The 118,816-nt window shown below is 35.4% G+C and overlaps 3 protein-coding genes across 4 annotated transcripts in view; 1 reads left to right on the top strand and 2 right to left on the bottom strand.

The window, feature by feature from the left end:
• Nucleotides 1-1,263: 1,263 nt before the first annotated feature.
• Nucleotides 1,264-33,788, top strand: gas2b (growth arrest-specific 2b). The gene is made up of 8 exons (XM_056461624.1): nucleotides 1,264-1,287; nucleotides 10,912-11,074; nucleotides 13,944-14,053; nucleotides 14,745-14,886; nucleotides 18,362-18,425; nucleotides 18,505-18,904; nucleotides 20,876-20,983; nucleotides 29,613-33,788. The coding sequence occupies exons 2-8, from the start codon at nucleotides 10,930-10,932 to the stop codon at nucleotides 29,823-29,825; spliced, it is 1,182 nt and encodes a 393-aa protein (XP_056317599.1). The 5' UTR covers nucleotides 1,264-1,287; nucleotides 10,912-10,929; the 3' UTR covers nucleotides 29,826-33,788.
• A 2,378-nt stretch (nucleotides 33,789-36,166) lies between these two features.
• Nucleotides 36,167-64,369, bottom strand: tmem276b (transmembrane protein 276b). The gene is made up of 4 exons (XM_056462851.1): nucleotides 63,711-64,369; nucleotides 45,796-45,909; nucleotides 40,657-40,794; nucleotides 36,167-37,927 (listed from the first exon to the last, which is right to left on the bottom strand). The coding sequence occupies exons 1-4, from the start codon at nucleotides 64,087-64,089 to the stop codon at nucleotides 37,677-37,679; spliced, it is 882 nt and encodes a 293-aa protein (XP_056318826.1). The 5' UTR covers nucleotides 64,090-64,369; the 3' UTR covers nucleotides 36,167-37,676.
• Nucleotides 64,370-72,084: 7,715 nt separating this feature from the next.
• Nucleotides 72,085-118,816, bottom strand: part of slc39a13 (solute carrier family 39 member 13) — a 50,885-nt gene continuing 4,153 nt past the window's right edge. Inside the window, exons 1-10 of one of the 2 annotated variants that reach the window (XM_056461621.1) lie at nucleotides 92,920-93,060; nucleotides 90,753-91,106; nucleotides 86,730-86,837; nucleotides 86,130-86,263; nucleotides 80,068-80,190; nucleotides 79,307-79,396; nucleotides 75,704-75,754; nucleotides 75,374-75,506; nucleotides 74,006-74,105; nucleotides 72,085-73,649 (exon numbers count right to left, since the gene is read on the bottom strand). In XM_056461621.1, coding sequence (XP_056317596.1) covers nucleotides 73,574-73,649; nucleotides 74,006-74,105; nucleotides 75,374-75,506; nucleotides 75,704-75,754; nucleotides 79,307-79,396; nucleotides 80,068-80,190; nucleotides 86,130-86,263; nucleotides 86,730-86,837; nucleotides 90,753-91,101 — 1,164 coding nt within the window. In that variant the 5' untranslated portion in view covers nucleotides 91,102-91,106; nucleotides 92,920-93,060 and the 3' untranslated portion in view covers nucleotides 72,085-73,573. Of the gene's footprint in view, nucleotides 73,650-74,005; nucleotides 74,106-75,373; nucleotides 75,507-75,703; nucleotides 75,755-79,306; nucleotides 79,397-80,067; nucleotides 80,191-86,129; nucleotides 86,264-86,729; nucleotides 86,838-90,752; nucleotides 91,107-92,919; nucleotides 93,061-118,816 lie in introns of those variants that run through there. The other variant, XM_056461623.1, reaches the window with a different exon arrangement.

Below are 118,816 nucleotides of genomic sequence, written 5' to 3'. Positions count from 1 at the left end.
GGCTCGAACCAGCAACCTTCTTGCTGTGAGGCGATTATGCTGTGCCACTGTGCCACCATGACACCATCTCCCCGGTTTTATATATGATAAATGAAATTCAAATATTCCAAGCTGATAATTAATTTGGAGTTTATCGGCCTTTGAAAGTAAACAAAAACATGCAATAAACAGCAAAAATCCGTCCAAGGCACTCCAAAAATGTGGAAAAAATATTAAAAAGCATTGACATGGCTAATCAATAAAGCTTTTGAATGTAGCCATTTCTATAAAGGGTTTTAAATATCTTTCCACATTTTTCGAGTGCCTTGGGCCGATTTTTGCAGTTTATTTCATGTTTTATTTACTTTCAAAGGCCAATGAATTCCAAATGATCCCTTACCCAAAGAGCACCTACACATTATTTAAGCTACCCCTTAGAACTTGTTTGTTTGATTTTGGATTTTTATACAAAGCACATGCGCTATCAGCTTTTACATCTAAAATTAAAGATATCTAAGCGTTCCCGAAATTCATTTATGCGAAGGTGAAGTGAACAAACTTCAGGTGAAGCTAACTCCTCCACTAAAGTAACATTTTATCGATGAGTGATAGTACCGCCATCTGCTGGTCGAAGAAGAGGATTAGTGGGTAGGGATAAACAGGCAGGTAGTTGAACGAATTATTGAAATGTTTTACAGTATAATCTAGACCAAAGACTGTAGGTTGCACGTTTCGTAAACTTAGGTGCAGATATGCATATTCTAGGTAACTAAACTAACAACAGGGGAATTTTATCTTCTCGTCTGACAGAAATATCATAGCTCGTATGCAAATTCACTGAAAATACACGTATTTGCTGTAATTCTGAAATCACGAAAATGATATATTATGTTTGAAACCAAATGTCTTTTTGATTAGAAATACACCAAATGAAGATGGCTGACCATCATGTTTAAAGCGAGTTTTTTCCAAGGAGAGACTATGTAAACAAACCTGAACTTTTTTGCTAGCTACTGTAACTTTGCTGTTTTTTGTGGCGAAACACAACCTGTTTGTGAGTGTAGTTTTATCCGAATTTTAAAACAGTTTCTGCCCCAGAGAGTATTGTGTTTTGCTTGTGTTTGTATTGAGATAAATGACTACACACTGATGATAGCAGGCGTGCTACTCAGTAACACGTCACAGATACTCGGTGAGTTTGCACTGGCAGTGTGTAAATGCAACTTGACACCGAGAGTGTGTTTGGAGGGGAGAGTGAAAGTTTTGACAGTGACATTGTTGGCTGATCTGCTGAGAATACCGAGAGAGGTAAGCACTTTATTACTCTTTCATGATGTCTTAAGATGTAGCACTTGATCAAATTCATTTGAATACCATAGACTTAACTCATTCATTCAGTTGTTCTGGAAAAGAAAATTAATCGTTTCCAATATTTTAATGCTAGTCGAAAAGTTTTTTTTTGGTTACATAATGTAAGAAGCTATGGACAGATGCAGATTTTTTATTTATTGCATTGTTTTGTTAAGTGTCCATGACTCTATTGAGGAAGAGTGTACAATTTTGTCCACTATTGTCATAAGTTAAAGACTTCCATTCATAAAAATCAACTCAGCATTTATAAAAAGTTCATTCATGTATTTATGTTGTATATATATATATATATATATATATATATATATATATATATATATATTTATATATATATATATATATATATATATATATATATATATATATATATATATATATATATGCATTTGAGGAAGTTTCATTATCACAATACTCTATGTAATCTAGGCTTAAATTAGATATAGGGATGATCACCCAAAAATGAAATGTCTAATAATGGTCACCTTCATGTCAATCCAAACATGATTGACTTTTTTTTTCTTAAATGTATCACAACAGAAGTTTTGTAGAAATATTTGTGCTGCTTTTTACAATACTATTAAAGTAAAGGTTGACTATAAAAAGACAGACAATATAAGTAAAAAAGTAGTTTTATAGTTGTTTTATTTATATATTATATTATATATTCCGTTATATCATATTATTATATGAGTGTAAGCATGATAAATGCATTTTTTTTTGTGTTCCTTAATTTGTGAACGTCCAAACTTACACATTGATTCAGTCTTCTTGACCTATAAAGTGATGATGTAAGTTGAGTATGAAAAATCAGAGCATAATCATAACATAAACTATTTTTAAAAATCAGCAGCAACGTATTCCATTTACAATGTATTTACTTTTTAAAAGATCCTGTATGATGTTAGGACTTAAGGTATAATATTAACCTAATATAAAACAGTATATATGTAAATGCAAAAAAATATATACAGTATAAACACTTCTTTACAAAGTTATATGCAACTTTCAAAATATTTGACCACCTCACATAAATTGTAAACAGTTTGCTAGATACAGAAGGTGCTTATGTTTTACATTGACTAATATTACATCACATTACCAATAGCCCTGTGTAATTGCTAGTTTCACTTACACTGTTTGTAATTTAGTTGAGATTTACTCAATGTAAGCAATGTCACACTTTTGCTAATGGTGACTTCTTAAGTTTCATTGAAATATAGAGCTTTGTAGTAGAGAAACATCATGTGCTATTCTCTGTTCTATTGTGCAGGTGCAGTTCAGTGTTACAAATGCCATTAAAATAAACACAGAGTCTGTGTTGTTTTTACACATGGATTTACTCCAAGTAAATTAGCTGCCTTGGGTGTTCTCCCATCATGCTTTGTAGCCGAGATCTTTTCTTTACACCCAAATTCTTTGATAGAGCAAGCACTCTACATTTTGCCTGTCAACGCAGTATTAGGTATGATAAATGTCAAGCCCTTTCTCTGCAGTAACTCACGGATGTAATTTAACAGCGGTAAGAGAAGCCAGACTACCAGGCCAGCAGAAATGTGATTTATTGTGCTGGACGTTCCCTGAACCTGACATTTAGATTGGTATGGCATTACAAAAAATTGTTTGTATGTGTTTTGACTTGTATAACTCATTAAGTTATTAACCAGAACAGGAGGGAAGGACAGAATTACAGGCTGTAAAATTCAACCTATTTCTTTTTGCACGGAAAATGCCACTGGATCCATGCAGTTGATTCGCTGTATCTTGTGTGTTGCCTTGTGTCAGCATGTATCAATGAATGTTCGCACCTTTCTGTGACTGGTGAACTGGAGCGTAAGTCTGTGTGCGTATGTGTTTTACCGCAACGTGCATCTTGGTGTGTGTGTGTGTGTGTGTGAAACAAGTGTCTTTTTGTCTGTGGGTTTGGATGAAGAAGAGCTCTTCCTCTCCTCCTGTCTGAGGATGGTCAGCTTGCAGTGTAGGTGTGAATGTGGCACCTGTGTGCTGTAATCCTGTTGTGTGGGCTTCCCATGCTCCATCGGTCATAACTGACACACACGAGGGCCTAGAGTTCAAGTCATGTTCACTTTATGCTGTTCTTTAACTGTCAGTTTGGGCCTATGACTTTTTCACATTTCTATTGTACTTAATGTCAGGCACACTCTGTTGTGCTTGATGTTTCACTGATGTTGCGATGATAGATCTTGATTTAGTTTAACTGTCATGTCTGTTCTTACTTTAGTTTTTGGCAGGTTTACAAAAAAACTCATTTAAACTTGGTGTTAAGATGCATCAATTAAACAAGTATAGACAACACTCAGTCGAGCTGTAAACACCCACATGAAAAAATAGTATAGTAATTTATAGTAAATGTTATATAGTTTTTTAGCCATACTATTGTGAAGTACTTGAATTAATCTGTCGTGATAATTCTGTAGTTGCTATGGTAATGCAATAACATTAGTATTATAAACTATCCAATACTGTGTTTTCTATGACTACAGGGTATACACTACCTGACAAATGTCTTGTCGTCGATCCCAGTTGTAAGAGCCACAAATAATAACTCGACTTCTAGTTGATCATTTGGAAAAGTGGCAGAAGGTAGATTTTTCTGATGGATCACCTGTTGAACTGCATCCCAATCATCACAAATATTGCAGAAGACCAATTGGAACCCACATGGACCCAAGATTCTCACAGAAATCAGTCAAGTTTGGTGAAGGAAAAATCATGGTTTGGGGTTACATTCAGTATGTGGGTGTGCAAGAGATCTGCAGAGTGGATGGCAACATCAACAGCCTGAGGTATCAAGACATTTGTGCTGCTCATTACATTACAAACCACAGGAGAGGGCAAATTCTTCAGCAGGATAGCGCTCCTTCTCATACTTCAGCCTCCACATCAAAGTTCTTGAAACCAAAGAAGGTCAAGGTGCTCTAGGATTGGCCAGCCCAGTCACCAGACATGAGCATTATTAAGCTTGTCTGGGATAAGATAGAGGAGGCATTGAAGATGAATCTAAAGAATCTTGATGAACTCTGGGAGTCCTGCAGGAATGCTTTCTTTGCCATTCCAGATGACTTTATTAATAAGTTATTTGAGTCATTGCAGAGATGAATGGATGCAGTCCTCCAAGCTCATGGGAGTCATACACAATATTAATTCTTTTTCCACTGCACCATGACTTTATATTCAATACTGTACTTTATTTCTGTTAAGTGACAAGCATAGTCAGACCTCACTGTCCTGATTAAATAATTAAAGATTAAAAAGGCATGGTCATATTTTGTTTTGGTGAAATAAGTGTAATATAGAGGCCTTTGCCTTTCATATAAGCCACTTCTGATACCTAATGATCAACTAGAAGTCAAGTTATTATTTGTTGTTCCTAAAACTTGAAAAGTAGTGTATATACTACAACACACCACAGTTTATTTTAATAAAAACTAAAGTATACTACAGAATTGATCATTGAGTTGTAAATACTATAATATAAAGTACAGTTCAAAAACATTGTAGTATTTACTGTAAAGTACTATAATATTTTTCGTGTGTGGACCGGATCTAAAACATTTTGAACTTGTACACTTTTCACAACATTCAATCAGATTGTATTCAAACAGCTACTGACCTAGCATATGATCAGTATAGGACATGTTATGTTAAAGCACAAGCAAACAATGTATTTATACTTTGTTGCATTTTACCAAAACGCACAGATTAGGATCAAAATTGTAATAGTTATTTACATTTTTCACTCATAAAAATCATTATTTGTGTTTGTTCATTCAATATTTATCATGAATCACATTAAACCATCTTGTGAAGTCATGTAGACAAGTTAGTGAAGACATAAAGTTTGACATGGCTGGTGTTTGTTATCAAATTACAGTATATAATTATTATTATGTATATATTTTTTTGTGTTTTCATAATCATAAACTGGGTTGTAGAGTGAATATTTGCTGCACTGCACTTTTTAATTGCCACTTATCTCCGTTCATTCTTGAATATTTTTATTGACCTGAAAGCAACTTGTGAATGAATCATTCTTTTGCCCGGATTCTTTTGACCCAGTTTCATATTTAGTGGCTGCATCTGAATATGTCTAAGGGATCTGGATATCTTTCATTTTCTGTAAAGATTCTGGAGTGTGCATTTGATAGATGCTTTATAAGGCCATTTGAGAGCATTTGTGAAGGGCATTGAACTTACCCAGCGGGCACTGACAGGACACATGAGAATGATAACAAGGCAAATATATTATGTCCAGATTTAATTTATGCAACACATATGCAAACAAGGTATGTTTGTAAAGTATGTGGTTTTAGATGCAACCAGTAGTTAATTTGTGGATTTAATTTCTGCAACTCATAAACAAACAAACCACTGACTCATAGTGAACTACTAAATACATTACATTGAGCTTTAACCTATTTAAGCTCTGTTATATTAGTTTTGTATTTTCTTTAATTAAACTTGTATTTTAAAAGCAGTGTCATTAAATGTAAATCTGCATATACCGAGGCATAGATGAGAGAATAAGAGCTTAGAACATGGAATTGATATACCTTGAGCCTTAAACACATTTGTCACCTTGTTCTCATGTAAACTTCGTAAGTGTAAAATTCTGTTTAACGACTGACCAATTGGAACAAAACACTGACTTTGACGATCCACAATGGATCATTAATATGTACGCCCCAGGCATAATTTGATTTGGCCACAAGTTTCCTAGTAGGATTACAATAACAGTATTCAGTGTTCCCTCGTCATAACTCGGTTCACCTTTTGCTGTCTTGCAGTTTTGCTGATTTTTTTGTGTAATTTGACAGAGCATTGTGTTCAGCGCCCTGATTCTCTCATTGTGTTCTGCATCCTGAGTGGCTGTAGGCCATTGTCACTCAATCTTCTCAGTGTCGTGTCTCCTGCACAGTATGTGTTCAGCTTGCCAAATTGGCATAAATCATCATTAGCTAGCAGTGTGACTCTGAAGTGCTGTACTGTATGTTTGCAAGTTTACTCGTCAACAAACCCCACAATGCTGACGAAATGTTCTGCACCGTCAAAGACACTCAAAAGACAGAGGAAGATGCTAACCATCCACAAAAAGTTGGACATCTGAACATGCTAAAGGAAGGTAGAACTTACATGAGTATTTAAACAAAGGAGCAAAGTGTATAAAGAGTGTAGTGAGGAGTTTTACAGCCTTAAAACATCTATAATAATTGGAAAACATAAGCGGACTGCTTCACGGATTTCACCTATTGCGGGCTATTTTTAGAACGTAGCTCCTGTGATTAACAAGGGACCACTGTATGAGCTTGTTTTATATGTACTGTGTAAGTTTTATTTTTATTTTGAAAATGAGGCCTGTAGTATAGAGCTCACATATAAGTAATCGTGGTGTACCTCATCTCATCACAGCACATTGTCGCAATGCAACAATCAGGAAAGACGAATTATACATTTATTCAGAGCCCCCGAAGAGGCAAAAGGTCTTTTTGTTTAACATGTATATTGGGAAATTTTTGATGAATGTTTATAATGAGGCAACAAACACATGTAGACTGCTGAAAATAAGTGTGTAATGCCAACACAATCTCACGGCAATTCGGAACTTTTTGATTTAGTGGCTAATTCGTACGAATTCGTACGATCTAATTCGTACAATTTAGTACGATTTGCTCATCCGCCAATGACGGTTGGGTTAAGGGGTGGGGTTAGGTGCCACGCCTCCTTTTTAAAATCGTACAATTTCGTACGACTGAACTCGTACGAATTCGTACGAATTAGCCACTAAACTGTCAAAACGTAAAATACTTACGTTTTCTCGTGAGATCAGGCTGGTAATGCACATTTATGCATCGTGTCATATTACTCAGGTCTTACAAGGGCTTAATAATAAATTATACCTATATAGAAATATACATTTATAGATGCATGTGTGTATATATATGACAATTTAGAACTAAGTTAAAATCCCAGTTTTCTGGATTTACTGGACTTACTAGGTTTGGATTTGTGAAAAAACAACATATACAGTGCTCAGCGTATTGACTACACCCCATTTTGAATATGAATACTTTTATCAATTTCTCAGTGAATATAGGCAATGTATTTTGGTGGATTTTAACAACACAGATTTATTAAACAGATATTTTTATAAAAATAATATTCTAGTCACCAAACACATTTAAAAATTGAAAGATAATACAATTCAATTTAAGCTAAATATTGCACATTTATTTTTTTCCATTTTTTGCTTCTCTTGATTTTTCTTTTTTTTTATTAAAATATGTATTTAATATTTTTCTATAACATATAAATTTGGGTGTACTAGTGTTTGGACCATTATCATAAGTTATTTTGTTAGATAAGCTCCAGATTTGGCTTCAGTACTGACTAATCTAATGTATATGCATAAATATAATATTGTATAGCTTGAAAATATTAATTTAAAAGAGAGATGTGTGAGGGGTGTACTTATATATGCTGAGCACTGTACATGCATACTAATATTTGGTACTTTCATTCTAGTACAGGTTTCAAAGGTGCTTTACTAGAGTGATGTCATACAGGATTGATGTACACTGACTATACATCAGCCTTTATTAAAGCATCTCCCAGTCCCACTCATCTTTGTATCCCCTTTTCACTCACAAATATTGCACCATCTGCTGTTGCATCAATAAAAACCTTGATACAAAGCTTCTTTTCCCCCCTTTGATCTCGAGCTCTTCTGGCATATAGACTATCTCTGAAAGCTTCCTTTGCGATTTCTCATGCTCACATGGAACCGCTCTTAACATACCGTCTCGTCACCCCACACTGTATGCCACACGTGGAGCACAACACTTGATTGTGTCTGAACTTCCTCAGCAACATCAGGCTTGCTTGAGAGCTTCTGTTCATCCAAGCTTTAATAAAATAAATGGGGGTCGAGGCGGACTTGCATTTGCTTCTATTTCTCTCCACTCATGTTTCAATTGCACACATCTGCCCTGCAGGTGTCTGTTCTCCTTCCTCTGCCTTACAAGAGCATGGTGGTTATGGGAAGCAGGAGCATGTTTCTACCTGTGAAAGGCCCCTCTGATGAATGGTTGCCTGACTAAGGGGGAAATTACAGGACAGAGCATTTTTAGTTGCCAGGGATGGGAGTAAGACTTGTGCATTAAATCCTCCCCTGAGCGAGAGTGTAGCTGAGCTGGTATTTATCAGTTTATCTGTTGCCTCTGATTCTCTTCTGCCTAACATGAGAAGTCAGTTTTTACTGCACTTTAATTGAGCACACTGCCGCTTCAACATCTTTGAAAACCGTAATTTGCACAGATTTTCTTTTCATTCGAACTTTATACTGTACAGAAGAATGTATTAATGATCAGTTGTGAAATACCTGGCTGCAGTCAGAATTGTATTAACACTCATCGTCGTCGCTGTTTTCTTGTGCGAGTTTGCCTTTTAGCGTTGTATGTTATTATTTTCATTGCTGTTGGAATGTGGTAGATGTGCATCATTAGTTGCAGTGTAAATCCAGCAGTGGTTGAGGTGAAATGGTTCGCATACAGAAGCTCTGTGAGAACAGATGTGCTGCTATAATTCTTATGTGCAGCACATTTAATAGTCCATTCAGGACCATTCGGCCTGGCTGTTGCAGCAGAGGGTATGCTGTCTTTTTTAGTGTTGCTTGGAATTGGTCCAACTGCAGTTGGTGACATCTAATTTGTTTTAAAACACATTATAATGCTTAAAGGATTTTTCAAAAAGGGAATAACATGTACTTCAATACATCAGTGATGCATTACGTTCACTCAAAAGTGACAGTAGAGACATTTTTAAAATGGATCGTGTGATAGTAATGATAAAGTGTGGCTTCCTTATTGAACACTGTGCATCTCTATTTAAAAAATGTTCATTTGAACGTGATATGCAGCAGAAAAAAATCTGAAAATAAAAGTGATTTCCACAAAAATATTAAAACAGCAAATTAGCATATTTGACTAAGTTATGAAGGATAACATGCATTTCATAAGGTTGAGTGATTTTGAGGGTTTACTATCACAAAATAAATTACATTGTTTCTATGTATGTTTGTATGTAGGGCAGCACAGTGACTCAGTGGTTAGCACTGTTACCTCACAGCAAGAAGGTCGCTGATTTGAGCCCCTGGCTGGGTCAGTTGGCATTTCTGTGTGGAGTTTGCCTGTTCTCCCCATGTTCAAGTGGGTTTTCTCCAGGTGCTCTAATCTCCGTAGTGTGTGTGTGTGAATGCAAGAGTGAATGGTTGATTCCCAGCGCTTGGTTGTGAATGAAATGGTATCCGCTGTGTAAAACATTTGCTGGAGAAGTTGGTGGTTCATTCCGCTGTGGCAAAGAAAAATAAATAAATGAATTAATGACTGAATATATATATATATATATATATATATATATATATATATATATATATATATATATATATATATATATATATATATATATATATATATATATATATATATATATATATTTTTTTTTTTTTTTATTTATTTATTTTTTATATATATATATATACATATACTACATATACAGTTGAATTCAAAATTATTAGCCCCCCTTTGAGTTTTTGTTTCTTTTTTTAAACAATTCCCAAATGAAGTTAAACAGAGCAAGGACATTTTCATTTGAACGTGATATGCAGCAGAAAAAAATCTGAAAATAAAAATGATTTTGTGTGATAATATTTTTTCTTCCGAAGAAAGTCTTATTTGTTTTATTTCGGCTAGAATAAAAGCAGATTTTAAGATTTTTAAAACCATTTTAAGGTCAAAATTATTAGCCCCTTTAAGTTTTATATTTTTGATAGTCTACAGAACAAACCATTGTTATACAATAACTTGCCTAATTACCCTAACCTGCCTAGTCAATCTAATTAACCTAATTAAGCCTTTAAATATCACTTAAAGCTGTATTGAAGTGTCTTGAAAGATATCCAGTAACATATTATTTACTGTCATGATGACAAAGGAAAAATAAATCCGTTATTAGAAATGAGTTATTAAAACTATGTTTAGAAATGTGTTGAAAAAATCTCTCTGTTAAACAGAAATTGGGGAAAAAATAAACTGGGGGGGATAATAGTTCAACTGTGTGTGTGTTATATATATATATACATACATACATACATACATACTGTACATACACACACTTACTTACTCCCAGGGCCATTTATATCAAAGTTGATTTAGCTGCACCATATTCGTGTTTTGTTACATCTAGTTTTATATATATATATATATATATATATATATATATATATATATATATATATGTATATGTATATATAAACTACTTATTTAAATTGTAACATGGAATTTTACTGTATAATCAAATACTTGCAGTTTTGTTTATCGTAAGATACTGAAAAAAAAAAAACAATGCCAAAATTTTTAATAGTAGCAAGGCCAAATAAAAGAGAATATAGTATAATAAGATATCTGCCTATATGTTTTGGAAGTTTTATAGATGTGTAATTATTTTAGAACATCCTTTACTTAACCTGTTTCCTTCTCTATCCATCAGTCCACTACTTGAGTCAGTATGAATGGTCCCTTCAGTCCTAAGCGGGAACCAGGGCCTGACCTGTCCTGTCTGCACCAGTACAACGAGTGGCTGGCATGTAGGCATGAGTCCAGTCTGCTCCCCATGAAAGATGACCTGGCCATCTGGCTAAACAGAATCCTTGGTAAGAAAATTAAAACTAGTAAATTCATATTTGCATTAGCATTAGTGGTTACTGATTTATAACCTGAGGATCTAGTTCTGTCATCATTTACTTGCCTTCTTGTCATTTCAAAACAAGGATATATTTTGAAGAGTGATGATTACCAAAACTTTTATTTCCAAAATATTCACTAGCTACAGCTATGAAGAACTACTTTGATATGGTCAAACCATTTTGTTGAAGTGTAGTGAACCAGAAGTGGCAGATTGTGTCCGGACTGGGACCTGTACAACTCAATCCTTAGGGCAACGTTCAGTATTTTACGGCAACCATAAATTGCCTTTGGCAGTTTAACACATGGAAACTTCCAACTAGGGCTCAAGTATGTCAAGATAAGTTGTGATTTTGAAATTATAGCCATCTCTGGTCACCAGTAGGCCCACATCTTTTTTAAAAGGATTTAAGGATAAGACAGTGCCTTGTTCTTTCCAAATGCCTTATTTCTGCTTGTGCTAACTGTTGCTCTGTCGGTGTGGATGGGTTTTGGTCTACTTTCAAAAGAACTTGGACTGACAGAAATTGACCTCTAATCTTTGGATGCATAAATTGTATGTGGGTCAATGTTTTTTTATTTGTTGTAATGTCTTGTGTGTTGATAATTGGTTGTTTAAGGATTACTCATGTTGTCCTTGACCAAAAGTGCTCGTGTCTGTACGAAATTACTCATTTTTTTCCCATCCCTATTACTTGGCATAAATACAGGTTAAGGATAAAATCTTGAAATCCTGATAAATCCTGCATAAAGGCAACAGATATGAAATATTCTGTGTCTGCCCAAATGCTTACAGACTGTCGTTTCAAATAAAATTCCAAAAATTCCTCTGCATCTTGGATCAATGGGACATACCCTGATGGGACCCAATGGAGGACCTGCTTTTCTCAAACAGGTTGACTGTTTTATACGTGTCCCTACGTGTCCTGACCTTTGTTATCAGAACTACTTAAATCTAAGGGCTGAAGAGATTTGATGAAAACAACATCTAAAGAGGTAAAAAAAACAGCCAAAAGCCATAAGGTTGATGTTACCTAAATATGTAGCAGAGACACAACAACCTGAGAAACGAGATTAGAAAAGAGACATCAGAGTTGTTGTTGTTTCCACAGAAGAAGCTGATGAGGGATTTCTCTGCTTAACACACACACTTCTCTTCCTGTTCCTGTTGATCTCAGAGCGTTATGGCTCTCTGTGGTTGGCGGTCAGCAGGAGACCTCTTTGTTTCTCCCGATCTGAGCTAATGACCTTGCCCAGTCATTCTGCACACCAGGATTTCTGTTTTTGTTGTGGTTTCCCTCCTGTATTCCCCCTCTCCAGGCCCCCCGATCCCCCTTCACCTCCATGGTTAAGCTCCGGTGCCACTGCTGTGCCTGAATCTGTATGTACTTAACACCCAGGCCTAAGGAATGTGTCTGCACTGCCGTGAGAATCTCAGAGCGAGTGTACTTAGAGGATTTTTTTGGGCATCTTCAAGTTGCCCAAGGTACTGAAAGAGCGATAAATTAAAGACTGAGGGGAGGACTGTGAGGAAGATAAAACAACAACACACAAAAAATGTGTTTATTTTAACCCAGCTGGGTTATATTTTAGAATAAAATGTATAATCCAGCGGTTGGGTTTCTTCCTATTCTTATTATTTATCCATATTTATTATTTATTAAATTTGGAATTAAATAATTATCATTATTCAATAATATTTTTCTATATTGTTCGGAGTTCATGTAAATTAAAAACAGTGCATAGCTTGATTATATATATATTTTTTAAAATCCAAAGCACATTTAGATTTTTTCTTTTATTTAATGTTTAAGTATACATGTAGTTGATTAGCAGCCTTTTAAAGTATAATCCAGTCAATAGCATGCTTAAACACAAGCTTGACACAATCACATATAAAAAAAAATATTCATTCTCATTTATTGTTGCATTTTCCCTCCAAAAGTTAAGAGCAGCAAAAAATGTCTATGGACTATGTATATATAAAGAATAGACATTTTTAGGCACCTCGTTCAACTGTTTGTCAGTTTAGATGTTATTTTTTGCTGTCTTCAGTAGTTTCTTGTAATTTTCAGTTTTCTGACTGTGAATGGCCTGCTTCAGTGTTGACACCTTGTAGACAAACTAACAAATTCAAATACAGTTCAATTTACTTAATTACTTGACAGATATTTGCAACTCATCTTGCCAATTTTTGCAATACTAAAGTCCTATGTAATGGAATGGGAGAATCCTCAAATCTTAAAAACTGCTTGCTGAACTCAATTTAAAATTTTGACATATTTTAAATCAGTAACAAAATCTGAAGTGACCTGTCTTTTTTTCTTATTTTTGTTGCTTATGTCCTAATTTAATTTAAAACATGGCAGGAACATGCACAAATATTGGCATGATTTACAGCTGTTTCAGTGGTAAACATAGAACAACGACAGCACCTAGAGCAAAGTATAATGCCTAAGATATAAAGACTTAAGGATGACACTGGGAGGACACAAAATGTGATGGGATGTGATGCCTTTTCTCCTGTCAAAATGAATGCAAGCTCACAGTAGACTTTGCCAAATGACATAGGTTGCCATAACGAACAAGTGAATCTGTAGAGTCCTTTGCCCAAGATATAAAGACTGATGATTGGCTATTTCGACTGGAATGAAGGGCTTCCTTAGGTGTCTGTGTTTGACTGTGCAAGTACGCTAATGTAAAGGAAAAAAAAAACATTACTTTGGGCTTAAGCATCGATATGTAATTTACAGCTACCAGATCATCTACGAATAATTCAGTGCCTTTATAAACTTCTTTCATTTCTCATTTGACATTCTCTAAATGCTTTCTGTACAGGTCTGGATATAACAGTGGACACATTCATGGACAGACTAGACAATGGTGTCGTCCTCTGTCAGCTTGCAGAGGCTCTGCAGGAGAAGATGATTCTGGCCAGCAATGGCAAGGTGCCCAGTGCTGTAAACAGTAATATTACAGATTTAATCCTTTCAAATCCTCTTAAAATAGTTCTTAACCCTTTCAGGGCACTTATTGAAATACTCGTAGGAAAAACTATTGAATGTTACAGGGGAATATTACAAGACGTTTGGACTTTTATGACTTTAAAAAAGTAAATTATATGTAAATCAAATTGCCGTATAGGATTCCTATATATACTGTAAAATCAAAATGTTTTGCTATTAGGAAACTAGTGTTACAACTTACTACTAAGACACAATTTATGTTTCCAGTATTAAAGTAATAGTTTAAGTAATAATAATGATGGATTTTTGATAAATAAATGGTCGGCAAAAGAAACTTTCAAAAACATTAAACCTTTTTAATGGTAAACTGTATTACTTACTATTTATATAGCATCAAACTGCACTTTTCTATCATCAACTGCATGTTTAACTCTTATCCTCTTAACTCTTTTAACTCTTTATTCTCTGACCGTGACCTTCACCTGTGTGTCTGCATGCTGGTATAATGGGGGTGCATTAGTATCAGCTTTCTCAGCTGATTATTTTATGTTCTTAAAAACAATCAGTTAACAGATTGGCAACCATGATTTGTAGTATTTTTTATGCTGAAAATTATTCAAATGAGCTCATAAGCTAACCAGAGATTTCAGCTGGTTTCTTTTGTGTCCCACAGCCTATTATTCGACGTGTGATTCGTTGGCGACCTGATGCAGCCTCTGGATCCTTCTTTGCTCGGGACAATACAGCTAACTTTCTGTACTGGTGCCGTAAAATTGGATTGGAGCAGTCACATCTGTTTGAGTCTGAAGATCTTGGTGAGAAGTCAAAGCACCGCAGTTTTATTATATATTTGTTTATATTCACAATTTACGGTAATGCTTTATTTATATTTTTCTGTTTGACTTACTGTATAAATCTCTGTGATCTTTATCTTAATGGTTATTAGTATTATTTATTTTATAGATTTTTTTATATTCCCTTTTCTGTTTTGTGAGGCATGTACACTCATAGGCAACTTTATTAGGTACACCTTACTAGTACTGGGTTGGAGCCTCTTTTGCCGTCAAAACTGCCCTAAACCTTCGTGGCATAGATTTAACAAGGTACTAGAAATGTTTCTCAGAGATTATAGTCTATGTTGACATGATAGCATCACACAGTTGCTGCAGATTTGTCAAATACACATCCATGATGCGAATGAACCACATCCCAAAGGTGCTTTATTGGATTAAGATCTGGTGTCTGTGGAGGCCATTTGAGTACAGTGGATTCATCGGCATGTTCAAGAAACCAGTCTGAGTTGATTAGCGCTTTATAATATGTTGCGTTATCCTGCTGGAAGTAGCCATCAGAAGATGGGTACACTGTGGTCATAAAGGAATGGACATGATCAGCAACAATACTCAGGTAGGCTATGACATTGACACGATTCTCAATTGGTACTAATGGGCCTAAAGTTTGCCAAGAAAATATCCCCCACACCATTACACCACCACCACCAGCCTGAACTGTTGATACAAGGCAGGATGGATCCATGCCATCATGTTGTTGACACCAAATTCTGACTCTAACATCCAAATGTTGCAGCAGAAATTGAGACTCATCAGACCAGGCAAGTTTTTCCAATCTTCTATTGTCCAATTTTGGTGAGCCTGTGTGAACTATAGTCTCAGTTACCTGTTCTTATCTGACAGGCGTGGCACCTGGTGTGGTCTTCTACTGCTGTAGCCCATCCACGTCAAGGTTTGACGTGTTGTGCGTTTAGAGATGCTCTTCTGCATACCTCGGTTGTAACGAGTGGTTATATGAGTTACTGTTGCCTTTCAATCATCTGGAATCAGTCTGGCCATTCTCCTCTGACCTCTGGCATCAACAAGGCATTTGTGCCCACAGAACTGCCGCTCACTGGATATTTTCTCTTTTTCAGACAATTAAACCCTAGAGATGGTTGTGCATGAAAATCCCAGTAGATCAGCAGTTTCTGAAATACTCAGACCAGCCCGTGTGGCACCAACATCCATGCCTCGTTCAAAGTCACTTAAGTCACCTTTCTTCTCCATTCTGATGGTCAGTTTGAACTGCAGCAGATCATCCTGACCATGTCTACATGCCTAAATGCATTGAGTTGCTGCTATGTAAATGGCTAATTAGAAATTTGTGTTAACGAACAGTTGGACAGGTGTACCTAATAAAGTGGCCGGTGATTATACAACGCCTTTGTTCTTACTTTTAACAGAAAACACTAAATAAAAAAACACCACTATTTTATCAATAGCACTTTTTTTGTTTGCTATTGTTTATTAAAGAGTCACTTGTATTGTTTCTGATTGAATCAAATGTTTTGGATGAATCATTTGAATGAATGACTCATCATAAACTGGACTTGCCATCTATTCAAGTTTTAATATTAATATCCATGCATATATATTATACTGACTTATGATTTTTGCCAGTATTGCAATGTTGTAATAATAGTGTAAAATAAGGTAAAGATCTACAGGTGCACAAATGCCTTTTAAGCATATCAGATCAGTATTTTCAATGTTCACTTTAATCAGATGAAGTGAATGTCCAGTTTGAATGAGCCTCATCCAGTGTGTGCATTCAGTGTTTCTGTGGGGCAGTGCCCTAAAGAACTGCTGAATAGACAGGCAGAATCAATATCTGTGTCACTCCACTGTTCACTGCGTCACACCCTTGGCCCCCGCTGTCCATCACTGCAGGATAAATAATGGAGAGAAAAAGAAGGAAATAGAATTAAAAGGACGGCAGGTCAGGTGAAAATGGGGTGTGGAAAAATAGGTTCAACAATAGCGAATACAGTATAATAGACAAAATGAAAAGGAGTGCACATAGAAAGGTTTGGAGAGGATAGATAAAATAATGCTGTGTTCAAGAGTAAGCTAGTGTTCAATACCTGCTATAAAATCAGCAAATCCCTTTTCCTAATCTTTTAGTTCTTTGGTTTTACAGGTTTAGAGTTCAGGTGGTTAAAATATCACAGTCTTAAAACCTGAGGGATGTTTCCAGTGACAGAAGCACAGTGTTATCCTAATGCAGTGTCTTTGCTTTTCAGAGTTGTTGAGTTGTCTTTTGTTTATACCTGTCTTTTTAAATGGATTTCATGACTTGTTTGATATAAATGAATGTGCTTTTTTATTTTAATTTGATTACTATTTTTTTTTATAAAAACGTTCTACGTTTATTTTTGTAAAGATAACGTTCTATGTTTTTTTAAACCTCAAACCAACTGATGGCCACTTATTTAATTTAACATTAATCACAGCTTTCAAATTTGGACTGTTTTGGGTAATGTTGTTGTTGTTGTTGTTGTTTGTTTGTTTTTTAGGATTCACACATTCAGATCATGTCTAAATGTAACATACATGACTTCTGTTTTTGTTCTTGATGACTCAAGATTCTGCATGATTTTGCCACAGAATTATCATTTTTTTGCACTTTTTCGTGGCACAATGACCCATGTCAATGTGATTATTTTGTGTTAAAGTTTAATTTTGTGTCTGCATTGCAAAGTCTAAAAAATGATAATGAGGTTAAGCAAACATCTGGCAGATGAAAATGCTCTGCTTTGTTTAGTATAGCCATTGTCACATTAAGATGTAATACTTTTACTGCATTTTTGTTTGTTTGTTTGTTTGTTTTCCAACAACAAAAGTAAAAAAACTTTAAAACATTATATATTTTAAGCAAAATAACACATTAACTGTAAACGGTAGTACATAAATGGCAGACAAAGATATTTAAGGTTTATTATTTTTGTACACAATTTACAGATAATCTTTTATTTAAAACATAAACCTTGCTTTAAATATAACCTTATTATTTGTTGTTGTTGGTATCATTATTATTATTGCTACTCATTACTCATTACCACTACTGCTACTAATAATAATCATTATTTATCATAATTATTAATAACATTGTTATTACTATTGTTATTATTGTATGAATAGAATAAGGTAACTTTTTACAAAGAAATATGTTTTAAAATGTATTGTTTTCTGGAACCAAACCTAGGCTTTATGCAACTGTTCCTTATTTTCTTACAGGGTTATAATATTGTAAGATGAGATACTGTGGTGTTATTATGTAATGTAATTTTTCTGAATACATATCAGATGTCTTTTCACTTTAGGAATCTTTCAAGTGTTCATCAAAGTTTGCTTTCAGGGTGCAGTCATTTTTTTTGCTGACATCATAACCCTCTGAGTGATATTTTGTGTGTCTATGAATATGAATGTGTGCATAAAAATGTACATGTTTCTGCAGTTCTTCAAAAGCATCCAAGAGATGTGTGCTTGTGTCTCATGCAGCTTGGGCGAATCGCTTCAAGGTGAGCTGCTCTGATCCTCTTGAGTTTCTACTATCATATATCATCTTTCAATCATGGCTGAATGCATGTTCTCCCTCAGGTATGGCATTGAGCCGCCTGCGCTGGTCAAACTCGAGAGAGAGATTGAGAAAGAAGAAGATGAGTCTTCATCTCCATCCATGTTGTTTGCTTCACCTCTGCCGTCTCCCTCCACACCTCCTGTGTTTTTCCCTATGGATCCTCCAGAGCCTCCTTCAGTCTCGAGGCCCTCATCTGTCTCTCCTCCAGCATCGTTCCCATCTCCTCCGCTGGTCCCGACTCCTCCACCAGAGACAGCATCCATCTTTTCTGACCTAAACACGCATCCAGAACCTCAGCCAACCATCCCAGCTAACCCATCACCGATCCGGACACCTGTAAAATCAACGCTGCCCTCCCCGACAAATGGCTTTGCCAAGACTAATGGGAGAAAGAGCAGCGGTAACCTGCTGGATGATATTGTGAGTGCTTTTAGGTCACATATTGAATATGGTTTTCCAGTGCTTGGGAATTTTTTTTACTGTAATCATTTACTTTCCATCAGTGTTGAGTAATTAGTTTCAAAGTAATTACTTTTACAAAATTGCCTTTCAGCTAAAACATTAAGAAAGGAGTACTTTTAGTTTTTATGTCATTTTATTGCAGTTACAAGTAATACTGTACGTAAATTCAACAGTTCCATATAAATCAATTCAGAGAAGCAGAGTAATATACAGTCATTTAAGCCATGACATATAGAGTCATTTTATTTTTCAACTAAAGAATATTTAGCATTTATCAGGAAAATTGCATATACTTAAGAAAACTAAAATAGTAAAATTAGTTAATGACAATAAATGGTATAAATTCAGAGATGCAGAGTAATTGTAAATGTAAATATATATTTTTAAATATACATTTTTGATATTTTTCAACTAAAGATTTTATTTGTTTGGGGGAAGAAGAAACAATGCCGTTTATATGGTATGTATTAAATATGGTGTCAAAATGTTTTGTGTTTTTGATACATATATATGTTAAAAAGTGTTAATTAAAAAAAAAAACTAAAACTAAAAAGTCCAGGAAAAGGACTCGTATATAAAAACAATTAATGGTTTAATTCTGTTGTATAGACCTTGAGATTTTATGGGCATTTGTTGCTTTTAGTCAAGTAATTAAATTAATTATTGAGTAACTATTTTACTTTTCAGCCAAAGTAATTACAAAAGTAATTTAAATACATTTGCAATGATGTAATTAGTAATTAAAAACTTTGAAGAAACTTTCCCAACACTGCTCACCATCAAGTGGTTACAAGTGGCCTTCATGAGTTTTTTTTTTTTGTTTGTTTAACAAAAGTGTTCAAGTTTTTACAATTTATGAAGAGAAAGGGAATTGCAGTGTACTCAGACCAGACTCATGCCCTCCATTCTTGCTTTGAGGCTCTTTCTTCAGGGTGCAGACTGTGTACACTATTGTACGCCAAAACAAGCACAAATAAATGATCCATTTATTTCATTGGCGGTGATTGTTTAAAATTAATTTGTTAATTGAGGTATGTTTTTGCAGGTCAGTGTCTGCAAATAGGCATACATATACATACACTACTTGTCAAAAGTTTGGGGTCAGTTTTTTTTAAGAAAATTATTCTGTTCATCAAGGAGGCATTTATTAAATGTAAAAAAAAAATGTTAAATTGTTAAATATTTATCAACATTTGAAACAACTGCTTTCTTATTGTTTGTAGTTTCAAATAAAATTATTACTCCAGTCATTATTGCTTTTATTACTATTACCATTTATACTACAAACTACTAATACTACTACTACTACTACTACTACTACTACTACTACTAATAATAATAATAATAACAATAATAATAATAATAATAATGGTGATTAATATTAGTGTGATTTCTGAAGGATTGTGTGACTCTACAAACTGGAGTAATGAAGCTGAAAATTCTTCTTTAAAATCAATGGAATAAATTAATAAATTAAATGATAAACTACTTTTGAACAGTTATTTTAAAGTGCAATAACATTTCACAATTGTACTATTTGTACTGTATTTTTGATTAAATAAATGCAGCCTTGGTAAGCAGGAGAAGCTTATTTTAAAACATTTAAAAATCGCACTGACCCCAAACTCTTGACCGGTAGTGTACATTGTGCTTCATTTGACCTTCTTATTGAATTATTTCTTCATTTTTGAGCGAGTGGGTGGGGGGTAATATGTGTTTTAGAGACATGCACTGTGAGAGTATGTATATTGTCATTGTATGTCAGTGTGAATTTCTACCCAGAGCTTCTGTACAGACAAGTAAAGTAAAGAAGATACTTTAAAGAATGTTGATAACTAGTAGCCATTGATGTCCATAGTAGTAAAAGCTTTGGAAGAATTGGACTGAGTATAAATCAGTATCAAAAGCACGTTTTCTTTGTTGTTCCAGGTGAGACAGATATCAGAAGATCCACCATGCAAATGTCCAGTCAAATTCTGCATTGAGAAGCAGCCAAAAGGTCATTATCGTGTCGGAGACAAAGTCCTCTATGTCAGGGTATGTAGTGCATTTTCTGTTTTAGTAGAAAATAAGACCAAATGTTATGTGATATGTAATTTTACTAGCTTGCAAAGTGTCTGATTTCCATTGACTCCTGTAGGGTGAATTTAAATGATATGTAAACCCATGTTTCATTGTTTGTTATAAGCGTCGACATGTCAACAAGCCCTGCTCTGCTTTTTCGGTTTCTTTAGAAGCACAAATATTAGTTTTGAACCTGAAAGAACACAGTACTCAGTCAAGGCAAAGCCTCATGGGAGCTGGTGTTGCCTGGCAACACGAAGAAAAGGTTCACACCTTTGAATAGGGAAAAAGGAGGTTCAGACTAACAAATGTCTAGGATCAGACTGTCCACATAAATCAGAACAGATAATGCTCAAGAAACAACAGGATCATCAATTGCTCAATCATACTCAATATATACTTTGGAATTTAGATTTTATTAAACTTAAAGTGTCTAAAAGCTCACACATGAGTCTTTAAAAACTAAAAAGACAAATGCCTAAATCTCCTTCAGGGAATAGTTGAATTCCTAACAGAATTGTCACTTTATCTCATCTGGGAACTCATTACATGCTTATTAAACATATTGGAATACACTTTTCTTCTGTTACACACACTATTCACTGTCAGATTAATAGCAATTAATGTTAATAAGAAATTCCCTTTTGTCAATTTGAGGTTTATCTTGTACTTTCTGCTTGAAAACACAAACAGAATATTCAAATCTACTCGTCTAAGTGAAAACTTGTCTATAAATCAATACATGGTTCACTTGGAACAACGAGAGAAACTGTTTGTAACTAGAATACACTTGCTTAGATTAGACCTCTGTGATCGCGAAAGTTCACATTAAATCAGAATTCATATACTTTACACATCGGCCATTAGCAGTGTGATTGATATTCAGGGGCTTATATCCTTGCTTTTTGTTTTTTCCGCCCTCCCTTTTATGATTTTTCATTCAGACATATCCTTCGGGCACCAGTATGTGAGACTGAGAAAGAAAAGCAGCTGCTTTTTATGTCAGAGATCCAATTAGGGAGAGAGAGGCTTACTGTAGCACTCAGAGAGAAAGAGAGGGAAGCTTTTAATATCATTTCTCACCCTTCTTTTCAGTGGAAGGGAGTTTTATGTGTGTGTGTGTGTGTGTGTGTGTGTGTGTTTTACTTCTGTTGTGTCATCCTCAGCTAAAATGAAAGCAAAGGAAGATCCATTAGATCATCACAATAGCTGAGCTGTGTAGTGGATAGAGTGAAGAATCTGTAAATCATTAAGAAATGCGTTTCGTGCCATGTCTGTCAATAACAGGGATATTAATGGGGTCATGAATACTTCTCTCTTTAGATCTGACTTGAAAGCGTAATGCCATTTTTAACACTGACTGTTGAAAGCTACTTATCTTTATCTGACAAAACTTTCCTTTCACTGACCCCACATTGGCTAACACAAGCTTCATAACACTTTTTACATGTGCTGTGCAGATTTGTGTATTTTGGCTATATACAGTATGTCCCATGCTTTAGGTTAATCTTGCACCTTGATCTGTTTGGTCATGAAGGACATATTCACCACTCTTTGTTGTTACACAAGTGGCAGATTAGTGAAATGCTCCAGATATGAATCTCATCCAGGTGTATTGAAATGGGAGGCGCACAGGAAAACAAACCCACAAAGCACTTCAGGGGTCCGTTCTTCGTACGTGGATTACTCAATTGGCTTTAGTTGTTGCAATTTGACACGATCCAGAATCGTTTCGTTTTTCAGAACTCATCCGACAGTTGTTGTCATAGCAACAGTTCTGGTAGCTCAAACCTGCTAGGTAGCAGGCTTATTTCATGTAAGCAGGATTAGATCCGGTCTTTTCAAGCAAAGGTAATACTGAAAGTATATACCAAATGCTGATATTTTCTTACAGTAGTAACCCATAGATTATATACACTTGGTAAAATAGTAAAATAGTATAAAAAAAAAAGTTAATATATACACATTTATAATTTATACCAGTTTATATTATTTAATACTAAATAATTTGTAATATTTATGTTTATATACATGTATTTAAATATATATATATATATATATATATATATATATATATATATATATATATATATATATATATATATATATATATATATATATATATATATATATATAAAACTTAGTATATAAAAGTACAAAAATGGGGTGGTTCTCCCCAAGGGGATCAAAGAGAACATTTATTAATATGGATTTTTTAGATACAATTTAAAGGTACCGATCCAGCTTTAGTACAGTTTCTGAAAGATAATAGACATGCACAATATTCAAGTGTTTTTTGTTTGTTTGTTTTTTTATAAAGGAATAATAATTTATGCAGTTATGCATGTTTTGATGGCTAATATGCTGGTGATTTGATGCTTTGCAAAAGTTGCAGACACCTTTTCCAATATCAAAATGCTTTTTTTGATGCAAAATTAATTTAAATTCTTACGCCGATTAATAAACTGCAATAGGCCTAGGCTATAGTAAAAAAAATCTGATCTAAAATGTAAAGCTAAATAAATAGCTAAATACTGCTGACACGTGAAGTGTGAAGCCTGTGGCTCACAACAAATGTGGAAAGTTATTGCGGATCATATTTAACAAACTGTTTACTACGAATTTCGTATCATTTTGCTCACATGGATAATTGAATATTAATCAGATGATGTCATTACGCTGCTGTGCCGGCAGCCAATCGTTGCATTGCTGATCATGATTTCGAGGACCGATAGATCTGTCCTTCATCCAGACATTTTAATCTGATTTGCGAACTTGTTTGAAGAACCAAATTAGCCAGAGATCAGTTATCAAGATTAAAAGATCCAGGATCTGCCAAAAACTCTTAGATCATTAATGCGAGGTACGAAGAACAGACCCCTGATGTGTTTTTAATAGATTTTTCTGTGTGTAATATTACCTGCCACCTCACTCAGACATGCTGAATATGACTAAAATTAGGGAGCGCACACACTAATGAGACAAAATATGACCACATGCCTTATATGCTGATGGTCCTCCCATCCGTGTGTAACCTGCAAGTCCTACACCACCTACGTCTGTTGTAACTTTTGAGATCAGGGGAGTGAGATTTTATCTGCACAGCACTTCACTAGCTGGCCTCTGTTACACTCACCCCCTTAAGCTCACTCCCATTCGGGTCACGGCACCAATGTAACCCGCTGTTACGATGTGTGATTGATCTGTGGATTGTTTGCATGGGAGCCTGTTACTCTAACAGGGAGGCCAAAGAACACAGCGTCTGTCGCAAGAGAACCTTCTTGAGATCTGGGTTCATGAGCTGGCCTCATTACACATGTGCTGCTAAAAAAAACCCACCAGTCTGCCAAAGCATGACCTCTACAAGACCCTTGAAGTTGTCCTGTGGTTTATTTGGTTCATATATTTTATATCATAAAGTTTTTTTAACAGCATATCCTTAAGGTCTAGCGATGTGGATTGAACTTGTTGGTCAGGCATGTCCCACTGACTCTAAATTGGGCTAGCCTTTGTTGTCCTCATGCGTTGATGAGCCTTGGGTGCCTGACACTCTGATTTGTGTTTTTTCCAACCAACCACATTCAGTAAACCAGAAGCAATTAAGTTTTGCTGTTTTAATGAAACTCTGCATTAGTTGCTTGGTCAGTGTGACTCAGACCTTTATTTTTGCCAAATGACCCTTTCCGCTAGACCGTTATGATGCATTTAATGGTCATCATAATCTTAAATCATTGAAAATGTTTAATATTTTGATTAAAAAAACATTTATATGCATTTATTTATGTCTTATATTATCTTTGCATTAAATTATGAAAAATGAATTACCGCTTATGCAAGGCATTTCTAATGCAGCATCAATGGGGATGAGAGTAAATTTGACGTTATTCTCACCTCTGGCTGCCGTCGTCAGTCTCACACAATTTTTTTTCTTTTTCTGCACTGTAAAACCCAAAAAGTTAAGGTAACTCCAATCCTTTGAGGAAACCTATTGCAACAAACCATTTAAATTCAAAAACTAATCCTGATGTGTACTGTGAATTTAATCCATTTGAGTAAATTAAGCAATTTGAGCACAGTAAAATCCAATAAATAAAGAGATCTCAAACCAACTGAGTACTGTAAAACCCAATAAGTTAAAGCAACTCAAACCGTTTGAGGAAACCCATTGCTACAAACCATTCGAGTTAAAAAACGAATCTATAGGAGTACTATACCTTACTCCATTTCACTTGAATTAGTAAGGTATTTAATTAACTCATTACCTTCAACACTGAGTTCAACACTCTTTTCAAATGAATGTCCAGTCAATTTTGAGTTAACTACATTAATTTCATTTGATAAAGTTGACTGTTGGCTTTTACAGTGTGAAAGTCTTCATAACACCATCAAGTTTTTCTTTTATTACTTCAGGAAATAGGATTGTAAAAAATGATTTGTTGTACTCTCCCATTCACTGCACTCTTAAGTTTACCCAGCTATGACGACTTCCACTACTGAGAAACCCGGACATGTGAAAAGATCTATATCTTGTACATCCATCTGAAAAACCTAATACATGATACCTAAAATATGTGTTATTACCTGGTTTGTTTTAGCCCATATGTGGGTAAATGGACAAACCCCACCATTGGGATAAAAATGTAATTAAAATATTCACCCAGTGATTGGGTTTGTCCATATTTAACACAAGTTTGGGTTGATACAACCCTGCATTTTAGAGTGTCGTTAATAGGAGATGATGACTGTAATGTTTTTGCTCATAAGTGCAACATCTCAGTTTCAGAACACATCTCTTATGGAATTTAACCATGGGTTTAATATAGTAAATCTATTTTAAAGTAGATTTCTATGTTAAACCATGGTAGTAAAACAAAGTTTAATTTATGTTTGCCATGGTTTAACTACTACATTTTTTTTTGTTTTATTTTATTGTGCATTAGTAATTTACAAATAGTTCGTTGACAAAAACCTTGTAGAAAAGAGTGGATTTTGAAAGTCTAAATTTGTGTATAAAGAATTTACCATTCATTTACCAAAAATACAACATATTATTTTAGCAGAATAATTAGAAAAACAGTCTTTCCAAAATAATTGCACACACTGACAATCAACAAATAAGTGACAAACGGATTCCTCACTGTTTTCACAAAATGAACATTCTTTCTTAATATCTGAACATTTGGAGAGTAACAAGTTGGTTGTGTATATTTCATGTAAAATCTTGAAATGAATTTCTCTTGCTTTATTTAAAATAAAAAATATGTATGTTAGCAGCCATGCTTTTCTGCAATTAACCTCCCAAAATAAAGAATTGCAAAACAATTTATTGTATTCCAATAACTCTATTTTTATCATTAAATACTTGCCTGATGTCTTTGTTAGTACATTTTTATTGAATACATTTTTACCTTTTATAAGGAAATTACATTCTTTATTTTCTATCTTATAATGGGTCAAATGACTGCACATTAAATTAACGAGTCAGGAGAGGATAGCTTTGATCACTGTTGAAAATTCTTCAAATATAACTGGAAAATTTAATTTAGATAAAAAGGATTCATATGAATAGATCCTTGAAGATGAATAAAATAAATCACTTGCATATACCAACCCATGTTTCAACCATTTCTCCAAACATAAACTCTTTCCTTTAACTGCAATCAATTCGTTTTTCCAAATTTTCATTCTGTGAGGAGAAAAAAATATAACTACTACATGTAGAACAGGCAGACTACTAGCACATCTGAACGACTCTGTTCTACCTCTGTGCTCAATCATGTCCTGTTGAAATAAGTATATATTAAAACCTGCTAGAATCTGCCATCTGGTGGGCAGGGCTTGAACATAACAGCCATTCTCTTTTCTTCATTAATTTTTCAGAGGAGTAAAAAGGCCGACTAATCAATTTTGCTGTCATCATGTGCTATAGGCTACTATAAGAAACGAGAAGAGGCTAAAGTAGAGAGTCAGATTTCAATTTGATAACACTGCAGAACAGACGTAGAGCATTTAGATCATTTAATAACTCACTTGATTATTTTATCACAAGATTACTGCGTAACGCTTTCATTCTGCACTGCCGTCGACTGTTTTTATTTACGCACAGCTCAAAGGTTTTCTTAAACAGCACCCCCCCCCCTCCATCCTTCCCTCCCTCCCTCCCTCACTCGCGCCTCTCTGGTGTATTTGCTCATTCCCCCTCGCCCTCAGTCCTCTGTCAGCCCTGACATTTTAATCTGCTTGGAAACAGCTGAGACTGATCAAGCCGCCTGGTAATTACAATTACACTGCTTGGCAAACGTGCCAAACGCGTATGTATGTATCCCTCTATTAGGATGCATCGAGCTGATCGGGTTTGTAGGGAGGGAGGGATGGAGGCGCGCAACATATAAATCCGGTTGTCTTACCAGCAGCTTAACAGCTTTGTAATGGGAGGGTCAAGACTGATAAGATGGAGGGAGGGGGAAATAGATGAGTGTCTGTGTCTCGAGAGACAGAGACACATTTCTCAGGAGACCTGACCCGTCCTGTGCTCTCCCCAGTTTCAATGCGTTTCTATTGCGCGCTCCTTGTTTTTGATCTGGTGCGCGCAGTAGTAGGTGTGTGTGTGTGCGTGTGTGTGTGAGTGTGTGTGTGCGTGTGTGTGTCCTTTGCTGGTGCTCAGCTGGTGCCGTGAGGTGGCGTTTCATTAGGCTTAATGAGATTTTAACAGAACAGTCTCTCTCACTCTGCCATCTTTCTTACTGGGATCATTTCCCTTTCATCGGATCTGTTGCATATTAGATTTAGACACTGAATATTTGATGAGAAGGGGGTGTTGTAGGAGATCATTTTTAAAAATCTTACAAAGGATTAAAAATCTGTATACTTTTTTAATATCGAGTTCTCACTCCATTTTTTATAAAGCAGCCGCATGTATACCCTATATCTTGAACTGAAGGAATATGTATCTTCCCTGCTGAAAAAAAACAGCATATGCTGGGAAGGTATGTTTTGATGCTTGTATGCTGGTTTTAATGCTGGTTTTGCTGGTCTCTGTGCTGGTCTTGCTGGTCTTAATGCTGGTAAGAACCAGCACTGAGACCAGCAAGTCCATCATTAAAAACCAGCAAAACCAGCATCGAGACCAGCATACAAGCATCAAAACATACCTTTCCAGCATATGCTTTTTTTTTCAGCAGGGTTATCTGATCAGTATCTTTTCATTAAGGAGTGAATGTAAATATTTAAAAGTTCAGCGTTGAATCGAAACCTTGCTGTTTTATTTCATTCTAAACAACGGCCGAAACAATAATATTATAATAGGATAATAATGATAATAATGGTTGTACTATAGCCTAAACTTTTACCTTCAGATTAAAAAGGTCAGTGTTTCATTCTGCAATGGTTTGTATGTTTAATTAACAGTTCTAAGAGTGTCCTAAAATATTTTATAAAACATATCCCACATTATTTTGTGCACAAAAATTACAAAAAGCATTTTTGACATCAACTGTAAATCTGCTTATAGAGGAATTATTACTATATACACACTTCACAAATCTCCTATTTAAAATTATATTTTCTAAAGGAAGCTTTACAATGTTATATTTGTGCATATGCATTAGATTAGTCAGTACTAAAGCCAAAACTAGAGCTTATCTAACTAAATAATTTATCATAATGGTCCAAAATTATTCATTCATTCATTTTCTTTTCAGCTTAGTCCCTTTATTAATCCGGGGTCGCCACAGTGGAATGAACCACCAACTTATCCAGCACATGTTTTACACAGCGGATGCCCTTCCAGCTGCAACCCATCTCTGGGAAAGGTCCAAAATTAGTATGCCCAAATTTAAATGTTAGAAAAAATATTAAATAAAAAAATGTAAAAAGAGCAAATTCAAGAGAAACAAAAAATGTATACAATTTAGTTGAAATTTTGTATTTTGTAATTTTCTCCCAATATTTTGCATGAATTTAATTGTATTATCTTTATATTTTTTAAGATTTTTGGTGACTAAAATATTATTTTAATCAATATATCTTTTTAATAAATCTGTTTTGTTAAAATCCACCAAAATGGGGAGTACTCAATTATGCTGAGAAATGTATAGATGTGTGTGTGTGTGTGTGTGTGTGTGTGTGTGTGTGTGTGTGTGTCATGCATGTTTAAGAAAATCAGAAACTATTTTGGTGTTTGTTTTGTGAAATTTATAAGAGTTAGCAATTATTTTAGAATAAGAAACCAGTTTGGAGCTTTATATGGTATAATGTAATTTGGGAAGTGGTTTTGCATGAAAAAAGGTCAAAAGTTCAATATCACTTGTATGCACCTGTAAATGATATCAAGACAGAAAAGCTGACAATAAACAAAATAACCATAAATATTTTCATCATTATAGTTTTCACTGTAGAAATGCTATTAAGCAACGCATAAATGGAAATATGTGGAAATTACAGTGTGGGGGAAAATATTACTTAATCAAAAGAGATGTTGTATATAGGTTATTCTATAACCATTAGTAGAAAAATTGTAGACAGAAAAGTACTTGCGGCAGAAGAAACACTCTCATTTAAGAGTAATGTTGACTTTTGTTTTGTCTTTCTCTCTCATACACAGATGCTGAATGATAAACATGCTATGGTACGTGTTGGTGGTGGATGGGAACCATTTGGCACATACCTGTTAAAGCATGACCCATGCAGGATGACCATGATAGCCCGACCTGGACCCAAAACCTCCAAGCCTAATGGCAGGTCCCCGGTCAAGAGGGAGCTGTCCCGGGACAGTTACCTGGTCGTAGGTAGTACAAACTCTCGCTCTAAGAAGTGATGGGCCTCAACAACCTCTGCCTCAAACTACAGCAGGCTGATTTTTGTATTTTTTAGGAGGGAAGCAGCCCAGGTGGCTTGATCTTGTTTTATTGTTGACATTAATTTTTTTTTGGGCAGCAGTCCTCAAAGTTTTCACCCAAAAATAGCATTTACTGATAGAGTCACAGTCTGCTTATCAACAGTCTCAGAAATAAAGGTACACCAGGGTACACTACAAAACATAAACATTAGTTGTTTTTAGATCATTTGTATGATTTAGGAAATCTTTTGCACCTTAAGGTATCAATATGGTGTCTTTTTTAATAAAAAAGGTCCCAGTGACAGCTTTCACAGCTTAAAAAAGGCAAAGACATTGAAAAGAAAAAAAATCTATGCAAGCTGAGGGAAAATCTGATATATTATACTATATAATTCACAGAGATTCGTTTTCAATGAGTGTAAAAATCAAAGCATTCCAGTTCCTATATTCATTAATTTTGAATAAGCATTTAGAAAACAAAATAGCCAAGTCAATTAAAATAGTAAACTAGCGTTCATATTCGACTAAGGCATGCTAAAGTTCCAAATAAATTGATCGATACAGTTCAAGATTCTTTTAATATATTTTTAATGTTTACCTTTTCCGTCAGAACATGCTTTATTTTTGTATGATACATAATTTTGGTACTTTGTTGGGTCAATTTTTTGAATCTGGCCTGACACAAAAGAATATTGATCTGTATTTTTTTATGTAGGGCATATATATATATATCTTGCTATCTTCTTTTTGCTTTTTTTGATAAACATCCTCCTGTCTTTTCCTTTCTTATGTTACATTTAAAAAAAAAGGTAAGATCTGTAATGTTGTATCATTAATAGAGGAGCCACACTAATATCGTTTTGTTTTATTGTAAACTGTAATTGTGATTATGGCTGTATTATTATTATTATTATTATTATTATTATTATTATTATTATTATTATTAATATTATTATTTTTATTATTATTATTATTATTACAATTCAGCTGAAGTGTTTAAAATTGAAGTGTGCCTAAAGATCCTCTAGATGGCGCCCTATATCAAGTCAAGAGCTTATTTCAGCACTATAGCTAACATTTTTTTTTTATTTAGAAATATCATATCTAGAGGACTGTGAACATACAAATATGCAGAACAGAATGTATTTCATACATGAGCCACCTGTCCTATATGCTTCCCTTCGTGTATTCAGAAATACTGTTATTTTTACTAATATGTTTTGTCACACTGAGCATGCACTCAGATGAAGCCCAAAGGGATTATCAAATTAAAATCATTTTAAAGAAAAAAGTACATCATGATTAAATGCTACTTACATTTTATTTCATAAAATAAAAGTCATTTAAAAAAATGGCACAATCTAAATACACTGAAATTAATAATAAATATGATGGCATGCGAGACACTGACACCTGTATTGTCCAGCTGTAATTATGAAATGAACCCGTAAAAACAGTTCATACCCCAAAATAAATGTAAAAAGTGGTGCTACATCGGCTGCCAAAGAAAATGGCAACTTTTGTACAAATGTCTCTCTCCAAACGTGACAAAACACTTGATGCTTTTATGTTCTTGTGCTCTTTTTTTCCACCTTAATCCTCTCGAAAACATCTTCAGATCTGAACATGAATCTCAGTGTGGTGTTAAGAAGGTTTTCAATTAAAACCCGATCCACAGTTCATCAGAAATGTCACAACCAATACAACACTTTCCTACCTACCTAAAGGGATTTATTCTTTTGGCTTTGTTCGAATGCTTTCATACCATTAAAACACTGTAAGATTTACCATAAAAAATGACTGGACTCGCCAGTTTCCCTCAGTACGTAATTTACAAACACAACCCTATTTTTCCCAAAATATACACTTAGAATACTTACACAGTATTTGTTGTCCTTTAGGCAAGACACTGCAGGCAAAAACTGTAATATATATATTTTTTATAAACCTGTCAAAAGATTTTGAGCTGTTTATTTCAGTAGTATATGGATGCAGCCTTGATGAAGCAAGTTGACACTGCATATCTCAGTGATGCAATATTAGACACTATGCACTTAATGGAGCTAGTGACGTCACTGTATGGGGCAGGGTTAGGCGTGGGGTTAGGTAAGCACATTAAACCGCATTGGATGCAGCTCAGATTGCACTGCACCAGGTCTGAATCCAGACACCTTTTGTTTTTCCGGCTTTTTTAGTCGTTGCGCGGGACAAATGTACGTAACTGATTTTTCAGTTCCGTTACATCTAAAATATATTTGTGTTTCTTTTATCACTTTTTATCTTCCTATTTTATTTGTGCCTGTAGATATTTAATACAATGCATATTTTTTAGTGCTGTTTTCTCAATTCTGATTTTCTCTCCTGCATACACACACTAAACATTAGTTTTGTTCGTATCTATGTTCTGAAAGATTTTACAGAGACATATGTTTATACATAATCACCCGCTTCGAATGTTATCACTCTATTGAATGGGCATTATCAGTGGTTTTCAGCTGATCAATTTTGGGCCAGTAGGGGCCTTCTGCGCCTACACTCTCTGAAATAAAGGTATGTAAGCTGTCACTGGGGTGATACCTTAAAAAGAGACGCATTTGTACTTGAAGGGTTCATATTGGTGCCACAAATATATATTAGTAGCTAATATTTTTAAGAGGAACACTTTTGTACTTTTTAGGTACTAATATGTACCCTTGAGGTATCAAAATAGACCTTTTAGATACAAATTTGTACCTTAAAAAGGGACCGCCCCAGTGACAGATCGCGTACCTTTATTTTTGAGAGTGTACTGGTAGGCTCTGAAGGCTGTTATCATCCATCCACATGGTTAATCAGCAATACTAGTAGAGAAAACTCTTACTTTTACATTACTGTGATGGTTGGGTTAGGGTTGGGGTAGGGGTAGACATTAATAAAATACAATTAATGGGAAATTTGTGGGAAATGGGAAATCCGGCTGCATCCTTGTCTGATCTATAGCTAATTAACCATGTGGATGGATGATAACAGCCCTCTGAGCCTACCAGCATGCGCAGAAGGCCCCTACTGGCCCATATCAGTTGATACTGCTAATAGCACCCATTCAATAGAGTGATAACATTCAAATCATAATTGGCCTGAATTTATACATATTATATACATATTTTCTTATTCTGCAAAAACTGAAGAAACAAATCTGTTAAACAGCTGTTAGAGCAGCATTTTGTGAATTATGGAGTGATTAAAAAAAATTCAAAATCTTTGTCAGAAAATGAACCAAGAAATTGAAACCTTCATTCAATGTTGAAATATTTGTGCTAGTAATGTATGCAAATTAGTGCATATTTAATTAAACAATGCCTAATTTGCATATTTAAAGATAAATATGTTTTTCCTTTTCACCTGCAGTGTCTTGCATTAACTATTGCGTTTCCCACCTCCACCATGAATATCAACATCAGTATATTGTGCTCAAGGATTGATCTGGATTTTGTGATTTCTATGAGACTATGAATGTACATTTGGCAAAGACATGTGAGGCATTGTTAAATTATTTATGGTAACTGTGCTTTTCACAGCATCCTCAATAAATAATATCCATGGTGAGAGAAGGAATCAGTATGAAATATTCAGATATCTTAGAGACCCACTCACTTTCAAAAAAGGCATTACTAGATTATTACTAGATTAAAGCCTTCAGGCCTGTTGATTTTTTTTCTCTTTTTCTAAATATTGTTTGGTTGAAATCAGTCATACAAACATTACATGATGTAAACATTATAGCTTGTTGCGTGTCTTGTATTTGTAATATATTAAACGCCCTGCTGCTGAAATCCTTTGTCTTGATTTAAATTCTGTACATTATTCTTTTTCTGTATAATGGACAACATTGGCTCATTCTGAAATCGTAGCTCTATATGCATTTCTGGAGATTGCAATATATGTACCCAGAGGAACGTACAGTATGACGGCATTTTGTCCTTAAAACAAATATTACACTATGGTAGCCTATGACGCCGCTCCTTTTCACGTTTACCAGCTGACCGTTTACCTCCGTATGGACTGCTTTCCAGCTGATACCAGTTTGTCCAGTAACTCGCCATGTACGTCAGCGGACTCAATGTGCGGGTCAATCGGTGGTTGTAAAAACACTATTGGTAGGGTTTAGAGAAGGAGAAGGTTAATTCAGTTGATCAGTCAGTCAGTCGACAGCTGCCTCCGGTGGATTTACGTTAGAACAGCAGGCTCGAATGGCACTCATGAGAGAAATTTGAGGTTTGAAAAAGCGTACACAGTGGCTTTTGGTGGATTTACATGAGAACAGCAAGTGCAAATGACACTTGCGAGAGAAATTTGAGATCTTAACAAGCGTACACAGTGACTTTTGGTGGATTTGTGAAAACAAAAACTGCAAATAAATAGCTCATGGAGCATATTTGGTGCTCTCAAGAAATGCATATAGCGGTGCGTGTTCAGAATGAGCCTCGGTTGATAATGGAAGCCTAGTTTAACCACTGGATTAATCAAAAATAATCATGACTTTTTCTCCCCTAATTCTCAATTTTATTCTTTCACTTTGAAGAACAAATTGTCTTTTTTTCTCATTTAAAGTCTAGAGTCTAGATATTCAACACGATCTCATGGCAATTCGTAACTATTTGATTTAGTGGCTAATTCGTATTAATTCCTACAATCTCATTCCTAAAATTTAGTACAATTTCCATTTCCTCAATGACGGTTGGGTTTAGGGGTTAGGGTTTGGTGCCACACCTCTGTTTTTTTTAATCGTATGTTTTCGTAAGACTGAACTTTTACGAATAAGCCACTAAACTGACAAAACGTAAAATAGTTACCTTCCCTTGTAAGATCAGGCTGAGATATCATCCAAGTCTGACCAGGGGATTTTAAGAATTGTGAGACGTGGACTTGAAAAGTCACATTCTAAATTTACTTAAATGTAATTTATTTCGTGCAATTAGTTCAGGCCTATGTTTCGAACATTAATATTTCACTTTATTTATTTATTTTTGCCAATTGTAAAGTTATATACTGTAATTCTCACGTGTTCATAAGATATAAAGGCGCCATTATGAGAACAAATCCTTCCAAGATAAAAACTCTCAATTGTGGAATTTTTTTTTCAAATTTATATTGTAGATTTTCTCGTAACTGTAACTCTTTTATAATTTGTGTCTTGTAATCCTGGCTTCTGTGCTGTAACTTCAAGTGACAAAAACACAAGTGAGATAAAAAGTCACAATTATTATTTTTTCTTTTCATCCCAAAACAGAAAAAAGCTTCCACATTATGTAGACCTCATGTGACTTTTGGTGACTACATGTAACACTGAATTCTCTTAAAAGTCTTCAACCTCCAACTATACCTTGACAACTCAACATTCATTAGTGGCTGGAAGGTGCTGAGCTCTTGTGTAACTCTCGTTCCTATCACGTTGTGCTCACAACAGCAATAAGGCTTCATGAGAAAATGACACATTTTCATAAACAAATTAGGTTGGTAATTCACATGCCGTTTAGTTACAATAATTTCAATCAGATTCCCCCAAAACAGCTACTGTGCCACAGACAAGTCAACTGTTTACCTTCATAACAAAGAGTGAAAAGGCTCCCTTTGAATCCCCAGCCTAGTTTGCAGGACAGGCTCATTGGAAATACAAGCTTCAGCCTACGTTTGAGTGCAGTTTGTTGGTAAAATAAAAGCTATGGGGCAGTATGATGCCCACAACTTCTGTTTCTTTTCACACTAATGATATTTTCAGTATTTACTATTGATAAAAATGATTCTTTTTGTGCAGTTCTTTATACAGCACCAAATAAATACCACAAAAAACCTTAAAGGTGTTTATGATTTGTAATTAATTCACCTGTCTATCTCCAAATTGACAACTTTTCTGATGTAGTCAGTTTGCTTTGGTTTTGTTGTTATTATTCAGAGCAGTCAGGTTAATTCTGGTTACACACCACAAGATAATCAGATTTTGATGTGGTGTGAGGTTTGTTAAGAATAACCTAGGCTGTGTGTCCATCTAAGTATTTTTTTTCTCAAGCTGAGTGTTTTGGTTTCTGTTGTGGTCGTCAGTGATGACACTGTGTTTTTTGAGCACCTGCAAGGTGCTGAGCAGACATTTTACTGGGCACTTTGTGTTTTTTCAGGCGATGTGAGTTGGAAAAACAAAGCATCAGTGTCACTGTTGAGCAAGCTATCAAATCACAGTAGAGGAGGGGTAGGCCTATACCACAACCCTCACCTCAACAACTTGTAATGGCAACCGACTGACCCCCCCCCCCCCCCCCCCCCCCCCCCCCCCATACTAGGAAGAATGTCAGCAGTGCTCCAATCTCAACTTCTTAAAATTCAACAGAGCGAACATGCATATGAGCCGGATATTATCACTTAATAAACAAAACAATATCCAGTCAGAAATCAAGAAGAATATCAATCTCTGTCATGGCACACCAAAGTGAAATCTATTTGGACAGCACAGATGGAGGATCAGCTTGTCGATTTGTGGCAACACACAAATGTTTATTAGTTTATTCATTTATTCATTCGACATGTTTATTCTCAGATCTCGAGAGATTTTGTGTTCACATTTGGGACTCTAGTTAAATATCTGTTGGTGTGTGGCGTGCTGTTTTTGTCACATCTCACATTATCTGCACAAGACATTTGGCCAGCGGAGAAATTAAAATGGTCATGCCCAACTGAGTCTGGTATCTCTCAATGGTTTTTTTTCTTCACTTTCGCCAATTAGTGAAGTTTTTTTTCCCTCTCCGCTGTCGCCACTGGCTTGCATGGTTTGGGATCTGTAAAGCTGCGCATCGTTGGATTTGCTCTTCAGTGTTTGGACTCTCAGTAGTGATTATTAAACCACACTGAACTGAGCTCAACTGAACAACACTGTTCCTATTTACTATGACCTTTTATGTGAAGCTGCTTTGACACAATCTACATTGTAAAAGCGCTATAACAAATAAAGGTGAATTGAATTGAACATTATACGAGGAAAATGGTGAAGGATGTGGCTTGGTCTGGAATGATCTAGGATATTTTTTGTCCTCATGTTTGTCATCTCTGACAAAAAAATGGTATACGATGTATAAACCTTTCAGTGTGTATCCAGCATAAGTGATGCCTTTTAGATTTGCAAAAATGCAGCGCCCTCTAGTGGATTTGTCATCTGAAATATGCAATGACGGTACTCAGAGCAACGTATTCACAAAAATGTAGGAAGGGGCATGTATTTCCAATGAGTCTGTGCTGATAATTTCATACAAATGCAGACCCGATATCTAGACAAAATCAAACTTTTTTTACGCATACAGACTCTTTGAGGCTTTCGCTAATGTGCTTCAGAAATACTCTCATCTCTCCTTCCTTGATTTCAGGCTTACAGTCCTCCAGCTAGAAGTAAAACCTCTGTATTTATTTGTCCTCTTGAAAAGATGTTTGTGCAGTTGTGAGATCTTTGAAAAGAGAGCACCATTTTATTACAAATCTTCTTGTAGACAGGAGAAGACCATCACCTCTTGTTTGCTTCTCATGTCTTGAAGCGAAGTGAAAATCGGGCTTTTTTTGTGCCACAAAGAACCAGAGTGAGACACGTGAGAGAGTGGAAGATGCTTGGTGGTCTGTGCATGTGGATCCATTTGCTCCTCTGCACTCTGTTCAGAACACTTATAGACTTCTGAACAAATGGACAGCGTACACAAGTCATATGAAAACGGACAGAGGGACGATCCAGTCAATATACTGCATGATGAGGATGAACAGGACAAACGTTTCGTCCTAATGCAGACTTTCAGAAAAGTTGCTCCAGGAAGTGTCTGGTCACACAGTCCCGTTTTCGTGCCTGGACTTGTGGACTGTGGTGCGGGCCAGCGGGCTGCTTAAAGAAGGGGCCAGTGTGCATAAGAAACCGGCCAGCAGGGTGAGGCCCAGTCCACCCCAGGCACAGAACATGGACCAGCCGTAGCCGTGACTGATGTCCTCTGGAAGGCCGTACAAGTATCGCGGGTAACGCGACAGCTCAAAGTTGATGCCCGCCACACACGTGCAGAGGGAGATAATACAGCAGGTTCCTGTCAGAGGGCACATATTAGGATTAGGGATGGGCAATACTAACATTTTTAAAAATTTGATATGATACTGATACTCTTTTATATATATTTTTTTTATAATTTAATTAAAGGGCACCTATTTTACCCCCTTTTTTTTTCAAGATTTCAAAATCCACTGCTGTATGGATGTCCGTAATGTTAATGCAGAAAATAATGCTGATTTACTGTCCACAAACTGGGATTGAAGCGTCTTCTTTTATAATTGTACTGACATATGGCTGTAGTGATAAAGACAGTAAAATCGCTGTAATTCATTAACATGCACTGTTTTAAAAATGTTTAAACTCATTAAACTCATTCTTGATCACATTTGATGATGATTGATGATCACAGAGAGCTGAACAGATCTTTTAGTCCCAGTTGCTTTGCGCGCATCCTGTCTTGTTTGATATGATTATATGCATTACTACAGCAACATGTTAATATGTGGTTGTCAATCAATTCGGTAGGCGGGGAAACAGCACTCCTACGTCATGTTGCGGTGGGCCTCAAAATGGGAGGGATTTGGATCCTATTTTAACTTCAGGAAATTTAAATTAAAAAGAGACTTATTGTGTTTCTATCGCCCCAATATGACTGTGGACACTACACTTACACACAGTTCAGTCCAAACAGCTTACAAAAGATGATTTTCATCATAGGTGCCCTTTAATACCTACTGCATACTGATTCTGGTGATGATAATCATTTTACTTTATTTAAATAAACAAAAAACAAAATCACAAACACATTAACATGACACGCCTTACACAAAAATATATGAACAGAAATATACATATGGTAATAGCCATAGAGAATTGATCCACAATAAAATCAGTACAGCAGGACCAATAGAAAAAGAAGGAAAAGAAGACAAATTAATACTCCTGAAAACATCTCATCCCAAATCTAAAGATGTCACACAAAGAGGCGTTTATACTGTCCAGATATTGTGTCTAAATGCGAATAAAAGCATCAGTTGTGGAGTGCTAGAACTCCAGAGGAATAGTCTCTTTAATAAACATACAACTTTCTCTTATGGAAGAAGTTTATAACTGATCATTTACATTAATAAGTTCATCCTGGAAGCAAAAGTTAACCGGCAACTAATGATTTTTTAAAAAATGTATATGTGATTTTTTCTCTCTCAAAATAATACTTATTATTAATAAAAGATCATTAGGTATCACTTTAGCTTAAGTAGAAATTCTCACTATAAACTACTGCCTTATTACATGACTATTATTAAGATGTTATCTGCTTATAAAGTATGGTCTTATTCTTGCTAATCATACATAACACCTAAACCCAATTACTACCTTACTAAATATTAATAAGTATCTAATTTGGAGTTTATTGAGCTGAAATCTGAGTTAAAGTTTTGCTAACAGCGTGAAAAGTACATTTAAGTGTCAGCAGTTATTATACTTAAAAGATAATAACATATACATGACACATATTGGGCGATAATAGCACAAATAAATTGTGAAGACTAACAAATTTGTTTAAAATTAAACCATTGTTCAGAATTATTTATAAAAGAATGTGTTAATAAATTGATTATATTGTTAAAATTTCATTACCAACTAAATGTGCACATTTGGACTTTTTACATGATTTTTTTTTGTTACAATGTAGTAAAGCATGTTTAAAGATACAGTTCACCACAACATTTTCATTCTGTCATCATTTACTGTTCTTTGATTTGTACTTTTAACCACAAAATAAGATATTTAACCAGTAACCATTAACATCCATAGTAGGAAAAGCAAATACTATGAAAGTCAGTGGTTAACATTTCCCAACATTCTTCAAAATATCTTCTTTAAATGAGGTAAATGTATATTGTTGGTTGAACTATCACAGACTATCATACACTTAAAAAAATGCTGGCTTCCACACAATTCCTCCATGTTCTCCCAACACAAATTGATTTAACTAACTTAATTGTTTTCAACTAAACTAACTTAAGTGGATTAAACACAAAACAAAGAATTGTGTTGATTTACTGTAGCTCATTTTAAATCAGTAGATTGAACAAGCAGCAAAAATCACTTTTTTGAATGTAGTGTTCACAAGGTGTATATTTTGAGAGCACTATGACCATCTCATTTTAATAACACTTTAAAGTGGTGTTTAGGAAATGTATAATTGTAAATTTGTATCCTTGCCTAACTAGCCTTACTCCTGCGTTGAAAAAAGGCTGCGTCGTTATGACTGTGTGGGGCTACATGAGTGTCTTTCCTCACAGTCATGTGACACAAAGCCACAGAACAACATATGTCAGCATTTTAGGACACACATTAATCATTTTTAAACACTAGAACCACTTGAAAGCAATGCAGTCAAGCATTTGATCCAACTTCTAAGCACCTTTGAGTGTATAGTGTATATACACGATGTACTGCAATGGTCTCAAACTCAATTGCCAGAGGGCCGTAGCTCTGCATAGTTTAGTTCCAACCAGCTCCAACACACACCTGATTAATCATCTCTAGTAGTCTTGAACACCTTGATTAGTTAGATCAGCTGTGTTTGATTAGGGTTGGAGCAAAACTGCGCAGAGCTGCGGCCCTCCAGGAATCAAGTTCGAGACCTATGATGTACTGTATGAGAAATCAGCCACTAGATGGTGCCAAAGTTGTGTCATATTCAACACATTCTATTTTTCAAGCAAACAAACAAACACACACACACAGAGTGTCTCTTACCGCCCATGAGGAAGAGTAGTCCAGCTACATACTGCATGAGATCATGTTGCTGGCAGCATCCAAGAACGCCGATGATCCAGCCAAAGAGGATGATAGAGACAGCCATGCCCACAAAACCTGCTGTCATCCTGCGCAGATCTGCGTGCACAACACCAACATTAATGCTCTTTTACTGCCTCTCAGGTCTTGTAAACATATAGTGATGACTTTTATTTCTGTTGAATATTTACTTTTGCTTTTAGTTTATTTATCAAGACCTAATTATATTCAATATATTTAAAGGGGATAATGAAACATGCTGCTAAATATAAAGTCCCACAGTGCGTTTTAATGCATCATTAATAAATCAATAGTGATAAGGAATTATAATTCTGAGAAAATAATATAAGGTCACACTTTATTTTGATGGTTTGTTGAGTTTAAGTTACATTGCATCTACATGCCAACTAATTCTCATTAGATTGGAAGTAGACTGTTAGATTAGGGTTGGGGTTGGTGTAAATTGACATGTACTTGCAAAGTTTCTTATTGTCAGTTAAATGTCTGTTGAAGGAGTAGTACATTGTTAAGCAGACAGTCTACTAATATTCAAATGGAACATCAAATCAAATGGAACATCAAAATAAAGTGTTTGCAAATATAAATATAAATATATATTATTTATTCATTTTGAATATATGAAGAGTTCAGATGCAAAAGTGCCGTATGAAATTTCCATCAAAATGAACATTTTTCTCTGCCTCCTTTGTTTATGTTGAAATATTTCACTTTAAAGACCAAGAAAAGGACTTATTCTTTGGCATAAAAGTGATATTACAGGACATACACACAGGAGCCTGATAAAAATGATCATTTTAGAAGAAAATTACAGATGGCATTTAGAGGTTTTTGCATCTGAACTCTTCATATATTTTTTAAAGCACATAATTTAGGTAATTGTTGATTCTAAATAAAAAAAATTGGAAATAACATTCTATAATGTAGTATAAATGTAGTAAAAATGAAAGCATAAATATAGTATTATTAAAGTTACAATATAACTGCTTATCTGCATATTATTTCTGATCATGAACAAAGTATTTTGTCTGTCTTTTTGTAATAAAATGATCAATGGTAAAGTTACATTTATTAACATTAATAACATTTTTATTTATATGTATATTTAGAATATATATATATTTATAGGTTTTATTTCAATTGCTTGCACACAAAAATATTAATATTATGCCTATTATTGTTGTTGTTGTTGTTGTTGATGTTGTTGTTGTTAGACTTAAACAAAGGGAAATTCTCGTCACAGCAGAGCTCTCCATACTAAAAAAATAAATAATCAAATAAAATTAAATATACAGTTGAAGTCAGAATTATTAGCCCCCCTGGTTTTTTATTTTCTCCAATTTCTGTTTAACGGAGAGCAGATTTTATTTCAACACATTTCTAAACATAATAGTTTAATAACTCATTTCTAATAACTGATTTATTTTATCTTTGCCATGATGACAGTAAATAATATTTTACTAGATATTTTTCAAGACACTTCAATACAGCTTAAAGTGACATTTAAAGGGTTAACTAGGTTAATTAGGTTAACTAGGCAGGTTAGGGTAATTAGGCAAATTATTATATAAGGATGGTTTGTTCTGTAGACTATCAAAAAAAAGCTTAAAGGGGCTAATAATTTTGAACTTAAAATGTTTTTTTAAAAATTATTCTAGCCAAAATAAAACAAATAAGACATTCTCCAGAAGAAAAAATATTATCAGACATCAGACATACTGTAAAATTTCCTTGCTCATAAACATCATTTGAGAAATATTTTAAAAAGTAAAAAAAAACAAAAAAAAAAAAACAAAGTAGGGCTGATCATTCTGACTTCAAATATATATATATATATATATATATATATATATATATATATATATATATATATATATATATATATATATATATATGTAAATAAATGTAAACAAACAATAATATTAATACAATTACATTTTCACTTAGTTTCAAACGAGTAGACACTAATCTAAGTTTAGCAAAACGTTACACTCAAGGTGCAAAACACCAGCACATTGTCAGCTTCACACTTTTTGCAAAACATTAATGACCCCAGAAAGCAAGTCACTTCATGTTCTATTTTTGTGTTTTAGGTAGAGTTTGAAAAAAAGTGTTTCATGCAATTGAAAACTGAGTTGAGTTCAGGGCTGACAAATAGCTTCTGGTTTTGGAGATTTGCTGTGTAGTTTTGCAATTGGAGTGAGAGGTTTCAGATATTGTGTGACGAAAAGATTTTGTGTGTAAGAAAAACTAACACACTTGTATGCTTTTAACACTTGATAGTTATCACAATGTCATTTGCTTGCAATGTCAAAGCAAAGGCTTTCAAATGAACACACATATCAAACAACCGGTTAAACACAGCCACGATGTGCACACACACACACTGGTGCATACCTGTAGACACACCGATTAGGTTTAAGCACTATAGCATACACTGTCTCCTGTGCTGTATGTTTTTGTTTATGTTCACTGAAAGACTCATCATCTCAGATAAACAAAGACAAATGCACATGCGCTATTCCTTACTGTAATTACAATCACCTGTCCAACTACACGTGGGTAATGTTTTTACAGTATTTTCTTTAATACTCTGCACTGTGATAATTATACATCAAATAAATAAAGAGTTTGAATTCAGTCTTGCTATTGTGCTCACCATAAATTTCCCCTCTGTCTATTACCTTGATGTGTACATGTAGGAACTAAAAGAAATGCTTTAAGTTTTGAATAATGGTGTGATGAATTCAAAATATAAAGGTGTTTGCAATTTGATACAAATGTTTTTGAGATGTTTTTTTTTATTTTGAAAGCAACACCTCATGTTTTTCAAATGATGTGAGGCATTTTGCAGTTTGTGTGTGCTGTTGAAAAAAAAACAGTGGTAATTCCAACATTTACTGAATTATTATTAAAATCAAGTGTAAATATTATTTAATAGACCTGAGCTAACATGAACTAATGAATAATATTTTATTTATCTAGTCTGAAAATTTATATTTATCTAATATTAATGATGCTAACTTTGGCAAATTGTTAATGTCTGTTGACGTATGCACTAGCATCAAGAAATCCCTGCTGTGAAGTGATACTAAATAATTTGCTGTCTTTAAATGTTCAAGTTGAATTAGATTTTCTGTACTGATGATTTCAATGGAAACTAGATTAAACAGACATCAAAATTTAATTTAACTTATTTGAGGGGTTTTCACCTTCATTGTGATAGGACAATGGAGATTTAGAGACAGGAAAGTATGGGGAGCAGAGATAAGGGAAGGGTCGGCAAAAGACCTTGAGCCAGGAATTGAACTCAGGTCGCTATGAACACCTGCCATGTGTCGACGCACTAACCACAAGGCTATTGGCACTGACTCAATTAAACTAGTATGATTCATGGCTGTACTACAACTATACTATTATTCATAGAGACATCATAATACATTTACTTTAGTATTCATTGATGAATTGGAAGTTCAATAAACAACATTTATTTGAACTATATACAGTGCTCAACATATATAAGTACACCCCTCACAAATCTCTCTTTTAAATTCATATTTTTAATAGAAAGCTATACAATATTATATTTGTGCATAAAAATTTGATTAGTCCAGCCTGATCTCATGAGAAAACGTAAGTATTTTACGTTTTGACAGTTTAGTGGCTAATTCCTACAAATTCGTACGAGTTCAGTCGTATGAAATTGTATGATTTTAAAAAGGAGGCGTGGCACCTAACCCCACCCCTAAACCCAACCGTCATTGGAGGATGAGCAAATCGTACTATATTGTATGAATTAGATCATACGAATTCGTACGAATTAGCCACTAAATCAAAAAGTTACGAATTGCCGTGAGATTGTGTTGATTAGTCAGTACTGAAGCCAAATCTGGAGTTTATCTGACAAAATAACTTACAATAACGGTCCAAAAATTAGTCCAAATTTATGTTCTAGAAAAATATTAAATACAAACTTAAAAGAGGAAAAATTAAGAGAAACAAAAAAGGAAAAATTTTATTTGAAATTTTGTATGTTCACTGAAAAATTTATAAAAATTTAATTTTCAACATAGGGTGTACTCAATTATGCTGAGCACTGTATCAGTATAAATATCTATACCATCACTTTTGCATCCTTCCTGAATAAAAGCATACATTTCTAGTCTAAATATGAGCAGGGGAAAATAAGTGGCAGGCTACATAAATGTTTGATCTTGGTGAAAAGATGAATACTCTTTAAAGTAGCTAAAATCTCTGAAAGTGTACATGTATTTCAACCATATAAGATATACCCAGCCACTCATTCTTCATCCCTTTCATCCAATACAAGCAAAAGTATCCTATTTGCTTAAAATATCCTTACAACTGGGAATGACAGCATCTCCAAGAGAAAAATCTGCGTGTGCAGATACAGTTGAAGTCAGAAATATTTGCCCCCTTTGATTTTTTTTTTTCTTTTTTTAAATATTTACCAAATGATGTTTAACAGAGCAAGGAAATTTTCACAGTATGTCTGATAATATTTTTTCTTCCGAAGAAAGTCTTATTTGTTTTATTTCGGCTAGAATAAAAGCAGTTTAAACATTTTTAAAAAACATTTTAAGGTCAAAATTATTAGCCCCTTTAAGCTATTTGTTTTCGATAGTCTACAGAACAAGCCATCATTATACAATAACTTGTCTAATTACTCTAACTTGCCTAGTTAACCTAATTAACCTAGTTAAGCCTTTAAATGTCACTAAGCTGTATAGAAGTGTCTTGAAAAATATCTAGTCAAATATTATTTACTGTCATCATGGCAAACATAAAATAAATCAGTTATTAGAGATGAGTTATTAAAACTATTATGTTTAGAAATGTGTTGAAATAATAATCTCTCCGTTAAACAGAAATTGGGGGAAAAAATAAACGGGGCTAATAATTCAGGGGGGCTAATAATTCTGACTTCAACTGTATATTTACACAAAGTTTGTCAAACACCTCATGTTTACAAGCACATCACACACAACTGCTTATGGCTCAGACCCCAAGGCATGATTTGAGTAAATGTGATGCAAGTAAAGAAGCATCTGTCACACTCACGCAGCGCATGCCACTCATCCTGCCGGATGGTCTTGGTGATGTTGGCGGGGAGGTTTCGAGGCAGGATTGAAGAGGTGTAATGATACTTCACTGGGGTGCATCTCTGGATGAACCCTGTTTGAACAAAACAGTCAATCAAATATTGCACAAAAGCAGACTCGTTAATGACATTTCGACAGCGACTGTTTAGAGAAACAAAATGCTTTAATCTTTTGATGAACAGCAGGTTTGTTGTGATCATAAAAGGCCCACAGAGACCCATGATGAGTGTATTTGCTTTAATTAAATTATATCCTGTTGTGCAATTACACACATATGATGAAACGCATGGGGTCATAAATGTCATAGTTACATTTTTGATAGATTTATTTCCAAGTCAAACTATGTAAGTGGGACTTATAGCATGGTCTGGCATGCATGGCAACCTTTAAAGGCATGTGTCATGGCAGTTTTAAAGTAACAAAGTTGCATCCCAAATGACAAACATTACTATATACTTGTACACTCAACCATGCAGTGTATGAGTTTAGTTTTGTCCCAAATCACATACTTGAGCACTTTTCTGTGCAACTTTGTAGTATACATTTATGTAAGTAGAGCATTCAGGCAGGAAATTCTAAAAATAATGAACGCATTTTAAATAACAAGATGATGTTTCAACTGATTAAAATAAATGTCTGATGTTGAACACTTCATGCACTCTGTGCTTGCAGTTTTGTTCACGTAGCAGAAGGAGCTGAGGTTGAATTACTTTATTTGTGTTGGATTGTGCGAGCAAGTGATTATTCTGCCTCCCAATGGTGAATGAGGTTGTTCTCGGACTGCGGCAGTATTTTATTACATCAGTTCACATGTTTTACAGTAGTTCTGAAATCAAATGGGGATAAATATATGATGGAAAAGTTAAAATGTATTAGTTTATAAATTATGCATTATGGTAAAATATTTTTGAGGTAATACATGGTGTTGAGCAAGGAGATACCATGTAAAGGCAAGTCTTCAATAATCGATGACCTGTTCCATCATCATAATTTGTGCCTCTGATGTTCATTTCAGTTGCAAAACTCCAACAAATTGCATGTTTATGTAATATACTGTATGTTTTGGGCAAATTAGGGCTGGGTAAAAGCAAAATAATAATAGAATAAAACAAAACAGACAAACAAATAAATAGTGAATTCATTATTAATTCCTAAAAGCTGTTAAACTATCTGTTGTGTATGGAGAGACACATAAGGGGTCGAAAGCAGGCAATTCACAGTAACAGACAGAATTCAATGCGTAATCTGCATAACAACTGAATGGTCAAGACAGGTGACAGAAATAAAAAAAACAATAAACAATGCAAAAGGTTAAAAACAGTATAAAACAAACAAGGTTGAATAAATCAAAACAAACACCTGGATTACACACACATCAGCTGTGTGTGTAATCAAGGTAAACTTGAAACTGGTGTGTAAATGCAGGGTGTGATGGGAAATGTAGTTCGGTTGAGTGTTACAGGGAGTGATCTCCAGCAACCATCAAGGGCAACACCGCTGGCAATCACAACACAATATTTCCCCCTATTTTCCATATTCTAATAATAAAAACGTAAACAGAAAGTTTATTACACAGGTTATCTGAAGCTCTAATTTCTTTGCATTCATTTGCCATTTATAAACTGATGGTCACTGTTGATTTTTAGAAATATTAGTAGTATTTGAATTTAATCAATAGGCAATGAATCAAATTAAGAATTCAACTAAATTGATATTTCAAAAAATGAACAGCTAACCTTTTCCAATGAGCCTGTGCAGTTTAAACACAAACCTAATTCATTTCAACTTTTATTCATTCATTAATTTTCCTTTGGCTTAGTCCCTTTATATATCAGGGGTCGCCACAGCAGAATAAACCGCCAACTTATCCAGCATTTGTTTTACACAGAGGATGTCCTTCCAGCTGCAACCCAGTACTGGGTAACACCCATACACACCTATTCACCCACATACACCATGGACAATTTAGTTTATTCAATTCACCTTGGACTGTGGGAAAACCGGAGCACCCAGAGAAAACCCACGCGAACATGGGGAGAACATGCAAACTCCACACAGAAATGCCAGCTGACCCAGCCGGGACTCGAACCAGCGACCTTCTCACCAGAGTCACCATGTCGCCTTAAAATTTTGATGGCCTAAGAAATCCTCAATATTTAAAAATAGCAGACCTGATTAAATAATCACTAATGCTAGTGAATAAACCATGTGACTGCAAATGGTACTATTAAATGGATAGTTCACCCAATAAATAATCAATTGTGTCATCATTTACTCTCCCTCCACTTGTTCCAAACCGCATAGTATTTTTTTGTTCCTACAATGGATGTTGATGGCTTCTGGTTTCCATCATTCCTATGATTGAATATTTTGTTTTGTGTTCAACAGAAGAATGGAATTCATTAAAGTTTAGAACCACTTTAGTGTGAACAAATGCTGAGTACATTTTTGGGTCAACTACATCTTTAAAATAGAGTTATGCTCATTATTCCTATAAATAAACAAACAAATGAATTACAACTTTAGACTTTACATTTTACAATGGTTAACATTTAGTTTGACTCATTGTGTGAAGGCTGTTGGCAAGAAATGATAACAAAGTCATGCCAAAAATAAAATGAGTTTAAGTGAAAGAAATCCAAATAGCAAGAATGACATAAAATGTAAAATGTAAAACACATATATACTGTAAAATGATGAAAAAAAAAAACATTTACACCACAAACAAACAAATAAATATAGAAATTCAAGGGAATTAGAGGTTGTGCCAAAGAAAAGAATGTAATATAACAACACCAAAACTCTGAACTGTCTAAAAAGAAAATAAAGAAAAACATGCAACAAATGATATTTCCTAAACAGCAGTGTCCACAGTTCCATATTACTTTTTCATTCAAAGGCATCAGATAGAGACAAGCATATTGTATTTTTAAAATACTTTTAGACAATACTTTTAAATATTTTTTTCAAAACTTAAAAAAAATAATAATAATAATCAGGATGGAATGACTATCGGATGCATGTTTTTCTTGGTAATTTATTACAGTATTTATTGGGTGAACGAGCATAACCATTCCATTCTGTGAATGGAATAAGTGAGAGTGTGTTGTTTGTCTGACGAGCAGTTGTGTGTTTATTGCTGGTTGCCTTCCGCACCAATGAGACTTTAATGAATTTTTACAGACGAGCGTGAACCTGACATTAATTAACTTGCACTTTATGAAACCGTCTGCTGTCATTATTATTCGTAAGGTTTCTTTCTTCTGGACACATGATCAGACAAATCTCAAATGTAAATCAAATAGCATGATATGTTAAGGATTTCAGTTTGCTGCATTATTTATAAAGGATACATTTCAATTGTAACAGGCTATGCAGGGTTTTTCAAGGTACAGTTTGTGTTCTTCTCACCCACATCAACATTATTTTTAGATTTCATCCAGCTGATGATTTGGTCTGGGATTGATTTGCATAAATCAGTGCAGGCATTCATGTTCTATTCATAAGTGTTGCAGCGCGCGTGGTTTGCTTTGACATGCTTCCAGTTGTTAGACTAGGTGATGGTGATGCAAGACATGGAGTTGTTTTCTGTGTTGGGATTCATATTTTTCTCTTTATGCTTCAGTTTTGTATGTGCTTGCCATTTTGTAGACGGTGAAACTTCAATAGTTTGCCTGCACCATTTATTTTACTCTACTGTTTTGCCTTATTTTTGAATTATCCATTTATTGTTATTTGCAATGTAAAAACAATTATTTTTATTTGTAATGTGGCTCAGTGGGTAGCACGTTCACCTCACAGCAAGAAGGTTGCTAGTTCGAGCCTTGGCTGGGTCAGTTGGCATTTCTGTGTGGAGTTTGCATGTTCTCCTCGTGTTGGCGTTGGTTTCCTCCGCGTGCTCCGGTTTCCCCCACAAGTCCAAAGACATGTGGTATAGGTGATTGGGTAAGCTAAATTGTCCGTAGTGTATGTGTGTGAATGAGTGTGTATGGATGTTTCCCAGTGATGGGTTGCAGCTGGAAGGGCATCCGCTGCGTAAAACATATGCTGGATAAGTTGCCGGTTCATTCCACTGTGGTGAACCCAGATTAATAAAGGGACTAAGTCGAAAAGAAAATGAATGAATGTTGTAAGTTGAGAAGACTAGAAAAGGTAATTTGATTCAACTAAAACATTTAAGGCAGCGACATTTGTTTTTACAGTGAACTTTAGTGTGCAATATTGCTGTTTGAGCAAAGCACAAAATACAGGCTTTGTATTAGCATTTTAAGTACCAATTCCCACTATTAACTACTGGATATTTACCAACGTATTATTAAGATAGTGACTGTTATTACTATTATTATTAGACTACAATTATTAACTATAATAACTATTATTAAGCAGCTAATTAAAATACTTTACTAAGCTAAAAGCCTTGTTGTATGCTTTAATATAGAGCTGGGCGATATTGCAAATCGATAAAAAAATTATAAAAGTGCATTCTCAATAATTATTTTCCACATTGAACGATAACAATATTTATTTCAATATAAGTTGTTAATGCTTCCTGTGCTTCCTGAGTATCCCAACAATGACTGAAGCCACAAAAATGAAAGCATCCATTAAATGGCATAACATTTTTGGCTGATAAATTTTCGGTGGCCGAAAATTCAGAACATTTCATATCAGCACACTTTTAGATTAGATCAAAATAGAGTAAAAAAAGTATAGAGCTTATCATTGTTATTGACATAAATGTGATTCGATATAATATCATTTATCAGCCCAGCCCTATTTTAAAATAAGGTGTAATCAAATCAAGTTTTTTACTCCAAAAAAGATTAGATGATGCATAATTAACTAACTGCAACAAATAGTGTAAGGAGAGGTGGAACCAAATGGAGTATTTGAAAACTACTGAACAAAAACAGAGACAAAGACAACACTAAAACCTCAAACACAAACAATAAACCACAAGCCGGAAGTGAAACATATAAATACCAAAAAACTATGTGAGCGGACAAATCAAACACTATGCATACAAAGCATGAAGCGTGAACAGGTAATGAGAGGGAACAGAGCAAACTAGACACACAAGACAAGGGACATAAATCATAACACTGACCTAAACTAAGTATGAACAATATATTTATTAACCATAGTTAACCAACATTTACTAATGGTTCCTTTAAGAACTGTTCACTAAAAGGTTATTACTTTGTGGAACCTTAAACGTTTCTTCTGTTGCACTGTGGCAAATCTCCTTTTTTGAACAAATTTATAAAGGTGCTGTATTTAAGTTTTTGACTCTTCTAAATCATAAATACCATCATATGTTTGCAAATATTAATGAAACATGCTAAGTTAAGATACCCGTTTATCTGAAAAACAACGCTAATGTCAGTTATTCTCTATTGAAAATGTGTGTTCCATGTTGGAATGTCTGTCTTTGTTTTGATCTCTTTAACATGCCCACTGCCAGTTTACCCAATTACATTTCAGCACCCTGGGTTGCCTTGGTGGAAAACACCATATTTAGGCCCAATCCCAATTCTACCCCTTAGCCATTCCCCTTACCCCTGCCCCACGTGTTGCACGCTCACGTCAAGGGGTAGGGGTGTCCCAATTCTCTTTAGCTTGAAGGCATAGGGCCAAGGGGAAGGGGTGAATAGCCCTTCGAATGAAGATTTTTCAGGACCACTCTCGAAACCAAGGGGTAAGAAAATGTTCCAGAATACACCAGCCACAATGGCAGTATTGCTGGACCCAGAAGTAAGAAGATCTACAAATTAGTACTTTTTTGTCATTATTACGAATTTTTGCAACAAACAAACATATGTTTTAATACATTCATAACCGCTTTCGTGTTTTGTCGTCATGCTTTTTAAAAAAAAACGCTAAAATAAAAACCGCTAAATTTCGCGATCTATAATCTATAATAATAACTCCTGTATAGCAGTTCCACAACATTCTGTCACTTGATGACACTCAAATACTTTGTCAGAAAAGTCTAGTGGCGGGGAATGGGCTTTTTACAGTGTCTGCTGTAATGTTAGTGTTGTTTTTGTGTGTTATACATGTGGCCACGGTGTTAATGCGCAGTATAGCTATGATCTTATTGCCACATTATATCATTATGATAACATAATATATGCCTTCAGTGATTTCTTGAAGATAAATACCAAAATTTGAAGCAACTGGAATATCTACAGCAGTCGTGATTATCTGATCTCATATGAAGCAAGAGATTGCGATGACATATGATGCAGTGTGCAGGTGCTGTAGTACTGTCCCATTTCTTAGGGGTAAATTTTGAAGCCCTTCCCCTTCACACTTGGTTTTAAGGGCCATGGGGAAGGGGTAGGGGTACAAAAATAGAATTGGGATTGGGCCTTAGTATAGCAGAAAACACAACCTCTGCAGGACAGCAGCAGCTTTCAAAATGAGATGCAGATTCAGATTTTAAAAATACACCTTAGGTGTATGGTGTAAATATTGTATTTTTACAACTTGTAAAAGCATAAATATTCCAAAAGTAAACATTAGCTGAGCAGGTTACATTGTAACACCGTGTCCCAAAAACACCACGCAAAAGATTCCAGCAACAAGCAATTTGTCTCTTCTCACCAGACGGAACACGACAGAAACATCTAAATACAACCATTCAGAATAGAGAATAGTGAGTTACGCTCCAATGAAATGGTAAGGTTTAGATTCTAATTAATACATATTAGACCTCTTTAACATTATTAATGTGAAGTTACTGATATTTGTTGGTTTGCACTGAGTCACAGTTCAAGCTATAATCTACATTTATTTTCATTATTTTCAAGATCTGAGGTAATCTATCTGATGCTGCCTTCAGTAGTATGGCAATAAATGTCAAATGTAACAAAGTATTCAAACTTACATTTGTAGCATTTAACCCTAAAGCACATGATCAGTACGTGAGGTGACCTTGGTCTGAGGTTTATGCTGTTATTCAGCTGCGAGAAATGTAAAATGTCTAAAACATTTCTAAAATAGTAATGTCAGGTGATTGTTAGGACAAAGACTCATTTTAACCATCCTGTGAAATTAGAATTGAAAAATTTAGATCTTAGTTTCAGTCTGTTAGTTTTTGGATATTTATAAGTTAGTGTGCTCCAAAACAGTGACAAAATTTGTAAAAATTTATATTTAACTGATATAAACATTCAAAGCTTGCAGTTTGTCACTTCCCCTAAATGGATTAACAATTTTTCCATGACACCTCATACTTTAGTTTCTCTTCAAATCTACCCCAGTCAAATGCTCTCTAGTTTTTCACATGCCGTGTCCCTTTCAAGACACTTCTTTTCATTTTTCAGATAAGAATAGGTCAAATATTGAATAAAAAAATGCACATTTCAGAGCACTTCACGGGACCTTAAAAAATGAGGTGCAGAGAATATTAATGTTTTGAAAAAACTTAAGTCTCTATTCAGAACTAAAAATTGAACAATTGATGGCACATTTATTTTTAAGCTTGATATTTTTTATTTTAATGTTAATAGGAAATGCTTTTATCAGAGACAAATCCAGACCAGCACTCACCAATCTTAGCAGATCAACCAAATATGTAAACTCATTCATTCATTCATTTTCGGCTTAGTCCCTTTATTAATCCAGGTTCACCACAGCGGAATGAACCACCAACTTATCCACCATATGTTTTACGCAGCAGATGCCCTTCCAGCAGCAACCCATCACTGGGAAACATCCACAAACACCCCTTCACACACTCACTCATACACTATGGACAATTTTAGCTTACCCAATTCACAGTGGTGTAAAGTAACAAATTACAAATACTCAAATTACTGTAATTGAGTAGTTTTTCTCAGGAATTGTAATTTACTAAGTAGTTTTAAAAACATGTACGTTTACTTTCCCTTAAGTACATTTTTAGTACAGTATCGGTACTTTTACTGCACTACTTTCCTTCAACCTGCAGTCACTATTTTATTTTTTCCTCCAATAAAGATTGGCTGAGTAGTCCTGTGGTTCCTGTCCAATTAAAATCACACATAGAAGGTAAATCACATCATAATGAACTACCTCAAGACAGGGACAACTTATAATTGCTGCAAACTGTTTGGAAGCATTAAAATGTCAAAGAAGATGTGCAAAATCTTTACATGCATTGACCAGCGACTGTTTAGACGCATGTCACTGATGACAAGATGACAGATGTTTACTGTATGATGACCTGAAAACACCCAACAGGCACAAGACGTCAACATGACGTCAGATTGACATTGTACCCCATGATCGTCGGGACGTTGCATTTTGTTTAGAAATGAAAATGATGTTGACGTTAAAACCCAACATCAGGCTGATGCCAATGTCCAACGTACAACCTAAAACCAACCAAATATCAATGTCTAATGATGTTACAGATTGACTTTGTGTGGATGTTACCATTATGACATCTATCAGATGTTAGATTTTGGTCACTTTCTAACAACTTAAAACCAACGTCATTTGGCATCGTTATTGGACATCAAAATAACGTTGTCTTAGACACTGGCTAGACATAAAATTTTGGTCACCTGACATCACAACATAAATCTAACCTAATATTACATTTTATGACGTTGTGTGCTTGCTGGGCAATAAAGGCACTAAAGGCACTACCGAATGTTACATTTACACACACATGCACAAATTGTAAATTAATCAGCTTTTAACAGCGTAACACTCACTACTCTTGAGAAATTTTGAATGGGCTACTTTTTACTCATACTTTGAGTAATATTCACTACAATTTTACTTGCACTACAATTTTAGGCAAGTAATGGCACTTTTACTTACTGTAAGTATGATTTTTCAGTACTCTCCACCACTGCCAATTCACCTATAGCCCATGTCTTTAGACTTGTGGGGGAAACTGGAGCACCCGGAGGAAACCCACGCAAAAACGGGGAGAACAAGCAAATTCCACACAGATATGCTAACTGACAATGCCAACTGACAACCAGCGACCTTCTTGCTGTGAGGCTACAGAGCTAGCCACTGCACCACCGCGTCACCCCAAATATGTAAACTATGCATGAAAAAAAAAAACCTGCAGGATGATATTAATGATCTGTTTGCATTCATTGACAATAAAGATTTTCTTCTGAAAGATTGCAGATGCAGATACCGGCTTTCATAAACATCAGTCAAACCAGTTACTAAAACACACACAAACAAATTGGGTTTCAGAGCCATTAAAATATGACCACATCCTGCTGCATTAAAAGCCGAGTTATGATGGGATTTTTCCACCAACCAATGTGAGTCATAAACAACCATATGAAGCACAAATTCTCTGAATTGTCTTTTATCAGAAATATGATGGGTCAAAGGCTGAGATATTTTGGATTAGACAAAAAAATAATAAAAATAGAGAAGAAAAAAAAGAAAGGGATGTGCTGCCATTTAATTACAGCTCTTACAGCATTGGGACAGTGCTAAATTCATTCAACAATTTCTTTTATAAAGACACAAAGGCACTATTGTGTTTGTTGCTGTACAGATCTGTGGCAAAAAGATCTAGAAAAGAAAAAGAGCACAGACCTCATGTTTATCATATCTATGTGTCACATATATTGTGACAGCTTGTTCTATGTCATAATCACAGACAGACACATCAAAGACCAGGAATCTGTCACAAACACACTTTCAGCTGTGAAGGAAATCCATAAATTGTCATACTCGCATGTGTGTTAACTAGGAAAAACATAAAAGAATATGTCATTTCTGACAGAAACCCTACAAAGACACTTCAAATTAATTGGTGAACTAAAGTTTCAGCAAAAGACAACAGGATAGAGAATAGAAGAAAAGGATAGATACTTCTTTTTACTTGATATTTAAAATGACACAGCTTATTTTCTGTTGTTTGTGTGTTGAATCTGAAAATTATTCACTGACATTTGACCTTTAAAAGATTTTAATATGTTTAAAGCATTTGGATGAGAGGACATATGGTGGGTTTATCCTGAACCGTTCCAGCTCTAAAAGGATCACTTACCATTTTTTTAGCATTAGGAAAAGTAAATCTGCTTTGTATGTTTATCACTGACATTCAGAAGGAACAACGTGCTGCCTGCTGCATCTAAACACAGATGTTAATATGCTGATAATGAAGGGTTAGTGAATAAATTGGACTGCACACTGTAAAATAAATAAATACATTTGTGAAATTTGATAATATCAAACGGCTGCTTGTGGTAGCCAGAATTTTGTTGTTAAAATATGATAAAAACCTTAAAGAAACTGCTGAATGTTATGGTAATCTACTGTATTTCATTCATTTATAGTTTTTTATGCCAATGTTTTAAAGTAGGGCTGCACAATATATCATTTCAGCATTGATATCGCAATGTGCACACCTGCAATAGACACATCGCAGGATCTGCAATGTTGAGTTGGGATTGTATAGTTCAGGATTATATATATGTATGTATATGTTGGTTTTATATCCACAGTTCAAAATACATGACATTTGTGGAGGAACTGCAGAGTTTAACCTTAATGGAGTAAAAGCACGTGTTTTTAAGCACAAAGAGCATTCAGACACAATATTTAATCGAAAATAATTTTATTGAACTGTTTAAACAGTAAAGTATTTCCAGTGTTATGTTAAGTTTGGCATTTTTTTCCAATTTCTGTGCCTGGATACAATTTGACTTCCATAAAAACCATTAAGCACTGTTTATTTCACTCTTATATTTGCATATTACATTTCACGCATGATTTGTTCCACTACAAAAGCATGCCAATCGATTGAAAATTAATACATTGTTTCCAAATCACAGAAACATAACATTTTAATAATAATAAGAATATTGTGCAGCCCTATTTTGAAGTTTTAACATCTACTCATCATACTATTTATATACAGACAAAAACACAACCGTAACCATGTGGTGATGAGAAAGTCATATGATGAACCAATGCTCATCAGAGGCACATGCCAATATATAGAAGGTGTTCAGTGTAATTCCCACTAGGGCTACACAGTATATCAAAAAATGATTGTCATCATGACCATTTTAAATTCAATATTCCTATTGTAGAGCTTTGCAATAAATGTCTGTTTTTCCTTTAGGGATGCACTGAAATGAAAATTCACATAGGTGCTCTTTTACTACTGGCTAGAATGTGAAATTAGCAAGAAAACAGCCAATAATCACGCTGACAACATTTTAGATCAGAAAAACATATATTATTGCCTGTTTATTTTAGTAAGATTGACAGAAACATCTAAATACAACCATTCAGAAGCTGAAATTGTAAGGTTTATAATCTAATTAATACATATTAAACATCTTTAACATTATGAAAAGAAAATGGGTGGCTGATATTTGTTGGTTTGTACCGTCACAGTTCAAACTATAACCTACATTTATTTTAATTTTCAAGAGCTGAGCTAATCCATCTGCTGTTGATTTCAGTATGGTAATAAATGCCATGTAAAATGATGTTCAAATTCACATTCGTAGCATTTAACACTGAATAAAGCACATGATCAGTACCTGAGGTGATCCTTCTTGAGTTTTATGCTGTTGTGCGAGAAATAGAAAATGTCTAAAAAATGTCTAAAATAGAAATGTCAGGTGATTGTCATAGATATATACACTAGCTATCGCATATGAACCCTGAGCATGTTTCAATACCGCCACATTAGTCACGACTAAAGCCAATCTGAATCTGGAATTTTGCGCCATGTACGAGTGTAGTAACAAGCAAACAAAGAAAACAAAGCATAAAGGTAGAACATTTCATAGACAGGTTAAGTTTTTGTATGTTATCTTGTGCTCAACAAGTCACGTTATTGATGATAATACTGTCCCTGTATTGACTATAAGGACAAGTAGCACCAACTTTCACTAATTTTTTATGTTTTATTGAATCAAATCAGCAAACAATGTAAATAGAATATGACAGCAAGACGCTGCTCTGCCAGAAACTTGTATTATTGTCAGTGAAGTAACGGCTAGTTTATGAAGTTACTTATATAAGGCTGCCTGATAACAACAGTATCTGTTTCTCAATGTGCATACTGTCCACCATAGATTATTGAATATTACAAATGTTATATATCATTTAGATCAGAAAAGTGGATATGCACATTGAGACCCAGGGATATCGATGGTGCACGAGTCTTTCATAACAGTGATTCTTTCACAAATGAATCACTCCCTCCGTTAGCATTAGATGTGAAAGCAGGAGAGGAGTTGTGTTTCAGGACATGGATTAGATCAAATTTAACAGGGAGGGAGGATAATACATTTACATGCACACAAACACTCTTTGCTCTTTGTCAGCCCATGTGTTCACTTATCCATCAATATAGAAAAGTGATGTAGAATTATAATTTTCATAATTAAAAAAAAAAATTTGCATAATGACCACCGGGAAAACTCACAGTCATAGATTTATGTATAGATGTTTACATATATATGGCTCCAGATGGCCAGTCCTCCACTACACCTTGGTCCCACATTCAGTTCAAAGGAGTGCTACCCTGTACTAAAATGGCGGCTCTATTGATGAATTCCTTCCAATAGACAATAACAGGGTAGGTGACATCTAATGCAAATATCTATGGGCAAAAACTCCTTTTAAATGTTCTTTGAAAAAAAAAATATATCTATAATTTAGTGTGCTTCAAAACAGTGACAAAATTAGCGTTTAGAAAATGTGAAACTAATATAAACATGTAAAGTTTGTAGTTTGTCACTTTAGCCTAAATGGTTCGACAATTTTATTTCCATGTCACCTCATACTTCTGTGTCTCTTCAAATCTTAAGACCAATCAAATGCTGTCTAGTATCTGATATGCCCCACCCTCTTCAACACTTTTTCAAGATTAGGTCCAACATTGAATAATAATAATACTGTTTATCTAGAGCACATCACACCTGTACTGGTTTGCCTACACTGGTTGCTGATCCAGTATAGAATTGAGAACAAAGTACTGCTGTACGTTTTTAAATCCCTCCATGGCCTGGCGCCTGAGTTTATTTCTGAGCTAATTAATATACAGTGCATCCGGAAAGTATTCATAGCACTTCACTTTTTCCGCATTTTTTTTATGTTACAACTATATTCCAAAATGGATTAAGTTCATTTATTTCCTCTAAATTCTACACACAATACCCCATAATGAAAATGTGAAAAAAAAATTTTAATTGTATCAATTTATTAAAAATAAAAAACCTGAAAAATCACATGTACATAAGTATTCACAGCGTTTGCTTAATACTTTGTTGATGCACCTTTGGCAGCAATTACAGCCTCAAGTCTTTTTGAATATGATGCCACAAGCTTGGCACACATGTCTTTGCGAATATTTGCCCATTCCTTATTGCAGTACCTCTCAAGCTCTATCAGGTTGGATGGGAAGCGACGGTGTACAGCCATTTTCAGATCTCTCCAGAGATGTTCAATAGAATTTAGTTCTGGGCTCTGGCTGGGCCACTCAAGGACATTCACAGAGTTGTTGTGAAGCCACTCCATTGAAATTTTGATGGTGTGCTTTGGGTCATTGTCCCTGACCTCACCCCAGTCTGAGGTCAAGAGCACTCTGAAGCAGGTTTTCATTCAGGATGTCTCTGTACATTGCTGCATTCATCCTTTGCTCTATCCTGACTAGTCTTCCAGTTCCTGCTGCTGAAAAACATCCCCACAGCATGATACTGCCATCACCATACTTCACTGTAGGGATGTATTAGCCTGGTGATGAGCGGTGCCTGGTTTTCTCCAAACGTAACGCCTGGCATTCATTCCAAAGTTCAATTTTAGCCTCATCAGAGCAGAAAATGTTGTTTCTTATGGACTGAGAGTCCTTCAGGTGGCTTCTGGCATATTCGAGATGAGAAGTGGCTTCCGTCTGGCCACTCTACAATACAGGTTTGATTGGTGGATTGCTGCACAGAGGGTTGTCCTTCTGTAACATTCTTCTCTCTCCACAGAAGAACGCTGGAGCTCAGACAGAGTGACGATCAGGTTATTGATCACCTCCCTGACTAAGGCCCATCTCCCCCAATCCCTCAGCTTAGGTGGCCGGCCAGCTCAAGGAAGAGTCCTAGTGGTTCCAAACATCTTCCACTTATGGATGATGGAAGCCACTGTGCACTTTCAGAGCAGCAGAAATTTTTCTGTAACCTTCCCCAGCCTTGTGTGTCGAGACAATCCTGTCTTGGAGGTCTACAGACAATTCCTTTGTCTTCATGCTTGGTTGTCCTTTGACATGCACCGTCAACCCTGGTGTACCTATGATTTTTCCGTTTTTTATTTTTAATAATTTTGCGATAATTTCAAAAAAATCTTTTTTCACATTGTCATTATGGGGTATTGTGTGTAGAATGTTGAGAAAATGAATTAATTTAATCCATTTTGGAATAAGTTTGTAACATTAAAAAAATGAGGAAAAAGTGAAGCGCTATGAATACTTTCCGGATGTACTGTACACCAACCCGTGCGATCTCTTCACTCTAAGGATCAACTCTATTTGCAAGTTCCGTACTCACACTTGAAATGTCGAGGAGATAGAGCTTTTTCAGTAGCAGCTCCAAAACTTTGGAGCAATGTTCCACTCTCCATAAGAACATCTCCAACTTTTGATTCTTTTCAGAGGTCACTGAAAACACATGTTCTTTAGCTTTTAATAATGTGTTGTGAGTTTATGTGCTTTGGTTCCTTGTATGTTTCCATGTATTATGTGTTTTTACGTACAGCACTTTGGTACCAATTATGGTTGGTTGAAAGTTCTCTAGAAATAAATTGAGTTGAGTTTATTTTAGTATTATCATTACTTGATTTAAAAAAAGCTATTTAGAATAGCTTGTTTCTATGGAAATGTTGTATCGCAAGATATATCACTACGAAATACTCAACAATCATATAGTATATTTTTCCAGTATCTAATTCACAGCCCTAATTCACACAACTACTTAACACCATTATGGTAACACATAATGAATACAATAATGAACGCAATAAACGTTATTTATCAAACTTAGAACTATAATGTACATAACTGATGAGACATAACTAAAAAGAACCATAGTAATGTCAAAACAAACAAAAAAGATGTGGCATGCAGGGAATTCAAAGTTGATTTATGGTTATTCACTGTATATATATATTAAAGACACTTACAAGCATATTTTTATTGTAGCATTTTTACAATAGTGTTTTTTTTTTTTTTACCTTTGAAATCACTGCCATTTTTACAGTGCAAATATGCTGCTATAAATGTATCTCTGGGTGTTGGCTCATGCAGTCTAACTAGAGTGGCTGCACACCATCACTACTTCATCATTCATGACATCTACACAGCCACTTAGGGTGACCTGGGAAAATCAATGAACAAATTATTGATGAAGATATGGTCAAGTGAGCAGCGCTCCTTCTCTTCGCAACCTAGCAGGAGAAATGGCTGCTGTAAAAGCTCACACTTAATATTTAAGGCCTGAACATAATCTTTATCTGAGACTATCAAATAGTAGAGAAGGCTGAAATAAGCCTCTTATTTAAGAGATCAGTGTTCCTATAATGAGACGAAGAGAAATATAATCATTTTGCTTAAGTTAAATCTTTTTATGGATATTGTTATCTGACAAACTATAGGCTAGGCTAAACTTAATGTATTGTTATCTGATTATGTAATAATGTGTCACTAATTTGCCACATGTGAACGGTGCATTTTTATGTCCTCCTATAAATGCTTCTAAATGTGTATTATAAATAAGCTAAACCTGAGTATTCAGATTACATAAGATTTGTACATTTATATACATACAGTATATAAGATATGCCTCAGTTCAAACTGCATGTGCCTTTGCTGTTTATTTTGATTCTGGATAAAGAATATAGCATTTTCTCTAAATGAAAATATAATTATGTGTATTGAACGTTATATTTGTTTTATTCTGTATTAGGGCTGCACAATAAATCGTTTCAGCAACGACATCGCAATGTGCGCATCTGCAAGTCACATCGCAAGATCTGCAATGTTGAGTCTGAAATATAGTTGACCAGGATCTAAAGAAAACGTGATTTGTAGAATCACTGCAAAGTTTAACCATAATAGAGGGAAAGTTTATCATTTGCATGTGTTTTTAAGGCCTTTGATTGAGCATTTAAAGATTTCGTTTTTTTAGGGGGTGGGGGTCACAAAAAAAGTGAATGTCTGGAGGTGTAACAGATTGAATTTAATTATTTATACAATTTATGCATAAAATGTTGTTTCTTAGAATTGTTTCTAGCCCAAATATCTACATTTCAAGATTATTTTAATAACCCCATTGGCAGATAATTTAGCATGCTTTAGGAAAAACTCCTAATTTTGAATTTGCTCTTCTGAAGGGGAAAACAAAATATCTTTACTTGATCTATTTAGAATTATTTTTAATTTGGGCAAGAATCCATACAAAGCGAAGTATGAAATATATATATATATATATATATATATATATATAGTTGAAGTCAGAATAATTAGCCCCCTTTGAATGTTTTGTTCTTTTTTTGAATATTTCCCAAATGAGATGTTTAACAGATCAACGAAATTTTCACAGTATGTCTGATAATATTTTTTCTTCTGGAGAAAGTCTTATTTGTTTTATTTCAGCTAGAATACAAGCAGTTTAAAAATTTTTAAACACCATTTTAAGGTCAAAATTATTAGCCCCTTTAAGCTGTATATTTTTCAATAGTCTACTGAACAAACCATCGTTATACAATAACTTGCCTAATTACCCTAACCTGCCTAGTTAACCTAATTAACCTAGTTAAGCCTTTAAAATGTCACTTTAAGCTGTATAGAAGTGTCTTGAACAATATCTAGTCAAATATTATTTACTGTCATCATGGCAAAGATAAAAGAATCAGTTATTAGAAATGAGTTATTAAAACTATTATGTTTAGAAATGTGTTGAAAAAATCTTCTCTCCGTTAAACAGAAATTGGAGAATAAAATAAACAGGGGGAGCTAATAATTCAGGGTGTTTAATAATTTCAACTGTATGTATGTATGTATGTATGTATGTATGTATGTATATGTATATGTGTTTAAATTATTAAATACCCTGATTTATTAACCCCCGTTTATTTTATTCTCCGATTTCTGTTTAACGGAGAGATTTTCAACATATTTCTAAACATAATAGTTTAGAATTCATTTTCAACCACAACAAACAAACAAACCTAATAACATAATATAACAAATCTAATAAATCCAGTTAAAGAAAAAAAAAGTATATGGGAAAAGAGGGTGAAATTACAGGAAGATGGTTTACATCGCTTGGCATAATTTCATATTTTGAAACATTTTAAAATAGCATGTTATCATGTTAAATGCTCTTATTATTAGAATTTGTTTGGTTTAAATCATTTTAACTTGACATGCTTATTTTCATGAATCTACATACATTTCATTTTGACAGAATTCATAGTGCTTCATTCATAACTGAATGTTGACAATAATAATTTATCAACAGACGCATGTGTACTTTGTGCACAGCAACGTTTAAGCACATTTTCTTGGTAAACAAACACACCCTGTGCCTCTTTTACAGATGTGACAGGTAGACTCAATTCAGAACCTCGGATAGCGACAGTTATCAGATTCAGGCCTTCCACGTTTCCCCTTCTGTTTACATCGTTTTACCATCTAAACTCACCACGTTATTTGAATAAAATACCTGCCACTACAACTGCGGGAACGGGTACAACAACATGAACAACCAAACCAAACAAGAAAATGACCGCTGGATCAACCTGCACATCCTTTCTCCTCTAAACAAAACGGCCTGAAACGAGGCTCCAGTGGCAGACAACAACAAGGCAAGCACCTGAGCACAGAAGGCAGCTCACCCTTGCCAATGAGATCCTCGGTCTCCAGGTCAAAGCCCTCGCGGTGACACTTTCTCCACAGCCCAGAGATAGTGGAGTTGAACTGGCGGCTGCAGTGAGACTCCATCGCCGTGGCGGACGCCGGGATGTGCCGCTTCACGCGCGGCTCCGTCGCTTTCCTCTCGTAGCCCTTCGGAGGCATCTGGAGCGGCAAGTTGTGATTTGAGATGTAAATGTATCCGCGATCGTTACGCTTGTTTGCGTAGTTCTTACAGCGCTCCCGGTGCCGCCGAGCATCCGTCTCGTACCAGTAATCGGTGCAGATGGCCATAGCTAACAAGACCAGAGCGCAAAACGCCAAGAAAAGCCCCGCGCTGGTTAAAATCTTAATGGCGGCCATCTTCTCCTCTCGTTGGAGAGCCTAGAAAGACGCGCGGTCCTCCCACGGCAGCCGTTGTGAAAGGCGAATGAATAAAAACAAATAAACACACACACACACACCGATCTCTAGCAGCTCTCGGACGCGGGCATGACCAGGCGCGACTCCGGCTCGATGCGATCTATTGTTGCGGCGCGCGCGGGCAGATGTGCTGTTTTTCCACCATCTGTTTTGTTTTTGAGGGAGAGATGGGAAGAGGAGAGGAGAGGACCAGTGCTGAGCGAGTGCTGCTCGGTGTGAGTGCAATGCTCTCTCTATCCTCTTGGGCCTCGGAGAACTGAGAAGAGACCAATTAGGATGCTCAGGAACAGGAGGAGTGGAGATAAACATGAGAGGAGCGTTTATTGATTACAAACTCTAGCACAGCATCACAGGAGAGAGCAGATGCTCACATATTACTGCGGGACTATATACTGTAAAAACTCGTCTTTCTTTTACTGTTAAACATGCTAAAGCTTTAATTGCTTGGGGCATTGTACTAAATAAAATTTTAGTAGATTTATTGGTAACACTTCACAGTAAGTTTAAGATAAAGGTTTAAGATATTAAATATAATTAGTTTTTTATTAAATCAATTTAACTATACAAATAATTTCACCTTACATTAGATTAAATATTAAGTAAAATCCCTTAACTTATAAAACAAAGTAAAAACAACTAATTTCATAAATTTAATGAAGTAGGCAACAAAAAAGATACTTTGTCTGCAACATTTTTACATTTATACTAATTTATTTATTTGTTAACATTAGTAAACATCAAAAAATGTAAACAAATGCAGCATTTATTAATAACCTAATTAATTTAGAACTAAGATGAATAATTTCCTTTTATAACATTTCCAAAAATGTATGAATTCTGTAAAATACCAATGTGTTGTCTAATATTACCAAAGTAACATTATTTTAACCCACTGTAATCATTGATTGTTTATGAAAATATAACAGTAATACAACAATTAACCATTTATACATTAAAATACTTCAAGATATTTAGATATAAACAGAATATAAAAGTTGGAGCAAAAGTATTCTAAATTAAAATGTTATGCCATTTGAATTCCAAGAATAGTTGATACAACTAATAACGTAAAACTGTATTTTTCCAAACAAATAATAATATGTCATTTTTAAAACCTGACACACTTCCTTCAATTATAAACTTAGCATTGCTCCTCTTCAGAGATGAATATAACAGGCAGAAAAAAAAGTCTTATAATTTCTTTTGCTGAAAAAAAGAGAAAGCAATATTACCACATTCAAAAAGTAAACAGAAGTGAACAGAAAACTGCTCAAGGGAAACTCCCAGAAGACAGTACAGTGTCCTGCCCACGTAAATGCTAGACTTTGTTTTGTGAAACATTTCCAGCAGCAATAAATAAAACAGAACAAATCTTACCCACACCATGAGAGCTAAGAAAGTACTTGTGTTACTGTGACAACAAAAGACTCATTTAGACCGAGCAGGGGAGTAAAAAGTATAATTATACTTATTTTAGTCAGTCAGAAATACAAGTGTCTGGTCAAAATTTACTCAAATGACAGTACCACAAACTATGACATTACTTAAAGAGATGAACATGAAAAAATAGAGATTGTTGTTAGATCATACTGAACCAAGTTACAAAATGAAACAAATTGCAAAAATTGTTTTTGTTAGACAGAGAAAAAGGTTTAGTTAAAATGAGAACTCTAAAACAATGGTATTGGTTAAACACATACCTGACAAAAGTCTTGTCGTTGATCCCAGTTGAAAGAGCCCTAATTGATCATTTGGAAAATGGCAGAAGGTAGATTTTTCCAATGAATCATCTGTTGAGCTGAATCTCAATCATCACAAATACTGAAGACCTATTGGAACCCGCACGGACCCAAGATTCTCACAGAAATCAGTCAAGTTTGGTGAAGGAAAGATCACGGTTTAGGGTTACATTCAGTATGGAGGTGTGCGAGAGATCTGCAGAGTGAATGGCAACATCAACAGCCTGAGGCATCAAGAAATTTGTGCTGCCAGTTACATTACAAACCACAGGAGAGGGCAAATTCTTCAGCAGGATAGCGCTCCTTCACATACTTCAGCCTACACATCAAAGTTCCTGAATGCAAAGAAGGTCAAGGTGCTCCAGGATTGGCCAGCCCAGTCATCAGACATGAACATTGTGGAGCATGTCTGGGGTAAGATGGAGGAGGCATTGAAGGTGAATCCAAAGAATCTTGATGAACTCTGGGACTCCTGCAAGAATGCTTTCTTTGAGTCATTTCATATTAGACGTTATTTGAGTCATTGCAGAGATGTATGGATGCAGTCCTCCAAGCTCATGGGAGTCATACGCAATATCAATACTATTTCCACTGCACCATGACTTTATATTCTATACTGTACATTATTTCTGTTTAATGACAAGCCTTTTGTCTAAGCAAAGTCAGACCGTACTGTCCCAATTAAATTATTTAAAAATCAAGGCATTATCATATTTTATTTTGATGAAATAAGATCAATCTAGAGGCCTTTATCTTTCATATAAGCCACTTGTGATACCAAATGATCAACTAGAAGTCAAGTTATTATTTGTTGTTCCTAAAACTTGCATAGGTGATAAGACTTTTGTCAGGTAGTCTGGGAAAATCAATCAGGGAAAGACAAAAAAATATAAAAAAAAAAATATATATAGAACAAATAAAAATAACACCACGTTGCATGAAATATTTCACAGCTTATAAAACTTTTCATCTGTCCTTTCCAGTGATCTCTTCTAGTTTCTCCTCAATACAACAGTATTATCCTCCACCTTTACTCATGATCAGGTAAACTCAACTCTTTTATTAACACTTGTGTGCACTGTAGCAGAACTAACCTGCCACCTGCCATCCATGGAGACCCACAGAGAAGGAGAGGAGTTTCAGGAGGCGTGCAGGAGCTTCAGGTCAACATGCAGCAAAATAAATCATGTTGGAACAACCAACCGCATTTAAGCTGCCCATCAGACACTGTTTTGAAGGACAAGACATTAAAAGCTTCGAAATAAAAAAAAGTGGCATCTCGTTGTCTGAAGTTGCAGGCGGTTTCCCACACACAGTGGGCTCTGTCAGGGCAGATGACAAAGGAAGACAACCCACAGGCTAGTCGTTATGGCAACGGTCCCTTGCCAAACAGACTGTGTTGAAATAGGACAAGTGTGAACACAAAATCAATACCACCCCCTGATTCCCATATGACATTTCAGACCCAGACTGCGCAGTAGAAATGTGCTTGTGGTACGTATCTTGGCATAGACAACACTGTTGCAGAGATGCTACTTTGAATACAGAGCAGCCGGCAATACCAGCCATTAGTGAGTATGACATACCCTAGTGAAAAATGTGAAGATCTTGCAGACTGAGACAAACAGACTACAAATAAACTGTGTAAAATTGTCAAGCCATAGAGGAACTGTAGTGGGAAGCTCATGAATAAAACTAGCTTAACTTGTCATGGAAGCACAATCTTGAGTTGGGGTCCTAAATTGTGCACTCAAACATCTCATGTATTTTGAGTTTTTATTTCATAAAGCATTAAGCCATGGTCAAACTGCACCGTTCGCCCCATTGACTTCCATTCATACGCATACGAGTGCACCAGACTAGAAACGCAAGCTTGTGTGACAAGTTTCATGTTGATGCATTCCTAAAGTTCAAGCTTGGTTAACTTTCACCTGCAAATTCGCATCACTTAAATGCGTGAGACCATAGATCAAAACTTAACCTCTACACTACCTGACAAAAGTCCTGTCGTCCATCCCAGTTGTAAGAGCAACACATAATAGCTTGACTTCTAATTGATCATTTGGAAAAGTGTCAGAAGGTAGATTTTTCTGATGAATCATCTGTTGAACTGCATCTCAATCATCACAAATACTGAAGACCTATTGGAACCCGCATAGATCAAAGATTTTCACAGAAATCAGTCAAGTTTGGTGAAGGAAAAATCAGGGTTTGGGTTACATTCAGTATGGGGGCATGCGAGAGATCTTCTGAGTGGATGGCTACATCAACAGCCTGAGGTAAAGACATTTGTGCTGCTCATTACATTACAAACCACAGGAGAGGGCAAATTCTTCAGCAGGATAGCGCTCCTTCTCATACTTCAGCCTCTACATCAAAGTTCCTGAAAGCAAAGAAAGTCAAGGTGCTCTAGGATTGGCCAGCTCAGTCACCAGACATAAACATTATTGAGCATGTCTGGGGTAAGATAGAGGAGGCATTGAAGATGAATCCAAAGAATCTTGATGAGCTGATGGATGCAGTCGTCCAAGTTCATGGAAGTCATACACTATATAAATTTTTTCCCCACTGCACCATGAGTTCATATTCTGTACTGTTCATTATTTCTGTTAAGTGACAAGACTTTTGTCTAAGCAAAGTCAGACCTTACTGTCCTGATTAAATAATTAAAAATCAGGGCAGGATTATATTTTATTTTGGTAAAATAAGCATAATCTATTGGCCTTTGCCTTTCATATAAGCCACTTTGGATTTCAAAACTAGAATTATACTAGTCAAGTTATTATTTGTTTTTCTAAATTTGTTGCTTGTATAGGCAACACGACAGGTAGTGTATGTACAGAATGGTAAAATAATCCTTTTTTTGTGTGTGTGTGTGTGTGTGTGTTCTATAATATTTATTGGTCCTTGTTGGCCCTTTTTGCAACACCATTCAAATTCAAGTGTGACTGCGGCTTTAGAGTCTGGAAAAACTTATTCAACTGTTTAACTTAATTTTTATTAATAACAATATTAAGAAATATATTAGAGTTAAATTGGAACATTAGTTTTAATGCCCTCTTGAAGTTGTTGCAAAAACATTAATTCCTTCATTTTCCTTCAGCTTAGTCCCTTATTTATCAGGAGTCACGACAGCAGAATGAACCGCCAACTATTCTAGTATAAGTTTTACACCGCGGATTCCCTTCCAGCTGCAAGCCAACACTGGGAAACACACACACTCATACACTACAGCCAATTTTTGTTTACCCAATTCACCTATGTATACCGCATGTGTACCGTCCCTGATGTAAAGTGTCTAGGAGTGAGAGCAACAGTGAAAATTTTAATGTTGGTTGGGGTGAGTGTGGATCAGTCCTCTGCCTTCACGACAACACCCCAATTTTAGTCTGGGACAGTTACCATACTCTGCATTGCCCCTGTGGTTACAAATAACATTACAATGACGAGCATGTCAAGTATGAAAGCCCCCACAACTGAGGACCTTTCAGCTGTACGTCATTAACGATGATGGTTGGGTTTAGGTTTGGGGAAGGTGCAGACATTAATAACTGTGATGGTTGGGTTTAGGTTTGGGGAAGGTGCAAATGTTAACTGTGATGGTTGGGTTTAGTTTTGGGGAAGGTGTAGACGTTAATAACTGTGATGGTTGGGTTTAGGTTTGGGGAAGGTGCAGACATTGATAACTGTGATGGTTGGGTTTAGTTTTGGGGAAGGTGTAGACGTTAATAACTGATGGTTGGGTTAAGGGTTGGGGAAGGTGTAGACGTTAATATCTGTGATGTTTGGTTTAGGGTTGCGGTAGGTGTAGACATTAATAACTGTGATGGTTGGGTTTAAAGTTGGGGAAGGTGCAGATGTTAACTGTGATGGTTGGGTTTAGGTTTGGGGAAGGTGTAGACGTTAATAACTGACGGTTGGGTTTAGGGAAAGTGTAGACGTTAACAACTGTGATGGTTGGGTTTAGGTTTGGGGTAGGTGCAGACGTTAACTGTGATGGTTGGGTTTAGGGAACGTGTAGACGTTAACAACTGTGATGGTTGGGTTTAGGTTTGGGGTAGGTGCAGACGTTAACTGTGATGGTTGGGTTTAGGGAACGTGTAGACGTTAACAACTGTGATGGTTGGGTTTAGGTTTGGGGGTAGGTGCAGACGTTAACTGTGACGGTTGGGTTTAGGGAAGGTGTAGACGTTAACAACGGTGATGGTTGGGTTTAGGTTTGGGGAAGGTGTAGACGTTAACAACAGCTATGGTTGGATTTATGTTTTGGGAAGGTGCAAACGTTAATAACGGTGATGGTTGGGTTTAGGTTTGGGGTAGGTGCAGACGTTAATAACTGTGATGGTTGGGTTTAGGGAAGGTGTAGACGTTAACAACGGTGATGGTTGGATTTAGGTTTGAGAAGGTGCAAACGTTAATAACTGTGATGGTTGGGTTTAGGTTTGGGGAAGGTGCAGATGTTAATGGATTATTCAGTGGCATCTTACAGACAACATAGTTTTGACATGCCCCCATAACTTCAAGTTACGCCTCTAACGTACTACAAGTTACACCCCTAAGGTGTAGCCCCTTCATGTTATGCCCGTCTCTTCTCTTAGGAGGGGAAAGGCAAAAACAAACAAACAAATAAAAAGACACTCTTGCTAGTTAGTGAGTAAAACGGTCTAAACTGAAAAAAGTAAAATAAACAACAAAAAAGTACACTAGCTCTCTAACTAATAAACAAGAGAAAAAGGGTTTTAGAAATAAAATAGCACCAACTCCCTACAGCTTCTAAACACCAAAGAAGAATCAATGGCAGTTTGTAAGCGGTTTCAAATGTTTTACAACTGACTTTAACTTCAATAAGTTAACCACCACAGCAACAATACACTTGCACACCACAATCAGGCAGGAGAGAGACCACACTCTGGAAGCAAGCTTCAATGTGGCTTGCAACTGGTCAGCTGGTGCAATCAATTAACCTCCTCTCTTCTACACCTAGTTGAGAAAGAGCTGAGAGAGGAAGAGCAGAGAGAGAGAGAGAGAGAGAGAGAGAGAGAGAGAGAGAGAGAGAGAGAGAGAGAGAGAGAGAGAGAGAGAGAGAGAGAGAGAGAGAGAGAGAGAGAGAGAGAGAAAAGAAACCAAACACAATACATTCAAAACACCATGGAATGTAACATGCCTTTGGATTGTGGGGGAAACCAGAGCACCTGGAGGAAACCCATGCAAACACTGGGAGAACATACAAACTCCACACAGAAATGCCAACTGGCCCCCTCAGGGGCTCGAACCAGTGACCTTCTTGCTTTGAGGCAAAAGTGCCAACCTCTGAGCCACAATGACACCTATTCCCAAAAAAAAAAAAAAAAAAAAAAAAAAAAAAAAAAAAAAATTTTGTTACGATCTACCCAATAAATAAAATAATAAAAAAAAAACCCTATAGAGAACTTTCTCATTTCCCCCCCCAAAAAATAACAAACAAGTGCCTCCATATTGCAGCCATGATTGTTTTCACTACAATGTGCAGCTCTTTATAGGTTGGATTCATCCAGTTTGGTAAGCAGTGTAGGTTGCAAACAGTTAAATGTGGTGGGGGATCCATAATGGTAGGGGCAGCAATCTCACGGGAGTCATTAGGCTAATGGTCCCTCTGCATGATCATGTAGCAGCCAAGGAATAGGAGGCAATTTAGCAGGTCATGGTAAAAAGCATAGTAAAAAAAAGCATCTACCTGCTTCACGAAGGCACTGGACATGCCTGAACAGTCATTCTGACATGCAAACTAGAACTGCACAATACCATGTACTCTAATACATTCTATTAACGCTGATCTAATAAAAAAATATATTCATTTCAATGCAGGAAAGACAGTCTAACTAGATACCATCAGTGTGAATGTTTTCTAACTAGACGCAATTTAGAAAATGGTTCTGCATCTAAAACAAATTGGGAATTTAGATAGCATTTAAAAAAAAAGTTAGCATTTTATTTTCATCTAGAAAAAACTATTTTTGAAAGATGTAGATGAATATAATGGTAAGAAACACTTTAGTTAGCCTATGTCCTTTATACTTTCCCCACATTTTTAGCATGTATTTCCAGCATTCGAAAAGCATTCACACTGAATAATTGTAGTTCATATAATAGTTGAGCAGCTTTTCATCAGTAAAAAGGTAAAAGGCTGTTTAAAAAAAAAAAAAAAAAGACGTAACCGTTTAATCAAACAGAAACACTTCTTTATTTCAACTATTACAATGGGAGGAGATTAAGTCTTAAAACTTTGACATTTTCTTTTAACATGGCATCGTTCATAGAATAAATATATATATCATCTCTTATAAAATATTTACATTCTGGCAAAAAAGCTGTTCTGATGTTCCAAGTGATGATTCAGAACATTCTCTTCAGTAACGTTTCATATACAAAAGCGTTAAACAGAATTCATTTATCGTCGTCTTTTTAAAAAATCTGATTGAAATGCTTGAATTGGCACCAAGTCCACTGAGTAAAAGAACTGTGACCTTATGAATCCATAAATCCTCCAGACAATGGAGTCAGATTGGTCTCAAAAATATAAGTTACAAAATAAAATTCCTACATGCATGGCACAATTCACATTTACAAAATCCAATCTGTAAATTCAAAACAAAATTCATAAATTAAAAAAAATTGTGAATTCAAAAGCAAAAATCATGAATATTTTCAGCAATCGAATTGGATTTGCGCATTTATGAATCGTGTTTTGAATTTATGAATTGGATTTGTGTATTTATGAATTGATTTTGTTAATTTGAACCATGTTGTGGATGTATGAATTATATTTTGTAAATGTATTCTTTTTGAGACGGATTTGGCTCCATACCAGACTGGATCACTGAAATGTAATACCAGGACCACAATGTACTGTAAAGACGATCAGTAAATGAAAGCTAAAAATGCAGCAGTGTAGTGGCTATCAGAACATAATCAATAACAACAACACTAAATACTGTAACAAAAGTATGTGATTGAGGAAAAACAACAAAAGTGATTGAGGACTACTACAAAAAAAAAAGGCCTGTAAATGATTTGAAGTGTGTGACAAAAACGGCAAGAGGAATGTGTCGCCGTGCAAAGCGTGGCTGTCGAGCAAATGAAGTGTGAAAAAAAACTTGTGTAACTTTCCACAGAGTGATTTGTAACAGCGAAGTAGAATTAGCTTTATAAAACACTATCTTGATGACCATCAGAAACACAATTATGTATATGTATGTGCCTGTATATTGTCTGTTAATTAAGAATGAAGTAAAACTAGCATGTGCAAATTACACTTAAGTAGCCTTTGGTAATGTAACATTTTGTCAAAAGTATCAATTTCAACAGCAGGAATAGGAACCAGAAGAAAATATGATGGAATATGAATAATAATTTTTAAAAATCCACCAACATTTCTGAGCACCATTTTTACAAATCTGTTTTTTTTTTTTTGTTGAAATTTAATCTGGAGTGTGAAGGATAAGGCTTAAACTCATATACTGGCAGATTAAAGCACCTGACTGTCAAGGCCAATTCTTTCATTAGCACTTCCTCACTTGGTCTTTGGGAGGGTGACAAAAATGTCTCAATTATTAAAGCTCAAACTGTGGAGTGAATAATCCAGAAGTCCTCAGGAATGCAAGGTTGCACTAGAAATGTCCTCTGATAAAAACAGACCTTGCCTGTGTCTAGTCCATGGCAATTGAGAGCAGAGCCATGACACCTATCCCAGAAAACAACAGCAGAACCTGCAGAAGAGAGTTCCTGTGGGAGCAGGGCAAACCGTCATGGACAGTCAGTCGATTTAACATATAAAGCATTGCATTGCACTTTTTTTTTATCTCAAGCTTAAAGTGGTTAGTTCACCACAAAATAAAAATGCTCTAAACATTTACTTGTCCAACACTTGTTAGATACCCGTTTGAGCTTCTTTATTCTGTTGAACAAAAATATATACTTTTGAGAATGTTCAAAGGATGTCAATGACTAGTTTCCAACATCCTTCAAAATATCTTAATTTGTGTTCAACAGAAGAAAGAAACTCAAGTAGATTTATGAACAATTTGAAGGTCAGTAAATGTTCATTTCTGGGTGAAGCGTCCAGCAAACAGACAATTTACCTTGGGTTGGTCTCCTCTAGAAGATCGGGAACCACATTGACCAAGGCAATGTAGAGAAAGCCACCTGAGGTGAAGGGCAGGATCCAGGTAGTGGCGTTCTCTGTGCGGACACACAAGCAAAACCAGCACTGAAGAATGTATTTTATAAGAGGCTTAAATAATGAACATGCTGACCCTGAACAAATGTTCTGAAATCTGGGGCTGGTCATATTTTAAAGGTTGGAGATCTGTTAATGCTCATTTCATTAGTTACAAAAATACAGTGATATTGTAAAATCTTATTCATTTTAGAACAAATGTTTTTCACCTTAACATAATTAAATATAATTTACTTCTAATATGGAAAATTTGTGAAAAAATAAAATAAAAAAATAAATCCATTGGATAGAAATGTCAATACTGCACTAACTGATGACAGTTTTAAAATGTAAACAAGGTTTGATTGAATGAAAATACAAATTAATAAATTACAGGTTAAACATACCCATACATAAATTCCTTAATTTCATAAAGACGTGATCAAACAGGTGAACCATTCATGCAAGCTTTATTTACATGATCACAAGTGTTGTTTTAGTCATTCTAAGATGCCTGAGCCAAAGTCTGTCATCAAAATCCCTCTGGTTAAATGATCTTCTACAACTCTCTCAAACGTTCTCCAATATCAAAGAGACAATTTACCCAAAATCAAAAATGTTCTCTCTATTTACTCTCAGGTGGTTCCAAAACTTTGAGTTTCTTGTTGAATGTTGAAAACTGGTAACCATTGACATCCATAGTAAAAAAATTAATAAAATAATAATAATAATAATAAACTATGGATGTCAATGGCTACCAGTTTCCAAGATTTTTCAAAACATCTGTATTTAAGATGAGGAATAAAACTCAAACATGTTTGGAACTAGTGGAAGTTGAGTAAATGATGACAGAATTTTCAGTTTTAGATGAACTATCCCTGTAAGTTTGTGATTTCAAATGAAAGACAAAACTTCATACCACATTATCTGCTGCTCCTAGAAAAAAAAGGACTTATTATTATTATTATTTACTATTTATTATCATATTATTTTACTTGTTATGCAAGTAAAAAAAAAATTGAGTGGTTTCCCCTTTTACAGCAAGTTTTTGAAAGAACATTTACAGTAGTTTTCTAGGAAGTGATAATAGTTTACTCAGGGACACTATGAACGACTGCATCTTTGTATAAGAGAAATGGCTAGTCAAGTCCCTTTGGTCAATTTAATATATCCTTGTTGACTACAAGCAATATTAAAAAAATATGTACACGTTACATTATTAGCCCCAAGCATTTGAACAGTAGGGTATATTCTGAGAGCTGAAAGCAGTCTGATGATTGTGGCGTCTTACCTGCCCCATGCTGTGATTGAGAGCAAAGAGCAAAACAGGCCCCCAGGACTCCTCCTAATGCTGTGGAGAGCTGCATACGGGCAGCTTTCCACCGGTCAAAGCCTGCTCGCAGCAAAATGGCAAAATCTCCTACCTTCAATAAACACAAATGAACACAGCAAGAAAACCTGGTAAGTACTGCAGATTTCAAAGTATTATAAAAAGACATTTCATGAGTAGTCATTCAAGACAATAATAATAAATTATTACTGATCCAAATTAAATGCATTATACACACACACACACTCTCTCTAACAATAATTACCTGACTCAAGATAATGAGATACATACCTCATGAGGGATCTCATGAAGCAGAATGGCAAACGTTGTTAAGAAGCCAACCTGTTAAAACAAGTTAAAAAATAAAATAAAAATAGAAAAATAAAAAGGCAAAAAAAAAAAAAAAGCCCACAGGGATTTTAAAGCGTCTTTTTCACCATTTTAAGGGATAAACTAAACCAATCTACTAGAAAGTGAATTAACACATTACAAACTTTGATCTAAAGTTCATACACTGTTTTGGCAGGTTTGACCAAGGCAAATTTAAGACTTTAATGAAATTTCTTACTCATAAAGGGCTAACTATGGACCTAGTTAGGTCAGAGGAAAAGATTTTTTGATGGAGCAATAAAAATAAGGCTGCGTCCGAAACTGCCTACTACTCAGTAGGTACTGCATTTGAATTTAAACGTACTACTCAGCCATTAGAAAAGTACATTCTATACAGTATGAATGCGAGCAGTGTGAATGAAATTCGGACGTACTACATCAGCCATTTTGTCATGATCACATGACCTACCCTTGTGAGTTGCGTCGCTTCATAAATTATCTCGCGGTGCATCATGGGATAGTGCAAAAATCTCACCGGTAGTAGTAGGTCATGCGGGTACTTTTTTTGCATACTGATTTTTGAATTCTATGAATTCGGTCATACTACTCGGCTCACATACTGATTTTAGAGCACTATATAGTATGAAAGTATGTGATTTTGGACGCAGCCTCAATATTTATTTCTTAGATATTTTAAATAATGTGCCAAAACACGCAAGCACTAGTTAAACATACACATTTTTTAACAGGGGGTTTAAAAACGAAGAACCCAATTGTATGCACATACATGTCAGTGTCCACATCATATGGTCCATAAATACATGGAGAACTTGCATGTTATTGTAAGGAAAATAAACAAACCATATTGGTAAATGGAGTTATAAATGGTAATATAATAGTTTTGTTAAACTTTTTATTGAGATGGATTGCTGGTGATTGAACTTTACATGGACATTGGAAAATTCAGACCCATTTAAAAGGACCATTTAAGACATACAAGACAATTTTCTGTGAATGTAATAGTTTAAGGCCTAAAATTGTTTTTGAAATTACGCCTATTAAGCCTTTTAATGAGCATCGATGCTAAAGTTTTAAAGTTCCTTTTGGCATATTTTCTCTGACTGGTGGAATATTATGTACAGCATTAGTAATATAGTGCACAAATTACACTAACCATTATAGTTTCAAAAACAAGTCATTAACTAACTGAACAGATGGGTTTCACAAAAGCATTTTGTATACATTCATTTCTCCTGAGTTCACAACAGGTCTGTCTGGGTTTATCCACTAAAACCATTTCCATGTGGAGAGTAATACACTCAATTTTAGTGTTCTTTTTATCCAACCATGCACTGAAGGCATGTTTTGTTTCCATAAACTAGATAATGTTTTATTTAACCAAATATGTTTAACTGATTGTCAGCAGAAGCTATGGGGGAGGCAAGCGAAAACAGTGAAATGGCACAGTTCTCCATCAATCCTCTCCCTTGTATTTCTGCTGCCAAATAAGTATGTCCAGGCCAGTGAGCAAATGTGTAAAAGTGTGTTTTTATGTGCAAGTATAGAGGTTTCTGTTGCACAAAGTCCATTTCCTCTGAAACTCCCTCCCCACGCATGCTGAGAGCCTTATGCTTCTCCACCTGGACCTCAACTTCGCAAAGCCATATAAATACTGCTGCGCTATAAATATTACACACATCACATAAACATCTATATCTCACTGTTAGTAAGATCTCCACGGATCAAAAGAAGAATGTGAGGAACTTCAGTCTAAGTTTTAAATGCTTAACTCTTGTGCATCCTTATGAACATTTGAACATCCTTATGAACATCTTTTTTGTTGCTATTCTTCGGATATTACAGCAAATTTTGGAAAAAAGGTACATTTTTAAATTAAACTTTTAATATGTCACCTTTTTATAAATCAATTTAACACCATGTATCAAAACAAAAAGTTTCTCTTAAGACCTTCAGGACATACACTCACCGACCACTTTATTAGGTACACCTGTCCAACTGCTCGTTAAAGCAAATTTCTAATCAGCAGCAACTCAATGCATTTAGGCATGTAGACATGGTCAAAATGATCTGCTGCAGTTCAAACCGAGTATCAGAATGGGGAGGAAAGCTGATTTAAGTGACTTTAAACGTGGCATGGTTGTTGGTGCCAGACGAGCTTGTCCGAGTATTTCAGAAACTTCTGATCTACTGGGATTTTTACGCACAACCATCTCTAGGGTTTATAGAGAATGGTCCAAAAAAAGGGGAAAAAATATCCAGTGAGTGGCAGTTCTGTGGGCGCAAATGCCTTGTTGATGCCAGAGGTCAGAGGAAAATGTCTAGATGGGTTCGAGCTGAAAAAGGCAACAGTAATTTACAAAGCCACTCGTTAGAAAAAAGGTATGTAGAAGAGCATCCCTGAACGCACAATACACCGAACCTTGAGGAGGATGGGCTACAGCAGTAGAAGACCACACCAGGTGCCACTCCTGTCAGGTAAGAACAGGAAACTGAGACTATTATTCACACCGGCTCACCAAAATTGGACAATAGAAGATTGGAAAAACGTTGCCTGGTCTGATGAGTCTCAATTTCTGCTGCAACATTCAGACGTTAGGGTCAGAATTTGGCATCAACAACATGATGGCATGGATCCAACCTGCCTTGAATGGTTCAGCCTGGTGGTGGTGGTGTAAGGGATATTTTCTTGGCACACTTTGGCCCTATTGATAGCAATTGAGCATCGTGTTAATACCACAGCCTACCTGAGTATTGTTGCTGACTATGTCCATCCCTTTATGACCACAGTGTACCCATCTTATGGTAATGTGCCATGTCAAAGCGCAAATCATCTCAGACTGGTTTATTGAACATGACAAGGAGTTCACTGTACTCCACAGGCCTCCAGTCATCAGACCTCAATCTAATAAAGCACCTTTGCGATGTGGGGAAATGGGAGATTCGCATCATGGATTCTGCAGCAACTGCATGATGCATTATGTCAATAGGGACCAAAATCTCTGAGAAATATTTCCAGTGCCTTGTTGAATCTACAACATTAAGGCAAATTTTAAGGATTAAAGCAGTCCTGAAGGCAAAAGGGGGTCCAACCCGGTACTTGTAAGGTGTACCTAATAAAGTGGCCAGTGAGTAAATGTACTCATTAATAAAAAAAAACCCTTAAAGTTTGGCATATGGAGTAAATAAACACTTTTTCCTGCTTCCATAGGATTTTTTTTTTTATACATGTACGAAAGCTATATATTAAGGTAATTGATCTAAATTGAGGTAATGAAATCTGGTGCTATTAGGAATTCTATATCCAAAGTGTAAAAAAGATGTTTTTTTTTTGTTTTTTTTTTTGTATGTGTAACCTTTTTGAAATGTACCTACATGGGTTAAAAGTGGCCAAACCATACTTTATTTATAAACTCTTTATATAGCATCAAAATGAGTCATCATGAGGCATCCAGCAGCTCTACACAGAATTGTTCCATTTAAGCCAAAACATGAACAAGCCTTACATCTACAGTTATCATATAGATTTTGTCTATTTGCTCTTACCTTTCGACTTACTAAGAAGCTTCCTGCCACTGCCAGCCCATGAGTGAAGTTATCAATGCAGTTAGCAAGAAGGTTTAGATAACCGCTGGTCTGAAAAAAATGAAGAAATGCTGAATATACATTTCACGCAAGAGGCCAGATAATGATATCAGACACTTCACAAATGCTGCATGCAAAACTACAAGGAAATAGGGCCGGGTTTTGATTCAGATATCTCAATTTGATTCTGAACCACAAGCTCTCGTTTTGATTTGATACAACTGTTGATTGGTTTCAAAGAATGCATATTTAATGCAAAGCCATCGACATTTTAAAAAAATGTATTAAAATGGTAACTAATAAAAAGAAACCTGCATATTAAATTTAGTCAAAACAATCTAGCCCAAATCCAGTTATATTCATATTTCCCATAGTTGGAAATAGATTATATATATATATAATTTGATGCTATATATATATATATATATATATATATATATATATATATATATATATATATATATATATATATATATATATATATATATATATATATATATATATATATATATATATATATATATATATATATATATATATATATATATAAATATATATATATATATAAATATAAAGATAAATTCACTGCTGTTGAGAATCAATATTGAAAAAACAAACTTTTAAAAACGTCATTAAATAAAAATTAGGTTTTAATCAAGGAAACAGTGCCAGATTTAAATGTTCTTGTCTAATAAAGCATGATTTATTTGTGCAAATCTTACCTTTATTTTCTCTGGCTGTGTGTAAGGGCTGATGTCAGTCTTTGGCTTGGAGTTGTTGTTTGAGCAGATGCCATTTGTTTGCGAGGACACAGAGACCTGGCTGCTCAGATCTGATGAAGAGGACTAGTATGAAAAAGAGAGAAAACATCACAATAAGCCAATCTAACAAAACTGAGTTCATTTTATCTCATACAAAAGCAAATAAATCAACAGTGATATTCTGATTAACCTGGAAACCCCCAAAAGTAACCTAGTACTCTTTTAAAATCACACACAACATTCAAAATGGTCTTTAAATTTATTACTAGAATAAATTATTCATATTAAAAAAAATCATATTAGAATAGGACACTGAAAACTGTACTAATGCATGGTTTCAGCTACATTCATTCTACCATGGCGGGCGCCACATCAAAATTAATTTCCGCCACAACTACATTACAGCTTCTCATTCAAAACGTTCAGTCGTTGTTGTTTTTTTTTTAAGCGAGTTATAAATCACACCAAAATATATTAAAGGTAAGTGAACTATAACAGAGTGAACTTTTCTGTAATCCCAGTAGTGCTGCGTGTTATTTGTTTACCACTTTAAGGTGACATGCTGACTGACAGACAAGTGCATGATGCGTGAGGACAGCAAACACGACGTAGCTTTCAGTTAAGATGAACTCAGTTTCCATAATTATACTTTAAAGATAAAGGTCTGTGGTTCTACATACAATACCTTTATCTTGCTGGAGTTTATAGCCGTTTCATGAATTAATGCAGTTCTGTAGGTCTATTGGAGACATTCATAAATTTAAAATGTAATAAATGTTGGAGACATACTCGTTACATAAACACACTAAAATCGCACTTCAGCAGTGTTTAATTCAGAGTACACAAGAAAATTTGAAGCGCAAGCCAAAGTTCTCCCATGGTAACCTTGATTTGGCCCACTATCCCATCTGAAAAGAGAGGGAGAATGATGGGGAAGTGGTTGGGATGAATGCTTTTGACAGAGATTGTCAATTTGAATTTAATATAACCTTTTGTTTCTTTGTTTTATTGCTGAGCTACAAGCGGAAATTAAATGATTCAATTAATTGTAAATGAATCAGACTTTTAAAATGCAAGATATCTGTGAGCAAATCAAGGTAAAGGCAGGAACAGCTCGACCAGTGTATTCCGCATTGAACTCCATTGAGTTATAAATGGGATTGTTTAGGTTTTTACTGTTATAATTTCATTATTAAATGCTACAAACGACACTGAATTAGTTAATAGGATTTAAAAGCAAGTAGTTATCTAGTTATTTTTTAAATATAACCGAATACATTAGGAAATTACTCATGGCAAATTTATTATGGTTTATATATATATATATATATATATATATATATATATATATATATATATATATATATATATGTATATGTATATGTATATGTATATGTATGTATGTATGTATGTATGCATGCATGCATGTATGTATATATATATATATATATATATATATATATATATATATATATATATTTGGCCCACAGCCCTCAATCAAGTTTGCTTTTTGGCCTTTTATAGGAAAAAGTTTGGGAACCCTTGCACAACACAAATGTTAAAGAAAAGCATTGTGGTGCTCATCAATGCATTGCTATAGAAAAAAAACTTCCCATCTATTTTCTAAAATGTGTAAATATCTGTCTTTCAGTTTAAAACGCATCACAGACAATAGATATTAAGCTGTAAATAACCAGCAACAATTTCTTAAAAAAATTAGGCAAAACGAAAGCCAGTCCAATAACACTCAACTGAGCTCCATCCCTCCATTAGCTCACAAAATCCAAGCAATTCAGTTCATGTCATTAAAACGGAATATATTTGTGCTTTTGAACTCAAATACTTTCATTGTTCTTTTTTTTTTTTAGACTGGACACAGCAGAGCATGAAAAAGGACACATTCTCTCCAGTAATAAGAAAAGCAGACACTTCCCCGCGGCTCTAGCCTACGGTCTGTAAGGCCTGTGAGCTGTGGTTTGTGTGCAGCGTGGTTGACTTCTGTGGCCCGTCTGTCTGCTGATGGAATGCTGGTGGCAGCTGCTTCCTGCTACGTACTATTTATAGCTACCTAAACAGAGCAAAGGCTATCAATCAAACTCCCAGGTCTCCCGTAAGCAAGGCAGAAGACTCACAAACAGACTCTCGAGTTATAAAAGTCAAATTAAAAATATAGAATTAAAAGGACAGGAAGAGGCGGGATGAAAACACCACATTCCAAGACACTAAAGAAAGTGACGGAGATGATCCATCCAAGAAGAGCTTCAGTGGCACAGCTTATTATTCTGAACCGACAACAAACCAAAATCCACATAAAAGGATCTAGATGAGAAAAATAAAAATAAAATAACCACAGAAGGTGGAATGATGGACACTTTAAGGACTATGTTTATTTGTAAATGGGTGTTTATGGGCTGATGACACAAAGCATGCACTGTCATGTATACAAAATAGACAAATAAAATGCATTTTGTTCTGCTAAGGAAGCATCTAAGAGAAAACGTATAAAGACCTTAAGCTTTATATCCCTCAGGCTCAAGCCTAGAAAGTGAAACAAAGCACATGTGTGTGTATGTGTGTATTTATATACATGTGTGTGTGTGTGTTTAACTGGGACTGATGCAATACACTGAAATGAGCCCAAAATAAAAGGGGTTTGGGGGTTCTTCTTGAATACCAGGAATGGTGCCTTGGGGTATTGGAATGGGACATGAATTGTTATGTTTTGAAAACCTATCTGACAGTGATTTATGATTCGTGACTCTGTAACATCCCTCTTGCATCAATTATTCAGTCAGGACTCTTCACTCACTGCGTGTGCTCACCCAAACACCTTAATCTTTTAAATCAACAAGATTAAGCAGGAATTATTAAAACTGTTAGTAATCTAAAATGACAGTTAGCAGTAAAAACTGAAATTAAAGACTTGGGGCAAATGTCTGGTTAGAACAAGTTTTTTGCCTCTAAACCACAGTGTTTACACCAGAGTGGCACCCGTTCACCATTGTTGCAAAGTATTATGCAATAATCTAACACAAAACAGAGCATGTGTCTATTTGTCAGAAATATAGTGTAAATTAATGTGGATGTACATTTCTGCAAGCTCACATGTGATGTATAACATTTCTCAAGCCAACATAATAATGCACTACTCAAAACCAAGCGCATCTCCAAGAGCGTTCATGCTACAAGGCCCAAATTTGGTCAAAATGGGCCTTCTGCATTCAAGATTGTTGATATATCTCCTTTTGCCAATGACATTTATGACTTTTGAACTAATAATAATAATAATAATAATAATAATAATAATAATAATAATAATAATAAATAGTACATTTTAATAATCCAGGCATATGAAAATATTTCACAAGCCCCAAATTTGGCCAAAAACTGTGTTCTGCATAAGGTTTTGTTGGTGTATCTTTTCAGGTTTATCAGACTTATAGTTTTCCAATAAATAATTAAGCATTATTTCTCTCAAAATATGGCAAGCCATAAACTCCATGACTTAAATTACATATTTTTTACTGATATGGCAATTTTCCATCCATCACGATCACACATATTAAGCATTATATTTTCAATAAAATAAGGCAAGCTATTTTTACATAGTCAAAGTGCAGTTTTTGACTGTCATACAGCCTGTCAGAGACATTGGGGTTGATTTATATCACTCATATTGGCAAGCTTTGATGTATCATCACGAAGCTGTCAATTGTCCACATAGCAATAAAACAGACTAACCTAGCAACCATTAAAAAACAGCAATATCTCTACATCAGAACATCGTAGGGACCTGGGTATTGGCTTGTTTGACTTATGCTAGCAAATGGGACTGTGTACTATGCATGGTAACAATGATAAGCCAAGTGCTAATAACGATTAGCTACATGCTATTAATGATTACCTATATGCAACAAGATATGCTAGAAATGCCTACAAAGTCTAAGAATTTGATCAAACATGTTCACGAGCGTTGCCATTTAGCGCTGCCAACTGCCAATCCCAGTCCTTGCGCAGTCATGTTGGCTTTCTCAAGCCAACATCAAAGATAGTTAATGAATTTTGGGTTCTAGTTGTTCTTTCGGCAGATTAGTTACACTTGTCAATTCAGTATACTCCCCTAAAAAGGCAAAAGGTTTTACACCAGGTTGTACTTTGTACTGAACTTTTGACACTCATTTCAATACAATGTGACAAAATTGAACCAGGAGACAAGACAGAACAGAGGTCAAAGTTCAGTTTAGGCCTACTCAATTTTGACCAAATTTAGTTACTGTACTTGCATTTGTAGGGAAGACTACACATACAGTAAATAAACAGTCTGACCAATTCATAAACAGCAGCTAACTTCTATGATAAAACTGTGCTCGCATCAGAAGAGAACTGAAAACTGAAATTAGAACGAACTTTAGCACAGACCAAATTTTTACGCATGCAAATCTATCCACACAGATCGGCTGTTTTAAACAAAACCTGGTGCGTGTAATTGTGAAGGCCCCCTCAGGTTTGGCCAAACATTCAAAGGCCACTGAGCTTTCCCCAGACACGCAACATCAAAGACCAAATCACTACGCTTTACAAATATTTACATCACTTTGGAGCATTATGTGCAAAAAAAAAAAGTTTGGTCAAATGCCCTGTGAAACCACAAATTACTCTATCAGCCAGAGCTCTAAAGAAAACCCTTTAATAACCCTCATGTCAAATGTTACATGAGCAAATGGGAAAACTGTTCTCATAGCATCTGCTTGTTAGAGAAAGTGTTTACACTGCTGTATGAACTATTTCAACATTCAAATAATAGTGAGCAGAAGACTTTTGGGCCCACTTTATAATAATCCTTTACAAATTTGTGTATGTAAAGTGGTCTCTCGCTATAACGCGGTACACCTTTATCAGTCCTGCAGTTTTGCAGATGTTTTTTTGGGCAATGAACATTTTTTACAGCACATTTTGTTCTGCGTCCTGACAGGTTGTAGATCATTGTCACTCAATTTCTTTGGAGCCCCAAAAACCTTATGATGTCAGCGAAAGATTCTGCACCATCAAAGGCACCCAAAAGACAAAGGAAGATGCTAACCATCGCACAAAAAGTTGGATTCTGGACATGCTAAAGGAAGCTAGAAGTTACGCAAGAAATGTAATGAAACGAGAGAAATGTGAAAATGTTAATGCCTATCTGAGAAAAGTGTATAAAGAGTGTAGTGAGGGGTTTTACAGCTCTAAAACACCTATAATAATTGTAAAATAAATTAAGCAGACTACTTTGTGGATTTCACCTATTGCAGGCTATTTTTAGAACATAACTCCCACGATTAACGAGGGACGACTACTGGATTTACAAATAACTTCTGCAATTACACTTGCTTAATCCAACTCCATCATTTAAACAACCCTTAAATATACTGTGCATCCAGAAAGTATTCATAACGCTTCACTTTTTCTAAAAAAATTTTTGCTACAGTCTTATTCCAAAATGGATTAAATTTATTTATGTCCTCAAAATTCTACACACAATACATCATAATGACAATGTGAACATTTTTTAATTGTTGCAAATTTATTTAAAAAAAAAAAAAAAAAAAAAAAAATCACATTGAAATCATGCAAGTCTTTTACTTGCACTTTAGTAAACTTCACTTAATTTATAGCAATTTAGTTATAATTAAATTGAGCCTGTTTTCGTTTTTCTAGGTAAACTGGGGGGGGAAAAACAATAAAAAAAACAATCAATTTAGAAACAATCAATGTCTTCAAATGGTATGCTGCTGAATGCATGGTGTCCTTTGGTGTGTTAATGAATGTCAAAGTCTGCAAAATCATAACTCATATCATAAACATTGATCTTTGGCTCCCCCATGAGGTTCAGAATTGCAATGATCTACTTTTGTGGAAAGTGTTGGAATATATCACTTGAATTATGCTAATAATAAAACCAAGGTCTAGATTTATAGTAGATGAATGGTTAAATGCACAGAAAATGGGTAATTTGATGGAAGGCAAAAAAAAGGTAGGTAACTTACTGCAGTTTTTTGGAATGACGTTTTGGTTTCTGAATCACCGCCTTCATCAGGAAACATCTTCTCCAAGGTCAGAAAGGACAGCAGACCTCCTATCACCCACAAACCCTGTGTGCAATAATGTCTGTGGGAGCCACCTGTACAGCATAAGCAAGCACAAACAAGAAGAGAACAGAGAATTTTGCTTAGAAAATGAATAAACCAGTCACTGACTAGAAGTGTTACTGTTGACTAAAACCTTTCATTTAGTCAAATTTAAATGTAAATATTAGATGCAAAATGTAAACCAAATTCTGAAATGTTGCCTTGAAAAAGTATAGTTCAATATAAGATAAAATTCTAACATTACTAAAAAAAAAAAAAAAAAAAAGAAACACTCACACTGATAAGCAAGCTTATGTTTTTTCTATTGGGTGATCTGTGTTTTATGACATACTTACTTGGGTAAATATATACATAACTACTTGGGTCACAGAAAGGCTAATTCAAAAAACTGACCAAAAGACGACAGAAACACAGCTAATACTGAGCAGGAGAAAGAGCACGCAGGTGATGAATAATGCATGACAAAGTTATTTAAATATATAACGTGAGAATTCTCACCAGGACTGGAAGTGTAAGCCCAGGCTTCAGGAAGGAGGTGAAGAAACACGTCTCCTAGAAGGCCACCGATGGCAAAACTTAGCAGCTTCTTCAGCTTCTGACACCCAGCTGCAAACAGTGCAAGAACATAAGCGCAAAGACATAAACATGAGCAGAATTGCTTCACATGCAACACTTCAAACATCCTGCTGTATTCGAGGAACACTCCACTTTTTTTAATAGGCTCACTTTACTCCCTAAAAAGAAAAACAGTTGAGTTTCACCATTTTTGGATCAATTCAGCCAATCTCTGGGTCTGATGGGGCACTTCTAGCTTAGCTTAGCATAGATCATTCAATCGGATTAGACCATTAGCATCTCACTCAAAAATAATGTCTTGCTCAAAAATAATATGTCTAGCACAACAATATTATATATTAACTGAAAATCAGCTAAATTCCATCAATAACCAAAGTAACACCCTGTATGCACATGGAGTGTATAAAAATTACATTGGAAGTTACCTAGCTGGGGACTATATACAGGTGCAGCATAAACCATTGCACCTTGCTCTACGACAGCACAGTTCCCTAATTATTATGCTGGAATGAGTATAGTTACTAGCCATATCAGCCTACAAAATAGCAACTTATTGGTCTTAGTACATGATGTGACTACAAAAGGGTCAAGCATTAAATAAGAAAATTATCTATACACTTTAAAGGACACCTATTTTTTCAAGATGTCTCCAGAATGTGTCTGTAAAGTTTCAGCTGAAAATATCTCATGTAAAATCTGCTTGTTTTGCTGTCCGAGTACAGTGTAGCTGTTTTTGTAGCCTGTGGCTTTAAATCCAAATGAGCTGCTTCTCCCCACCCACCGCTCTTATGCGTGTCTGCTTCTGAAATAAGGTCACTAGTCAAAAATCCCAAGCGAGTATATTTGATGCATTTGTGGTTGAGTTTATTCAAGGTTTTCTGAAATGATGAGTCCCACACAAATGCCATTTCCAGTACACACACACACTGTATGCACGTTTACTGACACCATGCGGCTGTGGTGATTATAGCGGTTAAGAATTACATAGTGATTTTACTCCATTACAAATACGCTGTTTTAAAAACGTTTTAAACTTATAAAATTAATTATTGAGGAGCAGCTGATCACAGATAGTTAGAACATGTTTTAATCCCAGTTTCTTTACAAAAAAATGTTCTGTGGACATGTGTATACATGTTATTATGGAGACATGGCACCTATCAATCAATGACACACTATACCTACACACAGTTCTGTCCAAACAGCTTTCAAAAGTTGATTTTGCATCATAGGTGCCCTGTATTTATGTTTGAGCAAGATGCTAATGGTCTAATCTGATGATGCTAAGCTAAAAAAGCTCATGCCAAACCCAGAGATCAGCTCAATTGATACAAAAATGGTAAAACTCAAATGTTTAATTCTAGGAGCACTGTAAAATGTTTGTATTTTGAAGTGTTGCTTCTAGAAGTTGCATAGCTCTTTCACATAAAGCAGCTGGAGAAACAGTTGCACAACAACAGTCGCACATATCTTTAATGATCATTTTGGGTTTCATTCAGCTTAAGTTTTGAAGCTGCACAGCTTTAATATGCTAGTTTCTCAACCACTAAGAGTTTGTAGCAATATAACAGGCTTAAAATATCTGGCACCATTACTCACCAGCTTTGAAAATCATGTGGGGAGTCTCTGTGGTGGAGGACACACCTAAATTGCTTATAATTCCATGTAACCCTCTAGTCTCCTGCCCACTGCTGGTGTGGGTCAGATCAGACCTTCCCTTAAGCCTGTCTGCTTCCTGACTGCGATCCAAAGCCAGACTATTTCTGCATGACTGATATCATCACAGACAAAGCTTTCACTGAGAGGCACTGCCTCTGCAAAAGACTTTAGAGAGCAACCTGTCAGCCATTTATAATATTCCTGCACACTTTTTCAGGATTTCCTATTATGGTTCTGCTGGATCTTCTTAAAAGTCCAATACATCAAGAATTATTTGGACAAGCCATGACAGGTGTAGCTGAAGATGTGATTGCTTAAATTCTTTCATAGGTCAAGCATGCTTGCATTTTTCCTCAGTGATTGTTGAATCTTCTGCAAGATTATATAATATGACGAATACAGTGGTTATAAAAAGTTAATGTTTAGATTTATTCATCATTCTGGTCAAACAGGTTTTATTGCCTATCGAAGAAGAAAGTGCAGTCAGGACAGTTAACAAAAATTGTGTTGCATTTTTGGGTTTCTCCTTTCAAAAACAAAACTGTAAGTTAATCTAGCATTGCAATTAACTGTACAGCACTTACACTACTACAACTTTCTCTGCAGAGCAATGGGACCAGTATTTTAGGTCAATACAGCTAGTCATGGAGCAAACTATAAAAGAAATATAAGCTTAGATTAAACATTGTTATCTGCCTAGCATTCCTGTAGTTTCTTTATGACTTATTAGGCGAAGGAAAAATAAATAAATCATTTGAAGGGAAAATTGCAATATGTTTGCTAAATATAAACAAATAGGCAGTAATTACGTTGTATTAGCGACACTTATAATTAGAAAAATAAAACAAATGTACTGACTTCAATTGTTTATTTAATTAAACAAACATAGCTTATAGTCTGCATAACTCTGCCCCTATATGCTAGGAAAATAAATAACTTTTACAGTACTTTGACCACATTCAAATGTTTTTCCTCAGCATTTTTCTTTTCCAGTACAAATGAGTGGAGATTCTTAAAACAAGATAAATTTACTTGAGAATTAAAATGAGAGCTTTTTTGTGAAACTTATTGATTATTTACCAATGTGGTAAAAAAAAATATTTAAATAAAAAAAATTCAACTAATAGTCAATTAACTGAAAAGAAAAAAAAAAGTAGTCGGCGCCAGTGGTGTAGTGGTTAGTGCGTCAACACATGTACTCCGGTGCTAACGGCGACCAGAGTTCGACTCCAGCCTCGCGGTCTTATGCCGATCCCTCCTCTCTCTCTGCTCCCCATGCTTTCCTGTCAATACTCTCTACTTTCCAATACAATAAAGGTGAAAATCCCTAAAAATTTTTTAAGTAAATCATAATGTAGTAAAACATATTCGTTCTTGTCTTAAGCATAAACTGACTTCAGCTTCTCGTTAAACAATACTTAAATTCTTTTTGTAATTGCAAGTATTCAAGAATCTAGATTTAATGTCAAAATATTTGCATTAGAATAAAATAAAATACCAAGGAAAATATTTTTATGTGGATGCACCAGTCATTTTTTATAAGTTTTTTTTTTGTTGCCTTTTTGCTGTGATTTAGGCAGAAGTAGAACGATAAAGAGATTTAGAGGTTTTATAAGGTCCTGAACGATCTTTTGTTATAGATGCTGCTAATGCATAGTGGAAAATGCAGCACATTTATTATTTAGAGTATATTTATACATTTAGTGTTGCAAGCTATTATGAAATAACAAATAAATACTTTGAAATGCCTTAATAGATGTCTTTTTTTTTTACTGTGGCTGAGAGAACATTTTACGTGGTAAAACACAATAAAGAATTCGGAACAAATCAAAAAAGAAACAAAGAGAAAAATCCCATAGAGAATGAGAGGCTTGAGGTAAAATGAGGAAGTATCTCATTCGCCATGCCTTACAGTAACCAGACTGTGTCAAAGCTCGCAATAATCCACAAGCTTGTTCTCTATTGCTTGTATTAATAACAAACACATGTCTGTTTGTCATTCTAGACCTCATGTGTGACCAGAGCCTCTCAACAGTCACCTCATTTTTTCACTAAATTATCACAATTGGGATCAGAAAAGTTAGTAAAAATAAAATAAATAAATAAATAATACAGTAAAAATAAATTAGATAAAAGAATGCCCATTACAGAGCACTTTCTGCACCAGCTCTGACTGTAACAAGACGCACCTTCTACCTGACCTGGTTATCATTGTAACCTGATCCTAACTTAGCAGGTATAATGAGCTGGATACAAACACAGGCTTTGAAAAACAATGTGACTTACCCTCGGTTTTCAAGGTGGTTCCTGCTTCAATGGGTATGACTAAAAGTGGAAAGATGCCACTGAGTCCAATGGCAATTGATCCCACAAGGGAGCAGAACCAAACGTCTAGGTCGTCTATGGAGATGAGCTCATCCAGGTACTGGAGGTCTACAAGGTCCTTGATGCTCCATGGTCCAGGTCCTGCAGGTGCAGTCTTCGCCTGGGCCACAGCCGTCTGAATCATCATCTTTCCACCAAAGGATGATGCCAGCAGGGCAGCGCCAAGCAGCAGCACAGCAAATGCCCAAAAGGGCCTCTCTGGTCCTGTGCTCATCAGCCCAGACCTCCGCAAAGCACTTGGAAGAAACATGGATGCTGTAAAGCAGAAAGGAACCTTCAAACTAAATTTCAGAAAGTGGAAAGATTAGCTGAGCTTTAATAAGGTTTAGGTTATGTTAGTTTAGTGAAATAAAAACTCTGTAACATGTAGTTTGGAATATCAGTGGCATCAAATCTGGTGCTTGAGAAGTTTGGTGTTTGAGAACCTTGGTAGAAATTTAACTAAATTTTAACTAAAGCAGAAACAGATATTTTACACTGTATACTGTTCGGTGTCTTTTTTAATTAATCTAGAAAAGACTTTTTTATTGCAATAAAAATATCCATTTCAAATAAAAGGCTGCTCTATTAAAACAAAAATACTGAAAAAAATGGATTGCAATTTCCATAAAACTAATTAAAAGCAGCTATTTTTAGTATTTGAAATAATAATAGTTTGTATTTATTATTATAAATGTCTTGTGACACTGACAGCTGGAGTAATGGCTGCCAGATTTCAGCTTTGCCATAACAGGATTCCATTAATTATCAAAATATAAATCAACAACCCTTATTTTAATCTTTATGTCAGGGTATTTTTTTTATTTCAAAAAAAAAAAAAAAAAGGGAGGTGAACAATAAAGCCTTGTGACCAAGCGGCTATCTCCATTATGCTTGCCTTGTTTACTGTTTTTCACTAGGTTATCAATACTACAGTCAACCACTCTAACTTGATGGAGATGCAACCAATTCATATTTAGGATTTTTTTTCTTTGTTGCAAACTTTGAAAAGATTAATTTTATGCTAGAAAGGACACCCCGTTTATGGCTGTTTTCCCTAACATTCTTCAGAAGATCTTTAATCTTCAATAGAAGAAATTGATAAAAGTTGACTGAGTAAATACTTGACTGAGTAAACCTGAGGGATTTATCAACTATCCCTTTAATAACACTCACAAATAAAAAAAAACATCTAAAAATACAGAAAAATCCAAAAATATTTTCAAGCAAAGGCACCTAAAACAGTACACTTTTTCATGTCATGGCAAAATAGCCCTGGCTAGGACTACAAATGCGTGCTTCCACCTCAACCCAACCAAACAATACAAAAAAAAACTATGCACTAGATAAAACAGACCACATGAGTCACACAACCTACAAAAAAATCATCACACCTTTTAGGTATAGTAATTCACCCTACATTAGGCCTATAACATGGGTTAATAATCAACACAGAAATGAAAGTAAAGCATGATATAAGACAATGCGTTAGAGGCAGACCTAACCCTTTTTAAAAGACAAATGACCCAGTAACGTTAACGAATGAGAGGTTAGTTCAGTGATCTTCTGATGTTTGTACAATGGCTATTTCATCTGCACTTGGTGCACGTGTAACAATCGTGTACAAAAATGCATAAAAACAATAAAGTTTAGTTCAATCGTAATGATTTCCACTAATAGTGCCCGTTATGTCTAAACGAAAATGCTGCACAATCAGTAACATTAGAGAGGAGCAGCTGCACATTGGTGCGGTGGACGTGCACGTAGGAGAGTTGAGGGAGCGTCGAGATTCCTGACAAATTCCAGCCCGCTGGGCTTTAAAAACACCTCGTTTCGCTTCAGGGTTTCGATTCGTTAAACTAAGTAAAGACGGACAGAGTGCATGGATTCACAAACGGTGGTGTTTTATGTTATGTACAGTGCAATAATTCAATATCCAGCAGGTATTCACAAAACAAAGTTTCAGCAATAATGTTTCCGATAAAAACAACACGCGCACAAACTAGCTCAATACAAAGTTGCGAACCTTGACAAACAATCACCGTCAAGTAGATGTACAAATCTGTATAATCCTATGTGTTTGTCTTACCCTGCTGTAATTCCTGCAGTTTTCTCTCCGGCTAGACCCTGCCATCCAGGCGTTGCTACTGCTGCTGTTGAGCTGGAGCTCTGTCTGCAGCACAGGCTGATTTCACTCCTCAAAGATTTTCCAGTCAGCCACGTCTCACCGACCGGAAGTGCTTTTCCAGAGCAAACTGAGCGCGCGCGCGACCGGAGGAGGAAGGTCAGCGTCAAACATGTGGAGAACGTGCTAGAAGATGATGATTGTTGAACCCGTATTAACGACAAAAAGTTGAAATCCATTTCAAAATATCTATCTGTCTGTCTGTCTGTCTCCCAAATCTAGTATTAGTATATTAATAGTATTCCGTTTAATTAGAAAGTACATAGTAAAACTAGCCCAAATACTTTTATAATTTGTGCATTACCAAATTTGATCACGCCTATCTCACAATTCAAGACGTCTCTCCAGATTTCTAGTTTAAAACTGATTAAAATAATGACTTCTTTAAGTCGTTTCATGAGTTAAGTCATTAAGGTAACTATATTAATAACAACTGAAAGAATGAAAGAAAATAAGCAAATGAAAGTTTGAAATAATGAAAGTTATTTTTAGTATTAACAATAATAATTTTTATTTATTATTATAAATGTATTGTGACACTGGCAACTGAAGCAATGGCTGCCAAAATCAGCTTTCTTTCATTACAGAAGTCAATTGCTTTTCAAAGTATAATCAACAACGCTTATTTTAACCTTAATGTCATGGTATGACAACATAAAACATGCCATTTTCATTTTCCTGCTTGGAATGATCTACTTTTTAAAAATAGAAATACACTGAGGTTTGGAACAACTTGAAGTTAAAAGAGATTATAAAATCTTTCATTGGAGTGGTCAATGACAGAGCAGTGCCATCATCAGAGCTCGTGCAGTCGCTCTGGGGAAACTTCTGTACAGGTGTTACTGGCTGATGATCATCCTGCAAACAATGTTAAAAGTTCTGAATAAATTATTAATATAATGAAAATATCAATACTTTTAAAAAATATCGATACTAGGTTAGTAGCAGCATTGATTAGGCCTATACCGTTAGTTGCATTATTGCTCACGTATTTTTATAAATCACAAGATGTTACATGCAATAACAATACTGTATTGTCTGTAAAAATGTCTTACATGAGTACACATTATGATTTCTTGATGTCCAAATTTGTCAGCGTTTTTTCCAACATGTAACAGTGCAATCTACATATTTTAATTTAATTTTCTTTTTGTCAATATTTATTATAATATAATCATAGCTCTATAAATTGTAATTTTCATAATTCTACTACATTAAACTGTTTAAAAACAAATTTCATCCAAAACAAATGTGGGTCCATAAATCTTGTATTAATTCTGTTCCCATATACCAATTGCCTCTAAATTGGTGGTATTGTCTCCGACCACAACCATAAAAAACAGATAATGATGTCACTTTTCCTCGCAGGTTAAGATAACTGGTGAAGCACTGAAAGGTGTGTGTGTGCTGTCTCTGAGAAAGTAATTTATTTATAATATAGTTATTTTGTGAACTATTTTTAAACAATACTGTAACCTTTACAATTTTAGAAGGAAAACAGAATTTCATTGATCCCACATTGGAGAATTACCATGAAGTACCATGTGCTCTTAGCATTTATGCAAACTAGTGGACTTCTGTTTGGAAAAAAAAGTTGTGGATTTGTCATTTCTTTTACTGTCAATACTCTCTAAGTTGTTACTGTAAATTCTGTTACATTCTAACAGAGAATGGTAACAGTGTTGACAGAATGTAACAGAATTGACAGTCCTGAATGTGTGAGATTCAGAGAGTTTGTGCTTCTCTTTGTGTGACTGTATCCACAGGCAAAATGTCATCTTAGTTTTAAGAGTTGAAATGTGAGGACTTTTCATACAAAGATGCCCAAACTAGGGCCAGCGGGTCAAAGTTGGCCCATGATAATCTTTGATTTGGCCCACCATTCCATCTGAAAGAGAGGAAGCATGATGGGGATGGTTTAGAGATTGTCATTTCAAATCTTATGTAACTATTTATTTGTTAATTTAATAGTTAAACTACAAAAAAACGGCTAACTGAAATTAAATGTTTCAATTAAAATGTACATACTGTCACTTGATATATAAAGGAAAATGCACAGAGTTTGCTGAGCAAATCAGTTCTGCTAGTATTTTCGGCACTGAACTACACTGTGTTATAAATGGGATTGTTTATGTTTTTATTTTATACAGTAAAAAATTTATACTGCATTAGTTAATGTGATTCAAAGTGACGTTTTTTTACTTATTTTTAAATATCGTTAAATAAATTAGGAAAGGACAAATGGCAACTTTAAATTGTCAGAAACAGTTTGGTATATTTATCTTCAGCCCACAGCTCTCAGTGATTTTTGGTTTTTAGCCCTTCATATGAAAAAGTTTGGGCACCCCTGATAATAGAATAAAAACATTTTCTAGCTATGACTTATTGTTCTTTCTGCACAATAATAATTTGTCTTTAACAGAGTTGAAAACAATCCTATAAAGAAATCAGATAAAAGTAAATAAATTAAATAACTTGTGTTTGGCAGGCACTGAATTATTATAATTGAATATGCTTTCAATAAAATACTGGAAAGAATTGCTGTAAAAAGTTTATTTTTTGAAATGCCAAATAGGATCACCCATATACACTAGGCTACTTTAGGTCCCCCTGTCATTCCAAATTAGTTTCTTTTGTAGAAGACATTTTGAAGAACACTTTGGTCCAAACATCCAACATCTTTTGCAATGCCAGGGCGAATAAACGGTGATATAATTTACATTTTGGTTAAAAATGACCACAAGATGGCGCATTTGATTGAGGTTTATTTTCTAAAAACCAGAGAGAACCACATCTCGCATTTCCTTGAGTAAGTACTTATTTCAAACAATTACTTCGCAACCACTAAAAGAAGCATATAATGTGATTGTGGTATACTATGAATGTAATCTGAATGTAGCCTTCATCATCATGGAACTTTTTGTATATAAATTCAGATCATTTTGACACTGTCACCCATTATTTATTCCGTTTTATTTTGTCCCTTTATTCATCTGGGGTCACCAAAGAGAAATGAACCGCCAACTTATCCAGCATGTTTTACGCAGCAGATGCCCTTTTAGCCGCAACCCAACACTGGGAAAACCAGTTTTCCACGGAGGAAACCCACACGAACACGGGGAGAACATGCAAACTCCGCAAGAAACCCCAACTGGCCCAGCCGGGGCTAGAACAAGCGACCTTCTTGCTGTGAGGCTATCTACTGAGGACTGTGTCGGCCCTTCACCAATTATATAGTAGGAAATTTTATAATTTGAGATGCAGCTGAAACATATAGACCTATGTGTTTTTAATTTAAAGTTGTTTTTAGACCAGTCCCAAGATTCAAATTCCTGCTCAGCATTAAAAGCTAGAATGAGATGAACGTTTCTGCCCCTGTTAGCACATTGTAAAAATGTAATATTTTATATAAAAATACTTATTTTATCTCACTTTCTGTTAATTCTGTGTAGGTGACCACCACCTATGGTTGGACAACTGATCAGGCTGATTGAAGGACATGAAACAATTAATGACTACCATGGATCCTTTAAATGGACACACAGAGTTTCGTCACACCGCAGCCCAGATGCAGCTTCACTGGTATGCAATTTTGAGATTGTTCAAATTATTATTTTAATGTTGTCTCTTCATCGTGCTTGCTGTGGTGGAAACATTATTGACACTTGCACACTTCAGTCTTCATTCTATCATTTAAAGCTGAGCAGGATTAGACTCTTGAAGCCTCAGAGTACCTACACTAGGAAGTTTGCATACTCACTAAGATTCAATCTTCTGTTTGAAATCTCATTTACTTTTTCAAAAAAAAACATGCAAGATTGAATGATAAAGAACTATTTTTTTCTGCCACACCTTGTAGGACTCATTCCCTCACAGTCCAAAGACATGCAGTATCGGTGAATTGGATGAACTAAATCACAGGTGTCAAACTCAGTTACTGGAGGGCCGCAGCTCTTCACAGTTTAGTTCCAACCCTAATTAAACACACCTGATCAAACTAATTGAGCAATGGAACTAAACTCTGCAAGGCTGCGGCCCTCCAGGAATTGAGTTTGACACCCCTGAAATAAATTGACCGTAGTGTATGTTTTGTGAATGTGAGTCTATGGGTGTTTCCCAGTACTGGGTTGCGGCTGGAAGGACACCTGCTGTGTAAAACATATGCCGGAATAGTTGGTGGTTCATTCCGCTGTGGCAGCCCCTGATAAATAAGGGACTGAGCCAAAGGAAAGGAATTATAATTGCTGAAAGATATAGCATAATAGAACACATAACAGTCAACAATATTATCAAGTATTTGACTCAAAAAAACAAATTTTTATTGGGATGAAAATAAAATAACTCTAAACAGACTCATATTTAATTATGTATAAATTCATGGTCTGGCAAAAAATAGACTCTCTGTGGCTAATCATTCAGAATGTCCCTCAGTAAAACATTACTATATAAGTCTTTTTTTCCATGAGTGGCATTGTTTAATTTTGTTGTGGCTAAGAGTGGGTTAAGACTCCATGCTCCAGATGATACGTGGTGTCTGAGTCATCCTGGCTTGACTTGAGCAATACATATAGAAAGAGGAACAGCAATGGAGAGATTGGGGCCTACAAACTACAAAAGCTGTCATGACAGGGACACTTGTGTCTGTGTGTTTCTGTCCATTCAGATTGACATTTTTTGCGATATATTTATGTAACTGAGTGGTTTTATTTATTATAAGTGGTCATCAGAGACAGCACAGTTACATTAAAAAGTATTTAGTTATACTAATACTTAAAATGCTGAGAAAAATTACTACAATTAAAATAAAAATTGGTAATTAATCCGAATGTTACTTTTTAACAACTTCAAACACTTTTCCTTGGACATAACTGATCCGCATCACTAGAAAGCACTCGTTAGCTAGCAAATCAATTCACAAGTTCCAGTGATTTTTGCTAATCTTTTTTCCTACACTCTCAGAAATAAAGGTACGATAGCTGTCACTGGGGTGGTAGCTTATTAAAAGCTACAAAGGGTCCCTATTAATACCTTAAGGGTACATATTAGTTCCTAAAAAGTACAAAAGTGTAGCTCTTAAAATGTTTAGCTACAAATATACGCTGAGGTACCAATAACCCTTTAAGTACAAATGTGTATCCTTTAAAAAGGTACCACCCCAGTTACAGCTTATACCTTTAATTGCAAGAGTGTTTAATATTCAGTGAATAATATATGATAATTTATTTTAATAGATATTTTACTTTAAAATCATAATTCACTCCAAAATAATAGATGAACTACATTCAAAGCAGTTTGATTGAGCACAAAAGCAGCATCTTGACTTTCTTCTGACCCTGCTTGATGGATCCAAAAGGATGTCACGTGAGTTGTTTGCATCCAGATGGAAAATGTGATAGCTTTATTAAAAGTCCTTTTATTCCAGGTGATAAAAATATTGCATGTAGCAATAACATTTCTTTTGTCATCAGTGTAATGACATTAGAAATTCCTATTATGAGTAGTGTAGTGAGTCATATTTAAATAAATATTTGAAGTATTTTAAATACAAATCTCTCAGGGTATTTTAATATTTACAAATATATAGATTTTTTTTTAGAAAATACAAATGACAAAATATGCAATTAAAATACTATTTAAATACAATACAGCAAACAATTACATTTAAATAAAATACTGTCCATATTTTGTGATCATTCCTTCTTTAAAAGAAAACAAAAATACGCACTGACATTGCAGGAACTGTAAGAAAATTCTGCCTTGGGCACCACGAGACTCTTAGTCATCCAAAGGCAGACGTATGTCAACTTCAGTTGATTGTTATTTGTACAGACAGGGGCATTGCAGCTTTTCACTCCAGATAAGCAGAAAATCCCAGTGATGTTTGAGGACGCAGCACATGATCAAGTTGTACATTTACTATACTGTCCGTCCACAAGACAACATCAAAATACTGTTTCATATCATAAGACATATGACTATATCCTGATAAATATAACCCTGATGATTCAGTCAGTCTTGTGTAAACTAACTCAAAGTGCTTTCTGATATTGTGTTGCATTTTCTTATCCTTCACTATAGAGACTTATGATGAATCTATTGTATCTTGTTGCATTCTAATTAGAATCTGTGCATATGTTCAACTCAAAACAATACAGCAAGAAATGAAGCAATAATTTCTTACTCAGTTCAGTCATATGAAAATGTTCGATTACCCCACCACTAAACCTAATCATCATTGAGGGCAAATCGTAAATGACTGTACGAATGAGATTTGTGCAATTTCATACAAATTATAAATCAGAAAGTTATGAAATGCAGTGAGAGCGTTGAATATTTGGACTCTTCTTCATCAATATAGTTTTTTTTTTCCCGAATGAATTTGAGCTCTTCTGTCTTAGTCTGCTGTCTCATACAGTTTGTAAATCTATAAAATATGCAGATTCAGATTAAATCTTCAATGGTGTAGCTTGTTTGTTTTCTGTGCAGCAATTCCAACAGTGTAACTCAGTTTTAGAGGTGTGGTTTAATATGTGAAGTGAATGATTTTCCAGTGCTCTCATTAGCTAGATGTTAGCTGGATGATGTGCTGTGCTGTATAGCCACTTACGACACTTCCATCCACAGTTTTCTGTCCTCATTGTGTCACATTAAAAGTGACACAAAAGACATTTTTAGCTATGTGTTGAGACTGCAGGGCACCAGATTAACATTCATGAATACAGACACAATTGCCACTGAGTTCCACAGATGGTGGCACAAACACTTGATTTGGAAGTGTTCCATAAATCTATAATATTACTAGTTTAGTCTCTTAGAAATGGACATTTGACAGTAGTTTGAAGTGAGTTCGGGTCCAGAAATAAATTAAGTTTTATAAACTAATTTCGAGAGAAGCATGTGATATCTTTGACCATGGTTGGTCCCGCATCAGTAATCATTGTTAGATCAATCAAATGAATTCTAGCCTCCAATAAATAAGCCTATTCATCATACCTTCCTTATCTTCGTTTTTGAAGAAACCCTCATCCACCCAGCTCCCCCTTTTCCTCTTTTACCAGGGGGAGTTCTTGAGACCTACTTGAACTTGAACCCACTGTCATGCTACATGACCAGGCAGGAGCACTGGGCTCAAGCATCTCAGGGCTCTCTGCCGGGACAGCATGCCAAATCTGCAAATTATAGAGTTGAGTCTGTCTGCGGACTGCAAGATAGGGACGTAACATGAAGGGGCATTAGGGGCATAACTTGTATACTTTAGAGGCGTAACATAAAGTTATGGAGCCATGTCAAAACTATGTTGTCGGCAAGATGACGCTGTATATCAGTTATTAACATCTACACACCTAAACCTAACCATCAGTTATTAACATCTATACCTACCACAACCCTAAACCCAACCATCATAGTTATTAATGTCTACTCCAACCCTTAACCCAACCATCACAGTTATTAACGTCTACACCTACCCCAGCCCTAAACCCAACCATTAGTTATTAATGTCTACCCCAACCCTTAACCCAACCATCAGTTATTAACGTCTACCCCAACCCTTAACCCAACCATCAGTTATTAACATCTACACCTTCCCCAAACCTAAACCCAACCATCACAGTTTTTAACGTCTACACCTACCCCAGCTTTAAACCCAACCACAACTATCAGTTTTTTACGTACAGCTGCAAGTTGCGGAGACTTTCACACTTGACACGCTCACCATTGTACTGTTATTTGCAACCCCAAGGGGCGATGAAGAGTAGGCTAACTGTCATGACAAAACGGGTGAAAAAGTCAGCAAGTGGAGTTGCTAAATAAATGAATATAATAATATATCTAAAGAATCATTTGTAGATAAATTTGGAGAAAACTCTTGACGATTTATCTAGCCAAGAACATCTCATTATGACATCTCGCATGGTTCAATGGGATCTTGATTACTGCAAGTTATGCCTCTAACTTACTAGAAGTTACGCCCCTTTATCTTACCCAACACCCCCCCCCTTCTCTCGTCTTGCAGTTCGCAGACAGATACACTTGAAATTATAAAGCAATAGCTAAGTGTGAATTCTTAAAATGTATTTTCAGTAACAAAAACAGTGCCATCAGTAAAAAATTGCACAAGTTTGTAGTGCATATCCTCACTCCCATAGTACACGCAGTAGCCTGACTTTGTGCTTTCTGTGACAAACCTAACATATATTTTCTTTTTACCCAAGCTGTTAAAAACTCCGTGCAGTGCACGTTCAAACAAGTACTTCTGTTTCATTCCACATTTGGTGCTTTTGGTAATTTATCTCACACTTATCAGTATTGCTTATCAGTTCACCAAATTGGTATTGGTTTGAAATCTGACCACTAATTAGATAAGACCTCTAATCTGAATGCTCTGACTGTATGCTGAAATCAGATTTCAAATAGTATTTGGCATCACTCTTAAAAAGACACAAAGAGGTCATGTCAAAAACCCGTGATCTTAAGTAAATAAAGTATTCATACAAATCATTCAATATTTTCCCCCTAAAAATTCGCTGCTATTTTTCTATTGCAAACATAAATATACGTAACGTCTTTGACTTTGAGTTTTATTTTTTGTGAGAGACAGTATGAATGTGTCATTTCATGGATAAGTTCATTATTGTGATAATTAGCTCACTCTTTAATTCAATATTTTATTTATAAGCGCCCAATAATTACTTTTGATGTTCTTTGTTAAATGACTTTGAACGCATGTTAAAACTGTTAAAACTATAAAACAGTATAAATTCTGCATTATAAAAGCTCGCATAACGAAATTAAATGATGTATTTTTATTGATGTATTTGTATTTTTATTTTCCATGCATTCGAGCCGTCGGGGCTTGACTTTTTTATGCCCCTAGGGTCAGGCTTTGGGCCAATTTTCACGTCATAGCTAGCACGTATATTGGGCTTCAGGCCTGCTTCAGAAAAAACGTAAAAAAAAAAAGTTTAATGAGATCCGCAAGCGCCAGAGATGCCTTGCGCATAGAGACGCATAGACATTTTCAGCCACATGCAATTGAGAACATAAAGAAAAAAATTGTCAATTGCGAACTTAAAACAGTGAAAAAATGCTAGAGGAAAGGCAAACTTCAGGTCAACTTTTCAAATAGTGACAACTTTAAATGATGAGCCAACTGGTTATGCACAATGCACAACTTTAAATTGAGTAAACTCACAGTGGACAAACTACCACTTGAATATAAACGTCACTTAAAAAGAAACAAAAAACATCAACTTTCTATAAAATACAAATCTGGTCTATTTTAATGGCTGTAACAGCATAAGCTGTTTGGCAGAAAAAAGACAGGCTTCGGGTCGGACTCGGGCCAAAAACTTTGATATGCTGTTAGACAAGGGCAGGGCTACAGCCTGTGCATCTCCGGCCAGGGCCGGGCTAGGGCTTAGATTTAAGGCCCGTGTAGGGCTCTTATGGAAAATGCGCAGAGCTGGTGGTCCTACAGGAATGTGGTTGAGAAACACTGGTCTAATCCAATTCAATGATTTATGCTAAGCTAAGCTGAAAATACTCGTGCCAGACCCAGAGATCGGATTTAGTCTTAGTTTCTTTAAAAAAACAAAACACTGCCTGGAGTATGCCAAACAAACAGGTGGTGATATAACCTTAACGATAAAAGCATTGTTGGACCAAAAGAAGCATGCAAAGGAAATAGGAGCCCATAATCTGATGTGAAACAAAGAAGAAAATGGAGCGTACTCCAATGTAATGAGGGGGAAAAAAACAAATCTGTGGGCCACATGACAACACTTTTACCAGAGTTTCTGAAAATCTTCACCCTGGCAGGAGTTTCAGTTTCAGTCACATGTTTCTGCATTTACGTGTGGATGATCGGCCAAAGCGTATAGAAAAACGCTGCGGTTTTGTAAATACCTGTGTTTGTGTGGACAGGGCCTCAGATGGATATCTTTACTGGCAGTCACGTTACCAAGCAAAAAGGATCCACTGAATGGATTGTAAAATTTAAAGCTACATGCTCACACACTCTCTATTTGGATTAAGATTTAAGACAAAATGTAATTTCATTTATAAATCAGTAAGTAAGTAATGTGTATTTATATATCGCATTTATCATGTATGGTCATACACCCAAAGCACTTCACAATCATGAGGGGTCACAATCATCACAATCACTTCCCAATCACCCACACCACCACCAGTGTGCAGCATCCATTTTGTAATGCGACCAGCCAACACAATCTCACGGCAATTCGTAACTTTTTGACTTAGTGGCTAATTCGTATGAATTCGTACGATCTAATTCGTACGATTTAGTACGATTTGCTCATCCCCCAATGACGGTTAGGTTTAGGGGTGGGGTTAGGTGCCACGCCTCCTTTTTAAAAATCGTACAATTTCGTACGAATGAACTCGTACGAATTAGCCACTAAACTGACAAAACGTAAAATACTTACGTTTTTCTCGTGAGATCAGGCTGGACCAGCTTCAGAACAACGGCGCCAGTGCGCTTACCATACACCACCTATAGGTGGAGTGGATAGACAGTGATAGAGCCAGTTCTGTGGATGGGAATTATTGGGAGGCTATGATGGGTAAGGGCTGATGGAGGGAATTTGGCCAGGACACTGATTACTCTTTACGAGTAGTGCCATGGGAGTTTTTAATGACCACAGGGTAGGCATGGGCCTGTATAAAATTCTGACGGCATGATAACCTTGGATAAAAATATCACGGTTTCACGGTTTTTGCGGTATTGTAGTTACTGCTCTAAAATATATTCTTTTTAAATCTCTGGGTAAAAACGAAAACTTTTTTCCCTTTTAAACACAATATATTTTATTTTAAGAAACATTCATAATATTTTGGAGAAGCAAACATGTCAGGCTGAATAATTCAAATAAATCACTGACTTTTTGTTTCAAAAACAGATTTTTTTTTTTTTACAATTTAAAACACCATCTTTAAATATCTTTTCTGCTGAAGATAATGTTGTCCTAAAAAAACAAAACAAAAAAAAAAGTAAAAAAAAAAATGTACACATACCTTAGAAATGTTATATCAGAAAACCTTGACTTTTCTAAACCGCGGTATACCTTGAAAACGTTTATCTTCCCATGTGAATCACAGAGAGTCAGGATCTTGGTTTGATGTCTCGTCTGAAATACGGCGCTCACTGACAGTATAGTGTCCCCTTCACTTTACTGGGGCATTAGGACTCAAACAGACCACAGGTTGAGCGCCCCCTGATGGCACACTAACACCACTTTTAACACCAACCTAGTTTTCCCATGTGGTCTCCCATCCAGACACTGATCAGGCTCAGCCCTGCTTAGCTTCAGTGAGTAACCGGTCTTGGGCTGCAGGGTGTTTGTGGCTATAAATCAATAACTAGTTTCAATCAGTTTTAAATCTTCTATAATATTGTACTGAAGAAAAAAGTCTACATCTTGGAAGCCACAAGGTAAATTAACAGCAATATTTCATTTTGAGTGAACTGTTCCTTTGATGTAGCTTTGCCATATATCAGCCTGATCTCATGAGGAAATGTAACTATTTAACATGTTGTCGGTTTAGTGGCTAATTTGTACAAATTCATACTAATTCAGTCATAGGAAAATGTACGATTTTAAAAAGGAGGCGCTGCACCCAACCCCACTCCAAAAAACAACCATCATTGGGGGATAAGCAAATCATACTAAATTGTACAAATGAAATCATATGAATTCATACGAATAAGCCACTAAATCAATAAGTTACGAATTGCTGTGAGATTGTGTTGCATATGCCCATGGCCTGAAATGCTGCTGAACTATGGCATCGGCCAACAGGACATCAATCAAACAAACAAACACTTGCAATGGGCTATATGCACAGCCAGTGTTTTTTCAGGCAATGATTACCTTCAGGTGAGAGCTTTATGTGACTATTTTCAATTTCATAATGTTCCTTTTATAGCCAATGATGTTGTGATGTAATTCAAATCTAATCAGCTAAATAGACTGAAGCATCCATTTTGGTTGTTAAAGCGTAAAAAGAGACGAAAGACCGTTTAAACACAGGCGCCGTCATTAGCAGCAGGTTTAGCGCAGAAACTCCATTGACAATTCTGTGTAAAACTAATTTCCATATTTTAAAGACATGGCGCAGAAAAATATAATTGAATACAGTGCTTCTTGTTTGGTCTGGCACCTACTTTATATCGTATCTATATAAGATCACAGTTTTTTTTTTTTAAATCTGATCTTAAATGTGGCGATTTTGTATGGGATGACAATTAACTGTTAGCCCTGGGGCTGGCTGACTGAAATTAAAATTCGTGTGCATATACCCTGTTAAGGGCTGCTAATGAACAGCAGTATCCCTGTTTTGTCTATAGTGTCTAATTTTATTTAACTCAGTCTAGAGTGGTCCATTGGCTGGTGTTTGGCTTTAGGTGTCTGTTGGTGCAGGTGTGACTACTTGGTCTGGGACCCTGGGAGGAAGTATTGAAACACTTTACAGGAAGTCCTGGTTCGAAAGATAAAACCTGCAGATAGCCTCTGGCCAAAACCCCCTCCCTCCCCCATCCCCCAAACACACCCCCCACCACAACAACATACACTCATACAAATTCAAAAACATCTTACTGTTTGATGTGGCTAATTCTGCACACCAAAACCACAGAGATAAACACCAGATCATTCCGAATTTATCTGCTGTGTTTGCAACCCTCCGCAGGCTCGTACAGTTGAAACTTATTTGTTTTTTTAAACTTTTAATCTTGTCTAAAGACATGTTTCGGGAATAAAAAAAGGTTTTATTTTTGACTTAACATATATTATTCATGAATTCGCCTCTATTTTCTGATGAGCGTTTTAACTATCAATTTTACTCAAATTTACAACATGATTCATTAGTGAATTACTTTTTATCTAGTTCAGCCAAAAATACGTTTATCAGTAAGACCTTTTCAAATCTTGTAAATGTACATGCTTTTTATTATTATGATGCACTATAGAGGAGAGGGGTACATCATTCACAATATTGTTTGTGCTAGGCCTAAAACTATCAGCTTGTCACATTTGCCAAAAGCAAGAGACATTTACTGTCCATACATATTTACCTGCCATGAAATTGTGCATTTTGTTTCATTAAAAAAGTCAGATTTTTTTTCTGCCAGGAAAAATGGCAATTATAATATTAATATTTGTTTTGTAGATTATTATTTTATTATAAATATTGTTATATTGTTAATGATAATAATAATAATATAAATAATAATAATAATAATAATAATATAATAATTCATTCATTTCCTTTGGCTTAGTCCCTTTACTCATCAGGGGTCACCAACATATCCAGCATATGTTTTACATAGCGGATGTCCTTCCATTTGCAACCCAGTACTGGGGGAAAAGTAATAAATAATAATAATAATTAATCGCACTATGAAAATTAAACATCAATAAAGAAATCTCACTATATTAGCATTGAGCTGCTGTAAAGTATTTCATAAATGTAACATATTAAAAAAATATTTACAAATACTATTCTTGTTTTTTCATATATACCACAGGAAAACTTCTTTCACAGAAATGCATTACTCACATCCGTTTAGAGGTGGATTTGTGTGAAGCAGCACTTACTGTGAACCAAGCCACTCTGAGACACTTAAACCACTGTTATCATGCGCTTCACATGCCAAAAAAGAACAGTGCTGCGCATCAGATTACAATGCTGTCTGTCTGATTTGATAAACTCAGCAAGCCGTATCACATTATAGCAGCGTTGTAAAATTAACATTAACTGGGGATTATACTGTTATATATATTCACCAATGGTGAATTTTCTAATTATATTTGGTGCTTGCGTGAAGTGTTAACTTAAGGCTCTTTGTCTGTTTATACCCCCATAAATGCAAAATAGAGCATCTATAAATAGTTATTTGACCATAATCTGCTTGCAGCTTGTTCTTTCTGCAATAAACGTTAAGAGGAAAATGAGGAATTGGGAATAAGAAGTGAGAAGGTTGGATGTTCCTCTGCTGGCCTGGTCCCAGGCCTGGTTTGTGTCATTGTGAAAGACAAGAAGGCCACCAAAACCTCCTCTCACTAGCAGACAGGAAATAAAGGCCACTCTGTGGCAGATCCATTGCATTGGGTTAGAAACATTCACATTCCCAACAGGTGCTCCCTTTTCGAGAAAGTTTTTTAGAGATCTGAAAATCTGTGTGTTCCTAGGCATCCATACCCACAATACATATATAAACCTGGACTGCAGCTGGTGGTTTGATATGACGCTTTTAAATCAGGCCCAACAACATGAATGTACTTTGAAAATAAAAGTTCACTAAGTAAATAAATAGAAAGTAAAGAATTTGACTGAGAAAAATCTGGAGAAGATGTGCTAGACTGCATGCCTCAATTAGAGAAGTTTCAAGTTCCCCAAAGAGTTTTGTGATTTAAACTATACTTTCCTTAAATTCTATGCATTAAATAAATACATTTTAAAGTAATATTTAATAACATATTAAGTGTTTTCTTTATATAAGATGGTGACAGTATATATCACATTAAATCAAAATCATTCTTACTGACATTTATGCTTTGGCAGAAGCGTTCAATCACATTTTTTATGTAGTCTTGTTACAATTATTCATTCATTCATCTTCTTTTTGGCTTTGTCCCTTTATTAATTAGGGGTCGCCACAGAGGCATGAACCGCCAACTTATCCAGCATAGGCCTTAAGCAGCTGCCCTTCCAGCTGCAACTCAACACATGGAAACACCCAAACACTCTTGCATTCACACAAATATACTAAGGTCAATTTAGTTTATTCAATTTATCTATAGCGCATGCCTTTGGACTGTGGGGGAAACCGGAGCACCCGGAGGAAACCCATGCCAACACAGAGAAAACATGCAAACTCCACACAGAAATGCCAACTGACCCAGCTGGGGCTGTTACAATTATTATCCTTTGATTTTTAGTAATCAGTTTGTACCTTACACTAACATCAGTCTCTTGTAACTTAACTCTTAACTCTTGTATACACACAAGGTGTTAATCTATATACTAAACTCTTATTTTTCAGCTATGCCCATATACTGTAGCAAGATTTTTTAATTATATGTCATATATAAGTTTAATTGAAATGAACAAGTTGTGAAGGTAGTGCTATGGTTTAGTTGGTGATCTCATAACGGATTTTGATGCAGCGTCTTGATGTCAACATGAGCATGTGGACATCAATCTGGTGAAACTTCAGCCATAGCAGGTCATCATTTAACAACATGTCCTTTTGCAATCCACCACATGGCTTCCTGTTTTTCTTAATAAGCTGTGTGGCCATAAGAACAGATCAGGCTAAACTGCTCTGCCTGTGAAAGAAAAGTATCTGTGGGCGTCTTGATCTTTGCATTTTATCTTTCGTTTTATAGTGTTTCAAGTGAATATATGTTCAGACCACATGGCTTGAATACTGTTGTTGTTTTAGTGCAGGGTTATTACGCATTAATAATTAATTTAATAATGCTAAATAAGTTATTTCACATGGGCCTGTCAGTTGCAACAGGTTTTAATTGAGGTGGTAATGTTAATAAATCAACTGCGATGCTGAAAAATGTTCATTTTGTCAGGTGTTATAGTTCAAGAAAATATGACGTATAGAATATATATTCAGAGAGCAGACTGAAAAAAGTGTCATTAACACCCCATGGTGCAGGCTACAGTGCTGCTCACACTATATGACACCGCACCGCAGTGCTTCCTGCCCTACTCTGCAACTGTATTTATATATTCAGTAAAAACTACTGTCCTGTTTTATGTTTTTTATTGCCTTGACAAATGTTTATTGCATAATGCCTTTAATATATATAATAGTTACCCATTTCTGCCTTTAAGCTATTTATACAAATATAGATATATAAATCCTATGTATGACACTGCACTTTACTGTTTTCTCCTTACACTAAACTGTTACTTAACAGTTGACTGTAACTTGTGATTAATGGCTGTTTTTATTTTGGATTTCAAATTTTATTATGGGACCTTAAGCTCTGTTCTGGCAGTTTTTTATGTTAAGTGGAACAATGTTACTTTAATCCACTTATATGGATCTACTTTAATCCCACATCCATATCATTAGGTTAGTTATGAAGATAATGAAATAAAAGCCAGTAATGAGCTGCCAGTAGTTTTTCAGTTGTTAGCCAGAATTAAGTCTATGGGTGCTATTTTAACGAACTAGGCGCAAAGTCTAAAGCGCATGGCACAAAAGCATTAAGGGCAATCCACTTCCGAATACACTTTTGCTATTTTAAGGATAGAAAAATACACCCTGGCACATGGTCTAACAGGGTTATGCTTATTCTCTTAATGGTTTGAGCATAAACCAATGATGCATTAAACCAATAAGAGTCTCATCTCCCATTCCCTTTAGGAGTCAGTTTGCGTCACGCCATGGCGTATTTGCTATTTGCATGGCGAACTTTGTAAGTGGTAAAACTGAACGCTTCACTAGCGAGAAAACAGTTAAACAGGCTATCTGCAATGCTAGGATAAAGAAAAAAAAGCCTCCTCCATTCGGCCTCTTTACTTTCTCTTTACCCTTACTTTTTCTCTTTCTTTCATGGATAAGGAAACAGTGCTGTACTCATTCCACTGAAGACATCCATTAGTCTACATATTTAATTTTGTTTGTTAAGCATAAAGATTTCTTTCAAATGAATATTTTTAAATGTAGTTCTAATTTCCAGCAAACGAATAAATGAACAATAATAATGAAGTGTGTTCAAAAAACTTATATCCAAACACACGTCCTATTCTTATGCCCCATATGGTGATGCATACGTCTCCAAAACCCGACAGGTGGACAAATCTAAACTTTGTGTTTACTAAAACAAATAAAATATGCATATAATAAATACTACTACTACTGATAATAGGCAACGCAGTGGCGCAGTAGGTAGTGCTGTCGCCTCACAGCAAGAAGATCGCTGGTTCGAGCCTCGGCTGGGTCAGTGGAGTTTGCATGTTCTCCCTGCGTTTGCGTGGGTTTCTTCCGGGTGCTCCGGTTTCCCCCACAGTCCAAAGACCTGCGAATTGGGTAGGTGTATGTGTGAATCGTTCATAGTGTAATGTGTTTAAATGAGTGTGTATGGGTTTGCCAGTGATGGGTTGCGGCTAGAAGGGCATCTGCTGCATAAAACAAATGTTGGATAAGTTGGTGGTTCATTAACAAAGGGACTAAGCCAAAAAGATAATGAATGAACTACTAATAATAACACTATACAAATGAAAATAATCAGGAATGAACTGAAAAAAGCCCCCCGAGATGAAGAAGGCATAGAGGGCAGTGGTTTTATATTTATGTAGCAAATACATTTTTTGTAACATTTTAATCCTTTAATTTTGTTCATATGTATTTGTGTTTTGTTGTACATCCTGTGTGTATTAAGCAATGGACCTGCATGGGCGCATAACTAACAAGCTCTGCGCTGGACTTTAGACCAACTTTTAGTTGGTCAATTTCTGTTCCTCAAAATAGCAACGCGCCAACGATGCGCCTTGACCAACACACCCATGAGTCCACAAGTGGCACAAATGGATTTACTATTTAAAACAACGTGGCGCAAACGTGAAAATTAGGGTTGTGCTGGTCTGAAAATAGCAACAAATCTCGCCAAACACATCTTGCACCTTATTGTGCCGGGTATATGATAGGTCACTATATGTTATTTCATACAATGCATTGTTTCATACTTCTAAAGCCCAACTGAGCCTGGTTCTCTCAAGTTTTTTTCCCTTCATTTTTGTCAATTGGTGACAATTTTGTTCCTTGCTTGGTTTGGGACTTGTGGAGTTGTGCATCGATGGATTTTGCTCTTCAGTGTTTGGACTTTCAGCAATGAAAATTAACCACACTGAACTGAACTAAACTGACTTTAACTCTGAAAACTGGACAACATTGTTTCAATTTACTATAATCTTCTATGTTAAGCTGCTTTGACACAATTACTTTGTAAAAGTGGCAATAGAAATAAACATGAATTGAATTGAATACCAGAACTTCTGTTAAGCTGTTTTGACACAATCTACAACATAAAAGCGCTTTATAAATAAATATGAATTGAATTCTAAATATGTAAATCACTCAGTTAAATTGAGTTAAATTCTAAATTTTAAAAAAATGTAACTGTTGATTAATATTAATATTCATATTCCACCGATCAGATACAAACCATAAACGGGTAAACAGAAATCAATCACCCATTGATTAATTAATTTGTACCCATCACATTAATGGACAGATTAGATATTCCCATCAATGCAAATCATACATCACTGAAAAAACAATTGCAGCAATTTATGCCAACTCAGATGGACACCAACTGTGGTCACATGACTGGTTTTAATGGTGCAATGGCGGATGAAGGCTCTTGTCTTTTTTTTCTTTAGCTTAAGAGCCCATTGTTTCTGCTGAACTTTAGTTGATGCAGACAGCTGTATTATCATTTAGCCTGCGTCCATTGTAAATTGCATTATTTATCTTTTTACTTCTCTCCTAAAGATTACCAGGTAATTATTTCTTCTGGGTTGTTTCACCAAATGTGTCAGATGCTAAAAGATAAACAATCAAATATATATACACAGTTGAAGTCAGAATTATTTGCCCCCCTTAGAATTATTATTATTTTTTTTTATATTTCCCAATTATGTTTAACAGAGCAAGGACATTTGCACAGTTTGTTCTGGTAATATTTTTTCTTCTGAGAAAGTCTCATTTGTTTTATTTTTTTGCTAGAATAAAAGCAGTTTTTTAATTTTTTTAAACACCATTTTAAGGTCAAAATTATTAGCCCCCTTGAGCTATATTTTGACAGTCTACAGAACAAACCATCCTTATATATTAACTTGCCTAATTACCCTAACCTGCCTAGTTAACCTAATTAACCTAATTAAGCCTTCAAGTGTCAGTTTAATCTGTATAGAAGTGTCTTGAAAAATATCTAGTCAAATATTATTTACTGTCATCAAAGATAAACTAAATCAGTTATAAGAGATGAGTCATTAAAACTATTATGTTTAGAAATGTGTTGAAAAACATCTTCTCTCAGTTTAACAGTATATATATATATCTATATATATATATATCTATATATATATATATATATATATATATATATATATATAATATATATATATATATATACAACAGTTCTGTCTGGTTCTCTCTGATTGGCTGATAGCCGTGAGATATTTAAGTAATATCAGCACCCGTACAGCCTCTTTACCCATTACTCCGCCCACCATACAGCCAGCAATGAGCAGAGAGGACACTACAGTTTTGACAAATATTTACTGCTGTTGTACAACAAAATGTACTTTTGAGGGCTTTTTTAGTCTAAGAATGTAGTGTTTACATTGGCAACTAGCAGTTTATTTGTTTGAATAGTGCCTTTCTTATAATTTTCTGAGAGAGCCGTCGACGGCCATTTAGCCTGCCATATTGTAGACCAAAGACGGTTGACGTTTTCACAAGATGGCGACAGAACCTCATAATAAGCCCTTACGCTTAGAAGATTATAACAGTCTGATTTCTAACTACAGCAGATCAAATTATTACTAAACTGGTAAGCCATACCTGCCAACATTCCCGTTTTATTCCTGGGTGTATCCGTATTTCAGGACCCGCAATCATCCCATTTTTTTTTTCTTCCGGAAAAATCCTGTAATTTCACCCCCCTTTTTGGTACAGTCTAAACACCCCCAAGGTTGCCAACTTTGGTACAGTACCCGACTGCAGCGGCTGCCCAAACCGCTGCATCCTATCCCGATTCTTAACAGTGTTATAGGGATATGCTGAGCTAGTGTGATTCCCATACTGATAAACTTTCGGTGACCTGTTATTGGAGTTGTTTTCCATTTATACAATTCCTTTTACAGCATCGATGTTGTTATGTAGTTTAAAATACAATCAGTTAAAAGACTTTGGTATTCATTCATTTCAGTTGCTCAAGCGTAAAACTAGACAAACAGCCGTTTACTCGCACGTGCCTGTCAAAATCGGCAGGCTAGCGCAGAAGCTCCATTGAATTTACTTGGGTAAAATAAATGCTCATATAATAAAGACATGGCAGGGAAAATGTAATGTAAATGCTCGCATATCAGGAATGTGTGTTGTGTTGGCCAGACAGAAAGAAGCAAAGTCCAACACGTGTTTTAGAGTTTTTCTTATCCCAAACACAACAGCAGTCTGGTAGTGATTGCGTGCTTTTTTCGGGGTTAATTATTGTGATATCCCGATTGCAAATACTGTAGACTGTAACACTGTAAAAAGATATCTCTGTAGATTGATGCATTTCATGTCACGTTCAGCCTTATAATCTTAAAGTGTGAGCAAAATCAGCTGTTTTGTCAGTCAAATACTAGCTATAAAGTGACGTTGGTGAATCAGTAACGGCTTCTGCTGTTCTGACGTCAGATGCAGATGTGAATGAATGGCGGAAGAGAAAATTAGTTCCTTATAAAAAGGGTTTTTTAGACTCTCTGTGTTTGATTTTCTTATTTATATACACGATTGTGTCGTTGAACATGTTGTAGAACGCAATATCACACTCGTAACAGTGCGATATGCTAAAGCTCTCAACCTGCGGCCTCAATGCCAATGCACGCCTCCCACCAGTGCTGATATACAGCCATATCGCACTGCTACTCGTGTGATATTGCTTATATATATATATATATACAACAAATCAGAATTGAGCATTAAACTCTTAAAACTCTTTCTGCAGAGCCTGTACCGGGTCTAGAGTGACATCATCAATGTTTTGTATCTGTAAAGATCTATTTTTTTTACTGGAACTTATTTAAACTGTAATTTTACCACCATAATTATTTTAAGAGAGTCAAATGAGTTTTTTCTTTTTTCAATGACTTTCAATCTAAACATAGCCTTGTTGGCAAGCAAATAATTCTAAGGTCACATAATTATATATAAATTACTTAAATATAGATGCTAAAATGTTTGTAAGACTCTCGATAAAGATGTGCGTTTCTGATTAGTCTATTTAGGTGTATCTATTTTTGACCTCACTGAGATTATAATGTGATGTTCCACACTTGCACTATATGCAAACAACATGACTTGGTAAGGCAGCTATATTTCTGCATAGACGTCTGCTTCTCTCAGTCATTTTAGTGCTTCATTTAAAGATATTCATCAGGCCATTCACTTGTACCCTACAGAACTGAATCTGACAGAATTCTCTTACTTCTGCTTTTCTCTCCGATACCCAAAAAGTGGGTTGCTTTATTTGTAGGGTCTGCAATGAGCGTGTTGTTTTAAAACAACAGGCTTGCCTGCGAGAAACTTATACATCAACAAGTGCACCAAAGAAATGGTGAGATTGTCACCCATAAGAAGTGACTGATAATCTACCGCTGATAAAACTGTGCTTATATAGCTGTGTCTGAAAGCAGTTCTCCATTCTCTAACATCTAACATTCACTGTTGTATTTTAAAATGAAGGCACTTTTGAAATCCCTTTTGAAGATTTTGGATATTTCTGTAAACTTTTGTACACATTATTGGTATATCAATAAATAAATATATGAATTGTATGATGTTTATTACTTATAGGTATGTCAGTGGACAAGAGATACAAAAAATGTATTTATTCAGAACTCTGAATCGAGAAGTGAAATTTCTCTCACTTTCTACCTGCTTTTTTTCAATCAGGAATATAATGGGCACTTACATAAGCATATTTCCAGCTGAGATAATAGCTTACAAATGCCTTCTGTGAGTTTTAAATAGTTTCCGCAAAACAATGTGGTGATCGCATTGTTCCAAACCTGCACGGCATTCTTTCTTATGTGAAAACTAAATAATAATTCATGAAAAATTGCTTTTGTTTTGTTTATTTAATGACAATCAGCAATGGCAAAACAACATTACATACAGATTTGGAACAATATAAATGGTGTAAATGATGATTGACTTAATTTTTGGTTCGAAAAAAAACAACAGTAGCTATGTTTCCATCCACCTATTTTTATGCGCATTTTGTCATATGCGCATAAAAAACGGTTATGAATGCCATGATGCTGCATACATTTTAAAAATGCGCATAAAAAACTTATGCGCAAACTGAGTGGGATAAACTTTTTATTCGATAAGAAAAGATGCGCATAAACTACGATGGTAACCCTTTACCGCACAAATTTCAGTATGCGCATTAATAAAAGTCATGTGATTTGTTATAAGAGATCCTGTGATGATGAAAATGTGCATAAATGGACAAACCATGCAGGCTGAGCACATTGTAAACCATCTGAACTGTTGTTTAGGTCATTCTAAAAACGTCTTACCGTTGAGTATTAGTGTTGTTATATTAATGACCTCCAGAATCAAGAGCGTCTGTGCTCTGCATCTGACACCTTCAAACGCCACCGCGCATTCACAGCGTGTCAGGATTGCCTTCTGAAGTGCAAGTTGTTTATTAGACGAAGAAGATTGATGCAGCTTCTCCTACCGCAGTAAATTAAGTTTTTACTGTTGATATTTGGCGCCAGTTAATCAGGAAGTGACGATTTTGTTCGTTTTGATTCGTTGGATGGAAACGCTGCTTTATTCGACACGTCTTTAATGCGATAATCCAGTTTTGCGCATTAAGCTTCATTTCGCATTTTGGATGAAACATAGCTACTCATTAATTTGTTTTTAGTGGAAAACCTCAAACAAAGACTGCACTGTAGTGCATTAGCTGGTTTAAGGTATTTAAAGACTTGACTCATTATAATTGACCAAACATCTGAAGCTAAACCAGCCTTATTTCACAAGGAAATGTAACTATTTTCTGTGTTGTCAGTTTAGTGGCTAATTTTGTACGAATTCATACGAGTTCAGTTTTAAGCGCCTTTCCATGCACACGACATTCAGACACGACTGTCAGAAATGCCCCCTTGTGGCGTTGCACTTTCAAGTTTGTCGTGCGCAATGTGAGAGGAAAGCTGAATTTTCGCAGGTGTCTGAAATAAGGAGGTTGTAAAAGCAGGAGCCATTATTCTCCGCCCTTCACCTAGTTTAATGACATGAATGGACACTTGAAACTCATAGACGCAAAAAATTTTGGAGGGAATGTGGAGACCACATTAAAAAAATATGTTTATTTCTCATTTTTGAATTAGAAATGTTTTGTTTAATATAGACTTTTCTAGATACAAAAATAATGAAAAACTCCTATTTCTCATCTCAATTACTTTTTAGAATTTTAAAAAAGTGACAACAAAAAAAAAACTGTGGCTGCAGGCTTAACTCAGTCAAAGACTATATAATACACAAGATATGTCACTCATATACTTTTGAATGGGGAAAAGTGTAACTGTCAATATGGCGAATGAAGCCCCGCCTTCTAATACAGGAGCCAATCAGCGATCGCTATATGGCAACTAAAGCCTGCCTTCTAGTACAGAGCTAATCAGCATCGATATAGAATGACATTTCTCCGGGTAAGGGCTCGGACCAGATGTGAGTTTCTTTAGATTTTGTGTGATACAAACATTTAGAATAAACTAAATAGTCAGTTGTTTGCATAATTTTTATTGGTTATTCATAATATGAAATGTAATCGTAAGCTTGGCAAACAGTTTTGGAGAATTTGATGTTTTCCCCATTCAGACAGAATACCTGAGCATACGGCCCGAGAGACGTTTCAAAGATAAGGGGACTTGACTCAGTAGAGTACATTTTTTAGCTCAGATTGTTTTTCATAACTGTTAATTTACTGATATCTGTTAAATGTAAATTGTTGGTAATTACATTGCAAAAATTCCAATAGTGCTATAATTGTGGTCACGTTTCACAAATGTGGTAATTTCACAAGTTAAAGAGTAAGTACACAAGCTGTGATTGTTAAAAGAATGTAACTGTTCATTATCAGGTTATATTGAAAAATAATAAGTGTTTGTATATTTTTACAAATAGCTCATACTTTTTCATACACACCTAAATTGGACATATTTCAAAATAATGTTTTTGCTGATGATGGCCAGTCAATCTGAGAAAACATTACTTATTTTGTATACTACATAAAGATGTAGTTTTGAGTTGTGATTAGCAATGACATCATCATTCAAAGTAATATGTTAATGAGAACCTATTTACTGTGCATCTGGATGTAATGTTTTAATATAACACACAGCGCCTCAGTGAGTAGAGACATGATGGGCTTACGCTTGTCAGATACTACGTGATGACGTCACTGATATGCAAATTAGTGTGTGACATCATCTGGCAACATTTAGCTACTTTTCGGGCAGGCTTTAGCTATTTTTCATTGGTAATAGTTGGCAACACTGGTCGCATACGGTCTAGTCGCAGAAGTTCAAATATTTCAACGTATCTGCAGCTCAAATAGGATCCGAATTTTCCGCATACGGAGATGATCGGAACAGCGAAGATGATCGGAACAGCTCCGCACTACTCTCTATTGGAATTGAATGACTTCCGGTTTGACACTTGTCGTTTGTCGTGTGCAGTGGAAACACAGCTATACAAAACTGTATGATTTTAAAAAGGAGGTGTGGCATCCAACTGTCATTGGGGGATGAGCAAATCGTACTAAATTGTATGATGAGAACATACGAATACACACAATTAGCAGTAAATCAAAAAAGCTACGAATTGTCATTGAGATGTGTTGAGTTAAACAGTATATAATATCACGATGTAGAAGAAACAATATTTTTAAAGTGTATTGCAAAATATGTATATACCTTAATTAATTCATGGCACTCCATGAAAGTGGGAAGAGGTACACATCTTTGTAGGCGCACTTTGCTCTCTCAGATTGGTGAAGGTTTCTGTACAGTATCATGGGTAATGTAGTTTCAGCATCCTGCTATTAATCATAAATGTTTAAAAGTAAGTTTATTCATTTGAACAGAAGCAAATGCCTTTTGATAAAAATAAAGTCGTAATTAGGACCCTGCAATTATAAACTATTACACTCTCAAGCATGCCGGTTGATCAGTGCTGTTGTAATGGGAAGAGTGTACTGATTTAAGCAACATATTCACAGCTTCCCGTTGTTGCACCATGCTAAGAATGGCATGGAGAATGAAGAAGCAAGAGCTCAAGGAGCTGACGCTGAGCAGATGAGGAAGGGCAGAGTGGGTGGAATGAAGCACTCGAGCTAAACATAGTCAAATGCCCTGAAACGCTAATGAAGAGCCAGCAGCGAATTTGAGAATGAGGCAGATTATTCATATTCCAGCTGCATGTAGGAGAAATATTTAATAAACACTGCAAAGCCAGTCACGAGACACATATTTTAAAATCACTTCACAGCGAGGCTGTAAATACAAAAGTGGACAGATCGCCTGAAAAAGAAGAAGAAAAGAAATCGTTTCTCATATGCGTCTTCGAACATGCGTGCACCTCTTGAAATAGTGCTGGTGAGAATAGACTGCTGAAGTAGCTGTGACACATGCAGCGTGTATTAATATATAAGAAAAGAGCGAAGTCATCAGTTTTAGCCGGGTGTGCAGGCAGCTGTGCGTCGCAGTAGGGCTACTGTGAGCTCTGTGGTTTGGACGCTTGAATTTGGTGGTGAAACGAAGCAAATATAGCTTTAAAAAACACTAATACCTTATTTAGACTTGCAAATATGCCCAATGCAAAATTCTCAAGACTAGTGATTGCTAAACAGACAAAAAAAAAAACATTAAAATACATAACTGAAATGTATTGATAAATAAATGTAAGTCCGACTATTCCAGAATAATAATCAACTATTTAGTCCACAATGGAAGTCTTGTATTC

The sequence above is a fragment of the Danio aesculapii genome, chromosome 7, assembly GCF_903798145.1.
Source record: "Danio aesculapii chromosome 7, fDanAes4.1, whole genome shotgun sequence".
Taxonomy (NCBI): Eukaryota; Metazoa; Chordata; class Actinopteri; order Cypriniformes; family Danionidae; genus Danio; species Danio aesculapii.
Note: the sequence above shows the minus strand (reverse complement) of the source record. Positions and strands in the feature narration are given on the sequence as shown.

Coding starts and splice junctions, on each gene's coding strand:
- gas2b (XM_056461624.1), top strand. CDS start 10,930: ATGAATGGTCCCTTCAGTCCTAAGCGGGAACCAGGGCCTGACCTGTCC. Junction 11,075..13,943: donor CTGGCTAAACAGAATCCTTG/GTAAGAAAATTA, acceptor CTTTCTGTACAG/GTCTGGATATAACAGTGGAC. Junction 18,426..18,504: donor CTTGGGCGAATCGCTTCAAG/GTGAGCTGCTCT, acceptor GTTCTCCCTCAG/GTATGGCATTGAGCCGCCTG.
- tmem276b (XM_056462851.1), bottom strand. CDS start 64,089: ATGGCCGCCATTAAGATTTTAACCAGCGCGGGGCTTTTCTTGGCGTTT. Junction 40,795..45,795: donor GGATGAGTGGCATGCGCTGC/GTGAGTGTGACA, acceptor TTGTGCACGCAG/ATCTGCGCAGGATGACAGCA. Junction 37,928..40,656: donor ACTACTCTTCCTCATGGGCG/GTAAGAGACACT, acceptor GCCCTCTGACAG/GAACCTGCTGTATTATCTCC.